This window comes from Arvicola amphibius, chromosome 10, assembly GCF_903992535.2.
Source record: "Arvicola amphibius chromosome 10, mArvAmp1.2, whole genome shotgun sequence".
Taxonomy (NCBI): Eukaryota; Metazoa; Chordata; class Mammalia; order Rodentia; family Cricetidae; genus Arvicola; species Arvicola amphibius.
In genome coordinates, this window is record NC_052056.1 from 97,219,668 (window position 1) to 97,362,646 (window position 142,979).

General features: G+C 51.3%; 2 protein-coding genes across 2 annotated transcripts; both read left to right on the forward strand.

Annotated features, from left to right (window-relative positions):
• The first annotated feature begins 11,281 nt into the window (after positions 1-11,281).
• Positions 11,282-65,773, forward strand: Fam20c (FAM20C golgi associated secretory pathway kinase). The gene is made up of 10 exons (XM_038345161.2): positions 11,282-12,465; positions 14,106-14,284; positions 22,914-22,992; positions 49,049-49,141; positions 51,725-51,840; positions 61,747-61,927; positions 62,789-62,898; positions 63,032-63,113; positions 63,625-63,684; positions 64,854-65,773. Exons 1-10 carry the CDS (start codon positions 11,873-11,875, stop codon positions 65,101-65,103), a joined length of 1,743 nt encoding a protein of 580 aa, XP_038201089.1. The 5' UTR covers positions 11,282-11,872; the 3' UTR covers positions 65,104-65,773.
• Positions 65,774-77,974: 12,201 nt separating this feature from the next.
• Positions 77,975-79,487, forward strand: Foxl3 (forkhead box L3). Its single transcript, XM_038344638.1, has 3 exons — positions 77,975-78,081; positions 78,736-78,904; positions 79,110-79,487. Exons 1-3 carry the CDS (start codon positions 77,975-77,977, stop codon positions 79,485-79,487), a joined length of 654 nt encoding a protein of 217 aa, XP_038200566.1.
• The last annotated feature ends 63,492 nt before the right edge of the window (positions 79,488-142,979 follow it).

Genomic DNA, 142,979 nt, shown 5'->3' on the forward strand with positions numbered 1-142,979 from the left:
GGCTACAGCTTCTGGAAGATTCAGCAACAGCCCCCTTCCGGTACTCTTCGCCTATCTCTCTCTTTGGTTCTGGAGCTGCCTCCTAGCAAGATTACAGGCTGCTGATGTCGCCTGGGAGTTCGAGTTCCCTTGGGGGTTCTTAGTCTCTTTAATGAAATAATTTAGAATCGGGAATCTCCAGGACAACCTTAGTCGAGTTTGAGAGAAAGAACGGGGAGGCAAAATGCAAACCCTGCAGTTTGCTGAGAGGAGAAACAGCGCTGAGAGCCTTTTAAATCAGGCACTGAGGACAGAGTCAGGCACGAGAAAGGCCAGGCCGTCGGGGGAAGCATGCTTAGGCTTTTAGCCAATGTCTGAAGAAAAGAGAGAGAGAGAGAGAGAAAGAGAAGAAAAAAATAAACACTCAGTGTCTGGCTGATTGAGTCCAGAGGGCACACTATTCCAGGCTCTTAAATCCCAGGACAAAGAATAATACCAGAGGCTCACGGTTAGAAATAGAGAAAAAAAACCACTTACTAAGAAAGGGAAAATGCTCCCTAAAGTGGAGCTAGTGAGCAGAGGAGAAACCCTCAAAAGCCTTGGGCTGTGAGGCACACGATCCCTGATAGGCTGTTAGCAGTGTCTGCCTGTTACTGAACACAGTGGGTTCATCTCACGCGGGCTTTGTTCATTCATGAAGCCCAGGTGATGAAGGCCTTCCTGTCTTCCTTTGCAAACTGGCCTGAACATGTTATCTATGTGGGAAGCCCAAGTGGGGAAGGGCTTCCAGTCTTTCTCTGCCAACTGGCTACAGTCTGCAGTCCCTACTCCCTGCCACACAAGACCCACAGTGAGGCTGAGCCAGCCCCAGAAGCCCCAGCGGCCGGGCAAAGATGTCCGTGAGAACTGCTGCCTCTGCCGCCCACTGAACCAACCCGAGGGTGTCCACCTGCTTTTCAGAGGTGCCATTGCTCTGATCCAGGCTGGGGACACAGTCACCCTCCGCTAGGTCTCTCCACCCTCGAGGCTTACCCCTCATACAGCTCCCCCACTTCTGTACTTGCCAGCTTAGTGTTTGCTGGCTGGGAAGTCTCGGGACAGAAGCAGCACATAGAATAACCTAAGGCCAGAACCTGGCGCTTGGCTGATATTTGCAAATATGCCTTTGAGGGAGCGGAGCAGCCTGTGGGCTCTACTCCATGAGAAGCAGATTGTAGTTCCCGGGAATGCACCGGGCACACCTGGTCCCTCAGAGCTTGGGTGTTCAGTTGTGATGGGCAGTGAATCCCAACAGCCTTGAGGGGTGAGAGCACTAGCCCCACTGTCCCATGGGAAGCTGGGTACAGGGAAGCCCGATGGAGCCTAAACATGGATGTTACAATCTCACCAGCGGAGATTTTCTAAAGAGACACATCTGTTCATCCCTTTGGCTATCTGACTATTGAAATGATGGCTGCCAAGGTACTGGAATTTCCCCCAGGAGTTACATACTGGGAGAAGGAAAAGGCTGAAGCCAGGGCTACACAGTGGGAAATCTGTCTCCTAGAAAGAGACTTCATGCCTTTCTAATAAGTTACCAGATCACCTTGCAGGGGGTACTGGAGCAGAGACAATGATAATGGACAGGACACCCCCTTGGCCAGCACTCCTTGGCCATGTGTACCTCTTTGCCCCTATTTAAACCTGACTCTCATCCTAGGATCCCAATGATGGACTTGGGGCAACACTGGATCTCTTGGTTCATCTTCAGTGTGACCACTATGAGTAAATCTCCTCGGCTCTAACACATTAACTTTAGGAACAGGGTGAGCAGCGTGTATGGTTGTGAGCTAGGGGTACCCATCTCCAGCCCTGATCTCGGTCCCAGTGGTACCAGACAGAGGACCCTGCATTTCTCTGTGAATAGCCCTGTGATAGTCATGCCTCAGGCTACACCATGGCAGGGAAGGACTTTCTTTCCAAGGAGGAAGTGCCAAACCCATGAGATCCTAGACCCCTACACTCAGTATCACTTATGGGTGACCAGATTTGTCCCCCGGGTACCATGTTCCGCAGCTAGCCAGGGTCTTGCCCAACCTTCCCTGATGCCAGAATCTGAAGGATTTTACTCATCTTCATTCCCTTCCTCCCTTACCTGCACCTCCCGCATATGAGTGAGAAGAGCAAAGCCTATCCCAGAAGCAAGCGGGGCCCTAAAAACAAGTGGTGTCCTGTGTACGGGCTGACTGGGGCAAGGCCTGACCAGCAAAGCTGAGTTCCGGGGCTGTGTCCCTCTTCCCACCAGGGTCTGCCCACCTTCCCATCTTTCATGGTAATTTGAGGCCACTGAGCTCATCGGCCTCGCTCCACTCAGCTCTGGCCAGAGGGTCTCGGAAGCACGGAGGGGCTTTTGGTGAGCTCTAGCAAGACAAGGGAAGGGCCCTTAGAGGTCAGAGTGAAGCCTGTTGTGTGGGCCTCACAGGAGGCAGAGCTAAGGCACTAGAGTTTCTGCAGTCACTGGCCTTCCCACCTGCTAGCGGAGGGAGCTTTAATAAGAAACAAGACAGGGGCTGAGTCAGTAAAGTACTGACTTTGCAAGCATGAGGACTTGGGGTCAACCCCCAGATGTTTTTAAATGTGGTGTGATAAGACATGCTTGTAGTGCTAGGGCTGAGAAGGCAGAAAAAAATGGGCAGATGCCTGGGGCAAACTTGTCTTACAAAAACAAAGTGATGGTACCTGAGGCTGGCCTCTGGCTTGACATGCACACACGTCCTGTACACATTCCCTCCTCTCTTGTATCTCTTGTACCTGCATGCATGTGTGCACAGGGAAGGCATGCGCGTGCACACACACACACACACACACACACACACACACACACACACACACACCACAGTGGCCGAAGGGGCGCACAATAATTAAGCAGAAACCAACCAGTCTCTTGGTCCCTGACCGCTCAGTCCCTGTGTCCTCTGCCTCGGCACACAACACACATGCTGGAATCTGAGCCCCCCTTTCCCCTTCCTGCAAAGCTAAACCCAAGAACTTGTAATCTCACTTACGACCAGACATTCCCCGGTACTCACCAACGACGGTCATGTAGTTCTAGAATCTTGGGAACTCTTGACTCTGCTCTTCCAAAGGGACTGGAGCAATGCAACGTGGGAGCCAGAGCACCTGCCCTGCCCCCCAACAGACACCAACCTCCAGAACCCAGGCAGCTGCAGCTCAGTGAAAGCATGAAAGTAGACCATCATCAAGTCGATCCCCAAGGAGCTGATCTGTGTCCTCTGTAAGGTGGACAATGGGGTCGGGGGCTCGCAGCCTTTCTCCAACTCCCACCCTTTCAGGGACAACATAGATAAACGTGAGCCACCACGTGGATACATGTGTAGTGTGTAAATGAAGACACAGATCATACAAAGGTTTCAAGTACTGGTGGTGAGATTATGAGGACAATGAAGCCCGATAAGGGACAAAGAGGGATCCAAGGGAGGGGTAGGGAGGAGGAGAAGACCCTTTTGGGTAAAATGTGGCACTTCTATGAAGATCTGTATAAAAGCGAAGGAGCTTGCAGCTGCTATGTGCAGAAAACCTGCTTCAAGCAGGACAACAGCCATGCAATGGTCCTGGGGTAGGAACCTGCCTGTCCAGTAAGTAGGAAAGACAGATAGTTTGGAAAGGTAGGGTGTTCCAGGAGTCACGACCAAAGACTTCACTCCAAGAAGGAAGCTAAGTGCAGAGCTCGGAGTGGAGCATCAGCCTGGGCAATTCATCTCGGTGAGATTGTCAACTGTGTGGGTGCAGAATGGGTGACAGTCCTGGTTGGGACCAAATGGGAAGCCAGGAGGCTGATTCAGTGACTGCTGTCACTGACCCAGAGAGAGAGAGAGAGAGAGAGAGAGAGAGAGAGAGGGCACTGCACACACTGGAGTTGGTGCCGAGCGTTGGCTTGTTTTGGAAATTGAGTTCACAGGGCTTTCATCAAGCATGGCTTTGTGCCTTGGTCATCGTGGGCTAAGTAAATGGTGACTAGGAGAGCATGGGAGCTGCAGTGCTGAGGAGACTCAGCCGTGGATGTGTGGAGGCTCTTTCAGTGTTGAGCACTGATCAGAGTGACCAAGCATGACACAAATTTGGGAGGACCTCAGGAGTAACCACAGCCAGCTCATCTAGGGCAGGAACAAAAGTGGAAGCCCACCAAGAAACCTAAAGAGCAGCAAAAGTGGTTTGGGGGGCTGGACATGGTGACCTGCACCTGCCATCCCAGTACTCTGGAGGCGGAAGCAGCAGGGTGCTTGCAAGTTCCAAGCCAGCCTGGGAGATATAGAAAGATCTTGTCTCAAAATAGATTCTTAAAAAATGGTTAGGGGTGTAGCTCAGTGATGCTGTGTTTGCCTGGTGGGTATGAGGCACCAGGTCCCACTCAGGAGAGAGAGCAGGAGGTACAATCAAGGTCACCATCACAGGTGGTCCCAGGAAATGCCCCAGGAAAGTTCCGAGGAATGAAGGCATGCGTGACATGTGTTCCCACAGCCCTTCCCCCATGAAGCAAGCACCCTGCAGATGCCTTAGCCACAGTAAGGTGACCCTACTGTTCTGATTTGCTGAAGCTCAATGGTGGTGAGCTTCGGATGCTAGCAAGAGTTCTTCGGGCTTTATTGAGTATCAGGTGTTCTGTTTGCTCTGGGAAGCAGGTGAGGCATCCATCTGGGCTGGGCACAGAATCCTGGCATGATGGCTCCCTGTTTCCACCACTCTGCTTTTTTATTTGACCAGAGCTAGCTTCCAATTCACTCTGTATCCAAGAATGACTTTGAACTCCTAATCCTCCCAATTCGGCCTCTGGGTGCTGGGATTACAGGTGTGTACTACCATGCCTAACTGGCCTTCACTTAAAATTAATTACATTTTTTTTAAAAAAAAAAAAAAAAAGTGTGTGCACACGCCTGAACCCTCACAACGCAGCATGTATGGAGGTTAGAGGACAATTTGAAAAAGCTGGCTCTTTCCCTTCGCCACACGGGTCCCAGGCTTGGCAGCAAGTGCCCTTAACTCACGGAGCCATCTTGCCAACCCCGGGCCTTCACTTTTTTTATGTGTTGGTGGGGAGCCTAGCCTTTACCAGCTGAGTCATTTCTCCAACCCTGGCCTTCACTTTTCTAACCAACCCCACAACTACTTCTTTTCCTTTGTGTCCATTTCCATCTGTTCTGTGTAAATCCATCCCTTCTTCGGAGGCAATTTTTTTTTTACTGCTCTTTTTCTACTTTCTCAGGCTGAAAGCTCAATCCATCTATTTTGAGTCATTATCACTTCTAATAAATGAAACTCCCTCTGGCTTTCCTCCGAGTCCCTCTGCAGCGGCTTCTTACAGATTTTAATAGGTTTTGCTCCTGTCTGTGTGCATTTTTAAATAGTCTCTAATTTCTCTTTCAGATTCTTTTATCACCTAGAAATTGTTTTATTTGTGATAGCAATTTCCAGGTGGAAATATTTCTAAAGGTTAGCTTCCATGCTATCACAGTGCCTTGGGGTTCTGGGACTCACACAACCCTGCTAAGTGAGTCTGCTAGACATGTATGTACACCTGTGCAGCACGTCCTAGCACATGCCCAGGGCTTATTTAGCATGCCTGTGTACACTGAAGATGCTCCGGGCAGGTGCATACATGCCGGGAGCATCTTTAGTGCACACATGTGAATACATAATGGACATGTAGCTTCCAGATGAATATCTGCACAGCTCAATGAATACATGGAACTTTATCAGCCCTTTGGAACTCCTTGACATTTTTATTATAATCCAAAGATGGCCAGTTTTTATAACTACTTCCTGTATGATGGGGGGAGTAAACCCTGTATTTAAAGCATATAAAATGTATAAATTTGAGCTTTTTAGTTGCTGTATTTGTGTGATTTCAGGTTGATTTTGATGATTTTTTTTTTTTTTGGTTTTTCAAGACAGGGTTTCTCTGCAGCTTTTTTAGAGCCTGTCCTGGAACTAGCTCTTGTAGACCAGGCTGGCCTCGAACTCACAGAGATCCGCCTGCCTCTGCCTCCCGAGTGCTGGGATTAAAGGCGTGCGCCACCACCGCCCGGCTTGATGATGTTTTCTTGAGTCAAGTTTTCCTTGTTATCTCAGTAGCTCAAGCCTCTTCTTGCCTCAGCCCCTCCAATGCTTTCACTGAGCCTGTGTCCTCAAACCCCCTTTGGCTTCTGGATTTGTTTCTTTTACTTAGAGTCCTGTTTTTATTGTTGTTGTTGTTGTTGTTGTTGTTGTTTTGTTTTGTTTTGTTTTGCTTTTTCTTTTCAGAATCCTTGGACTATGACTGGGGAAAGGTTGTCCCAGATGCTAACCAATGGAATAGTCAAAGGCCTTGCATATCCATCCTAAGAGCTGTCAATCATACCCGAATCCTCCTCCCCTAGCCCCTCAGACTCAGCCCAGAGGATGCAGATCCCACTTGGTCTTTTCTCCCCCTGAGAACTTTGACTTTATTTGCAAGATAAATCCAATACCAGGGCCTGTTTCCCCAAAAGCTGCGAGATTTGTGGATAAGGTAAGCAAGCCTCAAGGAGAGAGACACCAGAGTCCTGTGAGCGCAGGACTGTGTGACCCAATGCCCCCATCTCTACTGCCAGCTGAGCAGTTCCAAGCCCTCCCAAGGTGGGGCGTCCAGAGGGCTGAACAGCTCTCCCATTATGCTTCTCCTCGTCTCCAGGAAGGGGTCCTGGACCTATCCAGACTGTCCTCTACCTGTCTGGTAGGAATGTTTGGCATCCCACAACTGATTGGCCTCAGTGAGCCTGGAAGAACCTGGGGTCCCTCTGCACATGGACAGTGCATGCTATTGGCCAACACATCTAGGTGGGCCAGCTCCAGCCCACTGTACACCGAAACTCCCTAGCCCAAGTCTATTCCCTTTGCTATGGTGCCATCCATGTGTGGATAACCACTGCCTGGATGTTCTTCAGCCGTGTTCAATCATTCTAACCTGCCATGCACATCCAGCTTCTTTCTTTATCACATGGAGGCAGCTGCTCACTGGGCCTGTGCTTCTGCGCCACCTACAAGCAGCCTTGCTGCTAAGACCAGTCACAGGCCCCCAGACAGGCCAGCTAAGGTTGACAGTTCCCCCAAGATTTCAGGGCACACAACATCTTCTCTGATACCGGGAGTCTCAAGAGCAACGAAGAACTGGGAGCAGAAGTGGAGAGATTACATCCCAGCCTGCTGTCCCCGGCTGTCCCTAGTGATAGGGCTCTGTTCTAATTTTGTATGTAGTCCATCTTTGCCCATAGGGCCCTGCCCCCAGCTCACCGGAATCCCCAAAGTGCCTGCTGTCCCTTCACGATTTTTCTGGAGGTTCTCACTGGCCCTGAGCCCCAGCCCTGTGCCCAGCCACCTTCCTGAGTGCTAAGGCGGGTACTGACTCAGGCAACCCAGGTCTTCCCAGGCAGATCTGCTTGACAAGACGGTGGAACAATGGGTGACGGTGATAGGTGCTCGTTAACGTGTATTCAGAGAACTCCATGAACTCCTGAGTCAAGGGCAGACCCCAAGTTCCCTCAACCTCCCAGCAACAGAAAGGATATGCTACCAGCGTCCCCAGACTCCACCCCCCACTTCTCTGCTCTCTCTCACGTGTCAAAGTCAGAATAAGGTGACAGATATGTCTATGAGACACAGGATAAGACCCCATATGACTGTAGGGGGTCCAGGATACGCCCCCATATGAGTGCAGGACCAGGGTGTGGACCCATGAGTGCAAGGGACAGGGATATGTCCCCATATGACTACAAGGAATCAAGATGTCCCTATGAGTACAGGGAGTACATGTGGATATGCCTCTACATGACTGCATGGGATCAGAATATGCCTTAACCATTCGTCTTCAGCATATTGGTTATTTTGAGCTGTTTTGATACACGATGGGCTCCTGGGAAGCTCTGGAAACAAGAGGAGTCTCTTTCTGTGGGTGGGAGGAGCTGTCTGTGAACTAATCTCTCTCTCTCTCTCTCTCTCTCTCTCTCTCTCTCTCTCTCTCTCTCTCTCTCTCTCTCTCTCTCTCTCTCTTTCCAACTGGAAGAGATCAGATGTTTTTAGATCCCCTCAGTGAACGCAGGTTCAGCTTTGCGTGCTGCCCTGCCTCACCTTCCCACGCCCTTGGTCTCGTTTGGGGTATAATACTCCCTTCTTCAGGCTCTGTTCCCTTCCATTCCATCTTTCTGCTGCTCATAATGGCCTGGACTGCTTGACTTTTGGGAGATGCTTTGAAACCTTAGGATTTCTTGCTTGGGGTTATTCTAGCTGCTTTTTCTACAGGGCCCTGTCCTTCCTGGCCCCAGCCCCATTCTAAGGTCTCTAGTTTTCTCTACCAGGTTGGTTCCTGGAACCAAGCCTGCCTAGAGTGAGCGGAAATCCGCAATCCATCCTGGGCTCCAGGCCCATCTGTGCCTCCAGGGGTGGCAACTCAATTCCAGGGCCCTGGTAGTCCCCCTCTGGTCACCCTATAACTCTTTCCCCTTTCCAGAACTATTTCCATCTCTATCCTGCTGTGTGGCCAAACCACTAACACAACAGCTAGGCACATGACTCCATTCTAGTCCTGTCCCTATCTTCCCATGGCCTTACCTCACTTAAGACATAATTCACTGTTTGGCAGTCACTGTGGCCTCCCAAGTGGCCCCCTTAGCCCCTGACACTGTCGCTGCCTCAATTTCCCTCCTGCCCCTCACTCACACCCCTCACCCAGCTCCAGCTCTGTGGGTCTCCTTGCTCTGGTGTGCCCCAGGGCCTTTGCACAGGAATCCTCGCATGTGCACCATACGCAGACTGCCAAGAGGGGCATTCCCTCTTGTACAATTTTGTATTAAGTGTGCTGTCCCAGGGCCTTCCATGGCCACCCTAATAAAGCAGCAGTCTCCTTACAGCTATGCCCCCCCCCACCTCTGCTGAGCCTGTACACTCTTGACATGCTTCACAGTGGCTTACTAGAGCTCCAGCTTGGAAGCCAAACTGCCCAAGAGCCATCTCCTGGGTTCTGACAGGGACTATATGCCATCATCAGGGTCCTCCTTGCTCCTTGGGCAGCCCCACCTAGCCAGGTGGGGTATCTGACCAGACAGTCATAAGGTAGAGGCCTGATGAGGCTCAGTTTCCTTTAGTGTGTGTGTGTGTGTGTGTGTGTGTGTGTGTGTGTGTGTATTTCTACTTGTATTTCCATGGCAGTGTTTGTGTGTCGCCTGTGTTTGTACGCCTCTGTCTGTGTATGTCTATGTATGTGCACCTGTGCGTCACTGTTTTCTTTGTGTCTCCCCATATGTGCCACCTGTGTACATGTATGTGTACACCTGTGTCTGTCTGTGTGTCTGAGTCAGTATGTCTATGTGCACCTGTGTGTATGTGTATCTTTATCACTGTTTTTCCTTGTGTTTCCTCACATGTCATCTGTGCATGTGCGTGTGTGCGCGTGCGTGTGTGCGTGTGTTAAATTACTCCTCAACTCAGAGTAGCTGGGGCACACAGTGTGTCACGCCTTCCTCTGTGGGTAAGTTGTGTCTTCGGAGACCTTTCTGCATGAGTCACCTTGGCCTTCCTGGGGCCTCTGGGTGGAGCCCTGAGAGCTAAGTCTCTCCTGAGATCTCCAAGAAGAACGTGCATCCTGGGAGAGGAAGGGCAGAGAGTAGCTAAAGAGAAGCCTGTTTGCAGACAGCAACAGGTGTTGCTGCAAAAGAAAAAAAAAAAGACAGCAGGCAGACCCATGGCATACACTGGCTACTACACCCTGCTTCCCTATGGTAGGAGCCAGAGAGCCAGGAATTCCCTGAGGATGCTATAGTGAATGGAGTGTCGGGGTACCAGGAGACAACCGGGAGCCCCAAGCAAGCCCTCAGGACTGCTTCTGCCCTGAGGACATTCGTCTAAGCCCAGAGGTCCTAGGCCACAGGTGCTTCCTTCCTACTCCCACCTCAGGTCCACCATTTCCTGGACCGTTCTGGAATCGGTCTACACACCAACTCATGGTCTGTGTGAGTGGGAGAAAGGATGAATGCAGTGTCTGTTTCCTCAGTGTAATGCTTCCCCGGGGTGCACCTCTCTTTAGGCCCCACCCACTGCACTCTTGGGTTTCCCCGACATGGTCCAACACAGGCATCAGCTCCTGTTACAGCAGTATGGAACTCCACCCCTCTCTCCCTAGCCGCCTAGGAGGCACTTTTGCTAACCAGCTGTCTGCGACCCTCCTCTTCCCTAGCAAGCAGCTAGTGGCCATCTACTGGATGGCCATCTTCTGGCTACCATAAACTCATCGTTGAATCTTCAGAAATAACATATGCTGTACGCTCTATTCACAGAGAACTCAGGCTCGCTGAGAGCATTAGAGGGCCTTGGAGCACAGCCAGGAAATCATGACAAAGAGGGGCTCCTTAGAGCACAGGCTCCGCCCCTCGGTCTCTTACGGAGGCAGCTGGGTTGGGCTGCTGTGGAAATATGCAGGTGCTTTAAGCCAGGAGGTCTGCTCAGCCTGTGGATCTGTGTGTGACCCTCTCTCCCTTAACTTCCCAGAATTTTAGGCGGAAATACCCATGGATTCCTATTTCCTACTGGGGTTGGGGACCCAGAAGCCCGGTGGCCACAGATGAGGCCACGTGGTAGAAGCAGATCTCCCTTAAGTGTGCACCCCGATTTAGCATCCCAGAGGGCAAGCAGTGAGACGCGCCCCGCCCACCGCCCGCGCAACCGAGCCTCTCAGCCAAGCCAGGCGCGGCGCTGCCAGGGTTAAGGCGCAGGCGTGTCCCCTGGGGTGGGGTGGGCCCGGCAGCCTTGCCGCGATTCTGGCGTCCCCTCGGATTGGGGCTCAACGCACTCCCTCGCCGTTTTCTACGCCGCGTGGCAACGTTGCCCCTTCGTCCTCCACTTAGCGGGCTGCGGGGACCGAGGTGCCAGGACACCGCCCGGAGGGGAGCTCATCCGGCCGCGCAGACGCCCCGCGGGCTCCGGGGAGGGACTTGGCCTGCTTTCTGGCCTCCACTCGCCGGGGAGGAGCCGCGCGGCTGCAGCTGGCGGCGCGCGGAGCTTCAGGGACGCAGGCGACCAGGCCGAGAGCCGCGCGCGCAGAGTCGGAGTCCGCGCTGCCTGCGGGTTCTCGGTCGGGCCTCTCGGGCTCCCAGCTCAGCGCAGAGGAGGCGCGGCGACACCGCGGGGCGCGGCCGAGGGGAGGAGAGAACGGAGCGCGGGCGAGCGCCGAGCCGGCCGGGCCTCGCGGGGCAGCTGCTCCGCCAATCTGCGGGCGCTGACGCGGGGGGCGGCTCCACGGCGCTCGGATATCAGCTGGCCTGGCGCGGGGCGCCTGGAGCTCCGCCGTGCGGGCGCTGCGCTCCGGGTCTGCCCGCTGCACCTGCCAGATCGCGGCTTCGCCCCGCGCGCCCCCTCGTGCTTCCCTTCTCGCCCCAGTCTCTCCAGCCCGGCCTTCTAGCCGCAACCTGACAACGCGGAGAAGTGGCTTTGTCACCCGCCCAACACCCGGAGTGGCCCAGCGGGAGCTTTGCACTCTGGATCGGAACCGTCGCGCCCCGGCCAGGATGAACAGCCGCGCCTTTTGCCTACACGCCCAATGAGTGTGGTAGCCGTCCCGGAGACCTTCGTCCGCTGCTGTGTTCCCTGTCACTTCTGCCACCAGGTCCACCGACAAAGGCCACTGGCTTCCCCCAGAGATGGCCTGGAGAGTTGGGGCTTTGGTGGCGGGTGTCCTCCACGACGTCCAAGTCTGGGGACAGCCCCTAAGCCGGTAGCTGCTCGTGCGCTGAATGGACCTTGACCCGCGAGTCGTTGCCGGCTTGGTGCCAAGCTGAGGGGTGCCGGTGTAGCGCGCGTCCGGAACCCCCTGAGCACGCTGGCCAGTGCGGCCATGAAGATGATCCTGGTGCGCAGGTTTCGCGTGCTCATCCTGGTGGTATTCCTACTGGCTTGCGCTTTGCACATTGCTGTTGACCTGCTACCCAAGCTGGACCGGCGCGCTGCGCGATCCACGGGGGAACCCGGCTGTTCCTGCGCTCAGCCGGCGGCAGAAGCAGCTGGCCCAGGCTGGGCCCAGGCGAGGAGCCGCCCGGGGGAGTCCGCCGGTGGCGAAGCAGGCTGGCCCAACAAGCATACACTGCGCATCCTGCAAGATTTCAGCTCAGATCCAGCCTCTAACCTAACCTCCCACTCCTTGGAGAAGCTGCCTCCTGCAGCAGAGCCAGTTGATCACGCCCCACGGGGCCAGGAGCCCGGCTCCCCGCCACTCCGTGACCGTGCACACCGCCCGCTGCTAAGAGACCCTGGGCCTCGGCCACGGGTGCTGCCCCCTGACCCCAGCGGGGACGGATCACTCTTAGCCAAATTGTTTGAGCACCCACTCTACCAGGGTGCTGTGCCTCCTCTGACAGAGGACGACGTCCTGTTTAATGTGAACAGCGACATCAGGTTTAACCCCAAGGCAGCGGCAGAAAATCCAGACTGGTGAGCAGAAAATGAGAGGCTGGGGTGGGACTGGTACGGCCGCTCCTTCCGGGAATAAAGACACCCCCTAGAAGGCTGTTTCACAGGCCAAGCATTTTGTGTGCCGTTAGGAACCCTTAAAGGAGGCTGGGTAGGACGCCTGGTGGGCGGGGCAGATGCGCCTCTTGCTCTGGGCCCTGCCTTTGTCTCCACAATGATTTTCTAGGGAGAAGGGCTGATGGGGTTTGGGAGGCCCCCAGTACCCTGGTGTGGGAAGCTGGCGGCCCACCAGGAGCCACGGGAGCCCAGTGCTCCACCTACAAGGAAGCATGCTGGCCAGCCCTGGCGATGGCTGGGGAAGCAGATGAATGAATATGTTGGGAGAGTCAGCCAGGGAGAGTGGGAGCCGCCTTCCCCTGGGAGGGGCTGGGCTGCTGGCTCTGAGACCGATGGGTGAGCTGTTCGGGGTGGACACCTCCAGAAAGCCTGAATGTACCTAATAAGTCTTTTAAGTTCAGTCACTGGGAACAAAAGCAGCTGAGAAGTGATGTTGGCAGTGTGGAGAGAGACCTCCTGGCAAAGACGCGAACCGGGCCACCCTGCCTGGCGCTGGGGAGGAAGACGAGCCATCCTGGAGTTATCTTCCAAGCTGCCCAGCTTTGTGTCCACCCCCTCCCCCACAGCTGCACAGATCCAAATAAGCCCAGCAGAGTGAAATATTAACCACCAGCTGGCTAGAGCAAATAACCTGCAAAGGTTCCCGGGCAGCCCGTCCAAAACAGCCTTAGAAATCCTTTCTCTCCCTGGAATGTGACCAGGCCCTGTGCCTTGAGCCTGCACATGGGAGCTGTTTGGTGGCTTCTGGGCTGTGCTGGCCCAGAAACTATCCAGCAGAGGCCGCAGAGAGAGTGGTCAGGGTGTGGCTTCTTGGAGGACCCCAGCCCCTCCTTTTGCTTCTAGTGCAGTACAGACTGGAGTTGAGTCCTCACCTGTCAATGAAGCAGAGCTAAAGCGGCCCCTCTTCCCCTCCAGCCTAGCATACTCCCAGAGGGTCTGCTCTTCCTCCAGACAACCCCATGGCCAGAGAAGGCAGGCAGCAGGTCTTCTTCTGAACCCGGGCTGGAGTGACTGATTCCGTCGTCCAGTCCTCCCCACCTATGGCTGCACTCGTTAAAATCAAATTTAGCCCCTTGCATCATCCTGTCCCTGGCCTTTGGAACAAAGGCAGCAAGCCGGGGAGGTTTCTGGCTGGCTGGGTGTGCCTACGACTTTCAGGCTGTCTGGTCCCAGGAAAAGCTGACAGTCCCTTCCCACACACTCCCAGCTGACATCATTCTTATGGGGGGGCACTTTCGGTGACCCCCAAGACAGAGGCGCTGGGATAGCGCTGACACTCCGGGTCTAGACCAGTGGTAGTTAGGGTTGTCTGTGGCGTCTCTGGAGGGTAAATAGGAATTACAGGTCTCCAGGTGTGTCATTAGGCCGTGGAACCGCAGCCGGGGAGGGAAGTGCAGACAAGGCAGTGCACAGGCAGCTTTTAGTGAACCTGTACTTTGAGCCCAGAGTCGCAAGCCCTGACCCTCAGGACCAGCTCCCCAGCATTCCTCGGCCTCTTGTTTCTCTGTTGACACTTGACTGTAGTCTCTCTTTGTTCCGTGTAGGCCACAGGAAGGTGCTGAAGGAGCAGAATTCTTGCCTACTGGCGAAGCAGCCGTGGACCTCTATCCTAACTGGCTCAAATTCCACATCGGCATCAACCGGTATGAGCTGTACTCCAGGCACAACCCGGCCATCGACGCCTTGTTGCAGGACCTTGGCTCTCAGAAGATCACCAGCGTTGGTAGGTAGCCACCTGCTTGCCCCTGGCGCAAGTGCACCTTGGTGTGGGCACAGCAGGGCTGTACGGAGCTGGTTTCCTAGGCAGGTCTCTGGCAAAGGAGCTGCTTTTTCGGGGGTGTCTAGGTGGTCACCTTGAGGATCCAGGAGCCAGATGGATGCTTCGAGGTTCATTGCTGGCAAGTGCAGGTCATCCTTTTGACCCCCGATAGTGTTATATACACAGACATATAGGCCTTCCCTCCCCTGTAAAAGAATACCCTGGTGACCCACAGTGGCTGCAGCACCTCCTGCCAGCACCTATGCGTGGGCCACCTTTCTTCCTCCTGCAGGGGCAGCTAGATTGCATGGCTTAGCCAGGGTGGATGTTCTGAACCTGCTCCCTTTGAAACTCAGTAGGGGTTTAGGGATCTCACCAGGTCAAGGGGAAGCAAAGCTGGAACCTGGGTATCCTGGATTGAGCGGTGTTAAAGGAACATCTCCAGGTTTTTTGTGAAATCGTTTTCTGTTGCAGGAAAACAGCATATCGGGGCAGTTTCTGAGCAGGTTTTGGACTGTTCTCAGGTTGTGAGTGGTTGATAGTCCCTGTGGCTTGAGAGGGGGCATAGGACAGGCTGAGGGCTGGGGCTGTGCAGGGGTGGCCCTGGTGTGCTCAGCTGCACGTGCTTGGGTAGCCTGCCATGTGTCTTGAAAGCAGATCTGCTAACAGGCTCCCTCCGGTTATGGGCTTGGGGCCAATTGCTGACATGGAGCAGTTAGAAGCTGCCTGCCTGCGGCAACCACCTCTTTAGAGGTGTCTGGGGCTCTGCTGATCAGCATGCTGGGCTCTTGCCTGGTCAAAAAAGCCGGGACCCACCGTTTCCCCAAGGTTTGGCCAACTCACTTAGTAAAAAAGATTAATCTAACAATCTTCCACCCTCCCTTCTTCTGCCAGAGAGATCCGAGTGCACCCCCACCTGACCCTGCCATGCCCCATGTGGAATCCAGAGGCTTCAGGATGAGTGAGGAATAGTCCTTGTTAGCACAGGGACTTTGTTTTAAAAGAGCCACAGTCCATGCCCCTTTCTCTTTGGAGTATAATACAACTGTTAAAGAAATACCCAAGCTGGGCATGAAAGTGAAACCTGTCATCTAGCTATGCAGTAGGCTGAGACAGGAAAATTGAAAGTCCAAGGTCAGCCTGGGTAACTTAACAAGACCCTTTTCTTAGAAACAGAAACAGAAAAGAAGACTGGGACTGTAGCTTAGTAGTAGAATCCCCCAGTGAGTGGCTGGGGGTATGATGGCCCAGTGGTAGAGCACCTGCCTAGAATCGCCCAATGAGGGACTGGAGTGTGGCTCAGTGGGAGAGCAATTCCTAGCACGTCAAAGACCTAGCGGTGAGATCAGCTTCCAGAAGTACTGCTGCCTCTGTCAGCCATTCAGCTGAGAAGTAAAGAACATGTACTACAGTGACCTTGAAGAGGGTGACATCCTTAGGCACATGGAGGGACAAGCTCGAGTGCTATCTGATCCCCACTGCTGTCCAGCTGTTGTGGGGGCTTCAGTTGTTAGTTCCTATTCTCACTGATACCTGTTCTATGCAAAGGTGAGGGGATCTATCCTGGGATCTCAGATCAGGGCAGATTGTGGTTCCAGGGCCTCACCAGAAGCTGTGCTAACCCCAAGGAACTTTGTTTATTATCTTCATGTACTTAACTTTGAGCCACCGCCCCCCCCCTTAGTCTGATTTACTTGGAAAGGATGATGGTGCTAGGACCCTGACTTCATAGTAGGATGAGCAGCTCGGTTGCTGATGAGGAAGCAGCCTAGAGTTGACCTGTGCCTTGGTATAGTGGAGCATCCTGGAGTCAGCCAGTACCCTTCTGGGCCACGGGATGCTTGAGTGGATCCTACACTGATGTGCTAAACACAATGACTGGAGTGGTTTTCATCCATTCCCAAAATGGACGTGCTGGGTCCTTCATTCTGCAGGTGCCCAGAAACTATCGGAAGGTAATCAGTAGAAATGGCCATCACCCAGGCAGACAAAGGACACTGCCCCCCCCCACAGAGAGTGCTGAGGGATCCCAGCTGTACCAATCACTAGCCACAGTGACTTCAGTCAAACGGCTGCCCGGCAGCAAAATGTGATCCAACTTGAATGCATCTGGGGGTTGATACATGAGTTTGAGATCATTGTAAAAGGTGCCCTTTTCTCCCAAGGTGAGGTCATGCCTGCGTCGGGGCTGGGAGTGTTGGTTGTGAGGTTCTGACCCCCTAGTATTGGGGATCACTGCTAGCAGGGTATACGTCACTGGAATGCTTCCTTTCTGGGTCCACCAGTTCTGCTGCCCGGAAGGTTCAAAGATGTGACACCTGCCCCACAAATAGAGAAGGCTTCGGGGTGTAAATAGGAGTCAGGGGCAAGAGCAGAACTGGAGAGCCCCTGCCTGGTGGATCTCCGTGTGGCAACAATGTTTCAAGTAACACCAAGCCACTTTGCCTAGGGACCTGGAGTCAAAACAGGTGCCTGTATCTTCTCGGGCTGCAGAGTTTAAACCTGGATAAGTGGACCAGACATCTTGCTCCAAGGGGAGCATCCTGAAATGACTGGCCATGGCCGCAGCACAATGCCCTGGAGATTGCACACTGTCCTGGAGGCTGCCTGTTGGAGGCAACTTCCTGCCACCCTGGCTTACCTGACTCATCCTGAGCTGCTACAGAAGTTGTCGTGGGTGTAAAGGTCCAGCCAAAGTTTTGAGCACACATCTGGCTCCTTGAGACATAGTCTTTCCTGGACATTCATTGTAGTGTAGCCACTGGGTAGGTGACAAGCTGGGTGCACATAGACAGGATTTGCTTCTGCCCAGGGCCTGGTGCTACCATGACCTGGAGTAAAGTGGAACCTTCTAAAGCTAGTCCTGCCTTCCAACTTCCTCCCACAACTAGGGAAACTGAGGAGACAGAGAAGGAAGATTTGCTGGTGGGTAATATCCCCTTGTTTCTGATTCAAGTTTCCCTGGGGCCGACCAATGATGACTTTAATTTTTTGTATTTTTAATTTTGTGGGTATGTATATTTGAGGATGTATGAGTAGGTGTATTGTGTTTATTAGTGTCTGTGCACATGTGTGTATAGGTGTGTGTGTGCGGGTGTCTGCAGCTGTTTATGTGCCCATGGTGTGAAGGTCTGAAGCTGACATTAGTGTTTCAACTCGTTTTTCATTTTTAACTTGTTGAGTCGGGGTCACTCACTGAATCTCGAGCATTCCGGCGCTAACTAGTCTAGCTAGCCAGCTTGCTGGGGGATTCCCTGTCTGCCTCATTAGGGCTAGGATTGCACGTAGCCGCCACATCTGTACAGCTTTTACTTGGGTCCTGGGGTTCCAAACTCTGGTCTGTGTGCTTGCACAACTAGCACATTATCCACCAAGCCATCCCCCCAACCCCAGAAGTGGTGGCTTTAATCTTCAAGTTATTCATCTCACTATGAAATATGGAGCCGGGAAATGACTCTTGTGATGGAAAATAGTGCCAGGGGGGTTCCATGCCCTCTTGGAATGGTTCCATCACGTCTCGCCTGTTTAGAACCTCTTGCTCCTTTTCACGAGGCTCTGTGTGGCCCACAGTGCAGCTAGCCAAGGCCAATAGAGATTTATTTATAGCCAGGCTCCAGGCTGCCTGGTAACAGGCCGCTGCTACCTTTAAAGAGACTACACACATCCACCTCTGCTCAGCAGGAAGTGGCCCGCCATGCCTTTGACTGGGACTGGTGGTAATCAAATTGCTACCATGTACAATCATGGATGCTAATGCTCTACACTTGAAATTACTCGGGGGGAGAAGTCTCCCTGGAAGCAGAGGGTGAGGCAGCCTCTGGCCTGAGGAGAGATCTCTTAAGGTGGCTCCATGTAGGTCAGATCAAGGCTCGTGGTATCGAGAACAAGGCAGAACAAAAGAAAATTACGCCACCAGACTGAAGTCCTTGTCACTAATTGATCTGCCGGAGGGAAAGAATGGATGGAGATGAAATCTGGGAGAATTGGCTGTGAGCTTCAAGGAATAAAGGACCCATGACTGGGGTGCCCCGGAAATACTGCCTATGAAGGGGCGGGGGTGCGGAGACTTCTCATTCCTGTCTGATGAGACAGAGCTAGTATAGTTCTCAAGAGGCAGTACCAGCCACAGCAGGGTTACAGGCCCTTGCCTCTGACTCAGGGCATGCATGTAGGGTGGGGGAAGAGGGTGACTGCGGTCACAGAGCTCAGCGGTAGAGGGACCCCCTGAAATAACAAGGATCCCAAGATCAAGTGCACCAAGTACATGGCTATTGCCTGCTCAGTGCCATAGGTTGGAAGGTCAGGAGCCGAGGGTAGTCTCCAGTGGGGATTTGGGTTGCCCCATCCAACCCCACCCCTGCCTGTTTTCTCCTTGTGCAGACAGGAAGCTGCAAGGATTGAGCCCAGCTCCCACTCACTGTCTTGGCTTTCTTCAAGCCAAGCTCCATCGGTGTATTTCTGGGCTTTCTTGTGACTGCCACTCTCAAAATAAAAGTGAGCTGCCTGAGAGGCAGCATGACATAGTAACACCAGGCTGCAGGCCACTAGGGCAGAAGGTGCCCCACGTGTGCCTGGTCTGAGCCAGGGACGTCTCCGAAGCCGGAAAGCCTCTCAATGGGCCAGAAGTTTGGAGACCTGGCTGCAGCCACCGTCAACGCCTGCTCGCTCAGCTTGTCCAGCCCCTTGTGTCAGGGTGGGTGGCTGCAAGGCCAGGGTCAGCGACTCTGCCTCTGGCCACCACATAAATGTGCCCCGTGCCCATTTCCTCATGTCAAAGATTGGCAGGTGGAAGGGGACTGTATGCCCAGCGTCTGAGCCACAGGCATGCTTCTCCAGTTCAGTGACATGTGAGACAGGCCAGGAAAGGCTGAGTGACATATTCTCTGAATGTGAGTCTTCCCTAGGGAGGCCTTCACTTACATTGCAAACACCTGCCTCCATTAATCTTCTAGAACAACCCCTTAAAAGGCAGCAAGGTGTGTGTGTGTGTGTGTGTGTGTGTGTGTGTGTGTGAAAATAGTCGCCTGGATGAGTCGACCAAGGTCAAGTCCAGCAGTGGTGATAGTCCCCAAGGGCCACCAGTCAATGTCTCAGGTGTGGCCCATTTCCTTAGTGCCCACCGGGGACAGCCTAGTACAGAAGCTGGTGGGTGTTCTCATCTGTTGCCCAGCTAGACAGACACCCTGAGCCTTTGCTGTAACACAAAGCAGTCTGTGTCAAATAGGTGGGGTCTGGGCTCCGACCAGAGAATACCCCCAGCCGGCTTCAGGCAGCTTGCAGGGCTAAGGGTGGACTGAGTTAGGACAGAGCCTTACAGTTTGTACCTCAGTCACCTCAGAGCTCTGTGTTCTACAGCTCCTGGTTGCCTCCTTGGCGTCAGGGCAATGGGGAGGCAGATGGGACCCCCTTAGGAAAAGACTGACTAGACTAGGAGGTAGCTCAGTGGGTAGCGTGCTTGACTAGCATGCTCAAAGCCCTGGGCCGTACCTAGCACGGCATAGACAGCACTGAGGACATGCGGAGGCGAGAGGGTCACGAGTTCAAGGTCGTCCTCAGCTACATAGCCAGTTTTCAGTTACGCGAGAGCCTGTTCAAAGCAAGAAAAGCAGGTGGTGAGGGGGGGGTGGGGGGGAGGGGGAGGAGCGGAGACAGACCAGGCTGACCAGATTAACACAATATTTTGCTATCTGAAAGCCCGGATTACAAACTTTAAAAAGAGCCTGGCCCAGGAAGGAACCATTAAACCCAGGAGTCTCTGTGATGAAGCGAAAATGGGTCGTACACGGAGACTTGATGGTGCCACCAACTTTTTAATCACTTCCTTCTTTTCCGCTTTACCAGAAACGCGGTGGATGTTCCTTGTGCAAATTTAGAAAGCACAGATAAGGAAAAACAGAAAATTAAAATCCCCTGCCAGGCTCCCAAGGGAGAGGTGCAGGCTCGCTGCCGGTCTGTGTATCGGGGCTGAAAAACCCATGTGTCCCTGTCTTCAGGGGGAAAATGAGCTTCCTGGAGCATGAATGTTTCATAAGCTGCTTGCTCAATAGTCAAACCGTAAGCACTTTGCTGTGTCACTCAGAAGGAAGGCAGGGTGGTAGTCACACCTGCCCTCACTGCTGTGGTTGCATCCCGAGTTTGAAAGGAGCAGGACGTGTGTGGTGGCCCAAGAAGGACACCATCTCGTACCAGCCACTCTGGTCTGGCGGAGCCCAAAATCAGTCTTATGTCCCTAGTGAAGCCCGTCATACACAGCCAACAGCCAGGCCCCCTGCTAATACCAGCCGGGGAACTGACCCCACTGTACAGGTGAGTCCAGGCCACTGCTGTTCTTTGAGCCTAATCCTCTCCACAGCCTTGTGAAGGAGTATCATGTGACTTTCCCTGAGGGATGGGAACAAACACAGCTTGGCCTGTGGGAGGGTCTTCTCTCCCCACCAATTCTTTCTGCTTATATCAACTAGGAGGAGGGACTCCTGTGATTCTTGCAAGTTTCAGGAACTTCCTAAGCCTTTTAAGTTTCATTTACTTCCTAAATCTTTTTTAAAAAGATTTATTTATTTATTATGTACACAGTGTTGTACCTGCATGGCAGAAGAGGGCACCAGATCTCATTATAGGTGGTTGTGAGCCACCATGTGGTTGCTGGGAATTGAACTCATGGCCTCTGGAAGAGCAGCTATTGCTCTTAACCTCTGAGCCATCTCTCCAGCCCTGCTTCCTAAATCTTAATGAGCCTCCCACCAAAAGTAATATTTTTATTTGTTCATACAAATGACATGGGCCCCACTATGTAGCCTTTGCCATCCTGGAACTCACTGTATATAACCGGCTGGCTTCAAACTCATAGAGATCCACCTGCTTCTGCCTCAGCCTCCCAAGTGCTAGAATTTAAAGCATGTGCCCAACCAAGGGGAAATGTTTTAATTTGAAGGAGATATCTGCACAATGATAAGCAATCATCTATGGCCCCGTTTTATAGAAGGAGAAACTGAGGCTGGAAAAGTAAAGGTTTCATCCAGGATGTTCAGCTTGGGGAAGCTAAGCAGACTTTAGTGTCTAGATCAGAGTGGACTACCATGATCTTTCTTCCACTGAACTTTTTTTTTTGTTTTGAGGCAAGGTCTTACTATGTAACTCTAGGTAGCCTTGAATTCACTATGCAGACCAGGCTGGCCTGGAACTCATAGAGATCTACCTGTCTCTGCCTCTGAAGTACTTAGATTAAATATGTGTGCCACTGTGCCCAGCTCCACCAAACCTTCACACTTACTCTTCTGTGGCACACACACACACACACACACACACACACACACACACACACACACACACGAGCCTCCCCTGACCCTGGTACCGACAGCCACAGTCCTCTGCCAGTCCTGTTATACCTGGGACCCAAACAGCAAGAGCATTGCCCTGACTGTCACCACCACCTGTTTTCAGATTCTAGAGACCCCACTGCAGCCTTTCTGTCCTTTGCCTTCCTCACCACCACCCCCTCAGTACCTACGTCTGCTCTCTTGTGACCAACCCGAGGCCTCTCTCCCCGAGAAGTGGCTCTCACAATGACCTCAGGCTGCAGCCTGCATTGCCTCCTACACCAAGGAGTCTAAAGTTATCTCGCCCTTTGTAACTTCCTATCTACCCGCATGTCCAGTGTAGGCTCTGACTCCGTTACATCTGTGATGTTATCACTTGCTCTGAGCCTGCCAAGGATACGGGATGCCTCTGTACACACCAGGCAAGCTCCCATGTAGACAGGCTTGGCTACATTGTACAGTGTGATGGCCCCTTTGTGTCCTTGTCCCTTGAACAACCTTGGGGGCCTTTGTCACAGCTGACCTGGAACAGAAAAAAACCCTGTGACTTTCCTTTCCCCTCTTTCATTAACAAAAGGGAAAGCCAAGGTTGGGGAAAGAAAGGTCGTTTTGTAAATCCATCGGCTTTCTGACATGGTAAGGTGCCAGAACAATGTGTCATATCCCTCCATGTCCTAATGATGTAGGAGCTTCTAACCTAAGGTATTTGGGGGTCTTCTCAGAGAGACCACTCTGACCGTCACTAAATCCTAGTAGCTGGCCCTGTACCTAGGGAAGCAGTGGTGTGTGTGTGTGTGTGTGTGTGTGTGTGTGTGTGTGTGTGTGTGTGATGTAGATACAGGTGGGTATTGGGGGTGTGTAAGGAAGGGGATGTTTATATAGGACTGGGAGTGTGGGGTGTTTATGGGTATGGAGGTCTTCATGGGGGCGTAGGGTGTGTGTAGGTGTGAGCATGTGTTTGTGTGAAGGTGTGCATGTGTGTGGCTGCACTCCTGGACTGGCAGGCAAGTGCAACTGCCCATCCCCTGGACCCTTTGTGGGCTCACACTGTGGAGTTTGCTTATACCAGACTGATGTATCAGAAGGGGGTCCAGCTAGCTGGGGTGCATCATTGCTGCAAACCCTATCTTCTCAGGCACAATGGGATCCCCTCGCCACACGAAGAAGATTCGGCTGGCTGGTGACTAGAGCTTTTGTCTGATTCTGCTGCCTGGGGGCAGTTGGGGGTCTAAGGCAGCCACTGAGTCACCCTGTTTGTTCTTCCCTCCCTCCTGCAGCCATGAAGTCAGGGGGCACACAGCTGAAGCTCATCATGACCTTCCAGAATTACGGGCAGGCGCTATTCAAACCCATGAAGTAAGTGCCTAACACTAGGGTGGGCATGAGGCCGGGCCGCCGTGTGCAGGCCGGCCTGGGGAGGCAACATTTACCTGGGGTGAAATGCAGTGTCAGCTAAGTGAGTAGCCAGGCTGTCTGCACCCTCCTGGTCCCTCTCCAGCCTGATGCCATCATTACACACCTGGGGATGGTTGTCCATCTTGTTCTGGGAGGGTGAATGTTTGTATTTAACATGAGGCTGGCAATGTGGGCATGTAAGGGATCCCTGGAGGGAAGAGTGTGTTTTTCTAACAGGCTCAGAGACTGTGGGGGGACTCCACACAAGGCCTGGGTTGCCATCTAGAGCTCTGCAGGTGGTATGGTTTATTTCTCAGCCTGCTGTCCAGTCCAGGTGATCCGTGGGGAGCCTGTGCATCCTAAAACTCCATCCTGGGGAGATAGCTTCATCAGTAAAGGGAGTGCCACAAGAGCACGAGACCCGAGTTTGATCTGTAGCACCCACGTAAAAAGCCAGGAATGGTATTGCACACCAGTAGTCAGTGCTGGGGTGGCAGAGACAGGAGGATGCCTGGCATTCACTGGCCAGTCAGTCTAACTGAATTGGTGAGCTCCGGTTTTGGTGATAGACCCTACCTCAAAATGTAAGATGGAGAGCATGCATGTGCAACTTCATCCTAACACCAAGCAGCGCTAGAGTGGGCTCGCTACCCCACAGAGCATCTCAGAAGAGGTAGAAATCTCATCACCAGTACCAGTGAGGGAGCATGACGCAGCACGTGACCACCCGAGACACTCGGGAGTTACTAGAGCATGTATCTCATCGCCACAGACTCTGCTTGGCCCAAGAGTTTGCATTTTGCGGCAGCCAGGCTATTGTGTTGCTCTTTACAGCATGGTTTGCAGCCACAAAGGCTAAGGAGAACATGCAAGTCTTGGGAGTGAGGCTGCCGGGTACAGGTCCCCAGGGACTGCCCAGCTGCATTGACTGACCAGGTCTCCTCTTTCTGCCCTGATTTTTCTACAAATCCAGCTTTCCCTCCTATTTAACCCTCAAATTTAAAATAAATGCTAAGTACTTCGGAAGCAGGGAAGGCGCTTTGCTCTTCCTGTTTGTCCCGTGTCCCCAGGAAGATCAGCATGGGTTCAGGGAGGAGAGTGGGCCTCCTTGGCTTCCCAAGGAGGACAATGGGCCTGTTTATATGCAGGCCTGCCTTCAGGAGCCCAGACCCGAGCACCACCCACTCCCACAGGCAAAGGAAAACCTGGTTCTAGGGTTTAAGCCAGGAAACAGTGAGCCCTCTGCCGCTGCCTGTGAGGTGGCATGGCCACGGGTGCCACGTGACCACGTGACTGAGCGCAGAGTTTTTTCTCCTCTTCATGCAAGAAAGTGGTGTTTTCTGTGGTGCAAGCATCTGTCCTGTGCAGGGAGAAGAGTCGTGGGCTGGAATAGTGTATGCAATCAAGCATTGGATGTCCCTTCCCTGTAGGAACAAGCAGAGGGTCTCCAAATAGCCTATAGCCTGTAGCCTGTGTGGTCATCCCAGGATGTCCCAGAGGGCCAGATGCCAAGGAGAAGGACATGGCTTCCTGTGGCTTCTTAAGGGGGCTTTAGTGGAAACAGAATCTCACTGTATCCCAGACTGGCCTCCAAGTCAGCAATGCTCCTGCCTCAGACCTCGCAGGGTGCTGACATTACAGATATGTACCTCCATATGTCACATGAAGGAGACTTGTCCCTCCCCAAGTTCTCCCTTCCTCCTTCCTCCCTCCTCCCCTCTTCCTGTTCTTGCTCTCTTTCCTTGGGTAAATAGTTTTATGAGCCTAACCTGGCCTCAGATGTTCTCTGTAGCTGAGGATAATCCTGAACTTCTGATCCTCCTTCTCCACATCCATAGCTCTGGGATTACAGGCATGTGCCACCACACCCCGTATATGCAGTGCTGAGGATGGAAGGAACCCAGAGTGTTGTGCACGCTAAGCAAGCGCTCTACCAATCAAGCCACATTCTCGCGTTATTTTAAGGTCTCTGGTTTTCACAAGGACAGTGCCATGCGAACCTGCCTGTATAAGACCAGGGCCAAGCCAGGTGACAAATGGATCAGGACAGCCTGCTGCTGGCCAAGATCTGGGGACAATAAATGAAAATGACATCTCCTTTTCAGTCACATTCTGAGGGCATGGGCTCCGTGAGGCAGGCTTGTGCTTCCTGTCTGAGAAGTGTGTCTTTAAGCCTAGCAGAGTCCAGAGCTGTCCAGAGAGGCTCCCCGTGGCCCAGAGTTTCAGGACAGCGAACCCTGGGGATCCAGATGGCCTCCTTAGTGGAGATGGGGGCGGTTCTGGATTCTGGCTTGTGTCCTGGCGCTGTGCAAGTAGCTGGAAGGGAAGGTATGTCCAGCTGTGGACAGCTGCAACCACAGCCGTTCCCTGGAGCTCGAGTAGCCTGTGTCGCATGAAGAGGGAGGGGAATGGGTCTCTGCACTCAGGGCTTTGGTGTTTGGTTTCATCCCCACAGTAGAGTCTAAAGACAGGCTGTTCATAACTACATACAAACAAGGAACCTGGGGTGCTGAGGGGTGGTGTTGGTCCAGAGTCCTATTAAAAGCCCCCAACCTGGTGGACACCATCATATCCCAGAGTGGTCTCATAAGGGGCTGGATGGAAGCCCCTTGGGAATCCTATCTCTCCAGTTTATCCAAGGCGTTGGAGAGAGGGCTTTCAGGGCTGTGATTGGAGGAGGATAAAATAGTGTGGGAGGTACCAGTCGGGTCAGGGTGTTGCTGGGGAAACAGGTTAAGGAAACTCAGGCTCTGAAAGGGAAGGATATGTCTAAGACTAACCAAAGACAGAACCTGAGGCCAGCCTGAATTTTCTCTTCAAAATGGGCATGGGGGCGGGGGTTGTGGGTGGGGTCCCCATGCCGGCAAGTGGCACAGTTTGCTGTAAACTTCCCACACTATCTGTCTGGGTCATTTTAGTGTTCCTCCATGGACCAGGTGCAGAAATTTCTGGGCACCTGAGACTCATTGACTCCAGTTATCTTGCCAGAAACTGATGACCCTAATGACCTTGGGCAAGGCCCAGGACTTGACACTGCTGCCCATTTTGTCCTTGCTCCTCTGAGGCTTTGAAATGACACAGTTATGGTTCTTGACAATGGCCTTAAAAAGTCAAAATCCCATGATAGGGAATGGGGAGAGAGCTCAGTCAGTAAGGTGCTCGCTGCACAAGAGGATCTAAGTTGGATCTCTAGAAGCCACGTAAAAAAGTCAGGCTTAGTGGGGCATGCCTGTCATCCCAGCACTGGGGAAGTAGAAACGGGAGGATCTCCAGGACTCGCTGTCATGCAGTGTTGGGAGTATGTATGTTAGTAGACACTAAAAGACACAACGCCCTACAGCCATGGGATCAGGGCTGTGAGCCCAGAACTTTGAAAGCTGAAGCAGGAGGATTGCCCTGAGTTTTGAGGCTGGTCTGGAATGAGTCTCTGTGGGAGGAGGGGGAGAAAAGGTAAGGGGAGAGGAGGAAGAGAAGGAAAGGAAGGAAGAAGGGAGGGACTTGGAGGAAGAGGAGGAGGAAAAAGAGGAGGAGGGGGGAGCGAGGGAGTAGAACACACAACCAGCACTACAGCCCTTGAGCTCTTGAGGAGGGGGCGGGGCTGACTTGCTTTTAAAGCAGCGGTTCTCAACCTTCCTAACACTCCAACCCTTTAATCCAGTTCCTCATGTGGTGGTGACCCCAACCAGAAAATTATTTTCATTGCTGCTTTATAACTGTAATTTTGCTAATGTTGTAGATCATAATGTAAATATCTGTGTTCTCTGATAGTCTTTGAAAGGGTCATTTGACTCCCTCCCCCCCCGCCCCGCCACTGGCATCGTGGCCCACAGTTTGAGAACTCTTGCTTTAAAGTATTTAAGGTTTTTTATTTTTATTAGTTAAAAAGTGGCTTTCCTGACGCCAGATGCACACCATGCCTTCCAAAACCACTCACTTGAATGATTGACCAGCACCACAAGCTTTCTAAGTTCTAAGAGGAAACTTTAAAAATCTAGCTACCTCTCCCCACTCCTGCCCCGGGACCCGACAACCACTAATCTCCTGTCTCGCTGTGTGGATTTGCTTATTCTGAGTTTTCACAGCCTGGGATCATGTGTTGCATGGCACTTTCTGTCTGGCCTACAGTGATGACGTCCTTTCTAATTTCATCCATGCTGGGGCATGTGCTAATGTTTCCCTTCCTTTATATTGATGAGTGATAGTCCATTGTGTGGATGGACCACGTCCTATTTACCCATCCGTCTGCTGATGAGAGCGGACTGTTCTCATGGTCTGTAATGAAAAGTGCTGCTTTGAACTGTTGGATGCATGGACATATTTTAGGGGTTCCTGCAGGGGGTACATGTGTGTTGTAAGAGGTCAATAGCGTAGATGGTGACTTTTCCATAGCTTCACAGATGGCACCTCTTCAGTTAACCTCCCTCATCCTATACACAGTGGTTCTCAACCTGTGGGTCATAACCCCTTTGGGGGTCACCTATCCTGCATTTCAGATAATTTACATTGCGAATCATAACAGCAGCCACGTTACAGTTATGAAGTAGCAATGAAAATAATTCTATGGTTGGGGGATCTCCACAACACAAAGAGCTAAATTAAAGGGTCACGGCGTTAGGAAGGTTCAGAGCCACTGCCTTCTGCAATGGCTGTCACAGACCCCAACTGTCACAAGCAATTAGGGCAGAATTTATAAAATGCATGGGAGGAGCATTTAGATTCTCATCTGAGGTTGCATGACCTTCCAAATGCACTCCTTCTCCAAGGAAGTATCAGTAGGTCTGCTCATAACAGGCTCTTGCAGCAGACAGCGCTGATCCAGTGGAAAATGGCATTTGTTTTGCTCAGAGGACCCCATTTTATAGTAAGTTTGGTGCATGTGCATTGGCCCGAGGACAACCTTGGGTGTGATCTTCAGAAACACCATCAGCTTCCTTTGAGACAGGGTCTCTCGCTGACCTAGAACTTACTAGGAGGGCCGGCCAGAAACCCAAGAGATCTGCCTGTCTCCACGTCCCCAGCATTGGAATTGCCCTCATAGGTCACCAAGCCTGACATTTTCACGGGGGTTCTGGGCACCAGACTCTTTATGCTTGCAGGGCTATTGCTTTACCACCTTGGCCATGCCCATGTTTTGGGTCTCTTAGGCACAAGCCTTGGAGGGCTACTGGAGCTCTTAACGTTCTCCATGTGTTTCCATCTCGTTTCCATGGTAGCGGTGCCGTTTTTATCATCCCACCTGCACAGCCCAGGGGGTCTACTTCCCTATTCTTTGCCAGCACCTCCTGTCATCTGTCTTTAATGGTAACTGTCCTCCTGAGTGGGAGGTGGGATTTCACAGTGGCTTTGACATGCATTCCCCGATGGCCAAGGACACCAGAGTCTTCTCACGAGCTTGTTCATCATCTGTTTGTCTTCTTTGGAGATGCACCAGGGCACCGCTCCTGCCATCCTTTTGGCTGGCTATTTGTCTCTGCTATCAAAGGGTTAAATGATTCTTATCACATAGATAGTAGTGTATAGGCTATGAGGTTATAGGGTGTCCATTTATTCATTTTTGTTATTTGTGCTTTTGGTGAACTATTTAAACTTGAATATAATTGTGTGTGTGTGTGTGTATGTGTGTGTGTGTGACAGAGAGAGAGAGAGAGGGAGGGAGGGAGGGAGGGAGGGAGGGAGGGAGGGAGGGAGGGAGGGAGGGAGGGAGGGAGGGAGGGAGAGAGAAACCATGAGGCCTTTACTGAGACTCAGTTTCTCATGTGGTCACAAAGCCTAGGGTATGCCTACTCCCAATGCTTCTCCAGAGGCTGCTTACAGGAGCAGAGCTCAGCAGGGTGGGGTAACTGCAGGCCTCAACAATACAAATATCAAATTGTTCCTGGGAAAAGAACCTCCCAGGCATGCCTGAGGCTGCCCCTGATACAACAGGACCATCTAGCAGCGGCTGATACTTCCAGAGCTCCCGGGTTGGGCCTGGCACAGACATGATTCAAGGTCCAGGCTTGTGGGAAAGCCACAGGGCTGTGACCTCTGGACGTGGGTCACTTGGATGCTGAGTAGGAGATGAGGTAATGCGTGTGTGTCTGGCTATGGTTGCTGCTTATGCAGCCATGCACAGAATACATGGGAGAAAGAGCACCTGTGGGGCAGGCAGATGGACCGGCAGGCTTCCCTCAGGAGGGTCGGGAGGATCAGGGCTGGAAGGAAAGACAGCCTTGCAAGAATACTCAGCTGGAAGCAGCCATCAGGGAGGCCACAGTGAGTGTGAAGGTCAAGTAAAGGTCAGATAGGTCCAGGCCACAGGAGGAGTTGTGTGCACAGTCCAAGAGGTTGGCTGGCACCGTCGGGATCAGGTGCCTACAAGGTTTCAGCTGCTCTTTCTGAAGCCCAGGCTTTGGTGGAGGAGGTACTACACACAGCAGTCCCCAGTGCGCTCTAGCTCCTTCCCCTCCGGCTGCTTACCGAGTGCTCGGGGCTACATGCTGAAGGGATGTCATGCCGGAAGACATGGGTTACTTATTCCTGCAGGGTCCAGTGGGAAAGTCCAGGGTCCGAGCATAGACGGAGCACGGAGTGAGGCTGGGCAGCAGCCTGCTCTGAGGACATTTATGGCATGAACATTAGCCCGTGGCTCAGATCAGTATTTGGGGTGTCAGGGTGCACAGTTCCTGCCTCAGTATGGAATGGGTGTGTCGGGGAGACAGGAAGGAGGCTCTGGGGAGAGAGAGTGGATGAGGAAGAGGGTACCCACAGAGGCTGGGCAGTCTGATGGAGGAGGATGCTTAGGAAACTGTCCTAGTCAGTTCCTTGTTGCAGGGATGAAACACTGACAGAAACAACTAAGATAGTAAAGGGTTTAACCTGGAGTCGGGGACTAAACACAGACGCCATGGCGGAACACTGCTCATTGGCTTCACACCTTGACTTGCTCAGCTTGCCTTTTTATACAGTCCAGTTCTACCTGGCCAATGGTGACGCCACCCACAGGGACCTGTACCCTCTCACGTCAATTATTAATGCCTCATAGACAATCCCAAAGGCCTCCCCTCCCAAAAGACTCATGTCTAGGGGGGAGGTTGCTCCACAAGGCAGGGGGACAATGACTCCATATACATGTCACCTGGGCTTGGCCCATTTGATTCCTGACTGCATTTGCTTTTATTTCCCAAGGGACTGGAAAAAAAAAAAAACATAGCACCTTGCTGAGGGGCTCTCAGGAACATCCGCCTTGAGTGAGCCAGGGGTGGCTGGTGGAGGCTGATCCAAGCCTGGGAAGCACCTCAGCCTCTGGCCAGTGTGACAGCATAGCCTACGGACCACCTGGTTCCTAACTAGCAAGTTGAGTACTTGTAGATCACTTGAATGCCTATAGGTGGTTGCGTGATGGTGTAACTGGGTGGTTTTGTACCTCTAGGCAACTGTGCGATCGGATGGGCTATGGCTGTGTGTGCTTCTCTGCCTGGGTGGTTCTGTGACTGGGTGGTTTGTACGGCTGTGGCAGCTGGGTGGCTGTGGCTAGCTAGGCTGCTGTGTGTCTCTGTCCCCTCTCTAGCACACAACACATCCTTTGACCTCCCCAGATAATATATGCATATTATTTGTGATGGGCTCTCCTTAATTAATAGTGGAAGAACAAGGCTTTAACAAGGCTTGAGTAGGTGAAAGTAAACAAGGAATAGGCCACAGACCAGGGTATGAAGCTTAGGTGCCAGGCCCTTGGGACACTACTGCTTGTAGGAAAGCCTGCCTGAGCTTGGATCCAGACATTGTCTGCTAAAGGGGCATAACAACTCCGGCCCAGGCTGGCCTAGAACCTACTCTGTATCTCAGGTTGGCTTTGAACTTGCAGCGATCCTCCTGCATCAGCCTCCTGAGTGCTAAAGTTGTAGGTATATGCGACCATGTCCAGTCCCTCTGGGGCTTTTTTCAGTGTTTTACAGTATACTGGTGACCTCAGTAGTCTACACTGGGCCCAGCAGTGTGTCCCTTTGACACTATAATGTGACTCGCTGTCTCAATGAGATCACAGTGGGGACCTCGTACCCCAGACTGGGTCTAGGCAGTCCTTGTAGCAGACTGAAGATTGAGGGTGGCGTCCCATGCTTTCTGTATGGATCATATCCTTGGCCTGGCTCCGCCCTAGCCTAGTTAGGAAGTGGGAGGCAGCAGCTGACAGTCAGGAGACCTAGAGCTTAGGCTGGTCCAACCTAAACCCAGATGGGCGAAAGGCATGACTTGCTCAGAAACCTCTGAGGTCCTTGAGGGGCCCAGCTGAGACAGACAATGAGAGTCTCATCCTAACAGGCTAGGCACAGAGCACCTGCCTTTAGACACCGTCGGGGGAAGATGGATGTGGCACTAGGGGCTCCTTTTCTCTGTGTGTTTCTTTTCCTGGTGACAGGAAGCCTGGTCACCAGTAAGGAGGAGTTGGGGAGGAGCTCACAGAAGGTGGAGAAGGAAGGGTGGGACGGAGACGTTGTCCACGTCACAGACTCATGGTGCCAATGCTTGGGTTTGGCCCAAAGCGCGGTGTATAAGTGAAGGGAGGAAATTAGCGCTCCGGAGACTGGGTTGGAGCAGTGACTCCACAGTTAAGAGAACTGGTTGCTCTTGTCCAGGACTCAGCACCCACATAGCAGATCACAACCATCTGTGACTCCAGTCCCAAGGGCTCTGATCCCCTCTTCTGACCTCCTTGGGCGTGAGGCATAGACATGGTGCATTTAAATACATTCAAGCCAAACATTCATACACATAAAATAATAACATAGGCTGGGTGGTGGTGGCGCACACCTTTAATCCCAGCACTCGGGAGGCCAGCCTGGTCTACAAGAGCTAGTTCCAGGACAGGCTCCAAGCTACATAGAAACCCTGTCTCAAAAAACCAAATAATAATAATAACAACAACAACAACATAGATCTGGGGAAAAGAGGAGTAGCTGAGACAGGAGAAATGTCTCAGGCAGAGAACTCTGCCTTGGTGTCAGAAATTCACTCTGAGAAGGGCAGGATCCTGTGGTCAAGGCTGTTCAGTACTAGGAAAGACAAAGGATACTGGGAGGGAGGGAAGGAAGTTTCAGACACCGAGCCACCCAGGCAGGAGGTCTTAGTGTGATCCTGGATTGAGGAAGGGACCTCAAAGAAGTTCTGCAGTTGGGAAGGGATGTAGCATGTTCCTGGGGTGAGTGGGGGATCTCAGTGTTTTCCTGGGGTGAGCAGGGAACCTCAGCATGTTCCTGGGGTGAGCAGAGCACCTCAGCGTGGTCCTGGGGTGAGCAGGAGGATCTTGGCATGTTCCTGGGGTGAGAAGGGGACCTCAGTGTGCTCCTGTGGTAGACAGGGGACCTCAACATGCTCCTGGGGTAGGCCGGGGACCTCAGTGAGTGTTGTCTGACAGACTAACCAGAACCTCATACAGGGGTGACTATGGGCAGACTCAGGGACACTCATGTTTGAAGCCCAGCAAGCAGAGTTAGAGATTTCCAAGGATCTCCTGGCCTACTGGTGAACAAGGCATGCTTTCGTTGCTCTGTGCCTTGACCAGGCCCCAAAAACAAACAGATTGCCCAATCCTGGTCACTGGTGTGGAGCCAGCAGAAGCCTAGGCCTGACCAGAAGTAGACAAGGACTCTTTTGTATCTCCCGTCGGCTCATACTGGCCTCCCAGCCTGTGCCCGTCCTTGACTGTACTGTGGCCTGGACTTCTGGCTTTCGGAGGCTTCCATGTGTGTCTCAGTGGGGATTCCAGGTCAGAACCTTAGACCTTCACTCATTCATCCAGGGGCCTCCTGGACCTCTTCATATCATCTGGGCTGCTCTGTGACTCGCCACGCTGACCTCAAGGAATTTGTCTGAAAGGTGCCCTTCCTAAAGCTGGATGACAGAGTCCATGGGGAAGGCCTATTCCATGTTCCATATGGCCCCAGCCCTCACCTGACACGCACACTGGGCTTTCCCTCTGAGTATCTGCTGAGGCACCATGAGGAAGACACACTTTGCTGCCCTGTGAGACAGTCCACACCAAAGAGTGAAGGGGTGCTTCAGAGGGAAGTAGATTCTTCTGTGAGTGGAGCACACCAGGCAGGCGAACATAGAACATGGTACTAGAGGGCCTAGGGACTTGCAGGGCGACCCCGCCACCAGCTCTGCACACCGTATGTGCAAAGCCTCTCATGAGCAGGCAGATTCTGAGGAGAGCACCTCAAAAACAGGACTGGAGGGAAAGGATGGCCACAGACAAAACGAGTGACTTCACAGAGGCTTTAACTGTGCCTGAATGGCATCGGGTGGGAACATAGGCTATGACACTCTTCTCTGACACGGTCGGGGCCACACTAGCCAGCAAGAGCAGGGGATGGCGTCAGAGGCAAAGCTGCAGACACAGGGCCAAGAGCTGGGACCAGGTGGGCAGTTCTGTGGCCCTGCAGGAGAAATTAGATACCGGAGACCCTGAAGTAGCAAGGATACGAGCATTGAGAACAGTGGGAGGCGTAGGAATGGGAACAGTCATGGAGGCCAGTCAAAGACTTGAGAGCCAGAGGGATGTAAGCCAGTTTGTGTTTGTGCTATGATATGATCTGCTGGTGAGAGAGTCCCTCAGCTGAACACGGGCAGTTGGCAGGGGCAAGGGGGGGGGGTGTCATGAGAAGATCCCATGAGCGATGGGGTGGGCCTCACCAAGGCAGTGGCGTGAGGATGGAGGGAACCAGGGTTCACAGCAGCCCAGCTCCTCTGGACATCTTCGCCTCTGATTCCTCAAACTTCTCACTGAGACCTGTGGTCTGATTTCCCGGGCATTGTTGCAGAGAGCAAATGATTGGCGGGAAAAATTCTGCACCCCCAAGGGCTTGGGTGGTGGAAAAGAGGTTACCACTGGGATTTGCTGAGCGCTTGGAGATCTAAGGTCTGAGCAAGGCAGAGGGGAGAGGCCCAGTGGAGCTAACTGAGACATGAGGACAGCTGTGTGAGGGTACACAGCATGTGGGGAACATGCATGCATGGGTTTGTACATGCTGGATGAGTGTACAGCTATGTGTACATATAGACACATGTGTGCTTCTGTATTCCATGCATGTTCAAGTGTTTGCATATTTCATGCACATGTTCTTGTATGAGTAAATTTGCATATGTGTGGATACGTATTATATGTGTTTTCTTATATGGGTATGCTATATACATATATTATGTATATATACGCATGTGCACATTGCATGTATATGCTTCTCTGTGTGGGCATGTGTTGTATGTGCTCATGTTTATTATATGTGTGTGCTTGTGTGTATGGGTGTTTATTTTGTATTCTTATGCATGTGGGTGTATATTGCATTTTTCCTGATACATGTATGTTTGTGCATGTTGCCTGTGCATACTTGTATGTGAACATGTGCACATTTATCTGGGTTAGAGCCGAAGTGGTAACTACAGAGTGACAGCTGGGACCTGGGCTTGTGAGGCAGATGCTGTGTGTGGGGGGGGGGTGGGGGTGGACTTGTCCTTGCAGTGACTTTGCAGAGGGAGCTGGTGGAGCACTCTCTGTGGAGCACTCCGTGTGACCTTCCTGACTTGTATAGTGTCACACCGGCTCAGGTGTAGACAACTGGGTCATTTCCAGATCTGGGGATTATGTCTGTAGTCATAAGAATATGATCTGTATTAATTTGAAAAACTAGCGAGCAGTAGCCCTGACAGAGCCAGCCTAGAGATAGATTCAGGAAGCCATGATTTGGGACACAGCAGGGGTGCCGGGGCCTCAGAGGCCTGTGCGTGGCCCCCACAGGGAACCTGTCCTCAGCTAAGCCTGAGCTCAGCTCCTAGCCTGCCTGCCTCTCACAGCTGCTAGCTGCTGAAGACTATTGTCAGCAGAACAAGCAAAGCTAATGAGGTCCAGGCATCTGCCCATAGATGATCTTTGTGAAAGGCAGGGGTGGAGCTGGCTAATCAAGTGCCACGTGGGACAACTAGAAAAGAGTCTCCCTTGCCATCCCGGCTTTGGTCAGCCAGCCAGAACCTTGTGGCCTTTCTCCTGTCTAAGGGTCCCCACGTCCAACTGTGCAGGGCACAGCTACAACCTCTATCCCCCTCAAGCCTCTGGAAAAGACCGACCGGGAACTAACCCATGCTGACTCCAGTTCAGTGAAGAGGTCTCAGCCAGTCTCACAAGAGCCACCATGTCCCCATGCATTCACAGACAAGGACCCTGAGCACAGGAAGGAAATGCTCTCTGACGATGTGTCTGCAGAGCTGGGACTCACTGTAGCTGGGACTCACAGTCTGTCTGGTCGGCACAGGTCTTCCAGCTGTTCCTGTCACTCTTCCTTCTTTTCATTTTTTGAGACAAGTCTCATGTCAGGCTGCCTTCAAACTCACTATGTAGCTGAGGATGGCCCTGAACCTGTGATCTGCCTTGACGTCTTAAGGCGGTATGTGCTGTCACTCTTCTGGGCTTTTGTGTTCGTTTGTTCGTTTGTTTGTTTGGCTGGTTGGTTTGTTGACTTGGCTTGGTTTTGATACTAGGGATTGAACCCAGGGCCTTGTGTGTGACAGGCAAGTACCCTATCGACTGAGCTACATCTCCAGCCATGTCCCCATCTTAATGCCTGAGATATGGTCTTCTTTCTTCTAAGGCCCCACTAACTCCCTCCCCCCTAGCATCCGCAGGTTCCCAGATGGCCAGAACGGTGTTGCCTGAGGCTGACCTCAGCAGTTATCTGACTCCTGTTCCCACTCAACAGCTGGCAGGCCATTTACTTCATGCCACAAAAAGGAATTATTAACAAATTGCATAGCAGTGCTAGGAAACGGGCAGGGACAAGAATGAATTACAGAACCCAGGGAAGCCAGCTCAGGGCAAAGCCACAGGCTGCACCTGATGGGCCCTTATGCCCTTGGTGACCTCCTAGGGACCTGGGTACCTTTCATGCTGGGACTTCTCTCCAGAGCCTCCAGGGAAAGTGACTCCCTGCCCCCCCAACACACACACTTTTGAAAAATCCAGCAGGTCACTTCCTCCAAAGTTGTTCCTAACTGCCACACAGAAAGTGCCATGGGTCTCTTTTCTGTGGCTATGACGGTCGCTAGGGAGCCTACAGTGTCAAGGTGGGGGCAGAAGATTAAAAGGAGGGTAGCAAATACCATCTTCATTTTCCTCGTTCTGTTCCAGGGGAAGAAAATAAAAGTCAGGGGGGTTTCTGTTCCAAAGCAGTCTGATTAGATGTGTTCGTTTGGGGGCTTCTGTTTTGCTATGTTGTGTTTAACAGCCCCCAAAGGAAATTCTAGATTTAAGACCTTCCTTAAGCCAGAGAACGGTCTGAGGAGTGAGCTCCTGGCTCTGGGCTCGGCTTGTTTCCCATATTGATATTTTCTAAGCATCCAGGGCTCCGTGGAGGGAAAACAAGATGATGACAGCAACTTGTGCTAAATATTTAATCCCCAGCTTCATCGTTACTGGCATCTCGGGATTTTTACATCACCTTTAAATAAATCGACAGAGGTACACAGGAGAGGGGTCTGTGTTCCAGGAGCTGGGAGAGCACCATTTCATTCTGCTTTGCTCCCCTCCAAGCTGAGTTGCAGTTTCAAAATTATGAGTGAGAGACCTCTTACGTCAGACAAGTCTGCTCTATACCATTTTATTTTATTCTGTTTATTTGGGGTATGCAAGCGCGTGTGTGTGCATATTCACAAAGGTGTATGCAGGTCCCCGTACACACACATGTGCACATAAAATGGAGGCCAGAGGTAGGTATAGATCTCTACCTCATATACTGAGGCAGTTGAACCCAGAGTTTGAAGATTTGGTAGTGTAGAATGGCAGCTTACAGCTGGCATTCTCTACCTCAGTCTCCTGAGGTTGGGATCACAGTGGGTCACCATGCCCTGTTCGTATTTCCATGCATGCAGGGAATTTGAATTTGGGTCCTTACACTTGCACAGCAAACCTTTCCCCAACCAACCAGTAAGCCTGACCCCAACCCTGATTCTATTGTTTTGAGAGAATGTTTGTGTGTATGCGCACATTTGTGCATGAGTGCTCATGTATGTAGAGGCCAGAGGTCAATTCTCTATCACTGTCCACAATATTTTTGGAGATGGGGTCTCTCACCAAGTCTGGATCTTGCCATCCTGCTAGGCTGGCAGTCACTGAGCCCCAAGCATCCTTCTGTCTTCACCTCCCTAGTGCTAGGATTACAGATGCATGTAACCATACTGGATTTTTTTTTTTACTTGGGTGCTGGGGATTTGAACTCAGGTCCTTGGACTTGTGCAGCAACACTTTACCTGTTGAGTTACCTCTTCAGCTCTCCCTGTGTTTTTCCCACCTTGTCTGCCCCTTGACGGTCATCTTTGCGTGGCTTCAAATTTTTCCAGGTCACAAACCTTTGAGTCATTATTGATTTTCATTGAAGCTCAAGCTCTTTCTCAGCCATCAAAGAGGCCAGCAGTTTTTACCTCCTATACCCCACTGTGGAGAGCTGGCTGTGCAGGGAATTTGAAGGGTCCTGATTATCTGAATACCAGCCTTTCCCCCCATTTGGTTGTGAAGCTCTGGCTGGACAAGCAGACTGTCAGAGCCAGAGGAGAAGAGAGTCACCAGGCAACAGAGGAGTGGGAGGGAGACCTTCTGCCCTTTGTGTTCCTTGTGAACCCCAAAACAAGGAAGGTTCCCAAACAAACAAATAAATCACCCAGGCCGAGTGGCACAGGCCTGTCATCTGAACTACTTGAGGGACTTAGATAGGAGGATTGTGAGTTCAAGGCCAACCTGGACAACTTCGTGAGACCTGACCTTAAAATTTTAAAGTGAAAAGAAGACTAAGGGTGTGACTCAGTGGTAGAGCACCTGCCTAGAATCCCCCAGTGAGGGGCTGGGGTGTGGCTCGGTGGAGAGCACCTGACTAGAATCCCCCAGTGAGGGGCTGGGGTGTGGCTCAGTGGTAGAGCCCCTGCCTAGAATCCCCCAGTGAGGGGCTGGGGTGTGGCTCAGTGGTAGAGCACCTGCCTAGAATCCCCCAGTGAGGGGCTGGGGTGTGGCTCAGTGGTAGAGCCCCTGCCTAGAATCCCCAGTGATGGGCTGAGGTGTGGCTCAGTGGTAGAGCCACTGCCTAGAATCCCCCAGTGAGGGGCTGGGGTGTGGCTCAGTGGTAGAGCCCCTGCCTCAAATCCCCCAGGGAGTGGCTGGGTTGTGTTCTAGTGGTAGAGCCCTGCCTAGCATGTATGAAGCCCTGGGTGTAATTCCTAGCCCCACAATAGAACAGTCAACACAAAGAAGCAGGACAGGGGTGTCATGGTACCTATGGGTCTCCGGGCTCTGGAGAACAGATTCTCCATAGAGACACAGGAATCTTCCAGTTTGCAGAGTCATTGGGAGCCTGCATTGTGATAATTTTGAGCACTATAAGCTCAGTGATAATCCCACTGCTGATTTAGACACCCCTAAGCTGTTTAGGAGACTGGCTCAAGACAGGCATGACTCATTGGAGCATGGAGTCTGGCTTAGGTGCAAACCTGTAGATGAGGGAGGGCAATAGGTGTCATATGAGGGCTGCTGTCCTTACAGAGCTGTGGTGTAATGTCACCCCAGGGAGAAGCAAAGACACCATCTGGCCATTGCTTGAGCAGCTTCTTTGGGTTGTCAGCTTTTCTGTTCCCAACTTCTCTGTTTTCCTTGGCAGTGATAACCTCGTAAATGGCCACCACTCTGCATTAGAACAGTTCACATGTTCACCTGGCATGTGATGGCCTCCATGTGTTTATAAAGCCAACCATGCTGGCCAAGCCCCTGTTTGAAGGTACCACACCTGGAAAAGCTCCCCTCTCTCGGCCTTGGAGCTTCACTGGAGATTGAGAGGCCTTAGGGTACTCAAGTCATCTGGACAAGAAGCAATACAGGCACATAGGCAGGCTTCCCATGACCTTCAAGAACCCTCCAGAGGCAGCCAGCAGCAATTATCCTACCAAAGAGACCTCTTCCCCTCCAGACACACAGGGAACTGGTTCGTTTCAAAGGTGAAGCACACAGAGTCACATCTCCCCTTACTGTGAGGGCTTTGCTTTTCTGGGGACACTTGGTACATGTTCCTGCCAGTGTACAAATAGCTGTGACACATCGCTGCCACCACCCACCCACCCACCCACCCAGTCCTCTGGGGCTCCCTGCCGCTGGCTCTCACCCACAGCCAGTAGAAAGACCAGGAAAGAGCAGGGCCCATGGGTCCCACTCCTGTCTGCAGACGTGGTTCTCTCCAGCTTAGACATGGCCCATAGGTCGAGAGAGAGAGAGAGAGAGAGAGAGAGAGAGAGAGAGAGAGAGAGAGAGAGAGAGAGAGAGAGAGTAATGTGTAAACACAATGGTGCCTGAGGCTTTAAACAAGACAATGGCACCCACGGGTCTGAAATAGGAAAGGCCACATTTAGCATGAAGCATCTCTGAACACTCCAGGACTGAAGGTCACCCTGATCTTCTGCCAGGGAGAAGCCCCCTCACCTTCCAGAACATTCACTTGCAGAAAGCCTGGTATTAAATAGCTTAATATATCTCCCTAATGACAAGGGGGGCTGTTTTCTGCTGTGTGAGTGACGGAAAGATTACTGGAGGCAGAAGGGCTGGTTTCTGCCTCCACGCCTTCATTTGGTGAGTCAGGGACCCACTGTGCACTTAGCAGGAAAGGGGGAGTCTTGTCTTCCTTGAGGTTTTGTGTCCTTGACATCAGCCATGGGATAGGGAATGCCCCAAGACATCAGCTTCTAATCCCTGGAACCTGTAAATGCCCTCTTATCTTTTTATTCGTGTGTGTGTGTGTGTGTGTGTGTGTATGTGTTGTGTGTGTGTGTGTGTATGTGTTTTGTGTGTGTGTGTGTGTGTGTGTGTGTGTGTCTCGACCCCAGGAGCCATCCTCGTCTTTTGAAATAGAATTTCTTCACTGACCTGGGACTAACCAATTAACCTAGAATTATTTTCACATGGGTTGTGAGGGAATTGAACTCAGGTCCCTGTACCCTGAAGGTAAGCACTTTTCTCTACTAATGCATCTAGCCAGCCAACCGCAGCCCCGTGCCCTTATTCTGCAGTAGAGACTTTGAAGAGGTGCATTAAGTAGGAGTTTGGGGATGGGGTGAGTGCCTGGATTTTATAGCGCTCCTCTTAGAATTACACGTTTTTGTGCATGGGAGCTGAAAGGGAAGATGAGGTGCAGAACCACAGAAGAGAAACCCTGTAAAGACAGCGGCGGGGATGGAGTGATGAAGCCTTGAGCCAAGGGATGTCTGACACCTCTGGAGGGAGCTGCCCTGCCCAGCCTTGATCCTGGACTTGATCCTCCATCACTCAGACAGGATACAGTCCTTTTAGTTTAAGTCCACAGCCTTCCTAATAATGTGACCCTCATATTATGGTGACCCCCAGCCATAAAATTATTTCGTGGGTGCTTCAAAACTGCAATTTTCCTACTACTGTGGGTTGTAATGTAAGTATCTGTGTTTTCCGATGGTCTAAGGTGACCTCCGTGAAAGGGTCATTCGACCCCCAAGGGGTTGCAACCCACAGGTTGAGGACCACTGATCTAGATGGTCAGGCTCACATGGATGCCTCGGGTGGATGGAGGTCAGTGTCTGTGCAGACAGCCTCTCTTAGGCTCACCAGCCTCCCAGCTGGTGTCCTCTGGCACCTTCCCTGAGTTCCAGATCTCTGAGTTCCATCTTCTGGTGTCTTCTTTGAGTTCCATCCATGGAGTGGGCTTCTGACAACACTGCTTACAGACCTGTAAAAAGCAAATAAGGCAGCACACTTGGTGCTCCGAGGACAGACCCCAACACCTAGAAGGTTCTCTGAGGGTATTCACAGCTCTTGCCAGCAAGCTGATTGCCACAAATATCGTGAGTGACTGGAGAGGTTCACAGAAGCTTGCTGGCACTGTAGCCAGGCGGGAGCAGGCTGGTCCCAGCTGGCTCTCTGACTGCTAGCCAGGCATCAGTGCTGCCTCTGATGGCCCCAGAAAGGGTGTGGGCAGTCAGCCCCAGGCCCAGATCTGAGCTGTAACCAGTACAACTTTGTGGCTCAGTGCCAGGACTTGGGGTGTCAGCCTGTTCTGCTACAAAATTTGGCTTCACATCTTCGGAGCCTGGGGCAGGTTATTTCCTAACTCTGCCTTGGTTTCCTTAGCTATACCACGAGGAAAATGATGCCAAGTTCCCAAGTAGTGTGTGCTGAGTTCCTCCTCCCCTGGGAGGAGCTGTGTGCTCAGATCCTGGGAGATTCCGATGTGGACATCACGGCGGGATCGTTATTCAACGCTTGACTGTGTTTCCGTTAGAGCTCTGAGAAGTTGTTCTAAAGGAGTCTTAGGTGTTTTCAGCCCCGGGGACAAGAGAAAGAGGATGTAGAATGTTGTAGGCCCCTTGGTGCCTGTCTTTCTCGTGGCCTTTGGGAACCAGTTGGAGCTGTGTGATGCTGCTTAAGCATCCCTGTGGTAGAAGGCCTGTTCAGGCACTTGGCTTGGGGCTTCCTAGGTTCCCTCTCTCCTTTCCCAAGGTGATTATAGTGCAGAGTACCCTGCTTGAAGCCACCACCACGGAGCCTGGCTCATGACCCTCCTCTCCAGCCCCATCTGGTGGCTTCAAAAGCCAGCTCTGCAACTTCCTGCAGCTGATGCCTCAGGATGAAGGCCAGGTGTAGCAATCTGGAGCTGATTTTGATCTTGGAGGCCAAGATATGGACCATCCCCATGATTAACAGATCCTTGTTAGGGGAAGTGTGCCCGCTGGCCACCTAGTCCTTGGGTCTAGGTCTTGGCTACAGGTGGGGCTGGCTCTAGTCTGCTGAGGGGAGGGGCTGTCCCAATGCCCTGTATCGCCTCCAACACCTCGCTGGTATCCCACATAGTGTGTACCTTGTGTGCACTTGAATGAGTGACCTCATAGACAGAAAGGCAAGTCTTCAAGAGTCTCCTACAGGCCCTTCCTACTCTGGCCTGTTGGTCCAGAGCCCATAGGAGGACATGGAAGGGACAGGACAGCCCAGCTCCCTTACCACTGTGAGGCTGTGGCACCTGACCATGCTGCTAGGGCACAGAGACTATGGACCTTGTCTTGAAGCCCTCTCAGGCATACTGCCAGTGCCCACTGCAGTCCACTAGGAAAATGTTTTATGGTCCACTCACATCTCAGAGTTTCTGGGAAGGTTGAAATGAGGACAGTGTCACAAGACCTCAGCACAAGCTGCGAACATCCGTGCTCCTAAGCACACAGTCCCCCAACTCCAGCCCTTTCTATAAAGGGAGGGTGTGACACTCTGCTATACTGTCATCCACAGTCCTGAGGACACATGTGTGGGCTGTGATAACCACGCACAAAGTCCCTCCCAAGATGACTTCTAGTAGAGAATTATTTCATATATACATCAGGTAACTCTTCGAGGGGGACTAGATTTTTCTTACTCTGTAGCCCCACCTGACCTGAACTCTCCCTTCGTAGGCTGGGAACTTATGAGCACTCTTTCCCTCTGCCTCCTAAGTACCAGGTTACAGGGTGCACCACCATATCTGGCTGGCTACTAATTTATTTACACTTTTTCCTGTGAACTTAAAACCTTGCTTATCCCCCCTACTCCCACCCTCAGAAAGTAATCAGGCTGCCCATGCTAAGCCTGTCAGGCAAGCATATTTCCCACTTGCTGAGATGGCTATGTTGCTCCGGCTGGTGGCAGCTTGCCCAGCCACGGTGAGGCCATCTGGCTGGGCCTAACCTACAGGGAGCTATTGGTGGCCAGCCTAGGTCCTGGGTTAGCAGCTTACTCAGAGACCCCTCCTGTTCCAGTAAACACACATCCGCATAGCCCTATCCCTCCCTTGGTCCAGGCAGTTCCTTGTTCTGGGTACCTAGCCAACGGAGTGTGTGATAACATCTTCGCCTCCTGGAAGGAAAGGCCGACCCTTGCACCTGCCTGCCATACTTGAGTGCTCTTGGGACTGGTGCAACTGGGTTCACCAAATGTGTCCTCTGCTCAGAGGAATAGTGGGTCTAGTACTTTTCCAAAGCACCACCCTGAAGTTGGCCAGAGGCAGATCTTCTGTCTCTGCTGAGCAAAGGCAGCCAGGGTCTGCCAGTCAGAGTTGAGAGTGGCCAGGGGTGCTAGGCAGCAGGTCTCTGAGGGGCATCCAGGTCTCATAGCAACACTGACTGTAGCAGCTCCAGAGATGTCTCTGCATGTCACTGTTCAGTGGCCTGGGCCTTGTCCCTGGCAGCCTTTGGCTCTGAAGCCTGGCTGCCCACTGGGAATTCTGCTAGGTGCCAGGCAAATGGTGGTGTTCTGGACACTTTTCAATTGTCCCCCAAGGAAGGTCCTTAGTTGCCACCTTGATCTTGGTGCAAACTGGCACAGTAGCCCCACAGAGATCCATCTTGTCAGCATCTTCCCAAAGGCCCAGCTCCTCCCATTCTTGCCTCTTCTGAGCCTACATGTCCCAGGAAACTGTCCTGCTGACCTCCAGAACCCGAGGTAGTGCTGCTCTGAGGCTCAGACCAGCCACCGCTTTGAAGGTCACAGCCTCAGAAGGGTGGGAAACAGTTACCAGGAACAGCATGATGTGGAAGAGGCCAGAACCTGCATGGTATCTGTGGTGGGTTCCAGAAGCCTCTGGAGGTTCCAGGCTAGAACTGGCCTTGGTCACAGCCTCAGAAGGGTGGGAAACAGTTACCAGGAATAGCATGATGTGGAAGAGGCCAGAGCCTGCATGGTATCTGTGGTGGGTTCCAGAAGCCTCTGGAGGTTCCAGGCTATAGCTGGCCTCGGATAACAGAGAGGAGTAAAGTCTAGAGGCTTCTAGGGCAAAGTATAACCTTATCATAGCAGATCCCAGTGTACTTGCTTCCCACAGGCCAGGGTCTGTTTGCTGTGTTTCAGGTCAGCAGAGCACATGGTGGCTGGCATAAGTTACCATGACGACAGGATTGTATTTGGTTTTTTCTTAAGTTGCCTAGGCTGATTTTGAACTCACTCTACAGACAATAAGCTTTGAATATGTGACTCATCCCCCCGCCCCCACCTCAGCTTCCCCAGTGCTGGAATAAGAGACGTGGGCCACTCCAAATAGTAATAACAGAGCCGGGCGGTGGTGGCGCACGCCTTTAATCCCAGCACTCGGGAGGCAGAGGCAGGCGGATCTCTGTGAGTTCGAGGCCAGCCTGGTCTACAAGAGCTAGTTCCAGGACAGGCTCTAAAAAAGCTGCAGAGAAACCCTGTCTCGAAAAACCAAAAAAGGAAAAAAAGAAAAAAAATAGTAATAACAGAACCGCCACCAGCCTCCAGGACAACACTGCAGAACCGAGGCAGGGTCTCTGTGTCTGAGGGACCTGTTGTTGGGGCAACTGGAGTCAATCTGTTGTGTGGCAGCCCCAGAGTTGTCTCTTGGAGAATTCGGAGGGCAAGAGGACAGGTTCTGTGTCCTGGCCCACTTTGGTCCCCTCGTGTGTTTGCTTATCAGGCCCTTCATGTAACTTGCATGAAGTATCTAAAGTCTTGGGTCTTCTTCTGCCTGGTATAGTGGCTCCAAAATGCCAGTGAACCAGTGGCCCTTAGACTCTGGTAGAGAGTTGGGGATAGCAGTGTCTCCAACCCTGAATATAGCCCTGATCCCATAGAACCTTGTCCACCAGGAGCTTATGGTAGACTCTGCTGTTGGGGGATTACGGGCATCTTTGGGAAAGCTGGGTACAGGCAAATCAGTGTTAATTATGGATGATAAGGGGACCAGCCTACAGGAGCCAGACCCTCTGTGGGATGCCCTTGGCAGTTGCCCTGACTTTGGTTGCATGAAATCATAGAAACTTGCTAAAATGCAGCTTCCTGGGCCCAACACTAGGACTCTGGCCCCGCAGGTCAGAAGAGGTGTATGGGGCCCCTCGTTTGCCACAGACTCCTCCACACCCATACTCAAGGGCAGCTGGTAGCCTCAGAACGGAGCTTTAAGAGAAGCTGATTCCTAAGTGTGGACGCCATCCATAGCCATAGTCATGTCACCAGACTGCTCTGCGAGATCCAGAGTGACCAGCAGCCCACATGGACCCTGGACTTGGCCCTCCAGTGGAGTGCACTGACAGACAGCGGATGGCTGGTGGCCTGGGGAAAGCAGCCTGGCTTGGGTCATTTGGCAGACATCTGAGGACCCTTCCTCCCTTTACCTCACCTCTACCTGTAGACCACTCTGGGCTCTTCTTGTACTCTCTGATATTGTACAGAAAGGGAAACCGAAGCCTGAGGGGCAAGCACCGTTCCTGCCCCTCCTCGGGGGCAAGGTTCCACAGGGCAGCATTTGAAGAGAGAACAGAATGCCAGGAGTCCCAGGTCAGAATGGACGTAGAGTGCCCGGGAGGTATTTAGAACAAGAGAGGCACTCCCCTGCATGGAACACACTTGTCATTTCTATGAACCCTTGGGTTATTCCAGGAAAGAAGGTACCCAGGAGCCGGGGACACCTGTGGGTTTGAAGTATATGGAGGGTTGGTTGCTGGGGGTCTGGGACATCAGCCAGCTTCCGGGGAGGGGAGAAGGTGAGTTTCTGAACCGGGGGGTTGCGGAACCAGGAATCAGATCATGCCAGAGGCCCTTCCAGGAAGCCACAGGGCTCTAGGCCACTTGGACCTGAGAAATGTCACCTCCTCAAAGGAGCAAGTGGGGCAGGGTGAGCCGGAGCGGGGAGAGGCTTAGATTGTGGACAGGAAGGCTGGTCCGCTGTCTGGTGGTCCCCAGGTCAGTGCGTGGAGGTGACCACACGGTGATGATCAGTGCCCTCTTGTTCTTTGTTCTCACGCAGCAGTTCCGAGGCAAGCCTTTGGCTGTACTCAGGGTCCTGAGGAGGGAACACCGTCATCCCTGTGCTTCTCCCGGAGCCTGGCTAACAATGCCCTCCAGTGTCACCCTGCCAAGTGCTCTGGGGAGGGAGCCCCCACTCTGCTTCTGCCCCCTCGGGATAGGCCATGCAGAGGAGACAGCCAAGTCAAGCTTCCCAGAAGGGAAAGAGGGCACCCCACAGGCAAAGGCCAGCTGTGGGGGTCTTGGCTGTCCTCCTGGGACACTCAGGAGGTGGCAGGGAAGAGAGCTTATGTCAGCAGAAGTGGCCATACAGGTTTGGTGGTTTGCTTTCCTTTTTTTTTAAACTTAAGTCAGGAACTCAAGTACCCCACGATGACCTTGAACTTCTGTTCCTTCAGCTTCTACTTCCCAAGTACTAGGTTATAGGTGTGCACCATCGTGCCTGGTTTATGTGGAACTAGAACAGAACCCGGGACAAACACTCTCCCAACTGAGACACGTCCTCAGCACCGCAGAGGCTATATTTTAACGACATGAATCATGCACCCCAGGAGGAAAGTTGCTGATGTGTCTGTCCCATCCCCCATTGCCAATATCCCCCCTTCTTTAAGGTTCTTCAGATGGGTGGGGGTAATCAGGCTGCCTTTTCAAGGCTCCCCTTCACAGCCAGACCTGGAAGGCATCAGAGCTTGTTTGAACCCCTTCTTTCCCAAGTCCCCCAACAGCCTGCACTGCCGGATATCCATGTGTCTGTCACACACGTGTGCACGGTGTTAATACACAAGGAGCTCCTGTGTGTGTAGGTGACAGCATGCACGTGCCAGCATATGCATGCCTGTCATGGGTGGTCATTGCAACCCTGCATAGACCCTCAGAAGCCATGGCCTAACTCAACCCTTCCTGGTCCCACTGCAACTCCATGAGGCCTGTCCTCAGTGATCACTGAGACCCACGCCAAGTGTCCAGTGGATATCCATGCTGCAAGTTTATCAGTCTGTCAGAATAGGGGCCCTGGGGACATAGCTCAGTCACTAAAGGGCTTGCTGTGCAAGCAGGGGTGCCTTGCTTGGTTCCCCACACCAAAGTAAAATGCAGGACATATGGATATCAATGCAGGATGTCAAGTGCACATTTGTAACCTCAGCGTAGGAAGGCTGAGACAGGCAGATTCCTGGGGTGCCCTGGCCAGCCAGCCTGGCTTAACTTGTCTAGGCCAATGGGAAAGAGACCTGGTTTTAAAAAAAAAGCCAGATGGACAGCTCCTAAGAAACAACACCCAGCACAGGATTGTCCTCTTTTGAAGCGCACACACGTGTGAGGCCAGTGCTATTTTCAGTCATCAACCTGCAAGGTGTGTGTCCATAGTGTCACACTGTCCACACACACACCTACACACCCACTCAGCTTCGCACATTGACTTCTGTAAGGTTGAGAAGGGGATGCGATTATTGATCAAGTCTTGTTCAGGGAACTATCAGAAGTAGCTGGCCACTGCCTGCTACCTGAAGCCCACCCTAGTCTGCAGCAAGCCTTGTACACACCTTGTATATAAATCTCATCCCTCACCAGTGTGTAGGATGGTAGCCTCACTTGACAGTGGGGCTGAGGACTCGAAGGGCCCAGCAACTTCAGCTCTGTGTCTTAAAGAAGGGTCTAGAGTGGAAGGTGTGTGTGGCTCCATTGTGGGAGCATCCAGAACTCAATGGTGTCGAACTAGACTGTTCAATGGTGCCCACAGATGGGGGTGAGCCCCAGGTCCTCATTTGCACACCTGGAAAAGAAAATAGCGTAACTGTTGAAAGATCTATCCTGAGAGGTAAGCCTTCCGGCTGTGTTCCCATCTGTCTGGCCTGGGGTGGATATGGGGGTGGGGGAAGGATTACTTCAGACAGGACACTGGGCATTGACAGGCTAACAGTTCCACATCGTTACGGTCAAATTGCATCAGTGAGAAGACCTTTGGTTCTTGTGGAATGCCACTAACCTTTCAAAGCCACCTGGCTTTGTGTCTTTGGCTGGCAAGGAGACAGAAAGGGTCAAGTGCCAACCCTCTGAGGGTTGATGTTGGTGCCCAGAGAGGATGACTAAGTCAGTGACATACGTGTGTGTGTGTGTGTGTGTGTGTGTGTGTGCATGTGCATGTACACACAAACACACACACACAGAGCATGGGGCTAAGACCCAAACTGACTGACCGGTGACATGCCTTTGGGTCCAGGGTGGGTACATGGGAGTTCCTGGCCAGCACCAACTGGCCTTTAGACTTCCTGACTTAGGAAGGGCCCTATGGGGATCTAAGGGTTTCCCTGTCCATCCAGCAAACTCCCCACTCATCTCAGCTAGTCTCCTGCAGTTCTGAGAGCTCAGAATCACCCCAAGAGTCTAGACCTCATGCCCTTTTATACCAGAAGTTCCCTGGGTTGAGAGACTTGCTCCAAGGGTTCTTAAGATGCTACAGAGAGCTTTTTATGTGTCTGTGGCTATGAGCGACACCAGACCATCTACCTGAGAGCTACACACAGCTAATACACCCTTTCAAACATTTCGGATACTCTGACCACAGATAAAGGCCTGAGTGTGGTCCAAGTTCAACCTCACTTTGCTCGTGATCAGATTCTAACCTCCCCAGTGTGCCTGACCTAAAACTTGCACAGATCTGCCTGCCTCTGCCTCTGCCTCCTGGGTGCTGGGATTAAAAGCGTGTGCCACCACAATTGACCCGACTTGGTTCTTAGCCCTCACTGGCTGGTAACTCACCAAGTAGCTAGGCTGGCTAGCCAGTGAGCCCCAGGGATCCTCCTATCTGCCTCCCAAGAAGTGGCTTTTTAAATGTGGGGCCTGATGATCAGACTCAGGTCCTCATGAATCCAAAGCCTGTGCTTTAGTCATTGAGCCATCTCCCCACTGCCTATAATTTGTTTCTTAAAGAAACATACGCTTATTTATTCGGGGGGGGGGGCAGTATATATGCCACAGCACATGTGGAGGTCAGAGGACAAATTTTAGGCATTGGTTTCCTCCTGTCTTGTGGGTCCTAGGGATCGAATTTAGATCTTCAGCGTTGGCAGCAAGTACCTTTATCCATCTCGCTGCCCCTTTTATTTAACCCTTGATGATGAGCCTCTGACAGCTGGTACACATCTGTACCCATACCTCAGCTTGTCCCCTCCATCCAGAGCGCCTCTCTGTGACAGACTCTTTATCTCTGTTCTACAGGCAGACGAGAGAGCAGGAGACGCCGCCTGACTTTTTTTATTTCTCTGACTACGAGAGGCACAATGCGGAGATCGCTGCATTCCACCTTGACAGGTGAGTGTTGTTGTTTTTGGGGGTTGGGAGTTTTTTGTTTTGTTTTTGTTTTACTCTTTGGGTGTCCGCCATCCAGTTCCAAAATAAATACATGAAGACTTTCTTGCTTGTGAGTACCCAGCCTTAGCTTGCCTTGTTTCCAGCCAGCTTTTCTTAAATTATCGTGTCTGCCATTTGCCCTCTGGGCTTTTGCCTTTTCTAGTCTATATTCCTTTCTTTCCACCTTACTCCATGACTGACCTCTGGCATCTCCTCTCCTCCTCCTTTCCTCGTTCTTTCCTCTTCTGTGTATTCTCTCTGCCTGGCAGCCCGCCTGTTTCTCTCTCCTGCCTAGTTACTGGCCATTCAGCTTTTTAATCAAGTGTTTTAGACAGGCAAAGTAACACAGCTTTACAAATAATACATAAAAGAATGCAACACATCTTTGCATCATTAAACAAATGTTCCACAGCATAAACAGATGTAACACATCTTTTTTATTTTTTATTTATTTATTTATTTTTTGTTTGTTTTTTGAGACAGGATTTCTCTGTGGCTTTGGAGCCTGTCCTGGAACTAGCTCTGTAGACTAGGCTGGCCTCAAACTTGCAGAGATCTGCCTGTCTCTGCCTCCCAAGTGCTGGGATTAAAGGCATGCACCACCTCTGCCTGGTGTAACACTTCTTAAACTAATATTCCACAACAGGTGAGTCGCCTCCCTTCATACCACCAAGAGCCCTCCAGATCCAGGTTCATCCGTGTACCCATGCTTGCCACCTACAGAGAGGCCTGGCCTTAGGGATCCATGTAGCCACCATCGTTATCCCCACAACTGCTCCATGCTAAACCATCACAGGCCCATCAGAGTGTGGGGGGTGTGGGGTACGCACAGGTGTGTGCAGGCTTGCACTGGAGGACCTCGGGTATCATTCAGTCAGAATCATTCGCTAGCCTGGATCACCCCATGTAGACTAGGCTGGTAGCTGGCTGGCTAGTGAACCCCAAGAATCTGTCTGTCTCTGTCCCTCAGTGCTGCGATTACCAGAGTGTGCCACCATACTTGATTGCTAGATAAGGAACTCAGGCTACGCTGTCTCCCCAGCCTCGCGTACTAATCCTGCACACCAGAAAGTGAGGCTCCAGGAGAGCCAGCCACTCGTACCCTTAACCAGAGCCAGCGTGCCCTTGTGACATTTATGATCCTGGTGGGCCCCAAGCCCCCTGCACCCAGCAAGGAGTAGCAAGAGCAGATGGCAGATACATTGGGAATAAAGGGGAAAGGAATGAGGGCGGAGAGAAGCTCTGGGCAATGTGGGTTTTCACAGATCACCTTGGAGGAAGTGGTGTTTCAGTGACAATTGGTGGGAGGCTCTGTCCCCTGTCCCTTGAGGGACAGCCCTGACTCAGCAGAATCTGGTTCACTATAGACTCCAGGTGGCCCTGCCTGTGCCCTGCGGAGCCTTCACGGGCCTGACCCTGGGGTCTTCTCTGAGGGGGTACAGAGGTTCCCCTGTCCAGGCAATAGCAGAGGGATAAGACTCTGCATTCAGTCCTCGAGACCCTCCAGACTGCACCACAGCCGTGGCTACACAGAGATCTTAGCTCACTGTCATGGGGCTGGCTAGACTGCAGAGTCCAGGCGCTGTCTCAGACCCTCAAGCCAAAATCTGCTTTCTCACTGGGTCCTGGGAGACTGGTGTAGATCGCAGATGTTACCTGGGAACTAGAAATCCCCAGACATTTAAGAGTCCTGAACCCATAACTCTACACCATGAGGTTACTCAAGTAAGCACCCTATAAACCAGCCATGGGGCTGGATAGATGGCTCTCTCAGTAAAGCGCTTGCACATGGGGTGTATCCTCAGAACCATTTGAAAAGAGGGCATGGCGGTAACCCTCGTGATGTTCTAGGACTCGGAAGGTAGAGATAGGAGGATAACCTATCTGGAGCTTGATAAACCAGTCAGTTTAACTCAATCAGTGAGTTCCAGGCTGCTAAGTGACCTTGTCTCAAGAAGAAGTTTGGCGGGCGCCTAAGGACTGAACTCAAGGTGACCTTATGTGCTGCACCCACATGTATGGACCCACATGTGTACCCACACATGAAGACAGAACCATGAAGCTTGAGGTGGCATGATGCTGGCTGCAGCTGTCCTGTGAAGGCCTGGGGCCCCTCATCACGGGAATGTAGGCTGTCCTTCCCCTTCTGTCCACCCGTCCACGGAGGACAACTCATCTCTACATCCTGCGTCAGCAGGAAAAAGCTAGCTAGCATCGGGCATCTCCATTTAATTAAGCAAGCGGCAATGTATGCAGAAAGAGCCCCATTAAGAGTGGGTAATTTAATTTAATTCCCTTTTAAATTTAGCCCTGGAATGAGGGCACATTGTAGTTATCAGGCTGGGCCAGAGTCAATGAATGAGACATAGAGGCTTCAATCCCTCCGGAGTGCACATCTTCTTGGCATGATGGTTCTGGGCTGTGCTGAGCCCGAGGGCCTCGTGCGGCAGATGGCTGGGGAGTGAGGGTAGAGCATCTGGCCTCCGTGAACAGTGAGAATCAGCCCCGGGAGTAAAGGCTCCTTTCCCCACCTTCTTTCATCAGGATCCTGGACTTCCGAAGAGTCCCACCTGTGGCTGGCAGGATGATCAACATGACCAAGGAGATCCGGGATGTCACACGGGACAAGAAGCTGTGGAGAACCTTCTTTGTGTCTCCAGGTAACCTTGCTGAGGACAGGGTAGAGTGGAGGACTTAGGTCACGTGCTGGCCTTGTTCAACTCTAAGAAGATTAGGGATTAGGTCATTCTTCCTGTTGCTCAGATAAAATGTCCAGACAAAAGTGCCCTAAAGAAGGAAGGATTTATGTGACTCACAGTTCCAGGGTCCAGACTATCATGGCAGGGAATGTGTGGCATCAGGAGCGTGAGACGACTGGTCACACGGCGTCCAGTCAGGAAGCAGAGAGAGACGGACGCTGGTGCTCAGCTTGCTTTCTCCATTTTATTCAGTTTGGGATCCCAGCCCATGGGTTAGTGTTGTGCACATTGAGAACGTGTCTTTCACCTCATTTAACCTGATCTAGAAACCTCCTTATAGGCATGCCCAAAGGTGTGTCTCCTAGGCAATTCTAGAACCTGTCACATTGACGGTGAATGTTAACCATCATAGAGATCATAGAATTCATCTGTGCAGCAGCTGTGTCCACTTAGGGTGGCCATACAGCCTCCAGTGGGTGACATGTATGTGTACCAATCTACAGACATATGGTCTCTTAGTGACACCTTCCTGTGCCCATACAGAGGAGTTTCCATTGTGGTCCAACTGTGCATCTAAATTGATTGGTTGATTGATTGATTGATTGATTGATTGGGTTCTTTGTTCTTGCTGCTGTTGTTAGGGTTTTATTTGGGTTTGAGGAGACAGGCTGACCTGGAACTCATGTGTACCAGGCTGGCCCCAAGCGTTCCATTTTCCTGCCTCAGCATCCTAAGTACTGGGATTATAGATGTGGGCCACCACACCTGGCTGTTGTTTTGTTTGAGCCAGGGTTTTGCTGTGTATCCCAAGGCAGTCCTTGAACTCATGGTCCTCCAACCTCAGCCACCAAAATGCATGATGACAGGTCTGTGTCACCATAGCTGGCCTGCTGTATATTTTTAAAATTCAGTCTCTCTTGAAAGCCTCTGATAGCCTGGTCAGCAGAGCCCTGTTCTCCCAAACCTTTCTAGATCAGAAGACAGCCAGAGGGACTGTCATCTAGAGATGTGTCAAGCAGCCTTTCTCTGCAGATGTAGTAACAGCGGGCCACAGATCTCTAATGCACTGAAGGTCACCACTGGACACCCTGCATGCCAGGGAGATGTATGTGGCTGGGGTGTTCGCACTGATGAGACTTCAGACTTCACACTGTGAACCCCACACATGCACAGAAACCAAGTCATGTTGTGCTTATCTCTGCATGGATATTCTAACCCTACTCTCTGGGTTTCCCTGTGGTCCAGGCCTGTGACAAGCTGCTTATCTCAGGTCTCTTTGCAATACCCCTTCCACCTACTGTGTTATTGTTTGTTGTTGTTGTTTATTTTTTATTTGGGGGTATAGTGTGGCATGTGTGTGTTTGTGTGTGTATAGTGTGTGAGGGATGTATAGTGTGAGTGGCGTGGATGGCATTTGTATGTAGTATGTGTGTGATATTTATGTGTGTGGCATATTATGCTATGTGTGTGGTATATGTGTATGTGGTATGTGTGTGTTTATGTGTGTATATATGTATGGGGTGTATGTATAGTGTGTGTGTAGTATATGTGTGTGTATGGAATGTATGTATAGTTTGTGGATGGGGTGTATTATAGTATGTGGGGGGTGTACATATAGTGTGTATGGAGCATGTGTATAGTATGTGTGTGGTGTATGTATGTGTATGGAGTGCATGTATAGTGTGTATGATGTGTGTGTGGTGTGTATGATGTGTGTATGTGCGGTGTATGTGTATGGGGTGTTCTTCTAGTGTGTGTGTGTGTGTGTGTGTGTGTGTGGTCGAGTTGATCTCAGTACACTACTCAGTCTGTCTCCACTCTTACTGAGTCAGGGTTTCTTTCTGGACCAAAATCTCACCAGTCCCTCCTATTCTAGCTTGCCAGTTGTCTTTGCCTCCCAAGTAATAATGCTACAAGTGACCTTCATCCCAATCCAGCATATTCTAGGGCTCAGGACCCCAGTCCTCATGTTTGGCAGTAAACACTGAGCCATGTCTTCAGACCCTGTTGTGTTTTTGAGATGGGGTCTCATGTGGCCCAGGCTAGCCCGGAACTCTCTAGGTAGCAAAGGATGACTTGAATCTGGATCTTCCTGCCTTCATCTCCGAAGTGCTGGCATGCCAGGTGTGTGAGGTAGCACTTGTTTGTTTGCTTGTTTGTTCTATGTGGTACTGGTAATGGAAACTGGGCCTTCATTCGTGCTAGCCAAGCCCTCTGCCAACTAAGCTACATCCCAGCCTGTTCTTTCCTATAAATTCTGTACGATACATTCTGAAGGTGCCAGAGGTCCCACAGACATCCTGCAAAGCAGAATGAAGTGACGAGGTGGGGGAGGGGGTGCAAAGCAGCTGCCCGCATTCTCCTGATAGTGCAGGCAGGAATTCCACCATGCCTCAGACCTCTGCAGTTCCCGCAGATCATCCAATTAAGGCCATCATTAGCTTTATCTGCAGTTTTGGAGTCGCACAAAAGCCGACCTAAAAGCTCTGGCTTGTCGTCTCTGCAGATCAGCTCTTGCGGTTCTTTTCCGAGCTACATTCATAAATATGTCAGAATCGAGGCCGTGAACCCACGCCTCGCTGAAGCTCAGCTTCCACCAACCATCGTCTCAGATCCCATTGATAAGAGGAAATAGGGGAGCTGGCTAAACATAAGCATGAGGGTATGAGTTCACATGTCCCCCCATAGCACCCACATAAAGGTGGGGCATGGACCCTCACATGCCTGTAACGTCAGTACTGTGGGAAATGGAGACAAGAAGATCACTGGAATTCCAATTACAGTGAGAAACACCCAATGTATGTCTGTGGTCTACATTACACACACACACACACACACACACACACACACACGGAAGGAGGGGGGAGGGAGGCAGGCAGGCAGGAGGGAGGCAGGGAAGGAGGGAGGGAGACTTCCTTGAATAAGTGAAGACACACATCCATCTTCCTTGGTCCCTGGTCCCTGAGACTCTCTATCAAGAGCTGGACAATTCTAAGTAGAGCATCTCTGGGGTTAGCGGTGTGAAAGTAAATCACTCACAGTTGCTTGGGCCCACGAGACAGCCTGTGCTGTAGATAGGAACTTTCTCTGAAAGAGCGGAAACCCACCTCAGATGGGGACCTGCTGAGGACTGCATTTCTGCTGAGATTCCCACCTTGGCCGCTGCCTGCCTCCGCTGAAGGGACTGGCCCTGGTGACCACTCACTTCCGCAGCCCCATATCTTAGCATCTTGCCTTCCACTGCCCACAGGGACTGACCATCACACCCCCAGCTATGCAAACTTTTCAGGCACGTGGGCTGAGCTGAAGTCTGACTTGTGCCTGAAGACCTCACTGCTTCTTGTCCTTTGCTGCATCGTTTAATCCAGCTTGTGTGTGCACTCATTCACAGTTGTGTACACTCATTTTTATGTGTATGTGTGTACCCATTCATGTTTGTGTGCACTCATTCATATAGGTATGTGCACTCATGTTTGTATGTACTCATTTATGTGTGTGTGTATTCATTCATGTTTGTGTGCACTCATTCATATAGGTATGTGCACTCATGTTTGTATGTACTCATTTATGTGTGTGTGTATTCATTCATGTTTGTGTGCACTCATTCATATAGGTGTGTGCACTCATCTTTGTATGTGCTCATTTGTGTGTGTGTACTCATTCATGTTTGTGTGCACTCATTCATATAGGTGTGTGTACTCATGTTTGTATGTGCTTATTTGTGTGTGTGTACTCATTCATGTTTGTGTGCACTCATTCATAAAGGTGTGTGTTCTCATTCATGTTTGTATGTGCTCATTTGTGTGTGTACTCATTCATGTTTGTGTGCACTCATTCATGTTTGTATGTACTCATTTATGTTTGTGTGTACTGATTCATGTTTGTACATACTCATTTATGTGTGTGTGCTCATTAATGTTTGTATGTACTTGTTCAAATAGGTATCTTACCTCAGGTTTTATGTCCACTCTGTTTTTTTTGAATCAGGGTCTCTCACTGGGACCTGGGGATCACCAATTACATTAGGCTGGCTGGCCAGTGAGCCCCAGGAGTCCTCTTGTCCCCACTACCCCAGCACTGTGATAACAAGCACATGCCACACATTCAGCTTTTTAAATGTGGCTTCTGGGGATGGACTCAGGTCCCCGCGCTTGTGTGCCAAGACCTTTACTGACTGAGTTGTCTCCCTGGGCCTGACTGCAGCTTTAATTGTGCTTTTCGCCCTGTTCTTGGAGGTGGCACTGTTTAGCAGTGGCTGACCCGCAGCCGTTCAAGCCCCAGCACTCTGTTTTTCCGCTCAGGCCTCCATCCTGAGCTCTCAAGGGAGGACAGGAAATAAAGATAATCCTGGGCAGGTCAGGCAGGGGTCTAAATGCCAGTCACTCAGTTGCTTCTGAGAACATGCCCTTCTGAGGCCAGGCAGACTGGGCGACATCATTCACCTAGGCCACCCACTCGGCAGAGCTGCTGGCTCAGCCTCCGGGCTGGTGGCAGGGGTCGTCCCCCGCTGCAGCTGTGAGCCCAGGTGACACAGCCCCCAGAGCTCTGGGACAGCATGTAGATAGTAGGGCATGGGACATCCACAGCTGGGGACACAGAGGGACTGAACTCTACCTCCTGACAACTGGTGCCCATCTCTCTGCCTGGGTGGGGAGGGTCCAGGTAGTTCCCGGCACATCTGTTAGCTTCTCCTGCTTCCCCGGATGGGTCTATGTCGGAGGTGTCACCTTTTGTGTATACGTGTGCTTGTCTGTAGGTGGGAGGTGTTTGCATGTGTGTGCTTACACTTCTGTGTGCAGAAGCCAACCTTGGCTACCATTCCTCGGGGGACCTTTAACCTTGTTTTGAATCCAGGGTCTGTCTTTCCTGGGCCTGGAGCTCACTGAGTAGGCCCAGTGAGCCTTCCGTCTCTATTACCCAGTGCTGGAGCAAGTGTGCACCAAACACACCCAGATTGCTTTCTTTCTTTTTTTTTTTTTAATGTGGGTTTAGGGAATGGGGCTTAGATCTTCATGCTTTCCAGTAACTGCTACCTCCCTGGCCCTCTGTATAGTATTAAAGATGCCGTTTATCAAGCTGGATGCTCTAACACAGACATCTGTGAATTCCCTCTACCACCAGGACAGGACCCTCAGCCTCCTGCCCTTTGCCAGGCACCATGCTGCCATCTGTCCCAGCTGGGTCCCTGTGCTCTCTCTGCTTTAGCTGGCTCTGTGACTTCGCACTGTGATCTCAAGATGTGAGATCATGTCACCTCAAATGTCAAAATTCATAACAGTCTCCGTGGAGCTGGTTTGCCACCTCCAGTTTGGCTCTTCACCTGCTGGTGTCATTGGGTGGATCCAGTTGAGGAAATCACCCAAAATGAATTGAAGAAACCGGGGCTTCAGGAGAAGGCGGAAGCAGCAAGTTAAGAATTTACTAAACTGTTTTCTGTGGCCCAAGGGCCCCAGCAGCCCCTCCGAAAGACGGTAGACAGCTCACGAGGGTATGTGGGGTCCAAGCACAGTCACAGGTGAGGGCTTCTGAGGTAGGCACCACAGAGGTCACCTGCCACAGGGTCAGTATCCTGTGGGCTTAGCCGTTTAGAATAGTGCAGGATTCTGGCCTTGGTTTGTTTATCGTTGTTTTCAGCATGTAGGTGCATGTGGAGCCCATTTGTCAGCATGAGGTGTCCCCTTCAATCTCTCTCCACCTCGCGCTTTGAGACAGGATCCCTCACGGAACCTGGAACTTACAGGTTAAGAGAGGCTGACTGGTCAGTGAGCTGAAGGGATCCAACCATTTCCATGGTCCCTAAAGCTGACATCACAAGTGTGAGCCACAGTGCCAACCTGTTTGTTTCTTTTTCTAAGCAAGGTTTCTCTGTATAACATTGACTGTCCTGGAATTCACTCTGTAGACCAGGCTGGCCTCAAACTCACAGACAGCCATCTGTCTCTGTCTCCCCGGTGCAGGGATTAAAAGGCTTGAGCCACCACACCTGGCTTACAGTGCTCAGATTTTTTTTTTAATGTGGGTTTTGAGAATCTCGCTCAGGTCCTCATTCAGCAAGCTCTTTCCAGTTGAGCTCTTCCTGGGGCCCTCTTTGCTTTTAATAAAGAAAAGGCTGAACTAAATACTCATCTGAGCAGACGAGATGCATCTTTGTTGGTGTGGAGCTCCCTCCAGTCCTCAGCAGGGAACCTTAGCTGATGGCCCTGCTTGCAGCATCCCGCTCTGGGTCTACTGGTAAGCCCAGCTGTCACATGTCTCCTCCCTACATCCCCCTGCAGGTGCTGCTCTAATCAGCTGGCCCACAGCTCCCGGTTTGCAACTCACAGGGAGGCTTGCCAGTCAGTTGCAAGTTGTTGGTTGCCCTCCCCTGCCCCGCCGCATGAACCCCCAAAATCTTCCCTGGCTGTCTTGGGGGGCCCCTAAGGTGGTTCATCCGGCCTGAATGCATCACTCTTGACAGTCTGCAGAGCTGGGTGTCACTGGCCACTCTAAAACACAGCCACCTCCACCTAGCTGTCCCTGCCAGACCGCATTCTGCCCCATCAGCCAGATTTCTTCTGAGAACGTTCCAGATGTCTGGTTTCCTCTGAAGCACAGGCAGGGTCTTGGAGGCAGCTTTGATCTTCCTTTAGAAAAGCCAGGTCTGTTTGGGTTTGCTGTTTCTGCTTTGCTTGCGCTTCTAGATCCTTCCGCTGCCAAAATTGCCATTGCTGCTGCTGAGAGCTAAGTACAGCGGGGAAGTCTTTGATCACAGCAGACAGACACCCTTATACTTTGGAGCAGCTCTGCTCTGGGTCAGTCAGGAGGCGCGTGCCCCTCCCTTCCAGGTGGGGCAGGCCTCAGAGGGGCCTTCCATAAACTCAAGCAGGGAGCCTGCGAAAGCTCCATCCTGGGTGTGGGGTAGCTTCTGGGGGTTCAGACAGGGCAGTTGAGGGCCCTAGCACCACACAGCTGAGAGGCACAGCTGGGCCTCTGAAGCCCCCAGCTCTAAGGAACACATTTCTTTGCTGTCCCTGTTTCTCCTAACATGTCTTGTACACCCTGGCCATCTGTGCCTACGCTGTTGGTTTCTGCAAGTCATCCGTGCCTCTGTGACAGCAGGTTTTAGGGAGCAGAATCAGGCTTCCTTTCTTCTTTCAACAGGATAGGCTCTGAGCCCAGCTTAGGTAGGGCCTGGCGGGCTAACAGAGGCATCCAATTTCATGGTTCTGGCCAACAAGAGACGGGATAGAACTTTCTCTCCTGGAGACGGTTCTTTTGCCTGCCTTCCACTGCTTCTCTGCCCTAGGCTGGGGTGGGGGTGGCTCCATTGCGGGCAGCTGGCTGAACTGCATCAGCACCTGGAGCTGCAGCAGGCTGGCCTCCTTTTGATCCTTTCCACCTTAATTACGCAGCACTGACTAGGGAGGGGTGATGAGGCCAAGAAGGGAAGGGGAGAGGAGAGGCAGTGAGCCTGGCCAGCCAGGACTTGCGTGCCCACGGGTGTGTCGGGAATCATAGATAACACATGCCCCCCTCCTACCCCTGCTCCTTCCAGACCTAGTCCCGGCAATTCTCCAGCCTCCATCCCGACTGATGGCTGTATGGCCTAGGTGGCTTTGCAGAGTCAGTTTTATGGGTTGTCCCACCCCCCACTCCCGCATGCATACATGCATGCATGCGTATGTGTGTCTTAGTTCGGTTCTTATTGCTGTGAAGAAACACCATGACTACAGCAAATCTTATAGAGAAAACATTTAATTAGGGTGACTCACTTACAGTTTCAGAGGTTCAGTCCATTATGATCATGAAGGGAAGCACGGCAGCGTGCAGGCAGACGTGGTGCAGGAGCTGGGAGTGTTACATCTTGCAGATAACAGGAAGTTCACTGACTGTCACACGGAGGGAAGCTTGAGAAAAAGACCTCAAAGCCCACCCCCACCCATAGTGACACACCTCCTACAGAAGGTGTACCCTCCAGTCTCCAGGTCTGGATTAAAGGCATGTGCTGCACAGTCCCCTCCAACAAAGCCACACTTCCTCCAGCAAGACCACGCCTCCTAATAGTGCCACTCCCTCTGAACTTATGGGGGCCACAGACATTCAGACTACCACAGTGTGTGCTCCAGAGGTTGACATCAGGTGTCTTCCTCGATGTCTATCTACCCACGTCTCTCATGGAACCTGGAGCTCCCTAATGGGGTTAGACAGTCTGCCCAGCAAGCTCTAGGGATCTCTCTGTCTGAACATCCCCAGCACTGGGGTTCCAAACATCCACAGTCGTCAGGGAGGTGGCTGAGTTGGTCGACTGCTTACCTAGCACTGATGAAGCCCTGAGTTCCTTCCCCTGCACCACATAGACCAGGTGTAGTGATGCATACTGGCAGCCCAGCACTTAGGAATGGGAAGCAGGAGGAGTAGAAGTTCAAGGTCAGAGGCTGGGGAAAGAGCTCGGTCTAAAGCACATGCCATGTAAGCCCAAGTACCCCAGCTCAATCCCCAGACTCCATGCTTAAAATAAATAGTACTTAAACGAACAAAGGAATGAATAAATAGATATAAATGAATACTAACTGTGGGGTCACACTTGCAATACCAATCCTAAGGATGTGGAGATAGGGGGCTTCCCTGGTACTTGCTGGCCAGTCAGCCTAGCCTGCTTGGCAAGTATCAGGTGAGGGAGAGACCCCATCGCCAAAACAAGGTGGGCAGTGTTTTGAGAAGTGGCGTCTGAGGTGCTCTGGGCTCCCAGCACTCATGTATATACTTCCATGCATGTGTGTATACATACAAGTCCAGGTTCATCTGCTCCGTAGTAAATTCAAGGGCAGCCTGGGCTGCATGAAGCCCTGTCTCTCAAAAGCAGAAAAAGAAAGCCAACTGTTTCCTTTCTCTGGTGTTGGCTGATGGTGTCTGGGCAGCTTCTTTCTTGTGTGAGCCACACAGGCTTGAGAATGGGAATGTTTCCATATGCCTTGCATGCTGGGAACCCCAGCTGGAGCAGCTGGGTCAGAACCGATCGCACGTGAACCCCTCTGACAGCCACTAGGCTGACTTCCAAGCGTCTTCATCATTTGATGACCCTGCTGGGATCCCAGGGCTCTTTACCTCCTTCACACATGTCACCATATGGCCCTTTGGTCACAACCGTCCAAGAGGGCGTGAGCCGGTTCTCACTGTGGGTTTGGTGTGAGTCTCCCAGACGAAGGAGCTAACTGGATGTCTTCCCATGAGCTTTATGACTGTGTGTGTGTGTGTGTGTGTGTGTGTGTGTGTGTTCATCTGCATGTGGAGGCCAGAGATAAACTTTGGGAGCCTTCTTCAAGCTCCTTCTTTTTATTTTCCTTCACCTTTACCTAGAACTCACCTAGTAGGCCAGGTTGGCCAGCAGAGAGCCACAGGGTCCTCCGGTTTCACCTCCGCAGCTCTGGGGTCAAGAGCATGCGCTGTCATCCCCGGGTTTTTACGTGAGTGCTAGGGCTGGAACTCAGGTCCTCCTGGTTGTGGCAGCCTTTGCCACCAATTTCTGCCTGTATTTCTTTGGAACCTGATCTGCTCATATCTTTGCCTGAGTAAGTGGTTCCTTTCATGGCTAGGCTGTATGTGTTCTTTGCAGGTAAATACTAAAGTTCCCTCCCTTGGGTGTCTGGCATTTTCTCTACTCTCAGGAGCCTGGGTGGACCTGAGGGAGTTGGAGTGTGTAGCTCTGTCAAGGGTCTGACTTTGATTCCCTGTGGCTGTTCTGAGGGTGCTCCAGGATACGGGAACTGGGGGCAATGGCGGCTACTGTGTGACGAGTCCTGGCTGTGAGGACAAAGGTGACTCTAAAGCAGCACTGTGGGTGCTTCTAGGAGTGGTGGCCACTGACTGACTGGATCTCCCCTTCTTCAGCCAATAACATCTGCTTCTATGGGGAATGTTCCTACTACTGTTCCACGGAGCATGCCCTGTGCGGGAGGCCCGACCAGATCGAAGGCTCCCTGGCGGCCTTTCTGCCTGACCTGTCACTGGCCAAGAGGAAGACATGGCGGAACCCCTGGCGTCGTTCCTACCACAAGCGAAAGAAGGCCGAGTGAGTCAGGCACCCTCCGGACTTAATGGGCCAGCTTCTGCCCACTACGCAGCCAAGGACGCAGGGCCTAGAGGGGCGAGTCAGTCACTCAGGGTCAACAGGGGTAGCAAGGGTAGCGCAAAGGCAGCTCCGCTTGTGCCATTGTGAGAGTAGCAGCCATGTGTCTTGGTTACTTGTCGCTGACAAAGATGGTTTGGGCCCCCAGTTTGAGGGAACAGTACGTCATCATGAGGGAGGCATGTTGGCAGAAGCCCGAGGTAGCTGGTCACCGTCAGGAAGCAGAGAGGATTGAGGATGTGGATGCTGAGCTCCCTTTCTCTGTTTTATTCAGCCTAGGACCCCAGCCTAGGGAATGGTGCCACCCACACACACTCAGAGTGGGTTTTTGCTTCAGTTAAAACTCCCTGGAAACACCCTCACAGACACACCCAGAGGTACACGTGTTTCCATGGGGATGCTAAATGCGGTCAAATTAATCCTATTAACCACACAGAGCTAGGAGAGGCGCTGACCTGCCTGCCACTGGGGTCTCTCAAAACACAACCTCCCCCACCCCACCCCATCCTCTGCCTGCCAGGTACTAATAAAAAGTATGACATCAGCTGACAGTGCCTTCAGCCCTGGTCCCAGCTAGGGCGGGAAGGATGACTTCATCATCTCCCAGGCTCCTGTTAATTCAGCCCCATAGCCTGTCCCTAGATGTGTCCCTGCAAACACTGAACCCTCCTTACGAAGTGTGAACCTACTGACCCAGGCTCTGCCGAGCCAGGAGGTGCCGAGCATCTGGCCCGGACCTCCCTCTTCACTCAGAGGGGAGACCCTCAACCTAGGTCTCATTATACTCCTCTCTCCCCACCACAGATGGGAAGTGGACCCCGATTACTGTGAGGAGGTGAAGCAGACGCCACCCTACGACAGTGGCCACCGAATCCTGGACATCATGGATATGACTGTCTTTGATTTCCTCATGGGTACGTCCTGCAGGGCGCGCTGGCTGCCAGGAACGCTTAGACACCTTTGACTGGTGTTTAGGGTCACCACCTGGTGAGCACAGCTCAGGAGGGGCAGAGGCCTCTGAGCAGTTGTACGTGCTTGTCCCTGCAGGAAACATGGACCGACATCACTACGAGACCTTTGAGAAGTTCGGGAATGAGACCTTCATCATACACTTGGATAACGGACGCGGGTGGGTCTGCTGTGCCCTTGAAGACCCTGGGAAGCCAGCCATCCCTCATCCATGGGGAACCAGCCTAGCCTGAGAAGCAGTCTCTGGGGCAGGGGAATCACCTGAAAGGCCGGGTCTAGGACATATCAGGGTGTGTGCTGGCAAGGAAAACTCCCACGGGGTGCCAGATTCGTGGTAGTGACCATATGAGTGCTTCCTGTTACCCTGGGAAAACTGAGGCCAGAGAGCCTGTGACTTGACAAGAAGGGCTAATAAGCAGTCAATTCTGCCTGGGAGAAGCCATTACCCTCTGCTTAACAAGGTAGACTACTAGCCCCAACTATAAAAACAAAACAATACTGCTAATGCTGGACATGGCCAGGGTCAGCCTTGACATCAGTGATCCTCACGAGGTTGCCATGGTACTATGGCACCATGGTACTGAGAGGTGGAACCCTGCAGGGCTGGGCCCCTGTGCCCTGCCTGGCTTTCCAGCTCCTAGGGCTCTGATCACACTATCCTCTTCCCACAGGTTTGGGAAGTACTCACACGACGAGCTCTCCATTCTAGCGCCTCTTTATCAGTGCTGCAGGTAAGAGCCCCTGCCTGGCCAGACCTCTTCCTGCTCAGCTGCCACCATCACTACCTGAGAGGCAGGGGGTGCAGAGCCTGCCCCCACCCATTGTAGCACCAGTGGGCAGGTATCCACAAACCGAGCCCATCTCACCTCACTGCCCATGGCTCCTGCTGACCCCTCTCCCCTAAGCCTCACCTGGGTACCTCCCACCTATAAGAGTTCTTGCAAGTGCAGACAAAGGGTCCTTCTGTCCTGCTCATTGCTGTTAAATTCACCCTGTCCACTTTGCACAGCCTCTCAAACACACACACACACACACACACACACACACACACACACACACACTGGTGGCTGGACGTAGGCTCCCAGAGCAGATTACTTATATCCCTTGGGAGACACAGACTGTACCCGGTCAGGACCACTGTCTTGTTGAGGAGGGACAGTCTCCCTGGTGAGCAGTCAGCCCAGTCTTGGGTCTGTCTTCAGGATTTGGGGAGCCTGGCCTGTCACCTGCCCCTCTGCACAGGACTGTATCAATGTCTAGAACAGCAGTTCTCAACCAGTGGGTCACGACGCCTTTGGGGGTCAACCTACCTTTTCACGGGGGTCACATATCAGCTATCCCTCATATCAGATATTTACGTTACAATTTGTAACAGCAGCAAGATTCTGTTATGAAATAGCAGTGAAAATACTTGTATTGGGGGGGGGGGGTCACCACAACATGAGAAATTGTATTAAAGGGTCACAGCATCAGGGAGGTCGAGAACCACTGATCTAGAATGATTCATTTTCATATAACTTAGACCCATGAGGTCTAGAGTTTCAGGGCTCCTTGTCCCCCCGTCTATCCCCCTCTGTTCACCTCTCTGGCTCTGTCCATGTCTCTCTACCTCAGTTACCCATGCCCCCACTTTTCTATGTCTCCATCTCTGTCTCTGAGCTCTATCTCTTTCTGTCTATGTATCTCTGTCTCTCCATGTCTCTGTCTTTTGTCTTCATGTCTCTATCTGTGTGGTCTATCTATATGCCCCTCTCTGTCTCTCTCTGTCTCTGTCTCTGTCTCTCTCTCTCTCTCTCTCTCTCTCTCTCTCTCTCTCTCTCTCTCCAGATACCACCCCACCAGAGCCCCCACCCTATTTTCTTCATAGTGCTGACACCCCACTCTCCCACTCTCCCTGCAGGATCCGGAGATCCACCTACCTGAGGCTGCAGCTGCTGGCTAAGGAGGAGCACAAACTGAGCCTGCTGATGGCCGAGTCCCTGCAGCATGACAAGGTGGCTCCTGTGCTTTACCAGCTGCACCTGGAGGCTCTGGACCGGCGGCTGCGCATAGTGCTGCAGGCCGTGCGAGACTGCGTGGAAAAGGACGGGTTGAGCAATGTGGTGGAGGACGACCTAGCCACTGAGCACAGAGCCGCTACCGAGAGGTAGTGACTCGCACTGCCCATGACGAAGGAGCACAGAGCCTAGCCACCTGTGAATTCAGTGAATTCAGATGGGACGGGTCATCCCCTTCGGCTGACCTGCGGCAGGGAGCATGGGGTCTCCCTCGTGGCTCTGATAGGGATGTGTGGGCCTCTGGATCCAGCAGAGACCAGACAAAGCACTCTGGACATGCGGCAGAGGAGCCTTGACTGGCTATTTTGTACTTAACGAAAGGCTCACACTCCCGTCGATGGAGATCCACGCAGCAGATCAGAGATCACCTCTGGACCACTTTGAGGACCTCCGGTGATGCGATCACACTCTGGCCCTCAGTGACGTCCACTTTCTGCTCTCCCTTCCCGGGGCCTCCTCCCTCAGAGGCTGCAGAGCTCTAGGGAGGGAGGCTCGGATGGACATCATGACCTGTGCGTGGGTGGATGAGTGCCCAAGAATGGGTTTTGGATACAAATGACCAGCTATCCACTTGTTCGCTGCTGCACAGTAGCCAGGCCTTACTCGTTGGCGGTGGACACTGCCTGCCTCAGCTGAGCTCTGGACAGTGGGTGCCAAGGCACTATGCAGGGCCCATGGCCCCAGGGCAGCAGGCAAACCTTGAGACATTTTTGTGGAGTAGTTTGCAGGGAGGTGACAGTGCAATAAAGGTACAGCAAGTGTGTGCCATGGCTCGATGGGGTGGGGCCTCACTCCTTGGTTCAGCTGCCCTCCTAGACATCCGGACAATGTGGTCAAGCTCTGCCCTTGCGGTGTCTGTGTGACCCGGGTCTTCAGCCTGATAGGGCTATGAAGGGAGCTACTACCTGCACAACCCCCAGTACATATGCAAGCTAAGCAATGCCTATGCTCCAAAGGGGCAGGGAGAAGGAAGTGATATGAAGTCACCTATTTCTATTTCCTGTCCCACTCCTGCAAAGCTTGGGTCCCTGAGCCACAGGAGGTCCTCCAAGGGTAGCATCCACACAGCCCTACAGAGGGTCGTGATACAACTGAGCAGGAGTCATAGAAGGACTTGCCCAGGGACCCAGTGAGAACTGCAAGCCATTGCAGTGCTGGCACCAGGGCTCAGATACGGTTTCTATACCTGTGAAGAGACACCATGGCCACAGCAACTCTTAGAAAGAAAAAACATTTCGTTGAGGTGGTTGACATTTTCAGAGGTTCAGCCCATTATCATCATAGTAGGACATGGCAGCATGCAGGCAGACATAGTGCTGGAGAAGGAGCTGGAAGTGTTACATCTTGATCTGCAGGCAACAGGAAGTGAACTGAGACACTGGGTGTGGCTTGAGCATATAGGAGGCCTCCAATCCTGCCTCCACAATGACACACTTCTAAGGGAGCCCTTTTCTTTCAAACCACCACAGATCCCCCCCCCCACTTGCTGGAAGGGTTTGTCTCCTTCCAGTAAGCTGCTGCTGTGCTGGCCAGGGACCGGACTTCCTGCAGGAAGCAGAGTCCAGGAGAGGACAGTGGCCAGGACCCTCTCTGGACCTATGTATTCCTGAGTCACAAGAATGTCAAAAAACATGCCCTGCCCCTATTCCAGGCATTCCCAGCTCTGTCATCTTGTGACCTGTTCACAAGTCACTCCCCCAGTGTGTGTGTGGGGGGGGGGAGAGAGAGGGAGAGAAAGAGAAAGAGAGAGGGGGGAGGGAGAGATGAGGATCCTCAGTAGTAATTCACAGTGGCACTAGAACCCAACAGTTAAAGTCCTAATGCTCTCATATGTAATAGTACAAGGCCAACTGATTGTGTAAATACATATCTGTGTCAGGTTGTTTGTGTATGTACAAGTACATGTGCAGGGGTGAGGGTGGGGCAGAAGTTGATGTCACGTTTCTTCCTCTGAGACCATCTATCTTATTTTTCAGCACGGGTTCTCTCGCTGAACCTGGAGCTCACTCGTGTGGTTACACTGCCTGGCCTGTGAGTCCCGGGGATACCCTTGCCCAGTGTGCCAACTCCAATGCAGACTTATAATAGGCAGGGTATAAGTGTTGTCCATGACCACAGGGGTCACAGGGCATCTCATCACCACTACCTCAATCCTCCCATGATCCTCTACTATTAGCAAGTGTATGGAGCCCTGTGGGAGGCCAGACTAGAAAGCGTGTCTTTACCACTGGGTTATAGAAGTGACAGAGGTAAGACCTTCAAGTATTGCAAGTGGAGAGACATCACCCAGGACAGACATCCCATAAAGAACGAAGGTATCAGGCACATCCCTGATGTGCACAGATTGATGTCCAGGTCCTAGTGTGACTGGCAGTAGGACCTCAGTGGAGGTGCAAAGGGTAAGTGAGTTCACACACATGGCCCTAACCCAGTGCCACGGGTCCTTACAAAATGTTGTCAGGTGTGGCAACTCATGCTGGTCATCCCAGCACTTGGAAAGCCGAGGCAGGAAGATGGCTGGGAGTTCCAGGCCAGCCTAGGCTAGAGTAAGACCACCATCTCAAAAATAAAACAGATCCAGTGAGCTGGCTCACTGAGTAAAGGTACGTGCCACCAAGGCCGATGACCTGAGTTCAATCCCCAGGACCTACATGGTGGAAGGAGAGAACAGAGAGTGATTTTGGTGCAAATGGCAGGACCAGATGTTGAGCAAAGATGGAGTGTGCCCAGAGCCTTGGTGCCCACTGAGAGTGGTATGCCTTCCCTCCCTGTGAGAGGGTCAAGAGGTCAGTGAGAGGGGGCATGAACTCAGAGTCTTCTGCCTGCTAGCATCTGCCATACCTACTCCAGGATAGCATGGATACTCAGGCTGGTGCAAAACCCAGGCGGTGCCCTAGGGTCAAACACAGATGCTTCACAGCTTGGGGCCAGTCTTCCTGCTCTTCTCTGGTCTCTGCACTCACTGGATTTCATGGTACCTCCCCTCAGCCTACACCCACAGGAGGTACACTATCTACACCTGCTTTTTTGTTCATTCTCCTGGCCCATCATCCTCGCCCCACAGTCCCTCTTGTGGGTACAAAGAGCCTAAACTCCTGAAACTCACACCTGCCTTTTACCTCAATCCAAGGAGCTGAGGACCCACAGGAGGACATGCTAGTGAGCCCCATGGCAGTCACACAGGTCACAAGATGCGTGGGCCTCTGTACGTTTGATCTCTTCTGTGAGACGCTATCTCCATGTGGCAGAAGGGCATGAGGGCTGAGGAGTCCCAGCCTACAGGCTCTGTGTGGGTCTGGGAAGATGGCCTCATGCAAGCATGAGGACCTGGGTTCAGATCTCTAGCACCCGTGTAAAAAGCTAGGTGCTGTGGCATATGTCTATAACTGCAAGCAAATCCCGGAAGTTCACTGCCAAGACAGGCTAGCTAATCAGTGAGCTCAGTTAGTGAGCATCTTACAAATGAGGAAGGCACTTGATGTTGACCAGTGCCTCCATATGCACGTGTGTGTGCGTACACACACACAGCCTTGTAGCATGCACATGTTCACACATGTGCCACACACACATACACATATATCATATACATGCTAAATAAAGCAGTAAGCACTTGTTAGCTAAAGCCAGGAAAGTTGCAGTGGTTTGTTACAATGGTAAATAACTACTATACCATGCCATGGCTTTACAGAGCCGGTTCTCAACCTGTGGGTCCCAACCCCATTTGGGGGTTGCATATCAGATACTTTTATTCTGATTCCTAACAGTAGCAAAAATTACAGTTATGAAGTGGCAACAAAATAATTATCTGGTTGGAGGGCGTCGCTGCAACATGAGGAGCAGTATTAAAGGGTCGCAGCGTGAGGGAGGTTGAGAACCCCTGCTTTACATAAACGAAAGACTTCGCCATCAATTTGCAATTGCTCACATTCACCTGATGGTCACCCGGCTGCATTTCTACATCTTCACTATTTCCACTGCCATGAGCTACTGCACAGGTCCATGCAACAACTCAAATACAACTGTCTCACAGTGGACTCCGGCAGCGGCTGCTCAGTGCCCCAAGGTCAGTCCCACCTAGGACAAAGGATCACCAATCTTGGAAGCTTCAAAGATCAGAAATTGTTCTCTCACCGTTTAAAAATTATGACTCTGAAACCAACATACAGACAGGATTGACCACTTTGTCTGCTTTGGGACGTTTCTGGCTGTGGCCTCTCTGGTGTCCACTGCCGAGTGACTGTGTGTCCTGGCTGTCTCTCTGTTGCACTGGGTTCAAATCTCATTGTGCTTTTCTGTGAGGACCCAGCTCTTAAAGCCAGGACAGTGTCCTCAAAATCTACAGTTATCACAGCAAAGAGACCCTGTGTAATCCCAGCACTGAGGAGGCAGAGGGAAGGCTATCCAGTCTGCCTTATTAGTGAGTGCCAGGCCAATGAGGGAGAGGTGGATGGCATTCCTGAGGTTGGCACCAGGCCTCCTCATGTGCATACACACACATAATAAAATTCTTAAAAATATGTAGTGGGGCTTTAGTGATGGCTCTTGCAAAGAGCTGGATTGGCTTCAGGCATGCACATGACGGCTCACAACCATCTCTAACTGCACTTCCAAAGGATTCAATGCCCTCTCATAGCCTCCAGGGGCACCGGGCATGCATATGGTGCACATATATACATGTGGGCAAAACACTCAGATACACTAAAAATAAAAATGAGGCCTGGAGAGTTGGCTCAGTGGTTAAGAGCAGTGTCTGCTCTTCCAAAGGTCCTGAGTTCAATTCCCAGCAACCACATGGTGGCTCACAACCATCTGTAATGAGGTCTGGTGCCCTCTTCTGGCCTTCAGGCATACATGCAGAAAGAATATTGTGTAGTGTGGAGCTGCGGGCCGGATTTTCGTCCTGCCTGGATCCCACGTGGTTAGCTTATGCCCCAAAATAACAACACACAAATTGTATTCTTTTAAATACTGCCTGGCCCATTAGGTTCAGCCTCTTACTCACATCTTGACTAACCCATATCTAATAATCTTTGTAACACCACGAATGGTGTCTTACCGGGAAAGATTCAGCACATCTGACCTGGTGGCTGGCTTCATCGCATCTGGTATCTCTCTGAGGAGAGTCATGGCAGTCTCACTTAGGAGAGGAGTGGCATCTGACTGAGCCATCTACCTCACTTCCTTCTTCCTGTTCTGTCTACTCCGCCCACCTAAAGGCTGGCCAATCAAATGGGCCAGGCAGTTTCTTTATTAATTATCCAATGAAATCCTCAGATAGATAGAAGACACACCTACATCAATATTGTATACATAATAAATAAATAAATAAATAAATATTTTAAAAAATAAAAATAAAAAATAAAGGCATGGTAGCTCATGCCTTTAATCCCAGCACTCGGGAGGCAGAGGCAGGTGGATTTCTGTGAGTTCGAGGCCAACCTGGTCTACAAGAGCAAGTTCCAGGACAGGCTCCAAAGCTATGGAGAAAACCTCAAAAACACCTAAATAAATAAATAAATAGATTAATAAATAAATAAAATGATGTACAGAGACTCGGGATGTGGTAGGGACCCCAAAGAGCCAAGGGAAAGAAACTGTTGGCCAGTGTCCTTGAGTGTATGTGCGTGCATGTGCACTCTTGAGTATTTGTGCATACAGGTTCACTCTTGAGTATATGTGCGTGCATGTGCACTCTTGAGTATATGTGCGTGCATGTGCACTCTTGAGTATTTGTGCGTACATGTGCACTCTTGAGTGTATGTGCATACATGTGCACTCGAGTGTATGTGCGTGCATGTGCACTCTTGAGTATTTGTGCATACATGTTCACTCGAGTATATTTGTGTACATGTGCACTCTTGAGTATATGTGTGTGCATGTGCACTCTTGAGTATATTTGTGTACATGTGCACTCTTGAGTGTTTTCGTGTACATGTGCACTCTTGAGTGTATGTGAGTACATGTGCACTCTTGAGTATTTGTGCATACATATGCACTCTTGAGTGTATTTGTGTATATGTGCACTCTTGAGTATTTGTGCGTACATGTGCACTCTTGAGTGTATGTGAGTACATGTGCACTCTTGAGTATTTGTGCGTACATGTGCACTCTTGAGTGTATTTGTGTACATGTGCACTTTTGAGTACATGTGTGTGCATGTGCACTTTCAGCGTCACTGTTTGTCTCCTGAAATCCTCCTCATTCCCCTCCCTCCGCATTCCATCCGTGGATAGAATTAGCCTCACCGCCAAGGAGTATAAAGTACCCAAGAGAATGTAAATTATCTGATATGGAAGACTAAGAAGCTAAAATGGTATTAAAGACATGCCCACACTACCCTGGGTTTTTTTCAGCCTTTGGGTATTAATCTACTGAAAGTCGGTGTGCTGGTAAAAACGCACCACTTTCTGAAAGTAAAAAGCATGGCTGGCCCACAACTCTGTTCAAAAAGCTTGCAACAAGGGCAGGCAAGAAGTCGGGTGCCACCATTAGTCCACTACTGCCTTCTGAACCAGTGCATCGTGCCCTTTTCTCACACCCTTACCAATTTTCCCCTGAGTGAGTGGGTGAGAGAGACCACAAGAACCCAGAGACAGTAGCTGCATGCTGTCAAAACTTGAGAACCACCATAATGGGCTGCCTATGCATGCTTAAGTATTAAGGGGGCATAAATGAAAATGAATGAGTGGGAGTCACCACAACATGAGGAACTGTATTAAAGGGTTGTGGCATTAGGAAGGTTGAGAACCACCTCTCAAGGTGATGGTGGTAGTGGTGGTGATGGTGATGATGGTAATGGTAATGATGGTGCTGATGATGGGGATGGTGGGATAATGGTTCAGTGGTAGAGACAGCTGAAGAGTCCCAGAAGGGAAGCAATGCCAGGAAGCAGAGGCAATGAAGACAATGAGAGGGAGCATAAGTAAAGAGGGCAGAGAGCCCAAGGATGGAGGGTTGGGCATAGCCAGAGACTCTACAAACTGTGAACTACAGTGATTGAGAGAGAGCCAAGGCTCTGCCAAGATCCAGAGGCCACAGGTCCCAACCTAGGCCTTGAGAGCTGGACCCTGGCTGCTGTAGAGCTGAGGGTCCCAGCACATCAAGGCTGTGACACTAGCACTACCATGACTAAATCGTGAGGCTGCTGCCTCCCGCTGCCATTCACTGCTTCTGGAAGCTGAGGATTACAAAAACTGCCAAGTGTCAGGGTCACTAGTGGTTAAATCTCAGAGCAATAAGCCTCCAACCTGAGCACCTGGAGGTGTAGTCGTGTGGCTTCTAAAGCCAGGAGCAATAGGACCCTGGTTCTGGGGACTTGGAACTGTGAGCTCCTGGCTCCGCTGCCCAATATCTAGGCCTTTGGTACTCAAGGGCTTAGGACAGGTGGCCTGGAAGACCTTGCAAGTACCCTCTGTTGTTCTGTTTCTTACAGCCCAGCCTGGCCTCAAACCTGCTGTATATTGACAGCTGAGAATGAACATTGAACTCCTGATCCTCCTCTTCCACCTCTATAACACTGGGAGCACAGGTATGTATCCCCATCCCTGGCTTACACAGTGCTTAGGGTGAAAACCAAGGCTTCCCACAACATAATGAGTTCAAAGCCAGCCTGGTATATATGGGACTTTATCTTCAAAACAAAACATACTAAACAAACAAAAACAAGGCTGGAGATACTTCCCAGTGGTCATCTCCCTGGCAGACGACTCAGCACCCACATCAGATAGCTCACAACCACCTGCAGCTCTAACTACAGGAATTTTGGACACCTCTGGCCCTGTACTCAAGCACATATACACACTTACATACACACATGCACATATATGCACTCACACACATACACATAAATAAAAATAAATCTTTTTAAAACATCATTAAAAAGAAGGACAAGGCCATCTTTGGCTATGTAATGAGTTCAAGGTCAACCTGGAATACATGAAACTCTCAAAAAAATCTAAAATCAAACAAATGAGAAAAGATTCACAGCCAATGTTTTCAGCATTTAGCAGAATGGATCAAGGGTCTCTTCTGTCCCTTTTTCCCATGATCGTACGTGTGGGTGTCTGTTTCAAGGACAGGTGATGTGATAGTATGGTTTCATGTATGATCCAGGAACACATGGACCCAGAACTTGGGTCATGTCTTAATCAGAGTTTCTATTGCTGTCAGAAACACCATGACCATAGCAACTCTTATAAAGGAATACATTTAATTGGAGTTGGCTTACAGTTCAGGAGTTCAGTCCATTATTGTCATAACAGGAAATATGGCAAAAGACAGGCAGTCGTGATGGCTGGAGAAGGAGCCAAGAGTTTCACATCTGGATCCACAGGCACAATGGGCCTGGCTTGAGCATTTAAAGCCTCAAAGCTGACCCCTAGTGACATACCTACTCCAACGAGGCCACACCTCCTAATCCCTGTCAAGTAGTACCACACCCTAATGACCACACATCCAAATATATGAGCCTATGGGGGACATTCTTATTCAAACCACCACAGGCCATGAGTCACAAAGCTACATCATGACTACGCAGGTTTGCATGGGGCCATGAGAAGATATATAGTTGCCATGCTGCCTGGGTGTGAGAATGGGGGCAGGATTTTTGCTCTAGGCAGGTGCAAGCACAGTGATTCAAGATAAAGTGTGCATGGTCCCATAGTCGCCCGAAAAGTCTGAGACACTACACAGTCATCTTTGACACCTCTGCCAGTGCATCACAGAGACAAATGCTGTCTTGTCCACAGAAGTGCTTTGTAATAAGGGTAAGCTCTTTCCTATGAATGGAACCATTCCCTGCTGGAGATTAAGATTCAGAAAATAAAGAAACTCACAAGTTTCAGGCAGTTCCTCAAACATACAGGCTTCACGAGGCCCCTCCCCAGGGTAACACAAACAGTAACATTTGCTTCAGCAGGGTTAACCTGGGCTAGTCTCACAGGGAACTCCAAGGATGCATTAGTTTTTCTGAACCCATTTGAGCCATATGCTTGTAGAGAACCCTAATAAACTCACTGTTTGGCTAAGCTAGACCTGGACCCTGGACGGAATGTTTTCTTTGATCTGTCCTCACCCTGTCTAGGGTGAGCCTGTTCACATCTCCCCAAGAAAGGTCACATGACACTCGCAGAGATAAAAGAGCCTAAATGAATGGATGGTTCTGGAATATCAAGGTGTGTAGCACTCAGCTTCAACTTGGCCTCTGGCAAGTGTAAACTGACAAACAGAGAAGGGAGATGTGAGCTTAGTTAAGACTCTCCCCGGGGACAACTGTATACCCAGGCAAGGCAGGAGACAGAACAGGTGCTGGCTGGGTAGCGTGGCCAATCCAAGCCATCTAGTGACAGGAGGAGGATCCAGATGTGACCTCGTCTGTGAGGTCAGGCACTGGACTTCCCACAGGTATTGCCCTGCTCCCTCCTTCCCATGATGGCAGGGCCTTTGTCCTTCAAGTGTTCTGCCCCAGCTCAGGGGTCTCCTTTGACCCTCAATTCCCTTTACACCATGGCCTCTCAGCTCTGCCTTCCCATGTGCAGAGAATCTGCACGACTTCCCACTGCCTCTGTTCATACAGCTCCCTATGCCTCAGACCCTCCAGGAGAACACAAGTGTGTGGGGATAGTGGGAGGAGCCACTCAGGCTGTTCCCACACTTTCAGTGCCACATAGAAACCCCTGGGTGGAGGAACCACAGTCCTGTGGTCCAAAGGTGTAGGCAAAGAGAACCTCAAGTTTAAGATCAGCCTGAGCTACATTGTAAGACCCTATGTCAATAAATAAAGAAATACAAAAAGGATGGGTAAATCGCTCAGAAAGTAAGATCCCTGGATGTACAACTATTAGGACCTGAGTTTGGATCCCTAAAACCCATGTGAAAAAACCAGGCATGGCTGAATATGTGTGTGTAATCCCAGTACTGTGAAGGATGGGGATAGGAGGGTTACTGGGACTCGCTGGTGGCCAGTGTACCTCCACGTTCAGCAACAGACCCTGTCTCAAGGGAAGGAAGGTAGAGAATGACAGATCATGATATCTGATATCATCCTCTGTCCTCTGTGGGTATACACAACCTTCCTACACACACACACACACACACACACACACACTGACATCTATTAATCTTGCTTAATTTCCAATTTAAAGCAGGTGTTAAACTTTTTAAATATCTCCAGTACCAATAAGCATTCTGTATATGTGTGTTTGTCTGCGTGAATGCCTGTGTAGTATATGTGTGCAGTACCCAAGGATGGTGGAAGAGGGCATCAGATCCCCTAGGGCTGGAGTTACAGGTAGTTGAGAGCTCCCATTTGGAGACTGGGAACTGAACTCAGGTTCAAGAGCAGCCAGCGCTCTTAACCACTGAGCCATCTCTCCAGCTCCTTTTAAGCCTTTTTTTTTTTTTGAGACAAGGTCTCATGTATCCCAGGCTGGCCTCCAACTCACTGTGTAAGTTAGGTGACCTTGAACTGTCTCCTGAAAGCTAAGATTACCTGCGTACACTCCCACACCGGATACTGGGGTTGGAACTGAAGGCTTTGTGCCACTCACCCAGCCCGTCACTTAAACACATTGGTTGGCATGATACAGAAGTGGTATCTTCCATTTTGACCATCTTTAAGTGTGCTGCTCAACAGTATTAATATAGTCACAGTGCTATGTCCCATTATGCTGCCAAAAACTGCACCATCACCATCTCCGACCCAAGCGCACAATCTCATTTCTAACTGCATTTGCCCTGTCCAGGCACTGCGAGTTAAGCTGGGACTTTTGTGTCACACTGATTTCTCTCCACTGACATCCTCAGGGGTCCATCACACTATGACACAGGCCAGCTGCCACCCCTGTTGACAGCTTAGTAAGTACAGCCCTCAACAGAAGATACTGAAGGAAATCTCGGCTTTGCATTCAGTGGCAAGGCTCCGGCAAAGCAAGGAAAAATGAGCCAATAGGGCTTTGTCAAAATCAAACATATTAGAGCCCTCAAGGGACAATGTGAAGCAAGTGACAGTCACGGGGTGGGAGAGAACATGGGCATGTTTCACGTCTGGCGGAAGATCAGCACCTCCATCTGATGCCCTTCCGTTTTTTGAGAAATCGCTCTGTGTGCGTCTCTCAGTCTGGGCCTGTAGGTTCATATTATACAGAAGATTCCCCCTCTTCTATCATTCCCTGCCACCCTTCCTGTCACCCCTGCAAACCTCTAGGGCGGTGTTGTATTTTTACAGAGGTGACTGCACCTTATCCACTCATAAAGCAGAGATGGCTGCCCAGCGCTATCAATTCCATCTGCCCTCCTCACAATGTACCCTTTGGAAAGCAGCCTGATCTCTTCGCTCCGTTCTGGGTGAGCCTGTGACTATGGGAAAGAGGTGGTACCATTACTAAAACAGATTCGTAAGGCCTTTTTGCCTCTCCCTGGTCTCTCGGGTGTCCTACGTGTCAGACTAGAAGGAGGGTAAACGTCTGAGACTGGCTTTTCTGCTCCACTGGGGGTTCAACCTGATTATTGCGCACACCCAGCATCCCTCCGTTTTTACTGCCTGTGGAATACCCATCTACGGCATAGACGCCACATAGTTGACTTGACCACACACCTGCTGAGAGGTGTATATCCAATCAGACGTTTCCAGAAAAGCTTCTCCAAGCATATGGGGCTGATCTCAGGTTTCTGTCTGACTTGTGTAAAGGTGTATTATGGGATATATTGGGTCCTATGGCAATCATGTGTTTATGTGGGGTTTTGTTTCCTCTCTTTATAGTGCAGGCTGACCTGAAATGCAAGGTCCTCCTGCGTTGGTCAGGATTATAGTCCTATGCCACCACTACTGACTACATGCTTAATATTTTTAATGGCCAGACTGTTTCACAGAGGTACTATGCACTTTCATTCCCAAAATGCTTGACTCCTATTGCCGAGTGTGGTGGCTTGGACTGGGACAGTAGCCGTGCCACTGTGGCACAACCAAACCTGACTTGCTGCACACAAGCTTCTCCAAAGAGGACTTCATTCCTTACAAGAAGAGAGGTAGCACTAGGCCCCATCAATGGAAGTAGTCCTGAAGGTGCTGCCCTGAAGGGGGAATTTTCCCAAGGCTAGCCCTGGCCTCTTATCTCTCTGGGTTTACAGACATGGCTCCTAGTCTGACTTCTGTGAATTATTAGAAAGAAGTGCCTGGAATGCCAAGGTCCCCCAAAACATCCTACCTCGCTATGGTTTCCCATCTCTGACTCAGATGTCCCTGCCTAGGCTGGCACTTTACCACTCCCAGGGCCAGAGAGCCAGTCAAAGGCTCAGAAGAATCGCTGTGGTCCCAGGCTACCCAGAGCACCCATGGGAGGCTACTTCATGGCAGGGATGGGCAGTGGGAGGAGAGCCCAGGATGTTGGGAGAAACCCTGGGCTTTGGAGTCATCATCCACCTGGTGCAATGGGAAAACAGCAAGCCAGGATGGGGCAGGAGCTCCCAGGTGCCTGAACGAGCCTCTGTGTCCTAGAGCTGAAAGCAGCCAGCCTATGTCCTATGGAAGAGGAGCAGTTCAGCTCCTTAGGACTGGCCCACATCACCTCTAGCTGTGGGTGCAGCAATGAGGCCAGAGTCTGCGAATGGGGACTCTGTGGGCCCTGCAACAGGCACAGGGTTGGCCTCAGGGGAGAACAGAGAAGGGTCGTCCTGCCTGTGGGGCCAGATCACACTCCAGGCCTCCCTTGCTGGCAGGTCAGAAGGTGGCGACGCCCCCCGCTGCGCTCCCCACTCTGTGGTGGCTGGGGACAACCCCCGCACTGGGATTGGACGCCAGAGAACCAGGCGGAGCGGGCGGGGACCCCAGAAGCCCAGGCTCCCCGCGTCCTGCATGCAGATGCTGTTGGCCCAGTCAAGGTAAGCTAGTGCCGGGCCCACGACCGGCGGCCAGCACGGAGGAAGAGGCGGCGGCAGCGCCAGGGTGGGCCAGCACAGGGTGGCCACAATGTTTGACAGCTCGCAGTACCCCTATAACTGCTTCAATGACGACGCCGACGACTACCCTGCCGGCAGCTCCGACGAGGAAAAACGGCTCACAAGGCCAGCGTACAGGTGACCCCGGGGCAGGTGACAGGGCCAACAGCAGCGGTAGAGGTCTGGGTCATCCGCACCTGAGCCAGACTAGGGGAGGGGGATTTCTTCCTTATGCCAGTCTTTGAGGAAGAAGGGCACGTTCCAGTGCACTCTGGAGACAGCCAGTCGGGAGTCCACCAAGATCTGAGCAGGCTAGTGGGGTCTGGGTAGAAGTGGAAAACAGCGAGGAGATTATCAAACGAAAGCTTCTTCTGCACCCCAACACTTCACTGGAGTCCTGGGGGGCTGAAAGGGTTTCATTCAGTAGGCCCCTCGCAGCTTTAAAGGGTCCTGCAGAGTCTAGAAGGTATTGGAGATTCCAGAGAGATTCAGGGGTTCCAGAGAGTCTCCATGTTCAGAGAGTCTGGGGGTTCAAGAGAGTCTTGGAAGCTTCAGGAGGTCCGGGAAGCTCCAAAAAATCTTGAAGGGCTTCAGAGATTCGGTAGAGGCTTTAGCCTGCCTGCTGAGCTCTGGCAGGTCCATAGAACTGCAGTGGATGGGGACGTGGGGAGGTCCATCTAGTCTCAAGGGTTCTGGCCAGTCCCAGGGCAGGTCTGAGTTCACCAGCGCTTCTGCGGTTTCAGCGCTCCACCCCGCCTGATGCAGCCCCTCTGTCTGGCACCCCTGTCGCAGCTACATCGCGCTGATTGCCATGGCCATTCAGCAGAGCCCCACGGGCCGTGTGACCCTGTCCGGCATCTACGACTTCATCATGCGCAAGTTCCCTTACTACCGCGCCAACCAGCGCGCCTGGCAGAACTCCATCCGCCACAACCTGTCGCTCAACAGCTGCTTCGTCAAGGTGAGCCCCTCCCCCTCCCGCCGCTCGCACTGGACCCCCGGGTGTCCCCAGTCATCTTTAGTGACCGGGAAGGGGGAGGGGTGTCACCGCCCATACAGAGGAAAGTTCCTTATTAGCAGATGCCGGTGGGGGCCCGCAATGCACTTGCCAGAGACGCGTGCTGCCCCAGGCTTGGGGACACTCTCTGAGCAACACATTCCCGCAGGTGCCACGAACCGAGGGCCACGATAAGGGTAAAGGCAACTACTGGACGTTCGCGGGCGGCTGCGAGTCCCTCTTGGACCTTTTCGAGAATGGCAACTTCCGTCGGCGGCGCAGGCGACGCGGCCCCAAGCGCGAGGGGCCTCCGGGTCCCCTCGAGCCAGCAGCGCGCGGGTCAACCGGCTCTGATAACGCGCGAGTTCCAGACCCGGAGGCCCGGGTCAGCCCTGCCACACACAGAGACATCAAATTCAGCATTGACTACATCCTCTCTTCCCCGGACCCTTTCCCTGCGCTCAGGTCGCCCTGTCACTCGCAGGAAACCAGGTATCCCGCGGCGCTGGAGCCCCAGCAAATGAGTTTCCATTTTTGGGCAGCATGAGGTGGCCCCTGGAGCTTTGAAGTCAGTTGAGGACTTGGGCCTGCTCCCTCCCCTAAAGGCAGGACCTGAACCAGGCATCTTGAATCAAGAACCCTGGACGGGGCCACATCTACATACTTCTTCCCAGACTGCCCCGGGGTACTCAGCTCTCCCTTTGGAGGAAAAATCTGGAGATCTTCTCATAAAAGGTATTTATGGTGATGTTGTGACTTTATAAAGAATAAGAACAGTTCACTCACAGGAAAACCTGGCTCGGATTTGGCCCCACTTTAGGATTTGCTGTGGACTCACTGAACCAAGCACCCCCTACAACACAGCTGTACAATCACCCAAGGCTCCCTGGAATAAGGTAGCATCTTGTCCTCAGTGGTGTGACAAGTGGCTTTGTAGACATCCCCATTCCAAAGTTAAAATGTGCTCAGTAACTTATTCATGAAGCTGGTTAAGGCCTTCCCTGCAGCTGAACATAATGAGGTTTAAAACAGCGGAGACAGATGTTACTCTATCCTGTGGCTATTATTTACCCCAAGGCTTCCAGAGATGTCCAGCCATGAGGGACACAAGCAGAAATAGCCTGTGTTCCCAGCAGAAAGGTGCCTCCCAGACCAGGCATGAAGGCACAGGCCTGTCATCCCAACACTTAGGAGGCTGAGGCAGAAGGACTCAAGGCCCACCTGGGCAAAATTAATGAGATCTTGCTTCAGAATAAGAAGAAATTTTAAAGATTGAAGCAGCACGTAATTTCTATACAGGGAAGAGAGGAAGAATGGAGGGGAGTGGAGGAGGAGGGGAACGTTCTCCTGATTCTATCCAGCCCCTGCAGGCTTCCTTGCATGCAGGTATTCTAGCAGGGGACAGTACCACCAAACTACACAGTGATGTGCTCGAGACAGGAGTGGAAGCATACTCCATCTGAAATGCAAATGATTTTATTGCCATTGAGACGGGCAGTTGAAGAAACACAATTAGGCACAAAGAAACTATGCTCCCACCATTCCCAGTTTTCACCAACCCGCTTTTTTTCAGCATTCACAGTTTGCTGTGACTTAATTTAAATGTTAGCAATCTCATGCGCTCTGTGACGATTTCCATGAATGACAAAATTACTCCCCAACTAAGCGAGTTGTCTCTGCTGAGAATGGCAATCCCCACTTTAGCTCAGAAATGAGCTGCAGGAGAAAAAAGGTGGGCTGAGGCAGGATGGAGTCACAGGAGAGGGCTCTTAGGCCTAGCTACTGTTCCAGCCTGATGGAGTAATCCGTTTGCTCCCATACCTCTCTATAAAGTCCTTACTGACTAGGGAAAAGAGAAGGGGCTCCGGGCCCTGCAGCGTCCCTCCTAAAGAGAGTATTCCTACTCTCTGACCTCCAGCCCCTGCTGAGCACCAGCCTCCGCCTAGAAGTTGTTTCCCACCCCAGCCCAGCAAGAAGAGAGCCCTCGCCAAAGGTGAAGTGCCCTGCCCCTTTGCAATACCACCTGTGGGTTCCAGAACTTGGCTGCTCAAACCCACACATCCATCATGCTTGTGGGCTCTGCCATGATATGGCCAGGCCTAACATGGCACTCAAACCTGTGCCTGCTCCATGCAGGCTTCCTCCCCTGCCCTAGCTTGTCTGTGCTGTCAGGAGTGTGAATGTGCCTGTGCCTATGCCTGTGTGGGTGGGTGTATGCACACGTGCACTGTGATCATGCTTCTGTCTGTGTCCTTGTTTTGTGTATCTGTTTATTGGGCGTGCTAAAAGCATTAACTCATGACGGCTTGTGACACAGATGGTACACACATCAGAGTTGTTCAGACAGTGTCTGAAGATACTTTTTTTCTGCCACCAACTGAATAAATAAAAGTTGCATTTCATCTCTTGGATGCTTGCTTGCTTTCTTCTGACAGTTTGTTCGAGTTAGCAAAGTCTAATTTGAAACCAGAAAACCCCTTGCCCTGAGCAAGACCGAGAAGCTTAGGGAGACTCAGTCCCTCTGCACGCGGGTTCACTGCCAAATGCTGTCCACAGCCACAGATGGGAGAGGTGAGGACGGTGCCAGGTGAGGCTGGTGTACCTTGAGGTTTGGCGGTCACTTTGCAGAGGCTATCAATCATGTTCTTAGAAGCAAAGGGACATTTCCAGTTTGCCAGGGTGTGATAGCCCGCGACGTCAGGAGTGAGTGGCATTTAATACCGATAAACATAACAGGGGTGAGGGCTGGCCGTGACCTATTCAAATGTCGCTGCCACCATGCAGACTCTCCCAACGTGATTATAATTAAATACTTTATGCCGCTCTTGCAAATCCGCAGATTGATCATCGATACGTACATTACCAGCGCATTACCCCGAGCAGATGTCTGCCACACGCGTGTCACGGATCAGTAGGTTTCCATTAACAAAGTTGGGAGGTGCTGCCAAGTGCAAGTTCGGAGAGGCGGGTAATATACGTGTTACCTTAGTCCCAACCAAAGTTCCTAGGCTGTACGACAAATCTCTGCAGCCCCAGAAGAAAGTGGATGGAGCACAGTCAGCTTCAGAGGGCAGAGCACCTAATTCAGACTGAAGCCCTCCTTGTGGGATCTGGCGGGAGGCCCAGCGATCTCCCAAGCTGGCAGTGAAGGAAAGCACAAGGCAGAGTGTACCTTTGGGTGCCTTTGCCCACCAGGTGCAGCCAGCCTCCTAAGGGCTGTTGACAGGTCAATGTAGCAAACATTCCCTGATGGTATAGCCACCAACATGGGCACAACGGGGCACTGCCAAAAGCTGAGACCCTAAGAAAAGGCAAGCTTATGGGAGCCCAGCCCTAACTGAAAAGGATTTGGGGCTTGCAGAGTAGATCCAAAGCAAATGTGGCTAAAGGGAGGCTTTAGGAATCGATCCCAGCTTGCCCTATCCCAGCTTGCCCCAGGTCCCATGCTTGCCCCAGGACAAACTGGCCCTTCTCTAATCTTGGGACTGCACCTCCTTCATTTCCGCCAGATCTGTCCCAGTTACACGCTGGCTTCCATTTTTCTACACCCATCCTTCTCTGCAATGCTGGTACCTGGGATTGAGAAGGAGGCTGGGGAAGGACTGAACCTTGGGGTGAGGACTGAGTAGCTTCCCCATCACTCATTTGGTCCCCTCACTTCCTTGAAGCCACTTCCCACTCCTCACATAGGTTTCCTTTCATACCCTAGGGCACCTGAGGCAGACAGAGAGACAGGGTGTTTTCATCCGCCATCTGCCTGTGGCTGTATCTCAACTTTTTGGAATGGTCTTCAATAGCCTCCTCCACCCTGCCTCAGTTTCCTCACCAAAGCCAGAATCTCTCCCACCTTCTAAATTATAACACTACAAGGAACACACCCCGTCCCACACCCCACCCCACCCCCACCAAGGGCAGGCCTGGGCTGTGAGGTCCAGACTAGAGTGTGTTCATTTCAAAGCCAGGGTCCCGTGTGGTCTCAAGTGTTTTAGGCTTAAAACACAGCCTGGAGCTTGTTTTTCTCCAAAGGGTCAAAATGAAGATAGGTGTCATGGGACCCGTGGCAGTCCTGTGTCCCTCCCAATGTCTGGTCCATCTTTGTCTGACTCCAATCACGCTGGAAGCTCGCCCCACCCCGTCTACCAGCCACTGGCTCTACCAGCGGACGGCCTTCCAGATTCTGCTGAAATCTACCAGCATGCCCCATGCCGAGTGTTTACTGACTCGCATCTGAGAAATAAACTCCTATAGCTTGATATTCTGGCCTCTGAGCAGATGTTAGGGCACATTCTCAGGGCAGCTGATCTGTGTCTCCCAGTTTGCGGGAGCCATCAAAGATCTTCTGGGGAACAGAGAAGGCAGTGGCTGGACTGGAGAGAGGCTGAAGGTGTCCCTCCTTGTCAGGCTGAAAGTCTGTAAGAAAAGCTACTACAGAGCAAGGCCATCTGCCCAGGTGTGTGGCGACAGGGCCACCCCTAGGGTAGGAATGCTGGACAGCCACTGCTTGTAGAACTGGGTACTACCTCCAGCACGCTGGCTGGGAGAAAGAGCAATGAGGGAGGCATCAGCCATCTGCAGGAGCCTGGCTCAGCCACGAGATGGAGGGACAGGCAGACAGGTCTCCAAATCTGGCAGCAGTGTCCGGTGTGTACCAAGCTTTCTCTCTGCCTGGCACTGCTCTGAGAGTCTCTGCCCAAGGGTGTGGTAAACTGGAGTTAGAAATACTGACTACTAACATAGTGAAGGGAACCCTGATGGCTCTTTGGCTTGGAGAGGGAGGGTGTGGGGGTATGGGTGGAAGGGAGGGGAGGGAAGGGGGAGGAGGAGGGGAGGAGATGGAAATTTTTAATAAAAAAAAATGAGAAAAAAAAGAAATACTGACTACTGAGCTGGAGAGATGGCTCTGAGGTTAAGAGCATGCACTGATCTTCTAGAGGACCCTAGTTCCTAGCACCTGCGTTAAGTGGCTCACAACCACCTGTAACTCCAGTCCCAGGGAACCCAACACCTTCCTCTGCCCTCCACGAGCACCCGCACTTGTACCCATATGCACACACAGATGAGCACGCATTTGCATAATCAAAGAGAAACATATGGCTGTGTTTGGTGGTACACTCCTTTAATCCCAGCACTATGGAGGCAGCCCGGTCTACATAGTGAGTCCCAGGCTGAACAGAGCTATAGTAAAATCTTATCTCAAAAACAAAACGAAACCCATTGAGATGGCTCAGTAGGTAAAGGTGCTTGTTCCCAAGCCTGGCTACCTGCGTTTCATCCCCAGAAACCACACAGTGGAAGGAAAGCATCAATTTCTAAATGTTGTCCCTTGACCTCTGTGTACTCTGTGACTCACATGTACCCTCACACGTCTACTCAGATACGCACAAACACATAAAATAAGTAAACGCAATATTCTTTAAATAGACTATCTACTAGCTGAAGTACTGTTCCAGGGATAAGGTGATCTGGAACAGCCCAGCACCCTCGCTGTGGCTCAGCTGCTGAGCTGCTGATGTTGGGGCGGGGTCAGGGGTCCCTTCTAGTAGGATATCAGTGAAGGACTGCCTTCTAGTGGGACATCACCAGTGCCCAGCCTCCTCTCAGGAGGAGTTACATCAAAAAAGAGAAAGGAAGGAAAGAAGGAAGAGAAGGAGGGACGGAGGGACGGAGAGATGGAGGGATGGAGGGAGGAAGGGAGGGAGGGAGGGAAAGTGCATGGCCTGTGATCTGTGATGTGATTTTTTTATTGTTGTTGTTGTTCAAACTAACAATCTGTGAACAGTTACAAAATTACATTTTCATTTTCATTCTGCACAAAATGCCAGTCACATCCTGGGCAAAAAGTGCCTGGTCCTCACGCTCCACTGTGCAGAAGGGACAATCCCCAAACCAGTACGGAGCACATGGGGCCCCGACAGAAATTAACAGGCTCTTGTATGCACCGGTACAATTACATTCAGGCCAGCTTTAGGCGACTTCAAACCCAGGTTCCAAATAAGATGTGCGTTCACTGAACTGAAACACGGGGTATTAGATTTATAATAAACACAGAGAGAGGTCACATGGCGCTGCCATTTCTCAAGAGGAAAGGAAATTGAACGGGAATGTCAGGACTTTATTCAGCTTGGCCCTGTGCTCTGTGTGGAATCCAGGTGACCAAGAGGCGTCATTAGCCAAGGGTATCCCAGCTTGGAGCATCTGCCACGTCCTGGATTCTGTCACTGGAACTCTCTGTCTAGTCAGGCTGGCCTCTCATTTGAGGCAATCCTGTCTCAGCCTCCCAAGGGTTGACATCATAGCTAATCTTCATTTACTTTTGAGACAGAGGTGGTTTTGAACTCAGGACCTTCCTGCCTTGGCCTCCCAAATGCTGGGAGTACAGGTGTGCATACCTCTTTCTGTGCCCCCCCGTGCCCACGTGCACTCAGAATGGAATCCAGAGCATCACACCTGCTAGGCAAGCATTGTGCCATTGAGCTGAGTACCCAACTCCCAGGCTTTCTCTGTAAGTGTTGATGGGGATGTACCCACCCTGATCCAAGGAGCAAGGGATGTACTACAGTGTTTTGGAGACCACCTATACTATCATCTAGGGTTTCTTAACAATCCCTGAGCTGGTGAGAGGGGCCCTACTAAAGACTACCCTACCCTCCAGGGCACATCAGCACCAGCGCCTCCTCTCTTCCAAATCTCTGGTGTAGAAGTTGATGAGAGTGGCAGGAAGGGACTGGGTAGCTTTGCTTCCATGACAGGAAGTTGGGTAGACAAGATAGCTCTTTCCTGAACTTGGGAGGCAGGGGCAGCCACCAAGGCTCTGTACATGCCAGGAAATGGCTGAACCCTGAGTAGAAGGCACAGCTGGAAGAAGGGCTGGGCACTGGGTGTCGGGGGTCACTACAGGAACCTAATAGTTCCAGCAAGAAGCCCAGAAGGCCTTGTTAGCCTCTGTCTCTATGGAAGGTTCATGAAACAACAGAAGCCAGGCTGCAGGCAGCATCTGCCAGGGGGATACGGGGCTGAGAGCATTCTCAAGCGTAAAAGCTCCTTGTGTGTGGTTCAGCAAGAGAGTGATCTACCTAGCATCCTGAGTGACTGGTCTCCCCAGACAGGGGAAGCTGAGGCTTACAGTAAGCCATCTGGCCTCCATGTGCCCATCCTACCTGCATCCAAGTGGAAGAAAGAGATCTATGCTCTCTCCCACCCAGGCCAACAACTCCTCTTGTCCCCAGTCAGCAAGTGTTTTCTGGACTCTCTGTATGTATCTGTATGCATCTGCATGCACATCTGGAGTGCAAGGACAGGTCATGTTGGTATGCACATAGGGTACAGATTCATGTACCTGTGCACGGATGCAAGCATGCAGCTTCACACACTTGGACACACCTGTGTGGACACACATGTGCAGGCATGTATACCAGTGAACACAGAAGTATACAGCTACACTCTGCCCTGCTGCAGGCTATAGGGGCCTGGGCTGGGAAAGATGTTTCCCTGTGCTTAAGAGCCAAGGGGTGTTTATGAGGCCAAGCCGAGGAGGAAGGCATTACAACATGTGTGAGGACAGGAGGCATGACAGCATACACCTATGTGCATACAGCAACAACATGTACATCATATACCTGCACTTATGTGTACATACACACACACACACACACACACACACACACGTATAGGCAACACATACGAGCACAGACTAGAGGCCCAGCAGGTGACATTTGAAATACGTATGGCAGAGCTAGGACGCTGGCCCGGCCTGCACGTTCAGATGGCGTCTGGTCCAGGGTAGGCTGCTGGCTCTCTCTGACCTGCTGCGGTCACGCCTCCTGCCCTCACACATGTAATCCCTTGTTGTAATGCCTTCCTCCTCGGATTGGCCTCATAAACACCCCTGTGGCACTTAAGTGCAGGGACACATCCTTCTCCGTCCAGGCCTCTGTGGCCTGGGGCAGCGCAGAGCTTCCAGCCCAGGCCAGGCAGTGAAGAGCAACTGCAGTAAGCAGGACATTTCATTGTCTCCAGAGGGATGGAGAGCTGCCTGGGGACTTGTAGATCCAGGCAGGGGATTTGCACAGTTCACGTCGGCTCCAGGATTCCTGCCACCACCCACCCAGGTCACACAGGACACAGGCTAACAGCAGAACAGGAGCCACCCCCAGAACAAACTGCCCCAGACCCTACATCCTTGCCATCCGGACTTCCTGGACCTAGTCTGTCCCAACGCAGGGTAGGTGCTGGAACGTGCTTCCCCTAGAAAGCCCTGGGCTCACAGATGTGGGTCAGTGTTTCCAGACACGAAGGCAGAATGTGCCACATGTGCCCAGAGCTTCTGAGACGTCTGGAATGATTTCTCAGTTTTCTGTTTAGATAACTGACTGGGACAGATGTTGGCCAAGAATCTCCAGGCTCCCGCTGCCCCCTGTCAGCTCACAGTCCAGAGGTTGAAGGCCCCCTTGAGGTAGGGATTGGTCGGAGCCTAGGTCAGGAGAGCACCCCAAGGCCGTGTCAAGGCCCGGAGCTTCTCTAGGCTAGACTAGGAGCCATGCTAGCCCCTATGATTGGCCCCTCAGCTGCATGGAGGTGGCCTGCTTTGCACCCCAGTTCCTTGCACTTGCCCATCAGAAGGAGGAACCCCATCAACTCCTACAGACTTTAACCCACCTAAATATGTCCTCCGACCTTGAAGCACATGGAATTTTTAGCTCTCACATTGACTCTGAGGCAAAATGGAGGCAGGTCTGTCCCCACACTGCTGGTAAGGAAATTGAGGTCCGTCAAGGGTAGACCAGTTGGCCAACCAATCATTGGGGAGGGCATACCAACTTCCTAACCTATCTACCTATTCTGTGGGTAGAAGAAATGGTTTCAGTTATCTCTGGGTCGTGTCCTCCAGGCCCACATCTCTCCTGGCCGCTTTGCCCAGTAGACACCAGCCCAATGACCCCAGCAGACATTTTATTTTGGCACTTTTGTGCCTGGGCCCCAGGGCGGGCCTCTTCCCCTGGAACAGAGTGACGAGTGTGCTAGGGGCAGAGGGACAGTCCCATTCCTGGAGGACTCGCTCCTGTAACCTGCTCTTCTGACTTAACCTCTAAGGAGGGTCTGCTTTGGCCACAACACTAGAGCCAGATGTCACATAGCTTTGCCAGCCTCTGTCACATAACCTTCCCAATCCAGTCCCATCCATCTCTATTCTTGATTGGCACTTAACCACCTTGACTGATCTGTCATGTGTCCCCCCACTCACACACACATACACAGATTGGTTTAAAGGTGATCACATGGCCTGATAGTCACATGACCTCAAAGCAGCAGACTAGACCCCCAGTGCTAGGGCTTCTACTATAAGGATGGGAAAAGAGGCTTTTCTACCGGGTGGATTGGGGTCTGGTACTACACTGGGAAATCCTGTTTAAAAAAATAAACTGCCCCCGCCCAGTGCTGGGGTTAATTTAAGAGAGTGCGCCGCCATATCCAAATATGTTTGTTTATTTTTACATAAAACCTTGAGGGGAATATGTGAAACTTCAAAGATACAGAAGTGACTTCAACATTGTTTAGAGTTAGTCAGTATTTTGATCGTATAATCATCTGTGCTGAGGACAGTATGTCACATACATAGGAAGCACAAGGTGGTAGAAGTGTACTGAGGGACATTTCAGAAATTGATGGAGATTCTGTCTTCACCCCAAGCAAAAATTCCTTGTATTTGTTTTTAAATGGGACTCAAGTAAGCAACTCAAATGGGAGCTTTAAAAATGAAATATGCTAATACAAACTAATCCAAAGTTATGCTAATTTGATACTTGCGCCAGAGGAATGATGGAAGGAAAACATTAAAAGTCTCTTGTGAGGTTGGGTGGTGGTGCACATGCCTTTAATCCCAGCACTCTCAGAGGCAGAGGCAGGTGGATCTTGGCCTGCTCAGGTTCCATTTCCAGCACCCATATGGTGGACGACGGTTATCCTTAACCCCAGTTCCAAGGGATCCAACAGGCATGTACATGATGCACGTATGCATGCAGGCAAAACATTCATGCACATATAACTAAATAAAGACATCTAAAATTCAAAAAGACGTCTAGCACTCACACCGGCTCATTGCGTTGTGTGTGTGGCGGCAGGTGCGGGGCAGAGAGCATAAGCTGTGTGTTCAGAGCCAAAAGGCTAAAGCGAAGTCACTTGGTACAGCAGGGGCAAGCACTGTCTGACACTCTGACGAACCCACTGTGTTTGATTCTGAGTTAACTGTGGGTCACGACACAGTGACTATTCTGGAATCTTCCTTGTTACCAAAGTTTGTGGGACACCCTCCCCCATATTATTTACACAACTACATATGACATCGCGGCCCGCAGCTTTAAAATCGGGGGCATTATGCCAAAGTTGAACATTTGCCTGACGACGGTGAGTGCTGTGCCCAGAGAAATGCCTTCAGTGGAGGACTGATGGCTCACACTGTCGTACTGAAGGAGTAGGTCAAGGTGACGCCGGAAGTGAGGCCTCCAGACCATGGAATCAGAATCCCCTGGGAACGGCACAATGTGGACCCATCCTCTGGTGCCAGGGTATGCCTCTCGGGCTTCTCACACACATCTCAGTTTGGGGGCCATGTTCCTGGCCTCTCCGCTGCTAGGAATTGTTGTAACAGGGGGTAGAGACCCAGGTGCAAGCACCCACCATGCACCAGGGGCTTGGATATATGTGGTTGCATGTGCCCACACCAGCAAGGCTGAAGGTGCACACGGTGAGGATGGGTATGGTAAGCCCAGGTGAATGATGATGGGTGTGCAATCAGTGGTGGGGATGTCGGGCTTGGTGGGGTTTTGGGGACCCCAACTATGGCTTTGGAGTGCAGAGTTGTGATCCTCTGTCCATTGGCTTTCCAGCTGCTGATATGCCCCTAAACAAAGACCACTTCTTCAATTTTCTTTACTCCAAGACTTAAGTTTAAGGAATCACAATACTTTTGGGAGCCACATAGCAGATATCCTGTATATCAGATATTTATATTACAATTCATAACAGTATCCAGATTACAGTTATGATGTAACAACAAGAATAATTTTTCAGTGGGGGTCACCACAACATGAGGAACTGTATTAAAGGGTCGCAGCATTAGGAAGGTTGAGAACCTCTGGCTTAAAGAATACCAGAATCTATAGCCTGGGTACCTCCCAGGAGGCATAGTATTTGGCTTCACACTTCCCCTTGCTGGCCTGAGTCACCCTGTGAGTTCCTGTCCTTGAGGCTCCTCTCAGCAGGGGTGTTGTAAGAGAGCGAGAGGGAGGGCCTGGAGCTGCTACCCTGCTTGGCTGACAGCCATCAGCGCTGGGCGCTTGCTGTAAAGGTTAATACATAAATCACAGGGAAATGTCAGGCGGCTTTTAACACTGATTGAGATGTAATTTGGGGTGGGGGGCTGTGCGAGGGGCTCACCCACGTGGATCCAAAGTAGACTGCAAAAAGAAATCATCATTTGCTTCTTTATGGTCCATAATCACATCAGAATTGATGGTCCTCCTCTCTGGACGGAGCTGCTCTGTGCATGCCAGGGATGGATTTATGGGCAGGATGCTGGGTCTGGAATCAGTTGGTGCAGACAAGCACAACATCTGGACCCCAGAGAACTTTCCGAGTGCCCCGAGGAGAACAACTGGTCCACAGGCATCCTTGAGGCTGGGTTCAGCTCACAAGATAGGGCAGACCCAGGCCACGCGGGGCCTGGCCAAGATGAGACCTCAGACGCAGCCCCCTGCCTGGGTCACAGCAGGGGCTCTGCATTAGGCCAGGATCTCTCTCCACATAGGCAGACAAGCTACTTCCATCTTGAGAGTACTGCCTACCAGCACCAGGATTTAGGAGGACCCAGGCTTTTCCTTATGAAAAGTATAGAAAAGAACTTTTTGCATGGAACCTCATGAGACTGTGCACACAGCCATATACATATATGCTCAGTGTGTCGTATGAATGTGGGAGCCAGTGGGATGGCTCATCGGATAAAGCATTTACCACACAAGCACTAGGACCTGAGTACAATCCCCAGAAACCCCCAAAACCCAGGCATGGAGGTACATGTCTGTAATCTTAGCACTGGGGAAGTGGAGATAAGAGGATCCTGGGGCCCAATGGCCAGCCAGTCTAGCCCAACTAATGAGCTCCAGGTTCAGTGAGAAACTCAGAAAGTAAGGTGGAGGGACCAGAGAGATGGCTCAGTGGTTAAGAGCACTGGCTGCTCTTCCAGAGAACCTGGGTTCATTCCCAGCACCCAAATGGCCACTCCCGGCAGTCTGTAACTCTAGCTCCAGGGGATCTGATGCCCTTTTCTGGCCTCCTCAGGCAGTGCACACAGATGATGCACATACCAACATGCAGGAGAAACAATCACATACCTAAAATGAAATTTAAAAATTAAAAAGAAAATAAAGCAAGTTGGAGAGCGACAGAGGAGGATAACTAACTGATACTGACCTCTGGGCCACCACTTACGTGTGCATGTGTGCACACAGGACCGCAGCAATCCCATGGAGTGTGCACATAGCCAGTCATGACAGCCTACCACCAAGACATCCAACTTCTCTGACTATTGAATATGTAAATTAAGGATTGAAGAATTGCCACCATGCTTGACCAATTCCTTGTTTAAAATAATTCTGCACATTGCCGGGTGGTGGTGGCGCACGCCTTTAATCCCAGCGCTCGGGAGGCAGAGGCAGGCGGATTTCTGTGAGTTCGAGGCCAGCCTGGTTTACAAGAGCTAGTTCCAGGAGAGGCTCTAAAAAAAAAAAAAAAGCTGCAGAGAAACCCTGTCTCGAAAAACCAAAAAAAAAAAATAATAATAATAATAATTCTGCACTCCAGAGCTCTGGCCACACCTGCTCATCCTGAGCTTCCCAAGGTCAGCCTTCCTTCTGAGTCCTCTGTCACTTGCAGAGGACACCTCCCCTCCCCCAGCCTACCTCTAAGATTCTTCTCAAAGGCCACCTCCTCCAGGAAGCCACCCAAACTTGACTTCTGTCCAGCCAGGGCTCTTCTTTGACAGGTGCTCTCTGACACTCAGGATGAAGGGGTCTTACCAGCCCTTCTCTCCCCCGGGGCCGACCAGCTCTGCCACACTCCCCCGTCACTATGGGAACTATTTGTCACCTTAAGCTTTAATCAGAGAAACTCCAAGAAACAACGGTTGTTGGACTGGTTGTCAAATGCCCTTATTCAAGAAGCCTGAGGTTCCATGCAGAACCAAGCAAACAAGTATAGCTGTGCCCACCTGTCATCCTAGCACTCAGGAAGTAGAGCCAGGAACCAGAGGATCCCAGGTTCAAGGTCATCCTCAGCTACAAAGTGAGTTCAAGGCCAGTCGCTAACACACACATACACACACACACACACACACACACACATATACACACACACACACACACACACACACACGGGAGAAGGCAGGGGAAGTTAAATGTTGCTTATATGAAATATATATAATTATAAGAACATAAAAATGCTAAAATAAAAAGACAGGAAAGCACACCATGCACACACTAGAGCAACCGCATTATTTATTTGATACAGACTGTAATACCATAGTTTTTTTTGTCAACTTGACACAAGTTAGAGTCATCTGGGAAGAGGCACTTCAGCTGAGAACTTGCTTCCATAAGGTTATCCTGTAGAAAGGACTGTGGGGTGTTTTCTTGATTAATGATTGATGTGGGGGGGGCCAGCCCCCTGTGGGCCACCTTTGGGCAGGAGGGCCTGAGATGTGTAAGAAAGCAGTCTGAGCCAGGCGGCGGTGGTGTACGCCTTTAATCCCAGAACTGGGAGGCAGAGGCAGTTGGAACTCTGAGTTCGAGGCCAGCCTGGTCTACAGAGTGAGTTCCAGGACAACAACCAGGGCCACACAGAGAAACCCCGTCTTGAGAAGAAGAAGAAGAAGAAGAAGAAGAAGAAGAAGAAGAAGAAGAAGAAAGAGAATAAGACTCCCTCCGAAGCATCAGAAGAGACAGAATCGAAGCAGAAGAAGAATAATCAGAAGAATAAAGAAAAGAGAAGAAGAAGAAGAAGAAGAAGAAGAAGAAGAAGAAGAAGAAGAAGAAGAAGAAGAAGAAGAAGAAGAAGAAGAAGAAGAGGGGGAGGGATTAAAGGCGTCCAATGCCACCACCTGGCCTCTTCTTTCCTTTTGAACTGGGGGTTCTGGGAGACCAAACTTTTAGGTCCCCAAGCCTGTGCAGCAGTCATTTGCCCACTGTGCTGGCTGCTTTCATGTCAACTCGGCACAAGCTCGAGTCTCCTGAAGGGAAGGAACCTCCATTGCGAAAATGCCTCCATCGGGCTCTAAGCAAGCCTGTGGAGCATTTCCTTAATCAGTGATCCATGTGGGAGAGCCCAGGCCATGGTGAGTGGGGCCACTCCTGGGCTGGTGGTCCTGGTTCTATAAGTAGACTGAGTAAGACATAGGGGGCAAGCCGGTAAGCAGCACCCCTCCATGGCCTCTGCATCTGCTCATGCCCCCAGGTTCCTGCACAATTTGAGTTTCTGCCTTGGCTTCCTGTAGCATACATACTAAAAACACAGAGTGAGAAATTAGGGTTCAGTACAAAAAACAGAAAAATAAGGCAGCCAAGCCACTGGAGAAAAGTCTTACCTCTACCAAGGTTGGGCGATCTCAAACTAAACAGCCTAAGCCTCTCTCTCCTCTCATTTTATATTCCCTCTAGGGCTGGGGTTAAAAGTGTGACTCCTTAGTACTGGGATTAAAGGTACCACCCAGATTTGTTTCTGCATTGATCTTGTGTAGCCCAGGGTGGCCTTGAACTCACAGAGATCCATCTGCCTCTGTCTCCCAAATCCTGGGATTAAAGGTGTGTGTTATCATTATCTGACCTCTAGTGGCTTTAGCTTTGCCTCTGATGTTCAAGTAAGATTTATTTATTAAAATAAAAATAATATAGCACTATAGCTTCCTTTGATGGACCGTGACTTGGAATAAGCAAACCAAATATGCCCATAAAGTTGCTTTTGGTCATAGTATTTCATCACAGCAATAGTAACTCTGTCTAAGACACCCACTGAGCCATCTGTCTGCTCCAGCATTAAGCTGAGGTTTTAATTGGCTTCTCAACTAACAAATGGGCAGAGGAGAGAGGGGATGGAACATCACTGGTAACTGATTGTCAGAAGACCTGGGGTACCAGGACCCAGAGCCAGGGTTTCTTTAAATTTACAGAGAACATTGCCATACTGACCATATGTTGGATCATAGAAACCCTCTAGATGCTTCCAAAGACTGCTGTCTAGATGTATTCTCTAAATACAGTAGAACTAATCTCAAAATGAGCAACTCCCGTCTGGCTGAAAATATGAGCTCCATGACCAACTGTCCACCAACCAAAGAGGAAATCCAAAGGAAACTTATAAGTAGTTTTTCTAAAAAATATTGAAGACACACTGTAGCAAAATGTGTGGTTACAGCTAAAGCCATACCTAGAAGCAAATTTATAGCCTTCACCAAATATGGTTAGGTTTTTAAAAAGTTGAAAAATAATGACTTAAGTGATTTATGTCATGGTTTGAATTTGAGATGTTCTCCAAACTCTTGTGTTGAAGCGTGGTCCCCAAGGCTGCCTTGTTCAGAGGGAGCCCTTGGGTAGGAGATTGGCTCATGAGGGATCTGACTTCATTTGCAGGTTCATCCATCAATGGTCCATAATTTGATGGGGCATTGGAAGAAGATGAAACATGAGTTGGAGCCAGGCATAGCAGATATTATCTGTCATGTCAGCACCTTGGAGGCTGAGATAAGAGGGTTCCTGTGAGCCCAACTTCAGTTCTAGGCTGGACTGTATAGTAAGTACCAGGGTAGTCTGGGATATAGATTAAGACCGTCTCAAAATAGAGAAAGAAAGAAAGGAAGGAAGGAAGGAAGAGACTGAGAAGGTGGCCTAGTCAGTGAAGCAATGGCCATGCAAACAGGAAATCTGAGTTCAGCTTCTCAGCAGTCATATATGTGTGTGGCACTCGTCTGTAAGCTAGCACTAGGGAAGGGGAGACAGATGGGTCCCTGAGCTCATTGCCCAGTCAGTGTAGCCAGACAGTGAGCTCCAGGCTCAGCGAGAGATCCTGCCTCAAAAGATAAGGTGGAGTGATTGAGGAAGACAGTCAGTGTCAACCTCTGACCTTCACACAGGCACACACACACACCTACATGTGCATGTACACACACACAGAGAGAGAGAGAGAGAGAGAGAGAGAGGGAGAGAGAGAGAGAGAGAGAGGGAGGGAGAGAGGGGGGGAAAGAGGGCGGGCGAGAGAGAGAGGGGGAGGGAGAGAGAGAGGGTGAGAGAGGAAGAGAGAGGGAGAGAGGGAGGGAGGGAGGGAGAGACTTGGGGGCTCATTAAGGAGTGGATCTTTGCCAGCTCCATCTTGTCATTCCCCCAGGACTCTGTCCACAGCAAGGTGAACAGCTCTCTGCTCCCCAAAACAACATAGCCAGGTGACCACAAACTGGAAACTCTGACACCAAGAGCCAAGACAATTCTTCCATCCATGAAGTCAATTCTCACAGGTGTTTGTAACAGAGACAGAAAGCTAAGGAATGCATGCATCAGTGCCACGTATTTGAAATATCACCCCATGCTTGCACAGCCCCACAGTATGACTTCAGCTCATCTACACCGCTAGGTGTGGGCGTGGAGCTTGGTCTTGCACAGGACAGGGGTACCCACTCCACCACTGGGTTTGTAAGGGACTCGAGGGAGTCCATAGATGGGGGCAGAGGAATCTATCTTTGGAAGTATGAGTCAGGAGATCTTTAGGGGTAATACGGTAATACGGTCTGTTGAGGGTGTTTGTAGACTGGGTTAGCTGAGGAGGGAAGAACCACCCCTCCCAAATGTGAGCAGCACGATTCCATGCTCTGGGCATCAAGACTGAATGAATAAGTGAAGAAAGCTGTCTTAGTTACTATTTTTTATTATTATTAGTTCCTATTACTGTGGCAAAAACACGATGACCAAGGCAAACGTATAAAAGAAAGTGTTTATTTTGGCTTATGGTTCCAGAGGGTTAGAGTCCATAATGGTGACACGAAGATGTGGTGGCAGAAACAGTGGAGATGTCACATCTTTATCCACAAGCAGAGGACAGAGAGAACTAATGGGGAATGGCAAGGGCTTTGGAAACCAATGACACACCTCCTCTAACATTTAACAAGGCCACACCCCCTAACCCCGCCCAAATAGTTCTCCTAACTGTGGACAAAGTATTCAAACATATGAGCCTGTAGGGGCCATCCTCATTCAAATAATACAGGGACTGAGTACCTGCACCCATCTCTCTCTGCTTCCTGACTGTGGATGCCACATGACTGGCCAGCCACCTCCTGCTCCTGCTGCCTCGCCCTCCCTGCCATGAAGGACTGTGTACCCTCAGACTGTGAGCCAAGTAAACCTTTCCTCCTCAAGTTGCTCTGGACGGGTGTTTTATTACAGCAACGAGGCAAGCGACCAAAACAGTGACCCAAACCGAATGAAGACAGAGACTAAAGTGTCCCCTCGCACCCCCAACAGCTCAGCACACCTGAAGTCACACGATGCTGTCGAGGGTTTCTTCATCATGGATGTCAGAGCCTATCCAGTATTAGCTTTAAGGATGAAGCCATTTTCACTCCTCAATAGGTTTTGAGGTTCTGCCGTGTCTGATGGATGTTTCTTTTCATGGGTGAGTAATCTTTCTATTTAAATTGTGTCTTTTGTCTTTATATCTCACTTCCCGAGCTGGTTGCTTTTTGCTCATTTCTTGCTCGATCGCACCAGCTAGAATCTCCACCCTAATGTTGAATGTAAGAATGGACACCTTTGCCTGGTTCCTGGTCTTAGGCGGATTTGCAAGCCTTCAGTCTTTCCTGGTCGAGTGTGGTGTTCATGAGCCTGCAGATTCCTTTCCCAGACTGTAGAGCTCCCCTTCTGTTCCTGCACTGTTGAGAACCCTGCTGCTCTCCTCACCTTTAGTCCTCTGCATGGACTAAAGTTCTCGGACTGCTTATAAAAGTCTCCCTTTCATCTGTTTTAGATGTCTTGGTTGGGAGGTGCCTCAGTGTGGTTCTCTTCTGGTTCCTCATGCTTGGGGCTCAATGCACATCTTCATTCTGTTATTACCAGTTTTCCCACTGAATTTGAAAATTGTTCCATCTTTATATTCTCAAAGACTTTCTCTGCCAGCTCCCTTGCACACTCCAAAGGCATCTGCATGTTTTGGAAATCCCTCTCCCGGCTCACCTACATGCAAATCAGTTTCACTCTGGTGCCAGTGGCTCTTTCTGAATATCTTTGAAGGTCCCTCTCCAGCTTTATAAACAACTGCTGTGGGTGAAGACTGTGACCTGCACAGCTGTCAGATACCTGTCTGTCCGCTGAGTTGCCTTCATGCTGTGCAGAGAGCATCAGGGTTGCAACCTTCATAAATCATCACCCATGTGCGGTGTGCTTTTGGTGACGAGGCCTCCCTTAAGTCATCCCTGCTGGTTGGGGGTGTGGAATAGAGGTAGAGCACCTGCCTAGAATCCCCCAGTGAGGGGCTGGGGTGTGGCTCAGTGGTAGAGCCCCTGCCTAGAATCCCCCTGTGAGGGGCTGGGTGTGGCTCAGTGGTAGAGCACCTGCCTAGAATCCCCCAGTGAGGGGCTGGGGTGTGGCTCAGTGGTAGAGCACCTGCCTAGAATCCCCCAGTGAGGGTCTGGGGTGTGGCTCAGTGGTAGAGCACCTGCCTAGAATCCCCCAGTGAGGGTCTGGGGTGTGGCTCAGTGGTAGAGCACCTGCCTAGAATCCCCCAGTGAGGGGCTAGGGTGTGGCTCAGTGGTAGAGCACCTGCCTAGAATCCCCAGTGAGGGGCTGGGGTGTAGCTCAGTGGTAGAGTACCTGCCTAGAATCCCCAGTGAGGGGCTGGGGTGTGGCTCAGTGGTAGAGCCCCTGCCTAGAATCCCCCAGTGAGGGGCTGGGGTGTGGCTCAGTGGTAGAGCCCCTGCCTAGAATCCCCCAGTGAGGGGCTGGGATGTGGCTCAGTGGTAGAGCACCTGCCTAGAATCCCCCAGTGAGGGGCTGGGGTGTGGCTCAGTGGTAGAGCACCTGCCTAGAATCCCCCAGTGAGGGGCTGGGATGTGGCTCAGTGGTAGAGCCCCTGCCTAGAATCCCCCAGTGAGGGACTGGGGTGTGGCTCATCGGAGAAGTGCTAGACTCTAGGTTCCATTCCTAGCATAGCAAAAAAGTAAATAGTATGACATATTTGTTTAAACTTTTTAAATAATAATGTACACAGTAAAACTTCAGTTTATTGTTCTTTTGCCACAATAATGTACACACACACAATAATGTACACACAGTAATGTACATACACACATACATTTACTCACACTTTGAATGTCTGGAAAAGTAATAGCAGGTCAGGACTGGATTCATTTCAGAGCCTGCACTGCTTGTTGAGTTAATAATCTTTGTTTCTCAGAGCAGGGCCCAGCTGTGGGAGCTTTTTGTCTGTTTGCTTGTTTTATGGAGCTAGTTCAGGCTGCAGGGGTGCAGCACCCACAGGAGGGCCTTTTTATGCTGGCTTCAGAGGTATAAAAGGCTGAGCCCCATTGTGCAACACCCTATTCTGTGCTGATATTCTGTGACCTGGCAGACTGCACAGCAGACACGATGCCAGGGAGTAAAGACACATCTGCTCCCACGGAGGTCTCTGAACAATTTAAATGGTCCCCCCTACTTGTCCGCAATCCCAAATCCCCAAAGCAGCCACCAGAACTACTGCACATTCCTCCCGTTTTTCTGCATGCAGGCTCTGCTCTCCTCCCTAGCTATCTACCACACATTCCAGACTGTTTACCACACTCTGATCATTTCTCAAACTCAGTGCTTAGCAGCCAGAGGTGCCAGAGGCAGGCACATCTCGACTTTCCCAGAATGCACCTAGCATGCATCCCTCTGTTTGGTCTGCCCCCCCCCACCCCCAGGAGAGTTTAGGAACATTCTGTGATCACAGGGACCTTCCTGGTCACTGAGCTCTCTTACTGTGTCCTGGGTCTGGGACCTGCCCGATCTTGGAAGAGCTCCCAACCAACCTGGGAGGTCCATCTGACTACCCTATCCGGCACATAGAGAAGCCAAAAGTTATGTTTGTATCTTGGAGCAACGAGAGGCCAAGCTGGGGTCCAAGGCCACCCTATGTGGCCGCAGCCCATGCTCTCAGCACCTCTTCTGAGCCAGTAGTGGGAGCTGCTGGAAGCCAGTGTCCTCCCTGCTTCTGGTGCAGGCCTAGCCCTGAAAACCCAGCTCCAGACTCAGAGTCCAGATTATTACAAACAGCAGGACTCAGCAGGGAGACTTAGCCCGTTGTAAGGCAAGCGCAAGCAGCTTAAGAATGGGTCCTGCGCTGAGGACTGTAAGAAAGAGAAGAACACATCTGGGAGACGCCACCCAGTGCTCCCTTCACCTTTTCCTGTCCCTAAGTTTTCTTCTAGGGGGTCACAACAGGAAAACAACAGCAGCAGCAAGCCAAAAATCAAAGAACTTGCCAGAGAATGGCTCTTTCTAGAGACCATGATTTCTCTGGCTGCTGCTGTTGATTACGCATGCGCCTCCAGCCCAATCAGCTTCTGGCAGGAACTTCTACTTCCTCATCTTCTGACTGGTACAGGCCGAGTGCTGCAAGTTCCCCACCACCACAGACACAAGCTGCCACTGCTGTCCCGCCTTCCCCACTATAACGGCCTGTGTCCCCTAGAAGTCTGAGCCGGTCTGAAACGGCCGTCCCGGTGATAAGGAAAGCTAACAGGTGAAGACAAATTACTCCATCTACAAACAGGCCAAGGGGGTTGGGGCAACGGCTTGATGGGTCACTGTTTGCTTGACCAGCATGAGGACCTGAGTTCAGTTCCCCAAACCCATGGGATTTTGTTTGGTTTGCTTTTCATTTTTCTTTGTTTGTTTTTGCTTTTGAAATGCAGGAGTGCATACTTTTAATTGCAGCACTGGGGAGGAAGGGACAAGTGGGTCCCTGGGGCTCATTGGTCAGCCAGGCTAGTCTATTCCATGAGTCCAAGTCTTGTGAGAGGTTCTATCTTTTGAGGAAGGACGGACACTTTGGCCTCCACATGCATGTATACACATGTGTGCATATGTATCTGTGCCTATAAACATATACACACCCCCACACAAGCAAATAATCAGTAAAAACAGGTAAAAGATTTGACTACATGTGTCTCTTCAAAGAAGAGGTACAAATGACTTACAAGCTCATGAGGACTGTCCAGGCCACTGATTATTATGAAATAAAAATCAAAGCCACAATGAGACACTACCTCACATCCTTTAGGGCAGTGGCTCTCAACCTGTGGGTCGTGACCACATTGGGGGTGGAATGACCCTTTCACAGGGTGGCATATCAGTTTTCCTGCATATCAGATATTTACATTCTGATCCACAGCAGTAATTTTTAATAAGCATAACGGGTGGTGAGGGTGTGAAGAAATTGAGACCCTCTACACTGTTGGTGGATGTACCTTGGGGTCACTCAGTTGGGAAAAAATATTCACATTTTCCGAAAAAGCTAACCCAAATTGGATATGGAATGTCCTCTGTATATGTGCTGCTTTTATTGGTTGGTGAATAAAGCTGTTTTGGCCAATGGCTTAGCAGAGCAAAGCCAGGTGGGAAATTTAAACAGAGATAGAGAGAATAGGAGGAGTCAAGCAGATGCCAGCCAGTCACTGAGGAAACAAGACATGTAAAAAATGAAGTAACGCCACGGCCACGCAGCAATACATAGACTAATAGAAATGGCTTAATTTAAGATGTAAGAGTTAGCTGGAAATAAACCTGAGCCATTGGCCAAACAGTGCTGTAATGAATATAGTTTCTGTGTGATTATTCAAGTCTGGGCAGCCAGAAAACAAAAGTGCACCCTCTGTTTATACAAATTCTCTGATAATTCGGCAATTCTTATAGGGGTATACCCCCAAAAGAATTGAAAACAGGGCCTGGCAAGATGGCTTTCCTTGTAAGCATGAGGACCTGGATTTGGACAGTCAGAATTCTGTAAAATCTGGGTACAGTGGCACGAGCTGCTCATGTAGGCAATCACGGCTCAGCACGAGACGTAGAGGAAGAAGAGTACCTAGAATCTTGAAAGACACATGGAAGCTTGAGGAACAGCTAAACATGTACCTTATATATATGGTCTTTCCACCCCAATTCAAACTCTCATATGTAGGTGGAGTTTTCTGTTCCACCAGTCACTCCCAAATAACCACACAGAGACTTATTATTAATTATAAATGCTCAGCTGATAACAAGTTAGGCTTGTTACTAACTAGTTTTCATATCTTAAATGAACCCATATTCCTTATCTACACTATGCCACATGGTGGTACCTTTTTTCAGCATGGCATGTTCGTCTCTTGCTTCCTCTGCGTCTGGCTGGCCACTCCTGTGATCCCAGCCTTCCTCTTCCCAGCATCCTCTCAGTTTGGCTCTCCCGCCTAACCACTTCCTGCCGAGCCATCGGCAACTCTTTATTAAGTCAACGAGAGTGATATCTTCACAGCGTAAAGAGGATTATTCCACAGCGCTCACACACCCACTAAGAACTGAAACGAGGGGCTGCTCCATGAAGGAAGTTCAGAGCAGCGTTGTAAGGGTTCAAACGTCGGGAATCCCTGAGCTCCCATCAACAGGTGACATAAAAACAAAACATCACACAACACCACACTTCAGGCTGCCACCCCTTCACAAGACAGAAGTGAGCCTTGGAACATTCTGTGGGTGCAAAGAGCCATGCACTGGGTAAGTTAACATACATGATGTAGCCAGAGAAGTCAAAGTCACAGGCTCAGTGGCCGTCAGGGACCGAGGTAATTGCTGAAGAGTACGTGGTTTCGTGTGTGTCTGTGTGTGTGTGTGTGTGTGTGTGTGTGTGTGTGTGTGAGAGAGAGAGAGAGAGAGAGAGAGAGAGAGAGAGAGAGAGAGAGAGAGGGAATATGTTCATGCACACTTGTGCCCGTATGCATGCATATAACAAATGTGGGTACATGTGGAGGCCAGAGGTCAACCTTAGGTGCTGCTCCTCAGGACACTGACCACCTTGGTTTTTTGAGACAGGGTCTCTCACTGACCTAGACTGACTGACCAGAGATCCATAGGGATCCTCCTGTCTGTGCTCCCCTGGAGCTGGGATTACAAATGTGCGCCCCCACACAAGGCTTTACACAGACACTGGGAACAGAACTCGGGTCCCTTGCATGGGAAGCACGATTCTGACTGAGCCATCCCCTTAGCCCCCTAGTTTCCTTTGGGGGTCGTGTGGATGTTCTAGAGTGAGGTAGTGGTGATGGTTACGTCACGCCGTGGATATACTGAATGTGGCCGGATTACACGCTTTGAAACGGCGGACGCCCATCAGGTGAGTTGTGCCTTAATACTGAAACTGCACACACCCCACCTTTGTGCTGTGTGACCTGGGATGAAGTCATTGTTGTTTCCCCTGGCTGCTGCAGAAACAGCAACCCTGTCACCTCCGAGCCTGCTTCCTTGTGCCTTGAACAGGGACAATAAAGTCTTACTCACGCAGCTGGTAGCGTGCCACGGAAAGAGATAAGGACTGCCTTGCCCTGGGTTTTTATGCTCAGTAACTGAGATAATGTGTGGAATGTAACACCAAGCTCAAAAACAGGGCCATTTAAACCGTGTCCTGGCTAGGATCCCATCACACCTGTGGGTGATTCCAACTCAAACCTGGCAGTTGGCCCTAATCCTCCTTGGCTCCCACTCCCTGCAAATCCCCGGCCTTTACGATGAACTATGAAGCCACTTCCAGCCTCTCCTGGGCCTTTCACCCCAGAGCTCACCAAGGCCATGCACCTGTTGCGTGTCCCCTCCCACCAGCCTTCTCGCTGCCAGGGGACCTTTGAGCTCAGCCATGCCTCATGCCCTCCCCGTAGCCCCCATAATAAAAACCCACCAGGTGCCTAAAATGAAAGCCCATCTCTGCAGCTTCCTCCAGACCCTAGCATTTGCCTGTTCTCTCTTTCCCTCAACTCTGTGTCAAGGTTGAAGGGTCTGAGTCCAGGACATTGATCCCTCAGTCTTCGGGTCACCCAGCATAAACCCAGGACAGCAGAAGCATCCTGTGTCTTGTCACTTTAATTTTAATTAGTTAATTAATTTTTTTTAAGACAGGGTCTCACTATGTAGCTCTGATTGGCCTAGAACTTGCTATGCAGACCAGCTAGGTTAGCCTCACAAAGAAATCTACAGTCCTGCCTCTGTCTCTTCAGTGCTGGGACTAAAAGTATCTGTTGATGACATGTTTTTGTTTTTATTGTTGTTGTTTTGTTTTATTAATTTGTTTGTTTTTGAGATTGGATCACATGCTGCCCAGGCTGGCTACAAACTTGCTATGTAACTGAGGATGACTTCAAATTTCTGATTCTCTTGCCTCCCTGTCTCAATGCTGGGATTACAGGCTCCAGGGCTTCCTGAATGCTTACTAAGTACTTTACCAACTCAGTTACATTACTGCTTTTATTTTTTTTTTTAAGACCGAGTCTTGCTAGGTAGCCCACACTGGCTTGAAACTCCCCATCCTCCTATCCCAGAGGATTACAGAAGGGCACCCCAACTCCCCACATCCTGTCATTTCTTTTGAACTATACTTCCCCGTGAGGAAGCACTGTGGCCTTAAATCATAGGATGTGAGGGCATTTATTACAGCGCACTTTTCTGCGTCGGCTTCCTCCCCAGGAGAATGCAACTCCACCCACAGACAGATTTTGATCCTCCGCAGCCCTCTCAGCGGAACTGGTGCGCTCCGTGGGGAGCCAGAAGACCGCAGACAAAGATACCTCCAGGTCCAAGGCCGCAGGCAGAGGAGGGATGGGGACTCAGTTTCCCCCATTGTAATTAAGGGGGCAGGCTCGGCAGGTGCAGCGCCATTTTCGCCAGTATAATATATACTGGGCATAATATGGCATTGTCGGTGTATGGACGTCAAGCCCTGAACCAGCAGGACTTCAGGGGACCCAGCATCCTCCTCAATACACACTTGTTTTGTAACCCCAGGTACTCCTGTTGCGCAGCCCGCACTCCAGGAGCATGCGCGCACCAGTAACGCCAAAGTGAAGAGAAGGTGCGTGGCAGAGGCTGGACACGAGGTGGCAGCAGAGGGCCAGCCATGAACCGTACCTTGGCGCCCCAGCCACAGCAATGGCCCAGGCCCATGGAAAGGCCACGCCCACCAAACAAGGCTCACCCACACCCCTTAGGACCCACATCTTAAGCCACACTCCCTGAGACGCCAGGCCCGCATGATCTGGGGTCAGCAGGTGACCCAGTAGGGACGAGATGATAGTGGAGGGGGAGAGGGTGGAGGGTTTTCCACACCAGGATGGACCCACAAGTCCACCTACTTTCTCACTTAGTCTATCAGGCTTCTGCAGAGAGCATAAGTGAGTTAGGAGAAACCAAAGCTGTCTTGTGGGAACACAGGTAGTAGAGACCCAGAAGGAATAGGGCAGAGAGCCCTTGGGTGGGGCTGAGACAGTCCTTGACTCTCTAGGCCTGGGAACCCTGACCTCAGGGCCAGATGAGATCTGGCCACAGGGCCTGGTAGGCATTGAGCCTAGAACCCACTGGGTTTTGACCCATGCTTAGGTGGGTCTTTGATCTTGCAGAGTTTCTGAAGACCTCTTCCCACAACTTCCCTTGCTCCCTAGGGTGGGTGTACCATGGAGGTTGTGAATGATGGGCTCACACCCTTGCCGGCTTCTTCAACCTTGCGCCTTACCCTGTGCCTCTCTGAACCTCACTTAGGGTCCCTGATCCTAGTGCAGCCTCAGAAGTCACTCTCCGCTTGCCTCAGGATAATCCCCGTTGACTGAGTGAGCCATGAGGGACTGAGAAGTCCCTATCTCTCCTGTTGAGCTGTTGCACCAGAGTGGTCCCTAAGAGAGCCACAGGGTTTGGACAAGCAGAGACCATCTGTCCCTAGAGTACCCACGTCACTCCGAGGGGGGTCACCTACATGCTGTCTTGTACTAACACACAAATGTACCCTGACACTGAATGTAAAAGTCCCTTGAAAACAGAAATGCTGAAGAAACTTTGAACCCGAGAGGAGCTGCTTGAGGTCACGTTCGCAGAGGAGCCGAGGGTGTGTGGAGCGGGGAGGGGAGAAACGCGAGATGGCGCGTGCCCTCTGACTTTAGAGTTATGCCTACAGAAATGCCGAGCGCTGCCGCAGAAAACCATCCACGGCCACTCACACTTGCAGTAAGAAGAATTTAGCCAGAAGCCCGAGAGGGATTGTGGAGTCTGGGTGAGCAAGAGAATGGAGCGTCTCCAGAAGACTGCCCCGGTGTTTAGGAGAACAGCAGGGCAGGGCCAGCGCACCTGCAAGCCCTTCCTCGGCATCCTGCCAGGTTCCTGAGCCGCTTGCTCCAGAGCGGGACCCACCTGAGGACCAGGTGGCTAATAAAGAGAAGGTGGCATGGGACTGACACTCAGAGGTTGTGTTGAACTCACAGGGCAATGAGGAAGGCAATAAAACTTCAGATGGAGGAAATGGGAATGCCCTGGCGAGCTTAGATACGATGCGGCCATCTGTCCCCAAATGACAATCAATAGGGTTCCACCAGAAAAAAAAACCTGTACATGCTTCTAAGAGCATGAATCATCCCGTGTCATCCGTTTTCTGTAAATGGCTACAGTAGCCTGGGGCCCGGACCTCTCGGCCTGGATGGGTCTGTGGAGACACACCCCTCGGGTCTCCGGCACAGGCCTGAGTATGTTCTCCGCAGGTCTTGAGTGGAGCTGGCTAAAGTCTGGTCAGCACTCCAGTATTTCCACATCCCATGTCCAGGCTCTGGCCTCAGGCAAGCTCTGCTGTGCTGGCCAGCACAAAATCCCTCATGCCCTCAACTTTTTAAGCTATTGTCCGAGAAACAAGCTCAAATGACAGAGGCAATGTTCACATCCCAACCTTTGGGCAGCAGAGGTCACCATTATGTACCCAGCCACCCACAGCCCACATCCCTCTCCTGCACGCCCGTCACATCTTCCTCTCCCCTGCCTCATGTGTGCACGGAAGGGTGACCACCACACCTAAAGGGCCCCATTATGATTCTCTGTGTGAACAGCTGGGAACAGATAAACTCTCCTTCCCGGGCGGGGTGGCACTTGGATGTGAAACCTGGAACCACAGCCGCTCTTGTGTGTGTACGTGGGGACAACTTGATTTGGAATGAAGCCAACTAGGCAGAAGGCAGAGATAAAAAAGAAATCAGGGCCTGCATGGTACCCTTTAGGCCACTGAAACCAAAACCCACCCTGCTTGGGACCTTGCAGCCTTATTTGGGCCTATCCTCTCCTTGTTCAAGCAATTGATTCAACTCAGCTTCTCCCTGCCATCCCACCTTAGGAGCCCCCTCCAGGCACTGAGTGAACATCGGACATTTGCAGCCCACTTAGGGTCATGCCCAGCACTTAGTTGGCACTGATGGCCAAGTCCTCAGGGAGGCTCGGAGCAAGACTTGCTGCTGGAGAGGCCCCCTGTTCTTAGCAGAACCAGATATCCCAGCCAATTGTCACACATAAGCCCAATCCAGGCAGCAGAGGCCCCGGGGTTCCCAATGCCTCCGTTTCTTCTGTTTTATTCTCTTTTCACCCCTTTGTATGCAAGAGTTTAGGGCCTGGGCAGGAGGTGAAGAAACAGACAGATTCCAGGAAGCCACCAGCCCAAGACCACTCTAATTGCACATAAGGAACTTTCTGGAGTCCCTGCTTTCTGTTGCCCCACAGCCCGAGTGGGGCACTGCAGAAGCCAACCTGGTATCCTGTGTTTATGTCAAATGGATTCAGCATTCTGGAAGCTTCTGTCCACTTGCAGTTATGTTACCCGGATTAAAAACCCGAGAGACTCCCGTGTTAAATAGGAGTCTTCAGTGTCTGGTGGCACTCTGGCCCTTTCCAGTACAGAACAACTCCCTGGAGGCAGAAAGAATGCTCCCAGCTATCTGTGTGCTAACTTTACACAGGGTGTTTGTCTTTGTTTGAATGACACTGGCATTGTTTCCAGAACAGGTGCCAACTGACCTGATAGGGTGGCTCTCAGGGATCTTGGAACGCTTTGGACAACATCACCCTGCTCTGGCCAAGAGCATGAGAAGATTTTCAAGAAGGCAGAAGTAGGGAGGTCAGTAGGCTGCAGTGACCAGACTTCTCCCTGCCCACAAGAAGACTAGCCTGAGTAAACCCTGCCTCCCTGGCCCCAGCCTCTTTGACCCCAGCTTCCCTGGCCCCAGCCTTCCTGACCCCAGCTTCTCTGACTCTACTCTCCCTGATTCCTGCCTCACTGACTCTAGTCTCCCTGACCTCTGTCTCCTCAGTCTCCCTGACCTTTATCTCCTCGGTCTCCCTGACCATAGCCTGCCTGACCCCAGCCTTTCTGACTCCTGACCCCCAGTATCCTTGACCCCAGCCTCCCTAATTCGAGTCTCCCTGACCCCTGCCTCACTGATCCTTAGTCTCCCTGACCCCTGCCTCTCTGACCCCAGCCTCCCTGACTCCTTCCTCCCTGACTCCTTCCTCCCTGACCCTTAGCCTCCATGACCCCAGTCCCTTCAACTCCAACCTTTATTTCTATCTCAAAAGAAATCTTGGTGACTTCATTGACTAAAATATTGTGTCATATTTTTAAGCCTAGAGGAATGGTATTTAGTCATCCCCCTCCCGCCATGAATGGCCACAATTTTTCCCTTCTCTGTTTCCTTTCATCCTCTTTTTCGTCTGTGGGGGGTGGTGTTTAACCTGAGGCTCCTGAGGGTGAAGCTCTCTCTGCCTAGGACTCACTCACTTGCCACTGTTCACCCAGTGATGTCTAGCTGCAGTCCTTAGTGCGCATATGGGAGTCTCCCTGTCTTTGCCAGTACATTCTGAACAACCGAGTGTTGAGGATCTTCTACTTCCCTGTTTCCCCCACTCCTAAGAGGCCCCTAGTGGTGGTTTGAATGGGAATGGCCTCCATAGACTCACACGTCTGAGCACTTGTTCCCCAAGAAGAACTGTTTGGGAAGGATTAGGAGGTGTGGACTTGTTGGACTAAGTGTTGTCTGTCACTCTGGGTGAAATTTCAAATGTCAAAGCTCACACCATTCCCAGTCTGCTCTCTGTGACTGAGGCTACAAAGCTCTCAGCTACTGATCCAGCTCCATGCCTGCCTGCCTGCTGCTGTGCTCCCTAACATGATGTCCATGGACTTCGAACCCCCTTAAACTGCAAGTCCCAAATAAACTCCTTCTTCTTGAAGTTGCTTTGGTCATGGTGTCTTTTTTTTAATATTAATTTATGTGTATGACTGTTTGCTTGTGCACCACATGCTTGCCTGGTGTGTCTGAGGCAGTCTGAAGAAGGGATGAAATGCCCTGGACCTGGAGTTACAGACAGTTGTGAACTGCCCTGGGGTGCTAGAAATTAAACCCAGGTCCTCTGGAAGAGCGGTGGAGGGTGCTTTTAACCACTGAGCCATCTCTCTATCCCCTGGTCATGTGGTCTTATCACAACAATAGCGAAGCAACTAAGACACTCTGCTGTGGAACAATGGTCTTGTACCCTGTGAGGATTTGTCACTTGTATTGGTTTAATAAAATGCTGATTGGCCAGTAGCCAGGCAGGAAGTTACTGGTGGGTTGACCAGAACAGGAGAATTCTGGGAAGATGAAAGGCTCAGTCTGCAGTTGTCACCCAGACACAGAGGACAGAAGATGAGAATGCCTCGCTGATAAAAAGTACCAAGCCACATGGCTGACACAGACAAGAATTATGGGCTAATTTAAGATGTAAGAGTTAATAAGAAACCTGAGCTAACATGCCAAACAGTTTATAATTAATGTAGATCTCTGTGTGTTTCTTTGGGATCGAACGGCTGCAGGACCAGGCGGGACAGAAATGTCTGTCAACAACACCCCTTCATTTAAGAATGTTCCAAAGCCTGGGATGACGATTCAGTAAGAATGCTTGTCACACAAGCTTAAGAACCTGAGTGTGGTCCCCAGCACCCAGGTTAAAAAACTGAACATACCTGTGAGGCCTGTCATTGCAGTGCTGGAGAGGTTGAGAGAAGAGGGGTTCAGGGGCTCACTGGCCAGTCAGCCTAACCAAATGGGCAAGCTTTAGATTCCGTGACAGACCCTGTCCCCAAATGTAAGACAGAGAAGTAACTGAGGAAGGCATCTGGTACCAGTCTCAGTTCACACACACTGGTAAGTACGCCTATATGCATGTGGATGTACACACACACACACATGCACACATACAAAAGTTAAAAACGAGCACCTTGCATATTCTACAAATTCTGCTGCACATGTGCTTCCCATCCCAGTTAACTGGGACAGTGATGAAATTTCAGTCCTCCCTGAACTCAGGCAGCAGGATGTGGTGAGGTTGAAGACCATGGCCCTCAAGTGGGGCAAGGTAGTAAGTGGAGAACGTGTGATACTAATCCAGATGAGGCCAGGAAGCCATAAGCCAAAGCTGAAACCCAGCCAGCCACCAAGAAAGGAAGTGACAATGAGTTCACATCACAAATACACGAAAGTGCCCAGGAAGTCCCCAGTCCTCAAGGAGACTCAGGAAGTGGTATCATCTTGCTTATTAATCCATAGAGGGGCCTGGCCTGGAACAGGAAATGTGAACAGGAAGGAAGGAAATGGGGACCCATTTGGCAAAGAGCAAGGCATTGGCTAGGGTTGCACATGGCAGGCCAGTGGGGGAAAGGCACTGACTGCAGCTGATGAACTGTGTGACATTTATGATCAATCAACCAACAGGGTCAATAGAAAGTGTCAACATGAATACCCTTTGCCCCAGCGAAGTCCTGCACCCTGTGGTATCACTGCAAGCAAGCACAACCACTCACTATAGCATTTGGAATGTTCTTGAAGCCCACCAGCAGGAGACTGCTAAAAAATTTCTAGTAGTCATGAAACTTTTTTTATTGTTGTTTTGAGACAGGGTCTCACTCTGTAGCCCAGGCTGGTTTGGCATTTTCTATGAAGCCTGGGTAGAGCTTGAACTCATGATAATCCCCCTGCCTCAGCCTCTGCATGCTGGAATTGCTGACAAGGGCCACTACACCTGGCTAAAATGCAACCTTTATAAACAATGAGAACTGGTTATGGCGGCATATACCTGTAATCTCAGCCCTTGGGAGACTGAGGCACGCTGGGCTACATGAACCCCTATCTCAAAACCAAAACAAAAAAAAGAAAGAAAGAAAAAAGAAAGAGGAAAAGGAATGAAAGGAAGAAAGATGGAAGGAAGGAAAGAGTGAAAATCCGTTTGTTGATGAGAGCAAGCAGCAGGCAACAGGGACATGTTGCAACCTAGGAGGTTCCTAGTTTGCAGAGATGGGAAAGAACATGGAGCAAGGAGACCCTCTGTGCCTTCTGAAACAGCTGCGCATGGCTGGCCTCAGGGAACAGAGCTGTGGAGAAAGTACCGAGGAGCTACAGGACTGTGGAGAAGGAGGAAAAGATCAGGGCCCTGGGTCAGCGTGGCCGAGGCAGCAGGAAGGGTCCCATGGGTGCAGAGGCCCCTACAGACCAGTGTACCTGCTCCACAGCCGCCTACAGACCAGTGTACCTGCTCCACAGCCCTACAGACCAGTGTACCTGCTCGACAGCCCCTTACACAGGATGAGTACAAAGCGTTGATGGGGACAGAGGCCGGAGCCCAGACTTGTCTTTTTCCTTCCCAGAAACATACCCAAAATTGGCTGCCACCTCACATCCATACTTGAATGCATGAGCCTGATGGGGTGGGGCTCAGCTGGTGAAGGGCTTGCAGAGCAGGCATGAAGACTGGAGTTTGATCCCCAAAGTCCACATAACAAAACCTGATGTGGCGTTGTGCATGCATGCAGTTTTAACACTGGGAAGATGGAGACAGGAAGACCCCTGGGGCTTGCTGGCCAGCCAGCCAGGACTACTTGAGGAAGCTCCAAATTCAGTGAGACCCTGTCTGAAAAACAAACAAACAAACAAACAAACAAACAAACAAAAAAGATGGGTGTCTGAAGAATAATACCAGGAGTTGACTCTGGCTTCCACCTGTATGCACAGGAACACGCGACCCCACACCCATGTACCCCCCACATGTGCACGCACCAGGAACTTGATGTCTTACCACCTCCCCATCACTCACCCATCTGCCCTCCTCCAGTTCACACAGCCCTGCCCTTTAACTGAGCAGATGAGGACCTGCCCTGTCCCTCCATGTGCCCCAAGTCCAACCAATCAGAAACTCCAATGGTTCCACCTTCAAGACACCAGGGTCCCACCATCATTGCCAGCACCCTCTCCTGGGATGTGGTCACAGTCACCCAGCTGCACCTCTGTAGTTAAATCATACCACGTCACCCCAGGAGCACAGTCCCCCCCACCCTCAGTACCGCCCACCAGGTCCTATACCCCTGCCTTCCCAATTTTTACAGGAAACCATTATTCTGGAATCCTTTCCGGTTTCAGAGATGACATATCTCCAGAACACCCCAGTTCTGTTCCCTTACTATGGGACCTCACAAGGGTGTTTTGACAGAACACTATCTTTCAAAACATAACAGCCACCATCTTCCTCAGAAGCAGCTGTGACGGCTACTCCTGAGACCTTCGAGATCTGACCTGTTGGCAGGAGGAGGTGGGTAGAGAGGGTCACTGAAGATACTAGCCACTCCCTCCTGCCCCTCACAGCTCCTGTATGCCATCCTGTCCCAATTGCACTAGGCTTTGAGGTCTCCCCAGGTACAAGCATACATAGTAAGTGGAAGGTTAACTGAGCTGGGTGGGGGGGCTCCACCTGCGCAACAATGAGGAAGTCATCGTGCATGCCAGGGTGAGACTTTCCATGCGGTGGCCGCTTTGGGATCATCCATAGCCCTGCAAGTAACCCCTTTCGCACATGGTCTGCAAATAACACCAATAAACTCGTCGGTTCCCCAGGTTGAACTTGGGTAGATTGTACTTTGGCCTGCTGTTGGGGTGTTATCAGGAGGAGAGGAGAGACTAGGTTTCTCTCCTAGAGAAGGTTTATATGACCAAACCGATTTCTTCTAGTGGACGACCAAATATAACCACAGCACTTTTGCCTTAGCTCTGGGTTTTATTTACTAGGGTTTTCTCTGATTGTGCCTCTCTATTTCCACCCCTGACAGAATTTGACATCATGTGACTATTACCTGTCAGTGGAATTATCTGACTTTTCTTCACTTGGCTTTTTGGAGACAGGGTTTCACTATGTAGCCCAGGCTAGTCGCAGATTTATAGCAACACTCTTTCCTTGGCCTCCTGTATACCGGGATTGTAGATATGGGATTCCCTGCTTGACTTGGATTATTTAACTTTTAAAAACATGTCTCTGAATGCTATTCTGACAGAGGACCTGAGTTTGGTTTCCAGGACCCGTGTTAGGAGGCTCACAATCCCTGGTAACTCCAGCTTCAGGGGATCCAATGCCTTTGGTTTCTGACAGTACCTGCACGCCCGTACACACACCCATACATAGACACCCACACACGCACATAGCCAAAAAGAAATCTTTAGGAGCAAGTCCTAGTCTGGAGATGTGGCTCAGCTGGTAGAGTACTTGCCTAGCATGCAAAACATTCTGGGTCCCATGCCCAGCCACATGTAAAACAGGTTTGAGAGTGCATGCCTGTGGTCCTGTCACTTGAGAGGTGAAGACAAGAGGATCCAAATTTCCAGGTATCCTTGGCTACATATCGAGTTAAAGGCCTCCGTCCTTTATCTCTGACCAATTTTATGCCAGCCTGACACAAGCCAGAGTTATCTGAGAATAGGGAACCTCAATTAAGAAAGTGATTTCATAAGATCCAGCTGTAGGGCTTTTCCTTAATTAATAATTGATAGGGGAGGGTTCAGACCATTGTCGGTGGTGCCACCCTGGGCTGGTGGTCCTGAGTTCTATAAGAAAGCAGGCTGAGCAAGACAATAAGCAGTACCCCTCCGTGGCCTCTGCATCAGCTCCTACCTCCAGGTTCCTGCCCTGTTTGAGTATCTGTCCTGACTTCCTTTGGTGATGGACAGAGACCGAGATATGGAAGTGTCAGCTGAATAAACCCTGTCCTCCCCAGCTTGGTTTTGGTCATGGTGTTTCGTCACAGCCATAGAAATCCTAAGACCACTACCTTGGGCTATGTGAGGGTCTGTCTCAAAAAAAGCCAGAAACGAAACAAAACAAACAACAGCACCACCATGCCCCAACCCCACACTGACCAAGCAGTAGCCTCAGATCAGTGGCCTGGATTCCAGCTCTCTACAGGCGACAGCAGAAAAGGTCAGTTTGGCTTCTGGGGACATGCATTGTATCTGGGCTCTAGGGATCCCTCAGGCCTGGGTTGTAGGTGGGTCCTTAGCAGACTGGGGACCACTGTGGACACTGAGCTTAGCTGAGCCCAGTCAGCCAGAGCCCTCCCCTGCGGACCTGCCAGCAAACATCTAGGCCAAGGTTCAGAACAGAAGCTGCGAGAAGCAGTATAGAGGTCTCCCCCTCCCCGCAGCTTAATTACTAAGGGTGATTGCTGACAGTGTACCCTGAGCCCCACTAAAGAGGCTGGCAGCAATGCTTCCCAGGGAAAATGCCATTCCCAGTGCGGAATCAACCATTCCTAGGACGTGAAGTCACCCAGGCTTCACTGTACCCATAGACTCAAGACAGGGACCTGAAGCCAGGTCTACAGGCTGCCAGGCTACTCGGGCTAGGCTGCACAGGTTGTAGATAGTACGTACCAACCCAGTTTGACTGGACCAGACTATGCACGTAGGGGCTGGCACCAACCAGCAGGGGGCGCCTTTCTCCAATTCTTTCCAAGGTGCCACTGTACATCTCAGTACAGCTTGTGGCCACCTGTACCTGCTGTTCCACGTGCCCATGTGCTAATGAGCCGTCTCCGACCCCCATAATTTACAGCAGGCGTCCCACCCAGTTCTAGGAAGGGCCTCTAGAGTCCCAGTGTCACAGCAGTTGACTGTCTCCAACTGCCATCAACCCCACAGCCTCTGAGGAGATTTTGGGGAGCAGGCCTTCTGCAGGTGTGGCTAGGCTCAAGCCCCAGTGAGGACCTCTGTGTGGACCTGGATGAGTGGGCAGGGACCTGCCCAGGGCTCTGCTGCCCAGGGCGGGCCCACAGTGCCCTGCCACCCTCCTGCCTTTGCCCCCTTGAAAAGCCTTTGATCCCCCACGCTGCTGGCCGCATCAAAGAACATCTATGCTAAGTCATATTTTTCCCCAAACCAGAGGAGTTCAAGGTCGGGCACAAACATTTGGCTCGTTATTTAGAAATAACACGTCCTCTGGGGCCCAGTATCAGATCAAAGCTCAGAAATTAAACTGCAGAGAAGGCGGCGGCTACGATCAGTGGATTTGTGTTTGCTTATGGGTTTTTTTTTCCTCCCCTCGGCAGCTAAAAAAAGGGCCTCCAGATTGGCCTAGCGGTTTGGAAGTCTGGTCTGGGGTTCGCAGCCGGGAGGAGACAGCGCTCCGAGGCTTCTGGGCGGGGAGCCTGAAAATATTTGGTTGACATGACAATAGAGATAGCTTGGCAGCCGATCAAGCAAGGCCTCCAGGAAAATCGTCTTCCCGCCTGGCCCCAGCCCCATTCATGGACATTTGCGTGCACACAAGCCCATGTGTCAGGGGCCCCTGAGAGCTTGCGCACACCTAAGCACAGGCATGCGTGGATACATAACTGCACATGCATATGGGTGCACACAAAGATGCACACAGGTACATGGGTACATACAGGCACACGGACACACAGAGACAACAGAACATACAGGGACACACACAGACACATAGGTACATAACACAGACACACACGGGCACATAGGCACACACAGGATCATACACAGGCACTGACAGGGGTGTGCATAGGCACACACAGGGGCATAGAGATACATAAAGACACACAGAGACACATAAGGATACAGAGGCACACACAAGGGTAAACACAGAGGTGCACACAGCTACACATAAACTCATGTGTGAGCACACACTGATACACAGCAGCCAGTAGGAAGGGAACAGGAGCTGGAGTCTAACTGAAAGGGATCTCACATGAATCTGCCTGTGGCTGATGGTTTGGGGTTAAAAAATGAATAAAATAAATTTATTTATTTTATATATACGAATGCTCTATCAACTTTATGCCACCATGTGGTTGCTGGGAATTGAACTCAGGACCTCTGGAGGAGCAGCCAGTGTTCTTAGACACTGAGCCATCTCTCCAGCCCCCAAGGCAGCCAGTTTTTAATAGGGTATCACCTCTTGCTGTCTTCACTCTGAGGCTCCCAGACCCCACTGTGCCCCACTAGCCACAGTCAAAGGTGTGGGAAACACTGGGCAGAGATTATCACTATCCTCTGGGGTAACTAGGACCCCCAGGGTCCTTTCTCTCTGCCTACACACGTGCTCATGAGGACATGGGCTGTCCCATTCACAATCTCACTCTCAGATGCACCCCCGTGGTCCTACCCTATGCGCTCATGTTCGGGCCTCCAACCCTGCTCCAGCCTCCTACGTAACACCCAGTCCACTGCCTTCTTCCAACCCCAATGTCTTTAGCCACAGCTCCACATCCCATCACCTAAAACTTCCATTCCGCCCCATCCACTCCTGCTCTGTGCCTTCAGATCCCTGCTCCATGATCCATCACAGAAAGTACCTCGGCACCAGAGAGGGCTTGCCTAAGACCTAAGCTCATCCCATCAGCTGCAGACTTTGGTTCACCTGCCCATGTGACCGGGGCTCAGCTAATAAGATGGTGAAGTGTTTGCTCAGGCTTCTGGAAGAACTTAGATTTTTGTGTCCTGGGTAGCAGTTGCAGAGGGTGGACCTTTATCCTGGGACAATGTTTCTTCCATGTGGTGATGCTGTCTGTCAGAGAACGGGTCAACCCTGCAGAGAGACCAGGAAGCCAAATACTGGAGTCACCTCACCCTGTACCACCACCAGCTGTCAGCCTCCTCAGGTTCTTGAATACTCAGGCCTCCCATTTGCAGAGCTTCCTGCTTCTGGCCTACGCCCCTGTTGCCGAAAGCGCTGACTGGCACACAGCCCACCTGGCTCCTTAGCCACACCTGTAGACTTCCTATAGGCCTGAGAAGGGAGCATGCCCAGCCCCGACACCGCACTTTCTTCTCTGATGGCCAGGGGAATATGCTGCCCACCACCAGCGCATGTTCCTGGAAGCATGTACATGCACGCACACATGCATGTACCTTACACAGCTGTGTGTGTTCACCGGTGTGGAGACAGACAGACGGTGCACCCCTGAGAAGAGATCTGTGTGCGAGTGATGGACTTGGGAAGAAAATTGAGGAAGCAGTTGTCAGAGGGTGAGCCTGAAGCTGAAAGCAAAAAGCAGGGGTAGCCAGCAGGCGCTACTTCAATCCATGGGTGCCCTGGCTAGTTTTCTGTCAACTTGACACAAACTACAGTCATCGGGGAAGAGGGACCTCAATCAAGAAAATGCCTCCGTGAGATCTGCCTGCGGGCAAGTCTGTAGTGCATTTTCTAAATTGGTGATTGAAGTAGGAGGGCCCAGCTCCCTGTGGGCGGCGCCACGCCTGGGCAGGTGGTCCATGTGTAGAGAAGGCTGAACAAGTGGTGAGAACACTCCAGGAACCAGCACCCCGTATGGTTTCTGCTTCAGTTCCTGCCTTGACTCCCCTCAGAGACAGAGTGAGGCAAGAGCTGTAAGCTATCTAAATCCTTCCCTCCTCGAGCTGCTTTTGGTCATGGTGTTGAACCACAGCAACAGAACCCCTGGCCAAGATGATGGGGCACCCCAGAGAGGTCCCAAAGGAGCTGAGGAGTCAAATCTTGGTTATGTTGTCAGAGTGGAGGATGGCTCCATGCACGCGGGCCCCAGCTCTTCTGGGTCCTAGCCTCACGGACCTGTGCATCTCACTATAGGTGGCTTGGGTGTGGATACACCAAAATAGATGTGCGAACACACCATGTGCCTCTAGGCACACGCTGCCGGGCTATGGCTTCTACAGCCCGTGACACGGCAGGGGAGTGTTCCACACATGGTTGGGACCTCCTTGTCCCCATCCCTCTTGGGAACAGGCACTGTGCTCTCCGGGAGCTGTCACGGGGAAGGAAGGCCTACAGATGCAGTTGGAAGAGCCATGTCCCTTGAACATTTCTCCAGAAGCCTCATCTCCAAGTTTATTACCATATACAAGACTCATGAGAAGGGAGACATGGAAAACAGCTGGCAGTAAGACAGTTCGGCTCTATTTTCTCAAAAAGCGATGAACATAGTGGCCCAGGTAAGTTCACTTTCTGGGCAACATTATTTTCCGCACAGGGTATAAAGGGCACAAGAATTAACACAGTTTAAGCAAATAAATGGAGCAGGCACGTAAAGCAGCAGGTGCCAAGGACCCTGCGCTTCAGACATCCACACCTGAAGCTGCAGGAGGGGGTCTGGAGTGGAAGTGTAGGTCACGCTCATCTGAGCATTCTTGAGATACCCCCATCTTCCAGGAAGATTGTGGGGACAGGGTGGCCCAGTTTGGACACCATGCTGTGAAACCCAGGGCTTCTCAGATCCTAACCTGACTAGGGCTGTCCCACGCTGTCTGCACGCTGAGTGCACTACCAGGCAGTGCTCAGGGCACGGGCACTCTTTGACTCACAGTACCTGGTTTCTGGAGTGTCTCATGTCCCTGATGTCTACAGCAAGACATGGGCTCTTTGAACCTATGGGAACTTGATGAGTGGTAGCCTCAGCCAGCTTATCCTTGCAGAGAAATGATGAGAAGCGTCTAGACCTTCCCACAGTCAAGGGGACTAAGGTTCCCTGGGTTAGCTAGCTTCCTAGGGAACACACAGAACCAGCAAGGGACACTGGATATTCCAACTCATCCCCACATTCACCCAGGTCTAGGATAACCTTAGATTCCGTACTGTATGGACAGGAGACACGGCATAGCCTGAGCATGGCTTTGGGGACAGCCCATCTAGAATCTATTTTGCATGGACAGGGGACAGGGCAGGCCTGAGGATGGCTGTGGGGACAGCCCATTAGGACCCCAATGGCCACAGTACCTAGCATCTTAAGATTTCTCCTGCACTGTGGGGAAAATGGTTGTAGAGATCTTTCATGAGTCACATCACCTTAAAGAGATCAGAATGGAGGCCCACATTTCCACGCAAGGCAGGAAGGCCCAGCACCCATAAGTATTTAGGGGCTGCCCTGTGTGCTGCAGGGCAGGGCAGCAACAAGTCCATGGGTGGGCAGAAGGCACCCTCTCTTTTGCAACCTGCCCCTGGCTCAGCAAGAAGCATAGCACAGGGTAAGGATGGTGATTTTCCTAAGACTCATCTGGAGTCCAGGAGCCCAGGGCACACTCGGGGGGCTGATGGTGTCCTGGGAATGCTGGCCCAAATAATAATAAACTCAGATCAAGGAAATGCTCCCTTGGACCCCACGGGGTTGGGGTCTGATATATCCCAAGGCTGAGAGAAGCCCCAGCCCCAGTCCCAGCCTCAGCCCCAGCCCCAGCCCCAGCCCCACTCCAGTGTCTGTTGCTGCCTGTGATGCTTGACATCCTTCAGCTGTGGGCACCATGGCCTGGCTTTGTCCCCTTCTTTACATGGCCACTCTGTATCCCTTCTTCTGATTCAGTGGTTCTCAACCTGTATGTTGCAACCATTGGGAAACGTATTATTTCTGATGGTCTTTGGAACTGAGACACTGCTCAGTAGCAAAATTATAGTTTACAAAGTAGCAACAAAAATAATTTTACGGTTGGGAGCCACCACAACAAGGGGAACTGTGTTAAAGGGCTGCAGCATTCGGAAGGTTGGGAACTACTATTCTGACTAGGATTCTTGTCATTGGATTCAAGGGTAGCCTATGCTAGGGAAGGTGATTTGGTTGCCAGAGTGCTTGCCTAACATTTGCAAAAGCCTCAGCCCCCAGTTTTGCATAAAACCTGTAAGCCTAGGGGTGGGGGGCATGGAGGCAGGAGGATCAGGAATTCAAGGTCATCTTTGACTATATAGTGAGTCTGGGCTGCGTGAGATCTGTCTCAAAGAACAAAAGCAATGCTAAAATGTAGGTTTCAGTCTGAAACCAGGACTTTAACTAACGCCGTCTGCAGAGACCCTGACCCCTAACAAGTCGCAGTCTGCAGACAGGGCCTAGGGATGATTATTAATCTAGCTTTAGACTGTTCAATCCAGGCAGAAGGCCAGAGAAGACCCCAGGTTCAACTGCTGAGCTTTAAGAAGCTCAAGCAGGGTGGGCCACTACAGAGTCCCAAGAGTGACATAGTAAAGAGATTGTGTCCCCCCGAGGGTCAACTTGCTGCAAAGGTCCCTGTCTTCGTTAGCCTTGGCTGTCATCATGACACAGTCTAGATCACCCGAAAGGAACCTCGGTTGAGTAATTGTCTTTATCAGGTTGCTCTGTAGGCAGGTCTGAGCGTTAATGTGATTGTCTCCGTTGATGCAGGAAGGCCCACCTCACTGTGGGCGGCACCATTTCCTAGGCAGGTGGTCCAGGGCTGTAGAAGAAAGCTAATTAAGAGCAAACCAACAAGCAGGGTTCTTCCATTGTTTCTGCCTCCAGGTTCCTTCCTTGACTTCCCTCAGTGAGGGATTGTGACCTGGAAGTCTAAGCCAAATAAACCCTTTCCTCCCTAACTGGCTTTGGTCATGGTGTTTATCACAGCAACAAGAACACAAACTTGGGAAGTTTCCGTCACCATGTCCCTGCCCGGGGACACTTCCAGGTCTGGGTCTGTTGTTTGAAGCAAATCAGACAGCCTGAACACAAACCGTTTCCACCAGGTGATGCTACACCCATCTCCTGCAGTCCCTCCCCTCAGCATGCTAGCACCAATAGTTCAGGGCTGAAGAGAAAGGGGACTTTTGGGTTCTGTCTGGGTCCTGCATAGCTTTCAGATTAGACCCTTGGGCATTTCGCTACTTGTCCAAGCTAGAGAGGCTCTGGCCAGTGTGGCCAAATGAACAGTCTGTCCTCAGCCCTGTGACAAACCCAGGGCTGCCCAAAGAGATGAGACCTGTTTCTACTCCCTGACCCGCAATAAGCTTGGATAGGGCAATATGGGGTGATACTCAGAGCTCCCAGAAACATCCTCTTTGCTTTTGCCTGTTCCAATCCCCTCCCCGCCCCCGCCACCAGCGCCAATTTCCTCAGCCATCCAATATCTTGAGGAACAGTATTCCCCAGAGCAGGAGGTAGTAACTGCACTCCCGTTCCTGCTGCAGAGGGTAACACACCCAGTGTCCTCCCGCAGGTCCTGTGTTGTGGCTGTTTCTGTGTACCTGCACAGCTTCCTCTCCCAGGTGCCCGAAGCTGTACATGGTAAAGGCCTAGCTCCCCTGATGCCCTGAGGTCTGACCCTCCCCAGGCTCCTTGTTTACCAGAAGGAAAACAGGCCCAGCAGGCGGGTGGGGTGCAGGCCGTCCCTGGCCCCAGCTGTGGAGCAGCTGAGCTCACTGGAAACCAGCTAGGGGCCTGAATGCCACTCTTGTCTGCTGGCCTGGTCAACAGCCTCTGTGGCTGCCCAGAGTCTCTATTGACTCAAGATAAGTTCCGGGGGCCCAGAGAACTCACTGTTTGGCCCAGTGTCCAAGCAGGGACAGCTGGGCCTGGCGAGTCTCAGGCTGGGACCCAGTGGCCGGTATTGCCAGCTCTGCAAACACGCAGCTGGCCACACACTGTGTCCCTCACGGCAACACCTATCAGCTTCTTGTGGCAATGCCAGCTATGAGGTGGGTCACATGCCCTTAGAGCTCTGTCCAGAGCAGGTGTTGGGGTGATGTCATATCTTGCCAGAGATGACTTGGTCTTCCGACTCTCACCAATATTTACACTCTCAGCTGTGCAGAAAATCTAATCAGACTTCCAGTAACACCTGCCAGGTTCTGCCACCTTGGTCTCTGGCTCTGCTGATCTGAGGTTTAGACTTCTGGAGGCCTAGTGAGTTGACAGGTAGGACCTGGGGTGGCCCAGGGAAAGACTAGGGCCGCAGCAGCGGGGACTCAGGGAGGAAAGACGAGACGGACAGGCAGAAGAAGCACCAGCTTGTAAGCCCTGACCTCCTCAGAGGCCCTGGGGCTCCATCCACTCTGCCCAAAGCTCACTAGGGCATATATTCAACTCATCAAGGCTTGGGTCAGAGGCCACCAAAAAAGAAAGGGGTATGAGGAAGTACTTTCTAGAAATTTCCTTCAGGGAAAGTAGTAGCCCTCCCATCAAGAGCTCATGTAGCAAGAACAGCTGCTAAGCCAGCATGGCCATGGCTGTGAGAGTGAGTGCCCAGTATAAGGGCCTTCGGAAAGGTTTCAAAGCTTCACGGCCAGAGCCTCTACCCCTTGCTGAGGGAGGCTTTCTTGCTCTGCTCTGACTGCCTGCCCTCTTAAATACAAACAAAGGATGGAGCCACCCTACACTTGAGGACTGTCTCCTTCAGTTCCCCAGCATGGCCTACCCTTCAGCATACCTACAGGGGCCGGGACCTCTGAGGAATTGCCTGGGGTCTTAGTAGCCATTAGGAACTGGAGATAAAGCCCACCTATGTCAGAACAAATAAGACGCTGAAACCAGAGAAGCCTGGAGAAGATAAACCCAGCATTCATGCCCAGCAGAGAAAGGCTGCATACCCCCTACCCCCTACAGCCCCAGCCCCAGCCCAACAGGAACAAAGAGATCAGAGCTGGTCACAGTTAATCATTACTGCTCAGCCCAGGGTGAGGAGATGGGGCTTTTATTTGGAGGAAGAAAGGAGGCCCCATCTTCCAGGCCAGCCTGGAGCCCTGTGCTGTCCTCAGACCTGGCATCATACTGGTCCTGGACCCATGAAGCAGTACCGTGCCTGCCCTGCACACTCATAGGTAGCTTATCCCAGAGGCCACTCCATTGCATAAAAAGCACTGCTCTGACTCCCAAGGCCTCACTGTGTGGACCAAGGGCAGCCTACTCAGGTAAGGAAGAACAAAAACTTCCCACCTTGGTGGCATCATCAAAATGTGAAGATACTGGTGTAGATCTGCCCCAATCCTCAAGCCCAGATCTTACGAGGCCTCCAGGACATACACAGAAGGGGACAAGGAAGCTGTCCTTGCTGAAGAAGCTCCCACCCTGCTGGAGCTTTTGGAACTCTGGGAGCTCCAAGTTCAGGTGACGCCATCCGCCAAACCCCCAGCAGCCATCAGAGAGGTGCAGCCTGTGCCAAAGTTCAGGCAGCAGGCCATATCCAGCAGTCTTAACCTGGTCCTGTGCCCAGGCTTGCATGGCTAAAGCCCAGAGTGGGAGCAACACCTCCTCCAGAGCAGGGGAGGGGCCAGGAGCAGAGTGTCACTCTGTCCTAGAAAGTCGGGTCTGTAGAGTCTTCCCAGAGAAGAGCTGAGGCCAGGGGTAGCTGAGAGTCAAGAAGGGCAGAGGTTCCTGCCTGGTAAGGGTCGCCCACAAAGGCTACAGCGAGCTGACAGGTGCCTTGCATCAAAGTTGTGGAATTCAGCTCTGGACATGGGTCGCCCATGATCTACCCCGGGGCAACTGCTGTTGGAGATGAAATAGACAAATTTCGGGGGGGGGGGGAGGGAATGACTGAGCAGGCTCAACAGAGGGAAGCTGGAAACACTGATAAGGATGTGGAAATCCCCTTCCACCCAAACAAGGGCTTAGGTCACAGGGCAGCAAGGGTGGAGCCAGGCTCTCCATGAGAGAGGCAAAGAAGGTCTCTCCATGACACCAGCAAGAAGTGGATCCTTGCGGCTCCTGGAGATTGTGTGTATGTGCTTTCACAAGTGCCTATGTGCATGTGTGTGTTTATGCACGTTTATGCATGAACATGTGTGTGCTTGAGCCTATATCTATGTGTTCACATACATATACCTATATGCCCACAAAAACACACGCTTGTATACATGTCTGTGTCCATTCACATTTATATGCATGCATATGTGTATGTTGTGCACATATCTGCATACCCACACATGCATGTTTATGAACACATCTGTGTGTGTAAGTGTGTGTGCTCAAAGTATTGCTGCCCCCAACGATACCCTGAATACAAATACTCAGTTATAACCTTTCCTACTTAAAATTCAATAACAACAAAACGTATTTTGCCGAACAAACCCCCTTCAGCCCACAGAAGCCATCCTGGGTTAGCTGTCTAACCTTGAAGCTAAGGACTTTCCAATTAATTTGTTTTTCATTTGACTGAACTTAAATTCACAGGGATAATTTCTCTCTCATTTTAATTTCATCAGGAGATTATTTCTTGTGCCTCCTCCTTGCAAAACAAATCTTCACTATGTATCCCTGAATGGTATGGAATTCGCTATGTAAGCCAGGCTGAGCTAGAACTCACAGAGATCCACCAGTCTCTGTCTCCCGAGGGCTCGGACTAAAGACATGCACCACTAGGCCTAGAGGTTTCATGATTCTTCTCACATTCGGGGCCTCCGGGGACCAAGGGCATGAGTCATGGCACCAGTCTCTTCTCTTCCCTTCACCCTTTCACATCTTTATTTTGTAGTCACCAATATGCAGTTTTCCTGGTCAAATGACCCAAGCTGACCTCTTTACTTAAAGTCCAAAGAAAAGACTGTGGCCCTCCTTGACTCTAGTTGCACTTGTCCTTTTTTTGTATGTGTGCGGATAATGTTTATATAAATAAGATTATATAAAAGACTACTATTTTCTTTCTTTTTTTAAAAAAAGATTTATTTATTATGTGTGCAGTGTTTGTCCTGCATATACACCTGCAGGCCAGAAGAGGGCACCAGATCTCGTTACAGATGGTTGTGAGCCACCCATGTGGATGCTGGGAATTGAACTCAGGACCCTCTAAGCTATTTTTCCAGCCCAAGACGACCGTTTTCTATCACGCATTTCCCCTCTTGTGTTGACTTGCTTTTCTTTTGTTTTCCAGCTAGTTCTGGAAGCATCGTGAGCTATTTGATGGGACTGAGCCGAGAAAGACCAGAGGAAGAGCGAGGAAGGCTGAGGGGAGGTGTGTGAATAGGACATATCCAGAATGGGAGAAAGAGACAGGTGTCCAGAGTTCCTGAGGGTCCTCACACTGGATTCTCAGTGGCTTCTCAAGCCACATAGAAATCCCCTCAGAGACCAGAGTGGGGCTAGGAGACAAGCAGTCATGCTATTCTCAGAACGAGGGGCCAGAGTCAGCCTGAGAATACGGATTGGCACCCACAATGGACCAGCTAGCCACATAGCCATGGGGCCAACACCACCCTTCCCGGGAACACAGCAACCTGAGCCGTCATACAGGGTGCTGCTCTGCCCAGGGAAGGTCCTGCAAGTCTTCCTATTAGTCCCTGGGTCGCGAGAAAGCTCAGACCTTGGTGGACCCCTCCTCCCCCAGGGCACACCTTGGATGGACAATGTCAAGATCTACTAGGGGGTCAAGGACAGGGGACCTGGGTTGTGCCTGTGTTGTTTCCAATACCAAGGGACTAGCAGGAGTTTCTCTAGGTCTAGGACATGACTGATGACCAGCAGGTGGGACAAAGCCCGATCAGCTCTTTCTGAATTTCCACAGGCTATGGTTGGCCGATACCCTGAGTCCCACCCTCCTGAAACCTTCCATATCCGGGAACCTTCCAGATCCTCACTCCTGCCCCTCAGAAAATCACTACAGCCTCTTACCACATTCTGGCCCTCGGGGGTGGGGCAAATGTCACCATGTACTATTGGCCAGTTGTCTGAGCTCAGAGAGGTGGCAGCAACCCCTAGGTCCTTAGGGGCTGTCCAATCTGAAGAAATCTGCTACTCACAGGCCAGCATTCAACATGGCCATCCCCACCACCAATGAATGCTGAAAGCCCAGGCTGGAGGCTCTGGTGTCCTGGACCCCCTTTCCACCCTTCACAGAGACTTTGGGGACTGCGACTGGCACCTCAAGGCTGGATACAGGCTCTCCATGGCCATGGAATATAGTGGGGCTCCATCTGCAGGGAGGGCAAGGTCAGCCAAGTCCCAGGTCACTGTGCCTGTGCCTGCTCCTGAGGATAAGAATGAGTAGCCTAAACCTGCCCTAGCTCCACCCTGAGCATCTCAGAACCTCAGCAGCCAAGGGTGGGAGCACCTTCTACAACATTCTCTGGACTAGAACAATCCAATTTCCTGTCCCTGACACATCAAGGGGACTGTCGTTTTTTAATCTAACCTGTTTTAATGGCAAGAGGGAGGCTGATTTCCTGCTGCCTTCCTCCCATCTCTGCAGCCTGTTTGCTTGCAAAACAGCTCCATAGCCTCCAGCGAGATCCACACCAGGGTCCAGAGAAGGGAGAGCAAGCACAGCCTGGGCTCCCAGTGCCAGAGAGTGGACACCTCCTCCCACCCTGGAATGTGGGTCCTGCCAGTCATGGCTCTATTGTTTCCCACTCACAAGCTTATTCCAGGTATAGAGGCTTCAATTCTAAATCATTCCATTACAGATCCAAGATGAGAGACATTCCTGAGTGCAAAACTCCCAAATCCAGCAAACCCTTCTAGATAACTCGCTAGAAGTTCAGGCCAAGGGCTCTTTTCAGCTTCTTCCTGTCCTAGCTGGTGAGCCACAGAGTTCTACCCAGACCCCGGGACCCTCATTGCCCATCCCCCACCCAGCTTCCATACCCAGAGAGCTAGACACTGTGGTGGCAATGGTGACCCTTCCCTCAGCAACACCAGATTCAAGGTCAACACCTGCCAAGGTCATGGTTTGGTCTCTCGCACACACCTCCACCTTCTGGGAGCCCAAGGCACCCAAGGACAGGAGCCAACACAGAGCCACCCATCCCTGTTGTCCCCAGCTCCACCGCTTCCAGATAGTGACCCTGAGCCAGCAATGCCCACCTGAGCTGCCCTCCAACTCATGACCATGGAAACCTGGAAGGCAGAATGTGGCTTCACTCTCTTACATCGCTAAGCCCTAGTCATTTGTTACACAGCAGTAGCTAACGCTTACATCTTTCAACCTGTTAGAGGATGAAAGTTTCCTAGGGGTCAGGGAGGCACTGCAAGGGCTGGAGGGTAGAATGGGACTTTATCTGAGAGAGGTCATTGAGAAGAGTGGCCCTTGACTGGCTCAGTTTTGGGAGACCCCCTACACACACATACTACACATACTACACAGCACAACACATACATACACACAGAGAGCTTTCCAGGCTATACCTAACCCCAGCCTTGTGCCCTTGGAACCTTTAATTTATATCTAGGCATTAGGTCAAGGCTTCTGAAGCAGAAGGTCCCGAGTCTGTCCTGGAAGCCTCAGAAAGAGAACCACAGTCCTGCCAGCAGGTGGCCATGCTTGACGTTTTTGCCCAACAGCAACACAAGGAGGGTCTTCCATCTTCTGCCGTAAGCCCAAGTGGAAGCCCCAGAGGCAATGGAACTGGCCCGAGGTATCCAGAAGATGTAAGCAGGGATTGAGAGTGAGTGTCCTGGATGCCCTGGCCCTGCACTGTGCCTGCTCTGGGTTCCTCTCCGAAGCACTCATCAAAGAATGACCCAGAGCTGGTTTTTCTCCACAACTGAACAACGGTTCAGCTCTTCTCAGGGAAGAACATGTCCAGTACCCTGATGCAGGTTGCCCTGTCACCGTCCTGAACCCTACCTGGTCCTCACTGCAGGCACTTTCAGAAGAGGCTACAGTAGACAGAGCCTGGGTCTCCAGCCAATCTGGAACTCAAGCCATAGCCCAGCCTGGCTCTGTGTATTTTCCTGGTATCTCCTTCACTGGGGACCCACCTGCCTACAGGGGGACCTGTCTTCCCAGGATGCCTAAGGAAAGTTTCCAGGTAGGCATGGTCAGGCCACTTCCTTGGAAGATCAGCTTGCTCTACAGGGCCCACATGGGCGCTCAGCAGCAGCTCCGGGCTGCCTGTTTACCCAGACCTGTAAAGAGATTTCAGGTGGCCATGTGGCTGTAAGCTGCAGCCAAAGTCAACAGGAAAAAGTTCGGGTGGGAGCAAGGGATGCTGGCTCTTTGGCCTGTAGGAACGAGGGCCCTGCACACTAAGAAGTGCTGACAAGCGGAGGTAGAGGCAGGTGCCCTGCGGCCAGTCTCCAACAAGATCAGTTGGAATGAAGAAAGGATGGGTACTCTGAACAGCCCCAAGATGTCTCCCTAGAAAACCCAGACTCCTCCAGCAGTGTACACTTGACATAGCGGCCTCAACAGCTCGGACCCAAGGTGGAACCAGCTGCTCCTGAGGTGGCCCTGCCTCGTCCCCAGTGCTTTGATTCCCTAGATCAGAGATGTCGTTGCTTTGCTTCTGTGTACTTTTGTACAATGACCGGGATGAAAATCAGGACCGTAGGTGTCACAGACAAGCGCTCTATCACTAGTTAAACCCTCAGTCCCCTCACTGGGAGAGCTCTAACCCTGAGTCACACCCAACTTTCTTCTTACTCTTCATTTGGAAATGGTTTCCTAGCATATCCAAGCTAATCCAGAACTCATCTGTTGCCCAGATCAGTCTGGGAATTGTGATTCTTCTGCTCAGCTTTCTGAGTACCAGAATTGCGCTCTTCCTCATTTACTAAAAGGGCCATGAGATTCTCACTCCCTTTACAACCGTTGCTGCGGAAATCCTACAAATCCATCCTGCCTGCGCTGATCAACCACTCGAGACTCTGAAGCAAACACAGCTTGCCACTTTCCTGCCTGGTCCTGTGTGGGGCAGGTTCTGTTACTGAGGGTCGATTAGCTACTCAAAGAGAATATTTCCGCTTGACTGCTCCCTGTCAGAGGCAGGGGTCCAGCTATCTTTTTCTTGACTATAGTGATTTAAAAAAATGCCAGAAATAGCCTGGCAGTGGTGGCACACAGCTTTAATCCCAGCACTCAACAGGCAGAGAGGCAGGCGAGGTCAGCCTGGTCTACAGAGCAAGTTTCAGGATGGCCAGGACTACACAGAAAAAACCTGCCTCGAAAAACAAACAGACAAGCAAATTACCAGAAATGGCATTCACATGTAGACTTTTGCTTGTGTGTGTGTACACGTGCATGTAGAGGTGTTTGTAGATGCACACGTTTGTATATTTATGTGTATAGAGGACAGAGGGCAACCTCAAAGTCATTCCTCTGGTACTTCCAGTACCTCGCACCTTGTTTTGGTTATTGTTGTTTTGTTTTCTTGTTGTTGAGGCAGGAGCTCTCAATTTTCCCTGGAACTCACCATACAGGCTAGGCAGGCTGGCCGGTGAGTAGAGGGTGGTGCACACCACCACCCCTGACTTTTCACATAGATTCTGAGTATCGAACTCAGATCCTCACGCTTGCACGAAGACTTTACCGTCTTTACTTTACTTTGCGCTTTCTCCTCAGCCTCAGAGATGTTAGGCTTGGTTTTTTTTTGTTTTGTTTTGTTTTGTTTTGTTGTTTTTGCTTTTCTTAATGGGAAGGCCATTCATTTGGGGTACATGATAATTCTCCTTCGTGCTGGAAAGGGCCCAGACTGTTCCCTTCTCATTGGGTGTCTGTTCCCAATAGCCCATCTGTTGTTCTCCCTGAAAACCGAAGGACCTAAGTCCATGCATCTGGGACACATGCTTAGTTCTTTATGCGGGTGCTGGGGATTGAACTTAGATCCTCGTGCTTGCATCACCCCTCTTCCCCTGACTCTTCATGGAATTAATAACGTTGGTTCTTTGTTGGATATTTTTGCAAATTCTGCACCCATTTGCTTTGCCTTTTGGCTTTGGCTGCCGCTTCCCTGGTGCACCAACGCTTAGCTTCCATTCAAATGTGGTTTCCAGCCTCCTGACTTCAGACAGAGCCCAGGTGTGGGCAGGTTCCTTCTGAGTAGTCCATCTCCCCTGGGGCCTGCTTCACCGCTTGTCACTGAGGCCTCGTCTCACCCGCAACCTGGATACCCTGAGCTATGCAAGGGTGAGCCACGTCCCTGGCTGCACTGCCCTCTACAATCGCCAGGAAAGGTGAACCCCAGAATCTGCATTTCTTGAGAGTTCTAAGGAGAACCTCGTCTCCACTCTCCACACCAGAGCCTGTGAGGAGAGTCTGGGAAGGTCCCATAAAGGATGCTTCTCTGCAGACCTGAGGTCTAGGGCATTGCTGTGCACACTGCTCCACGGGATGGGGGTGGGGGTGAGGGGGCAGCAGAGCACTGTTGCAGGGAAACCGTGTTAGCAGGGCTGCTGGGACTGTGGCAGGACCAGCTGTGCAAGCCGGCCATTTGAGAGCATCTCTTTAGGCCAGCGGGGAAACTGACGCCCAGGGGGCAAAGGGGCCTGGAGTGAATTGCTGAAATCTGAATCATAGTCAAAGAGGGAAGATCCCAATGGAACTCCACTCAACAGCCTGTGGCAGACTCCATGCAAGGAGCTGAAGAATGGACTCCAAGCTCAGTTCCTCAGAGTGGAGCCCCACCCTCACTGTCCATTCTCCTGAGGCCCTGGATTCACAATGCCCCACAGCCTCCCAGGAAACCACTGTACCGTGGAGCCCTTTTCCCTGTGTGTCCAGCAGACTTCTGGCTGGCCCTCTCACTGGAGATCGGTAGCGTTTCTCCACAACTCGACACAGGAGAGAAGAAAGGCAAGGAAGATATGCCTGGCTTCTTGGTGCGTGCCTGTCACCCCAGCTACTAAGAAAGCTGAAGCAGGAGGAAAACAAGTTCAAGGCAAGCCTGGGTGGGCTCCATAGTGAGGTTAAGGCAAGCCCGGCCAATCTAGTGGGACCCTACTGCAAAATTAAATGTAAATGAGAGACCCAGGGATATATATGGTAAAGTGGTGGCCTAGACTCCCCCTGTCCAGTAAGGGACTTTGAGTGTGGCCTGGTGGTAGAGCAAGTGCCCAGAGTGTTGGAGGCCCTGGGTTTCATCCTTATACCAGAGGAAAAAAAAGATGTAGACAAAAATAGGGATGAGAGAGAGAAAGGAAGGGAAAGAGGGAGGGAGGGAGGGAGGGAGGGAGGGAGGGAGGGAGGGAGAGAGAGAGAGAGAAGGCAAGGACACGCATATGACAGCGCCCACAGCTGCCATTGCCATTCTGGAGGCCGAAGCAAACCCCTGCTTCTGCCTTGGGCAGGCTCATTTCTGTGTCATGATGTCTGCCTGAGACCCATGCCTGGGACTGAAAGTGTCAATTCTCCCTTCACTGATGGGCCTGGGCTCAGTGGAGAGGTTCTCTTTCTGTTATTCATTTGAGCTAGAATGGGGTGATACTGCGCCTAAAGTCACCTCCACTCAGAAGGCTCCCAAGACCCCAGAACATTCCCCTCTGGGCAGGCAGCACACCTTTCATGCACTTGGGCAGCTCTCCAGGTCTGTCCTTCCTGAGAGCAGGGGTCAGCCCATCCTATAATGACTGCCCCCTCGACCTGATGTCACACAGCAGGGACTCTCAGGAAAGGGCCCTGGAGAGCCCCACCCCACCCCCCTTCGGGAGGGTGGGACATTCCAGGACAAGAGCAGACAGGGCCAAGAGGAAGCTCTGCCATCAAATTCCGGATGTGGCCCCAGGCACAGGCCTGGTCTTGTGGGGACAGGCGGCCCCTCCCGGTGCTGACAGCACAGCCCCGTGGCGGGCTCTGGAGGCTGCAGGTGGCCTATCACAAGCGGAAGATCAAGTCCCTCAGGGGCTGGGGGAGATGGATTGCATTCCTGGGGACCCACCCAGCCCCCTGTACACCAGCCTTGGAGAAAACGATAAGGGGGCTGGGGAACCGGAACGTAGTCTCACACAAATCACCCAGAGACGTTGCAGCCTCCAGGGCCCAGGCCCCTACCTAAGCTGGGCACAGAGATGGACCAGGCGGCTGTGCAGCACACACCGTCAGATAAGACTCCTACACAAACAGAGACTGACACAGAGGCCACTCTCACGCTCTCCGCAGCAGCATGCCAAGCCCTCGGCGGGCACTTTATGGCTTACTATCTCATCTGTACCCCACAACAGCTTCGCCAGGTGGGAATTCTGCTCCCTTGATACAGATAAGGAAGCAGGTTGAGAGAGGCGAGGGGTGGCCAAGGTCACCCAGGTTATAAAGCGGCTGGGTCTGGACCCAGCCCAGGCCCACCTGGATGCAGAGCCCACCTGGGCACACACCCCACGCCCCTCTACTGAGCGGTGATAAAGAGACTCTTTGTTGGAAGGTGACTTTTACAGCTATGCAGGGATGCCGTTTCAGGTGGCAAGTAGGGGAGGGATCCGGCGAGGGAATGGTCTGCAAAGTCATACAAATGTTGGTCATAAGACCGTGGGCCCAGAGACAGTGAGGAGCGTGAGAGAAGCATGGGAGTCAGGACTCACAAGAGTCGGGGGACAAGTGACGATGGGGTCTGACAGGCAGCTCACCTCACCTCCCCAGCCCCATCCCTTGTTCCAGAGTTCATTCCAAGAAACCAGATGTCGTGGGAGCAGAGACAAGCAAAGGCAAGCTGGGCTGGGGGCTGTGGAGATGGCTCAGTTGGTAAAGTGCTTGCTGAACCAGCATGAGGACCTGATTGTGCTTTCCCCAGCACACCCATAAAACTGGACCTGGAGATGTGAATCTGTAACCCCAGTGTTGCATGGGCAGACCATCTGCTGAGTGTCTCACTGAGAGACATATTTCATACCAAGTCCCTTCCAATCTTTTATATGTGCGCCCCCTGTATTACTTCTCTAAAGCATCTGGTTGTGTTATGTAGTCTGTCCTTTCTCTCTTGTTCCTCCCTTCCTTTCTTCCTTCCCTCTCCCTGTTCCTACCTATAAGTCAAGGTCTCAAAAACCAGGAGTGGTGGCTCACACCTATAATCCCCACACTTGCAGACAAAATTAGGAGGAACCACCTCAGACCTGGACCATATAGCAGTTCCTAGACCAGCCAGGACCAGCCAGGACCATAAACTGAGACAGTCTCAACACTCAAAAGCAGAGGTGTCTCAATAAAAAGATGAATGACAGCTCCAGAATGTCACTGGAGCGTAGACTTCTGCCTCCACGTGCACATACACACGCCCACACGTGCATCCCAATGTATAAACATATATATGTATGTCACATATATATGTTTATATGTGTATATACATATATATACATACGTACTACACACAAAGTAAATACATAAATGCCTATATGCGTAGAATGTGAGAAAATGTAATTCACGGTACCCCTTATCCATCCAGTATTCCCTTATTATTTTTATAACCTGTATAATATTCCCTTGATGAGATGAACAGGATTGATTTAATCAGCTCCCTGTTGACAGGCTTGAGGTATGTTTCAGTCCTTTTTTTAAAAAAACTTTTCCCCTCAAATTACACAGGATTCTTTGGATCTTGGGTGTCCTCCAAAGCTCATATGCCATGGACTCATGTGATCACCAGCATGATGGCATTGGGGGGTGACCGAAGCTCTTGAGAAGTGGTCCCTAGAGGGTGGACTGCATTATTTGGGGTGTGAGTGAAGGGGTTAGGGGCTCCTCAGGTCCTTCAGCTTCCTCTCTTTTAGCTTTCAGACACAAAAGAAGTTGTGTTGCTCCTATTATAGTGCTCTGCCTGCCCCAAGGCCCCAACAACAGCTGTGGGTGGAACCTTCCAGAATTTTGAACCAACACAAGAGTTTCATTTTGGGGGGATGCACATATGTGTTGGTGTTGCCCCCTGTGCAGGTTATCTGTGCATGCATGTGGAGAGACCAGAGGTAAACATACGATATGATATCTTCCTCAATGACTCCTCATCTCCTCCTCATCTCCTTCTCCTTCTCCTTCTTCTTCGACAGAGTCTCTCACTGAATCTGAAGCTCACCATTTTGTCTAGACTGGCTGGCCAGCAAGCCCCTGTGATCCCCTTACTCCAACTTTCCCCATGCTGGAACTGCAGGCATGCACCACCATGCCCCTCTTTACTCCAGTTCTGTACATCTGGACTCAGGTTCCCATACTTTTGCAACCAGAACTTCCCCCACTGAGCCATCTCTCCAGCCCTGAGAATAAGCTTTATAAGCTTGGGACCATGAGGATGGCCTATAAGACTCCTTCTGGCTCACGGGCATCTTAATAAGAGGTAGCCCCAAACATAGACAGACCCATGAAGTGCACAAGGTCAGTGTGAGGGATCTGTTGCCTCTGGGGGTATCCATCCCTACCCTGTGCTAAAGAGATGTTTATGCCACTGCATTCTAGTGAGTGTGCCATGAACCATCTTCCATGTAGTGGCAGTGGCCCCAGAAGAGGGGGGGTGGAGAAGTTCATAAAATAAAGGTGAGCTTCCCAGACCTCCCTGCCCTCCACTGTCCTTCATCTTCCTTCCTCTCTCCCATTCCTTCCCTTGCATTCTATCATTGATTTATAGACACTCTTTCCATCCCTGGGCCATTAACTCTCTGTTGCTCACATGTGACTTTCCCTGATGAGATATGAACGCCTCCAATAGGACACTGAAAACAGACCAAAGATACAAATATGCCCTCCCAAGTCTAGCTTAGTGAATCAGTGAGTTTATAAGGATCTTGAGGAATGTGGGTATTCCCAAAGCAGCCACACCACTGAAAATACATCCCTCCGAAACACAAATAATGACACCCCTATAGTGGCACAGGTGAAGTTAGCTTTCCTTCGTGACCTTTCCTCCTTCTGTGTCCTCTGGCGCTCCCATCACTGCAGGCAATGGGAATAGAGTTATGTACAGCTGAGGAGAGCTCAGCGGGCAGTGGCTGTGGTCTCAGGTGAGGCTCTCATGCTCTCCCCACCCTCCTTCTCTGAGGGAATGTCAAGAAACCTGAGGACCCCACTGTATCATTCTCCATACGTGGTACGTGCTCAAGAGAAAATGTCTTTGTTCTGACAGTTTCTACCAGGACAACTGCCACATCTTCTTGAAGTTGGGGAGACCTCCTTCTGGAGGGACAGCAGTGTGTCCATGGAAGGTCAAGAGCACTGAGCTCACACATTGATCCCTTGAGACAGTGCACGGACCCTTCTAGATCCTCTGCAGGCTGTGGCTCAGGGGCTGACAGCTGGCCAGAAATCACTCTGTGAACCTCAGCTTCCTCATCTGTGTGGAGTGTATCCCCCTTGCTCCCATCCGCCACAAGTTGGCTTGCATCTCTGTGTCCCTCAGGGAGGACAGAAAGATTCTACAGCTGTCCTCTGTCCCCATAGGCTATAGGGCCTCTGGAGAATCCCAGCTTCCTGACCTGGGGTTCAGACTGCTAAGCCCCATCACATGAAAGGTTGTGGGTCTCAGAAGGTGGTAGTGACTTCTCCATATTCCCTGAAGACCCAGTGAAGACTCAGGGCTCAGAGACTATGACAGCATCTAGAATCACCCAGGAGACAAGTCTCTACACATGTCTGTGAGGAAGTTTCTAGAATAAACTAATTGAAATGGGAAGACCCATCTTAAATGTGGGTGGGTGATTCCATTTCCATAGGCTGGGGTCCTGGACTGAATAAGAAGGAGAAAGCGAGCCGAGCACCAGCGTCCATCTCTCTCTGCTTCCTGACTGTGGATGCCATGTGACCAGCCACTTTACGCTCCTGCTGCCTTGCCTCTTCACCATGATGGACTCTGGAACTGAGAGCCACAATAAACCCTTCCTTCAGAAATTTGCTTTGGTTGGGTATTTTGTCATAGCTATGAAAAAAAATAGATAATGCTGATACCCTGGAGACAGTGAGGGGACACCAACCTGTGCCAATTGCTCACCAGTCAAAATAATAGAATTAGAATTTCTCTATGTAGCCATGGCTGTCCTGGAACCCACTCTGTAGACCAGGCTGTCCTTGAACTCAGAGGTCCACCTGCCTCTGCCTTCCACGTGCTGGGATTAAAGGTGTGCACCACCACCCAGCCAAGAAGAGTGAATTCTACTCCCTAGCAGGGACTGGAGGCTGTTGCAGCCTTGGGTGAGGATAACCCCTGGTGACCTCCTGGCAGCAGCAACCTCACCATATGCAGCAGACACAGCAGAGGAAGACAGAAAAACTCACCAAGAGATTAGGGTAGGCGCTGCACCTACAGCTTCCCAGATTGAGGAGCCAATTATTGTCACCACGTGGGAGTCTCAAAGTGGGAGGACAAGGAGTCACAGGGCCACACAGAATTAACACTGACCTGTCCTCGGTCCAGGAGATGCCTGCAGCTTAGCCCACTCTCACCCTGGACAGCTCCTTGGTGGCCTGAATGCTACACTCTGGGACCCATGTGAACTGTTTACTGTACAGTGCATCTGCTGTGGACTGCAGAGTGGTGTCAATCCAAGGACTTTAACTCCAGGAAGCATAGGACCTCACACACCAGCGGAACCTCCCAAGAGCCTTTGGGTAGCAGCTTCCATATGTGAACGCTCTGTGTCCATCCTTGCAGAGTGGGCAAAGGTGAGCACGGAGCTTGGGATTTCTTTCCACTCTATCACATCCCCCAAACCTCATAAATATCAATATGCACCGTGTGTGTGTGTATGAGCATGAAGATATGATGTGCTCATGTATATATGCACATATGTGGGTAAACGTGTGTGCATACATGTGAGCATATAAACATGGTTTGATAGTGCAAGCGCTCACATAAATGTCAGTTCTGTGTATGTGATCTATAACTGCATATATGCACATATACAAGCATGTGAACATCAAGCACTTTCATACACATGGGCAAACATGTGGTATGCTAGTTCATCACAAGTATGGATGAATATGTGTGTGTGAAGGAGCATATGTGTAGGCATATATTGCAGTTTGCTAGTACATGTATGTGCATGCTCATGTTGGTGATCATGTATGCATGTGCAGATAAGGTTGCACACTTGTGTGTGCTTGTTGCATTTTTATGGTAGCATGTATACCATACATGTGTACATACCATGTGTACATGTGAGGGCATGTGTTATTGTGTGTATGTACACAGTCAGTGCTAAGGTGTGTGTGAATGTGTGCGTGTATGTATGCCTGTGTGGGTAAGGGACATAGCTCATCCTCTGGAACAGCCCTCTTTGGAGGTCCTTGCAGCTCACACAAGTTCTCACAGCTGCTACTCAGCCCCCCTGTGGCTGTTGAGCATACTTCCTGCAGCCCTAGCAGCGACTCTGCTCAGGATGTGAACGTGAATGCAGGTACACTAGAAGGGACAAGCCCTGCCTTTCACTGTACAGAGACCTCAACTTCCTGGCATTCTGTCTGGGAAGAACATGCCCATCGTGGTTGCTGCATGTTCTGCAGAAATAAGGAAACTGTAGAAGCTGCCTTCAGTATTGCAAGCTGGTAAATGCACATCTCTCCTATAAACAGACCCTGTTCCTAAAATCGTCGGCTCAGGGAACCCTGAACAACCTCTGTGTGGGAGTCAGCAGTGTCCCCACCATCCATGGTGTGCATTCCCCAGAGAGGGCCCTTGTCCTTCTCTGAACCACCTAGGTCTGGCAGCCTCCACCCATTCTCTTGTTCCCTCTCAAAGGCACTAGCCTCCTTCTCTCCAGGACAGTCTGAACCGCTCAGAAAAGTACTGGCCACTCGTGTCCCCAGGCTTTCTTGTAAGCCTGACTGGACCATCTAAAGCCCTTTTCCAGAGAACAGGCACCGAGGACCCATGGGATGGTGCATGGTGGAGAGGCTGGCTCACCTAGGAGTCACGTGGTCCACCACAATGTACATGCAGCTCCTCAGGACTCTCTAGGAGCCTCACATTCTCTAAGTAACGGCCAGTCTTAGACCACCCGCTCCTGTCTGTCTTTAGTAACTGGCCCTGCATCCTCTCCCCCGGGCCAGGAGTCACTCAGTGGTGACACGTGCCAGAGGCTCAGCCTCAGAGATGGCAAGGTGGGGTCCAGCACTGGAAACTCGTCCATGCTCCTCTCGCCTCACTCAGGGAGCAGAGAGGCCCACAGCAGCCTCTATCTTAACTCCAGTCCTGACTGTACCTCCCATGATCACCACACAAAGGCTCAGGAAAGGGATTGCAAAGGCTGAGAGTGGTCCCTGGTCACATCACCCTGGCCCCTACGCCACAGCTTTCTTAATGGTTAACTGCTTAATAAAAACGGGCGATAATGAGGTTTTTGATCCCTTGTCGACCTTGCAGCCGGAGAGGCCATGGACCCAGTGAAAAGCATGCCACTGAGGTGGCCCAGGCCCGACCCCCTTTCATCTCCAGCCAAGCTGCTCCAAAGAGCCCTTTTTCCCCCAAACCAGATGCTCTTTGCCAGGGCAAATTCCACAGTAAAAATAGAAAAGGAAACTCTTAACCCGCTGTTTCATGTGTGACAAGCGGTTTTGCGGTGAGACGGTGACCTCAGGAGTATCCCATCCCCCCAGGCCTCACCAACATCCCCCGGGGGCAAGCAAAAGTGGCATCTTGAGGCCTTTGGTGTTCTGTGGCCATTTGGCCACGGCCCTATAGTGGGGACCACTGGGGCTGCCCAGAGCCCCTCTGCTTTGATCTGAATCTTCAGAGCGGACACAGCCAACCACCGCGGGGCTTCAGATCCCTGGCGTTGCGGGTCATCATGGCACAACTCATACGAATGCATGCCAAGCCAGCCGGACAGCACAGAGGATGCTTGTACCCAAGCCAGGCATGGAGGAGGAGCCCCCAGAGAGGCCCAAAACTGGTTCCAGGAGGGCGACAGGGAAGTGGGTCAACATGTTTGTAGATGGCAGCGTCACACGGCAGTGTCTAAAGGTCAGATGCCTGAGGCTGGGGAAATGGCTCAACGTGGCCATTGCTTACATACGAACTGAAGTTTGGAGTCACAGACTCCGTAGGAAAAGTTAGTTGTGGCAGGATACTCCTGTAATCCCAGCATGGAGGAGTTGGAGACAAATCCCTATACTTCCGTGGCCAGGTAACTTAGCTAAGTCAAACAGCTGCAGGTTCAGTGAGAGACCCTTTCTCAGAAAATAAGATGGAGAACCATAAAGGAAGACATTCAACGTCACACCCTCTGGGCTCCATACACACAAGCACCATGTATACACACACACACACACACACGTAAATAACACGTAACACAGGAAGTACACATTCACTAACACACACACACACACACACACACACACACACAGGGGTAGACATGCTGGAAAAGGGTTGACTTTCTCTCTTTTTGCATTTGTTTTTAATTTATTTCTTTTTATTTTATGTGCACTGGTGTTTTGCCATGGGTGATGGGCTTCCTGGAACTGGAATTACAGGGAGTTATGAGCTACCATGTTGGTACTGGGAATTGAACCCAGGTCCTCTGGAAGAGCAGTCAGTTATCTTAACCACTGAGCTATCTCTCCAGGCCAGGATTGTGCTTCTATCTTATAGCTCAGGTTAGAACCCTGGGCTGACAAGCCCTGGGCAAGTCCCTGGTGTGACCTGACCACTCAAACCTGAAAGGGACCCACGGCATCCGTAAAGGGCCTACAGACTGGATCACTGGACAGGCATGGAAACTGAGGACCATGTAGGGACAAGGCGGGGGTGGGGAAAGGTTTTGGGCCTACCCTTCTGCCCTCCTGTGTGGTGCTCCTGGAAAGATGAATGACAGATAAAAGGCTAGCCTGTGAGGTTGCACTATTGTTCTTGAGATGAGCCCCAAGTTCATACCAAGTCCTATTGACTATCCTTGTGTCTGCAACCTTGGAAATGCAACGTTGGCCTTGAGAAAACCCTCAGCGGAGGAGAAGATCCAAAGAAGATGGTGAGCCTGAAGGATAGCTGGGAGAGGAGGCGAGAGGGAGGCCGGTGCCCTTGAAAGGGAGACCAACAGCCCATCAGCTAAAGGCAATGCCTGAGACCCAATGGGGGATCTCTGTAGATGCTCGCTTCCTCCACAAAGGTGTAACCCTGTCGTTGTGAGGAGCCAAGGTGAGACTATGTACTCTTTTTCTGATCACTCTTCTGTGATGCTTCTCCCCTTACCCAGGGTCTGCTGTGACTCCCACTGCCTACTGCTGTGTTCTCCATCTCCCCAGAGGAAGGGGAGAAAGGACACCACCAGAGTGAGCATGGAAAGGGGAAGTCCAGACCGGAGGGGAGTCTGTGGCCCAGTGGTACCAGAAGGTGACTGGGCATGGAAAGTGAAAGTGGTGGCTGGGAGAGATGTGGACTCCCTCGGTGTCAGCAGGGTCTTGGGGAGAGAGCAGAGTGACTCTGAAGACTGAGATCAGAGGAGCCCCCCAGACGTCGCTAGCTGGCTACAGAGCATGGCTACCTGGCTAAGCATCTCCTTTTTCCAAGCTGGAAATGAAACACGGGTCTGGATGGAGAAGGTGAGGCCAGAAGAGAGGGAAGCAGGACCGGCAGTCTCTCTGGCTTCACTCGGGGGAGTGCTCAGCCTGAACACAGAGGAGGAAGGAGATGCAGACAGGAGGCAGCGTGTTGGAGCTGGAGGGAGGCTGCCTGGCCAGGCATCTGCAATGCAAGCTAGGGCACGCCAGTCAGCCCCCTCACTCCCTATCACAGCCTCAGGCCCCTGCTCACCCGGGCCCAGCCCACCCCCTTCTTGGTCCCAGAAATTCCTGGCTGCACATCCGCTTGTTGCTGTCTTTCCTACAGGTCAGGGCACAGCCCAGAGGTAGAAGGGGTCGCTGCACTGACGACTCGGATTTGCAGCTTCATGCCTGCTCTGAAGCCAGCCTAGTGCTTGCGCTGCGAGGACAGAAGGTCACTTCTGCAATGCAGAGAGTCTGGGGCACCTCAGGGAACAATGAGACAGTGGAGGAAGATGGGGAATGTTGCCAGCACTCCTGGCAAGAATGCAAGGTACACAGAGGCTGGGATTAAAAGACCTGTGTAGCTTTGGCAAGTTCTTTCCCCACTAGGAGACTCAGACTCCTTGTCTGAGCAATGGAATCAATAATCTGCTATGAGATGCACATAACTCAAAGCCAGTAGATAAGGTCTCACTAGAGGCTGTGAAGATAGATAGATGCATGCATGGGCAGGCAGCTAGATGAATGGGTAAATGGATACATGGGTGTATGGGTGGATGGATAAATGGATGAATGGATGATGGATGGATGGATGGATGGATGGATGGATAGATAAATGCATGCATGGGCGGGCAGCTAGATGAATGGGTAAATGGATAGATGGGTGTATGGGTGGATGGATGGAGGATGGATGGATGGATGGACAGATAAATGCATGCATGGGCGGGCAGCTAGATGAATGGATAGATGGGTAGATTGGTGTATGGGTGGGTGGTTAGGTGGATGGATGGATGGATGGATGGATGGACAGATGAAGTGTTGGATAGAAGGAGGGACAGGTGGATGGAAGGGTGAATGCATGGATGAATGTGTGGATGGATGGGTGGCTAGAAAGACAAATTGGCATGTGGTGGATATGTGTTTAGGTGGATGGATGGATGGCCTGGTGGATGAATGAGTAGCTATGTAGGGAGATGGATGGATGGTTTATGGGTAGATAGATGAGTGAGTATGTGGATGTGTAGATGGTGGATGGATGGGTGGGCAGCATGCAACCCCAGCACCCTTGCCCACCAACTTCCTTCATCAAGGACACCACTCCAGTCGTAAAGCTACTCATAACTCTTGTCTATTAAATCTTGGATTAATTAAAATTATATCAAATGCAAAAGCCCATTTCCAGTTCTCCTGGGCACCATGCTTTATAGCTCATGTCAAGATCCTTCCATTAGGTCTTCACTGACTGGCACGTTCTCCCTCCCATCGTAATGGCTCTTCCTGGTTGCCTCTGCCTACTGCTCAGCACTCAGCTCATAGACTTGACCTCACCTTCCAGTCCGCAGTGCAACACCCCTGCCCTGTGCACAACAGCATCAGAATGTGTCATAGTGGCAAGGCTCCCTTAGCTGTTTGTTGGTTTGGGTCCAGTGCCCAAGTGGAGAGAAGATGTTGACCTTAGCTGTCTGTCTGTCTGTCTGTCTGTCTGTCTGTCTTTCCCAGGGTCTCGGTTTTCCAACTCTACAGCATTTGGTAAGTGTCCAAGCCCTGCTGGGAGGACCAGTAGCCTGGGTCGTGACTAAGAATAGCACACAGGTCCCCAGTGCTCTGGGAGGGTCTGCCACTGATTCCCCCAAAGGCCAAGTAATTAGCAATGACAGTCCAGGAGGCCGGAGAGGCCACACCAGCCTATGCCCTGCTCCTGGAAAGACAATGGGCATGGGGAGGCCCAGCTACGGGTGGGAATCCCCTCTGGAGGACACGGTGGAGACAAACAAGCGGTCCCTGTTCACCCCACCCTAAGGGCCAGGTTCCAATTTGGCACAAGGTGAGAGATGGGCCTTCTGCTCACAGGCAGGAGCCACAGCCTTTTCTTAAGGAACAGGAAACAGATGTCTCTACAAGGTGGGCTCCACCTATGAGTGGGCGCAGAAGGAAGAGGTCCTTGCAGGGCTGGAAGCAGGTCTGTGTGGGCCCATATCACAGGAGAAGCTGGACAGGCTAAGGGATCTGGTCAGCCTGGGTGGGGAGAGTGACCCCATGATAGACACACAAGGAGCCAAGTGGCAGTCCATCAGGGCTGAGCTCCTCTGTGCCTGGGCTCAGCAGAGGACATTCTGTGAGGCCATCTATCTATACATGGGCTACTGGGCATGCTCAGCCACCACCCCCACCTAACCCTCTGCCACAGGGAGCTGTGGAAGACAGTGATGGTATTTGACGTGCTCGGCATGACCAGGTAATGTGATGAAGCCAGCACCACTTTAGAACTGGATAGGAACCCATACTACAATGGTCATCACAGCAGCTGGTCTCATTCCTGCCTGAAGGGTTTGTTGGGTCTCACAGTTCTAAGGTTTGGTCAGTCATGGCAGGGGAGGCACGGCTGCAGGAGCATGAGGCAGCTGGTCACTTTGTATCCACAGACAGGAAGCAGAGAGATGGATGCTGATGTTCAGCTCACTTTCTCCTTTCAATCTAGGATCTCAGTCCAAGGGATAATACTGCCAACGTTCAGCGTGGGTCTTTGCAATTCCGTTACCCTAATCAGAAAGTCCCTCACAGACATGGCCAGGGGTATGACTTCTAGGTGGTTCTAGATCCTGTCAATATGACCATCAATAATGATCATCACAGGGAGTGACAGACTCCTGGGGACTCCCAGAGCCCCAGAGCCAACATGTGACCTGAGCAAGTAGCATCTTGCTTGGGGCCTCAGTTTGTCCTTTGTGAAATGGAAAAATAACACACCTACCTCACTAGGTCAATGGGAAAATAGACCAGGGAATTCTCATGAACCAGAGTGTAGGGAGCAGTAAGTGACTGTTGCCATCACCACTACTACCAACAAGGAGTCATTTCCCAGTCAAAAAAACTCACAGACAAAACAACCAAGAGAGAGATTGAGGAGGTGTCCCCAAGACCTGGTGTGTGTCCTGTCTGGGACTCAGAAGCTCATCAGTGTTCGATGGCTTTATCCCTGGGATCTTGACAGAGACCCACCCATTCTAGGAGGGTGGGTGACCTAGATATGGGGACTGCTATGCTTTGGACAAAGTGTGGGTATCTGCAGGCTTTGTGTACAGCAACAAAATCCCCACTGAGGAACAAGGAATGGAATTGAATCCTACCCTGATGACGAGAGACAGGGTCTCGGGGAGTTAGCTACTAGGGCTCTCCAGCATCAGGGTGGAGCCCTGTCATGGAATCCCGGTGGCTCTATGGGAATAGAGAGCAGGGGAAGGCACACGCATGCATACGTGTGTACACACATACTTCCTGTCTCTCCTCATAGGAGACCCTAAGCCAAGCACCTCAGGACTCTGCCCACAGGAAGGTTATCAAGGGCTCGGGGGATGGCTCAATTGGTACAGTTCTTGCTGAGAGAGCATGAGGCCCTGAGTTTGATTCCTGGAATCCACACAAAAATGTTAGGCTCGGTAGCATGTGCTTGCTATCCCAGCATTGGGGAGGTGGAGACAGATGAATTCCTGGTTAGGCCATCTAGACCAGTCAGCAAGCTCAAGCTAGAGAGCCTGTCTTAAAAAAAAAAGCACAAAAGACAAAACAAAA

Excerpts from the sequence above, each read along its gene's own strand:
- Fam20c (XM_038345161.2), top strand. The coding sequence starts at position 11,873 with ATGAAGATGATCCTGGTGCGCAGGTTTCGCGTGCTCATCCTGGTGGTA. Across the intron at positions 14,285-22,913 it reads TCAGAAGATCACCAGCGTTG|CCATGAAGTCAGGGGGCACA; the intron begins GTAGGTAGCCAC and ends TCCCTCCTGCAG. Across the intron at positions 49,142-51,724 it reads GCTGCATTCCACCTTGACAG|GATCCTGGACTTCCGAAGAG; the intron begins GTGAGTGTTGTT and ends TTCTTTCATCAG.
- Foxl3 (XM_038344638.1), top strand. The coding sequence starts at position 77,975 with ATGTTTGACAGCTCGCAGTACCCCTATAACTGCTTCAATGACGACGCC. Across the intron at positions 78,082-78,735 it reads CTCACAAGGCCAGCGTACAG|CTACATCGCGCTGATTGCCA; the intron begins GTGACCCCGGGG and ends CCCCTGTCGCAG. Across the intron at positions 78,905-79,109 it reads TCAACAGCTGCTTCGTCAAG|GTGCCACGAACCGAGGGCCA; the intron begins GTGAGCCCCTCC and ends ACATTCCCGCAG.